At 43.1% G+C, this 144,179-nt stretch overlaps 3 protein-coding genes across 7 annotated transcripts in view; 2 read left to right on the top strand and 1 right to left on the bottom strand.

Annotated features, from left to right (window-relative positions):
* LOC120052657 (tyrosine-protein kinase JAK1-like) overlaps window positions 1-62,924 on the bottom strand; it is a 72,891-nt gene extending 9,967 nt beyond the window's left edge. The window contains exons 1-20 of one of the 2 annotated variants that reach the window (XM_038999702.1): window positions 62,710-62,924; window positions 49,707-49,912; window positions 34,719-34,842; window positions 30,401-30,554; window positions 30,059-30,222; window positions 28,642-28,987; window positions 28,255-28,437; window positions 26,538-26,695; window positions 26,220-26,334; window positions 24,888-25,086; window positions 9,400-9,509; window positions 6,485-6,637; window positions 6,163-6,250; window positions 5,313-5,440; window positions 4,685-4,820; window positions 3,117-3,268; window positions 2,555-2,705; window positions 1,686-1,774; window positions 1,349-1,541; window positions 1,103-1,227 (exon numbers count right to left, since the gene is read on the bottom strand). In XM_038999702.1, coding sequence (XP_038855630.1) covers window positions 1,103-1,227; window positions 1,349-1,541; window positions 1,686-1,774; window positions 2,555-2,705; window positions 3,117-3,268; window positions 4,685-4,820; window positions 5,313-5,440; window positions 6,163-6,250; window positions 6,485-6,637; window positions 9,400-9,509; window positions 24,888-25,086; window positions 26,220-26,334; window positions 26,538-26,695; window positions 28,255-28,437; window positions 28,642-28,987; window positions 30,059-30,222; window positions 30,401-30,554; window positions 34,719-34,842; window positions 49,707-49,905 — 2,967 coding nt within the window. In that variant the 5' untranslated portion in view covers window positions 49,906-49,912; window positions 62,710-62,924. Of the gene's footprint in view, window positions 1-1,102; window positions 1,228-1,348; window positions 1,542-1,685; window positions 1,775-2,554; window positions 2,706-3,116; window positions 3,269-4,684; window positions 4,821-5,312; window positions 5,441-6,162; window positions 6,251-6,484; window positions 6,638-9,399; window positions 9,510-24,887; window positions 25,087-26,219; window positions 26,335-26,537; window positions 26,696-28,254; window positions 28,438-28,641; window positions 28,988-30,058; window positions 30,223-30,400; window positions 30,555-34,352; window positions 34,462-34,718; window positions 34,843-49,706; window positions 49,913-62,709 lie in introns of those variants that run through there. The other variant, XM_038999703.1, reaches the window with a different exon arrangement.
* Window positions 62,925-71,737: 8,813 nt separating this feature from the next.
* On the top strand, window positions 71,738-76,575 carry LOC120052656 (adenylate kinase 4, mitochondrial-like). The gene is made up of 6 exons (XM_038999701.1): window positions 71,738-72,036; window positions 72,462-72,643; window positions 73,556-73,675; window positions 74,246-74,418; window positions 74,963-75,081; window positions 75,272-76,575. Exons 2-6 carry the CDS (start codon window positions 72,502-72,504, stop codon window positions 75,399-75,401), a joined length of 684 nt encoding a protein of 227 aa, XP_038855629.1. The 5' UTR covers window positions 71,738-72,036; window positions 72,462-72,501; the 3' UTR covers window positions 75,402-76,575.
* Window positions 76,576-81,347: 4,772 nt separating this feature from the next.
* LOC120052655 (putative tyrosine-protein phosphatase auxilin) lies at window positions 81,348-143,694 on the top strand. 4 transcript variants are annotated; one of them, XM_038999700.1, is made up of 19 exons: window positions 81,348-81,427; window positions 85,163-85,301; window positions 97,729-97,879; window positions 106,539-106,588; window positions 111,493-111,641; window positions 120,590-120,712; window positions 121,908-122,041; window positions 126,141-126,335; window positions 126,551-126,668; window positions 129,555-129,634; window positions 129,809-130,002; window positions 134,199-134,603; window positions 137,293-137,448; window positions 137,846-137,944; window positions 138,190-138,327; window positions 138,483-138,821; window positions 139,050-139,198; window positions 139,561-139,737; window positions 142,462-143,694. In XM_038999700.1, the coding sequence occupies exons 2-19, from the start codon at window positions 85,289-85,291 to the stop codon at window positions 142,561-142,563; spliced, it is 2,772 nt and encodes a 923-aa protein (XP_038855628.1). In that variant the 5' UTR covers window positions 81,348-81,427; window positions 85,163-85,288; the 3' UTR covers window positions 142,564-143,694. The 4 variants fall into 4 exon arrangements, with proteins under 4 accessions (XP_038855628.1, XP_038855625.1, XP_038855624.1 ...); XM_038999697.1 differs by lacking the exon at window positions 81,348-81,427 and having other exon boundaries at window positions 85,009-85,301; window positions 97,744-97,879; XM_038999696.1 differs by lacking the exon at window positions 81,348-81,427 and having other exon boundaries at window positions 85,009-85,301.
* The last annotated feature ends 485 nt before the right edge of the window (window positions 143,695-144,179 follow it).

The raw sequence follows: 144,179 nt of genomic DNA, 5'->3' as shown, positions 1-144,179 counted from the left end.
AACCGGGATGTGGACATGAAGCTAGGGTTAGGGTTGAACATGAAGCTAGGGTTAGGGTTGGACACGAAGCTAGGGTTAGGGTTGGACACGAAGCTAGGGTTAGGGTTGAACCGGGATATGGACACGAAGCTAGGGTTAGGGTTGGACATGAAGCTAGGGTTAGGGTTGGACATGAAGCTATGGTTAGGGTTGAACCGGGATGTGGACATGAAGCTAGGGTTAGGGTTGGACATGAAGCTAGGGTTAGGGGTTGGACACGAAGCTAGGGTTAGGGTTGAACCAGGATGTGGACATGAAGCTAGGGTTAGGGTTGAACCGGGATGTGGACACGGAGTTAGGGTTAGGGTTGAACCGGGATGTGGACACAAAGCTAGGGTTAGCGTTGGACACGAAGCTAGGGTTAGGGTTGAACCGGGATGTGGACACGAAGCTAGGGTTAGGGTTGAACCGGGATGTGGACACAAAGCTAGGGTTAGGGTTGGACACGAAGCTAGGGTTAGGGTTGGACATGAAGCTAGGGTTAGGGTTGGACACGAAGCTAGGGTTAGGGTTGAACCGGGATGTGGACATGAAGCTAGGGTTAGGATTGAACATGAAGCTAGGGTTAGGGTTGGACACGAAGCTAGGGTTAGGGTTGAACCGGGATGTGGACACGAAGCTAGGGTTAGGGTTGAACATGAAGCTAGGGTTAGGGTTGAACCGGGATGTGGACATGAAGCTAGGGTTAGAGTTGAACCGGGATGTGGACACGAAGCTAGGGTTAGGGTTGGACACAAAGCTATGGTTAGGGTTGAACATGAAGCTAGGGTTAGGGTTGAACATGAAGCTAGGGTTAGGGTTGAACCGGGATGTGGACATGAAGCTAGGGTTAGGGTTGGACACGAAGCTAGGGTTAGGGTTGAACCGGGATGTGGACATGAAGCTAGGGTTAGAGTTGAACCGGGATGTGGACACGAAGCTAGGGTTAGGGTTAAACATGAAGCTAGGGTTAGGGTTGAACCGGGATGTGGACATGAAGCTAGGGTTAGAGTTGAACCGGGATGTGGACATGAAGCTAGAGTTAGGGTTGGACACAAAGCTAGGGTTTAGACAGTTGCAGTACCTGACAGATCTGGACAGCGTAGCTAAGCAGGGTCTTCAGGCTAGTCTGTCCTCTGTTACGGGGCAGGTACTCCTTCAGACTGCCAGCAGGCAGGTACTCCATGATCAACTTGATGGCCCTGCCTCCTACACATACACAGATAAAAGAGGTTTAAGTGGACCCAGCACAGGTGATGATTGTGTACGTGCCTGCGTGCGTGTCTACGTCCGTGCGCGTGTGGCAGGGGTACGCGTTCCTCTCGCTCACCCTCCTCCTGGCAGATGCCCTTGTACTTGACGATGTTCTCGTGGTAGAGTTCTTTAAGGATTCCTATCTCACTCCAAAGGTTGCTGCTCTGCTCCTCCCTGTTCTCTGGTTTGAGACTCTTCACTGCTACCAGCTCCCCTGTCCGGTCCCCTCTGGGGTCATACCGACACAGCTCCACCTTTCCAAAGTGACCCTGCGCACGCGGACAGCCAGTTACATACACACGTTACCGTTATACACAATCACGTCAGCCTAAAAAGACTGTGACACACATAGCAGTAACTGCATATACACACTCGTTCTCTGACGCATTAAAAAACACAGAAATGTGCGTTACCTCCCCCAAATCTCGGATCCTCTTGAGGAACCTCTTCTGGAACAGAGTGGGGTCGACCTCCTGAGTGGGCGCCGGCTTGATAGAGGGGTCTGGTGGAGGGACACACACACTGTTACCACTGACAACGTGTACAGTGGGTTTATTCAGCGACGCTACAGCACACCAGTATGATGGATGTGGAACTGCGACATGACTGCAGTACCTCATTCTGGCCACAGTGTGGGAGTATTAAGGGCAATATGCATATCCAAGGGGTCCAGTATAGGGGGAGATGTAGTTTACTGGGTTCACTCACACAACACTCATACACACACACACACTCTTGCAAGCTCTCTCTCTAGCTAGCGCTTGGTAACGGCTGTCCTTACAGGGGGTATTTAGTATTTTATTAGGAGCCGCGTTAGCGGTTGCGAAAGCTGTAGCTAGGGGAATGATGACACATGACTTACTGCACACATTCAAAGAGCCTTCGTACAGATTCGTATGCACACAAACACACACAGCTCCTCCCACGTGTCACACACAGACGTACACACACACACCAGTATCACGATTTCCTTGGCAAAAAAATGAAAGACTAAACTCTATGGTCCTTGATAGACCTACTTTATGTCAGACATTGTGTGCTATAGCTTGCAAAATAAGTAAATGTGACTCTGGATGACAACATAAGGCTGTTTGTTATCAACATTAGGGCTGTTTTCCTCAAGAAATGAAGTCCGCTTCCTGTTTTGTTTCCTCACCTTCCTTACTTCCTAGTATCGCAATACTGGTATCGGGACAACACTAACAAACACACACACACACACACACACACACACACACACACACACACACACACACGCACTCGCACACACAGAAACACGTACTCTGCTCCTCCAGCGTGTCTATGTCTCTGACGATGGCCCTGAAGAAGGGGCGTTTGTGGGGGTCGTAGGTCATGCAGTGAGTCATCAGTTCAGCCAGCTCTTTGCAGTCTGGGGTAGCCAACTGGCACTCCGCTGCATAGAACCTCTCCTTCTACTCACGGGGAGAGAGAGAGAAACCTCATCAGTTATCAAGGCAGAGCAAGCTTGAGGGCATGTATTATCCGTGCTTGACCTGCGCAGGAGCTGAGTACCGACACCTAAAAAAAGGTGCTACTGCTTGAGTTCCTGTTCCTCTTATAGAACATTAGCTCACAAGTATGGTGGAGCTCCTGCACCTCAATATAAACAGTACCGGCACCCAAAATGAGAACCGGCACTTATTTCAGTCCAAGTCAAGCACGGTGTATTACTCTGGGTTGCAATACATTTGTTACAGATGTGTATTGGTAGTATCGTTCAAGAGGATCAAGGTGTGTGTGTGTGTGTGTGTGTGTGTGTGTGTGTGTGTGTGTGTGTGTGTGTGTGTGTGTGTGTGTGTGTGTGTGTGTGCACACGCGTGTACCTCGGTGAGTTTCTTGTCTTTGAGGGGCACTTCTCCGTCATAGCAAATCTCCCAGAGTGTTGTGCCGAAGCCCCACTTATCAGCCGCTACACTCAGGTTGGTAGAGTCCTTCACACACTCTGGAGCGATCCATGGGATCCGGTCCACACACTCTGCAGGGTGGCACAAACACAGCCTTAGGCACACGGTATGTGTTTGTATACACTATACGGGGAGAGGGGAATGCATTCGACTGAAACGTGTCTCCCGCATTTAACCCGGCCCCTCTGAATCAGAGAGGTGAGGGGGGGGCTGCCTTAAAAATTCACATCCACGTCATCAGCGCCCGGGCAGCAGTTGCTGTTTGGGGTTTAACTGCCTTGCTCAAGGGCAGATTTATACCTTGTTGGCTCTGGGATTCGATCCAGCAACCTTTCGGTTACTGGCCCAACGCTCCTACCCGCCGCTCACTGTACAAACACATTCACATTCGGTGTAAAAACCCACTCTATTGTACTGAACACACACAACAAACTGTTGGGGAGGGGGAGAGGTTTTGTCAGGATTAATATGTTTGTCGTCCTATCTTCCCTCTCTGACACATTTACTGTATTACTTTTCCATGATGCACTCTCTGTCTCTCTCTCCCTGTGTAGTGGGAAAGGCTCTGCCTTCCTCGTCATGTGACCTGGGCCACCCAGCCTCTCTCTGGCCTGGAGTCAATTCACTCCCAACTGACAGGAATCCACAGCCCTGCCATGTCAGTAACACAGCACATAAACAGAGAGGGGTGGGGGGGGGGGGGGGGGGGGGCAGGGGTGATGGAGGGAATGGGGGGGAAAGAGTCCAAGAGGAGGAGCAAAAGAGAAGTACAGAGAATAAGGGGAGAGAGCGGGAAAAGGAGAGTGAGTGAGGAGAAGGACAGAAAGAGATGCGGGAGAGGGGAAATAGAGATGGAAAGAAAGCGTGTTCTCATTTGTCAGATTCAAATGTCCCAGTGGACTTTCACACGGAGACATCCAGTCCAGTCATTAACTCCTCTGGTCTGTTAACCGTCTTCACTCAGCCACAGGCACCGTAAATGTTTGCCGAACAGAAGCATGATGCCATCGGAGGGAAATATGGAATGTGAGAAGTGTCCTTGTGCAGTATCCTTCCTGAAAACAACAATTCCCTGACAAAACCTCACTTACTAACACCGGTGGTCCTTTGTAGCTCAGCTGGTCGGGCACGGCGTTTGTTACGCTCAGGGTAGTGGGTTCGATTCCCGTGGACCACCCATACGTAAAATGCATGCACATATGACTGTTAAGTCGCTTTGGATAAAAGCGTGTGCTGAAACGGCACATATTATATGACTGTGAAGACATTCTCCTGGGTCACAAACCCTTCAGAACTCAATATATTGCACAATGGAGGCTTCACACTTATATGATCTCAAACTGGGCCATTGTCCTGTCAGAGCTCAACATGGATCCATACACCTCCGCAAAACAAGATAAGTTGCTCTGGATGACAACAAAAATGGTGGTTGTCTGGCACACATTATGCATAACTTGGCACACAGAAATGATTCAGTGAAGTCTTACCCTCTCTGGTCAACACAGTGATGGGTATGCCGGGGTCGCTGAGCTTGATGAAGGGTCCTCCCTCACTGTCCACTCCGTCTCTGGCCAGCAGGATGTTCTTGGTACACACAAAGCCATGCACCAGCTTCTTATCCTCCTGCATACATACATACATACATACATATATGAGAGAGAGTCACATCAAATCTAATTGTATTTGTCACATGCTCTGAATATAACAGGTGTAGTAGAGTTTACCGTGAAATGCTTACTTATGAGCCTTTGCCAACGATGAAGAGTTTTTTTTTTTTTAAATAACACAAGAGGGATAAAATACACGAGCTATATACAGGGAGTACCAGTACCAGATCAACGTGGAGGAGTACAAGGTATTTGAGGTAGACATGCACATCTAGGTAGGGAGAAAGCGACGAGGATATATAATAATAAGAGTACAATAAAGAACATAGTAGCAGCACCATATGATGAGTGTGTGTGTGTGTGTGTGTGTGTGTGTGTGTGTGTGTGTGTGTGTGTGTGTGTGTGTGTGTGTGTGTGTATAGTCTCGTGAGTGTACATAGAGTCAGTGCAAGATAAGGTCAATGCAGATGGTCCAATCTACGGCTTTGGGTGACTGGAGTCTTCTTACCAGGTAGCTGAGAGCACTGGCCAGCTGTTTGGCCACCTGGAACTTCCATGGTGTACCGAGAGGACTGTGTTGTCTTCGCATGAGCAGATCCAACGGACCGAACTGGACAAACTCCTCCACCATGATATCTGGGGGAGAGAGAGAGGGACAGTCAGTACACCGACACACACACAGACGCACTCGGGGGAATATTCTGCCCGCTGGCCACCACAACAGAAAGACTGGTTTGTCTTGTGTTTTGGGAAACATTACAGTGACACCTATAAGTAACAAAAAAATAAAGGGAACGCTCGAGTAAATGAGGGATACGAAGTACATTGAAAGCAGGTGCTTCCACACAGGTGTAGTTCCTGAGTTAATTGAGCAACTAACATTCCGTCATGCTTAGGGGTCATGTATAAAAATGCCCACTTGCCCATTATTGTGGCTACCATGGCTTACAGCTTACAATTGGCTCATTCATCACCCCTCCTCTCCCCTGTAACTATTCCCCAGGTCATTGCTGTAAATGAGAATGTGTTCTCAGTCAACTTACCTGGTAAAATAACGGTAAAATATATATATATTTTTTTTTAAATTAAAATAAATACCAAACATCTCCCACTAACCCATTTGGACAGGTTTTAGAAAGTACTGTATAGTATGTCAATGTACTATTCAATACTGAGTCAACAGCTCATGGGGTATTCGGTATTTGTAAATAATGGCAAGTCCTATCACATCCACTAACAGTGTAGGTCCTGTATTACCACTTCTTACAGTAACAGAAGGATGGATTAAGAAGTGAGTTTAAGGTTTAGATGTGTCATGTAGGTTACCGTGGCAGCGTAGGGTGTGTGTGTGTACTCACTCTCCAGGTGGCGTACACAGACTCCATAGAGCAGGGCGATGTGCTTGTGGGAGACCTGCCGCATCATACTGGCTGTCTCAAAGAAGGCCTGGGGAGAGAGGGAGAAAAAGGGAGAGCAGGAGAAAAAGAGAGCGGGAGAGATGGAGGTGAGAGAGAGAGAAAAAGAGAGAGCGGGAGAGATGGAGGTGTGAGAGAGGAGAGAGTCAGTCAGCTAATGTGGCAGAATATTGCCACATTACATCCCTCACATACTCTCAGAAGTTACTATTCTTGTGGGAGTTCCTAACGTTATCACAGGATGAAAACAGTGTGTGTGTCTTACCAGAGAGATGTCCCTGTGTCCGGACCCCAGCACCTTCAGCACTACTTTGACGTCCTGAGACGAAGAGTATCCAGCATCCTCATCCTCCGCACTCTTCACCTTCAGTACTCCAGCATAGATGTTCGTCCGGGTACCCAGCCCCAGGTGCTCTCCCTGAGAGGCAGGAGAGAGGGAGAGAGGAGAGCGAGTTAGTCAAGACACACTCACGAGATACACACACCGTAAACACACACTGGTGACCGACAGCAGTAAGAAAACACTGAAGGACTAAAGTGGCTAGAAAAATAAAAGATTGACAAAGTCTCTTTCAGCTGATGGATAGATGTGACTGATAGGGTATGTACCGGATGTGACTGACAGGGTATGTACCAGATGTGACTGATAGGGTATGTACCGGATGTGACTGATAGGGTATGTACCGGATGTGACTGATAGGGTATGTACCGGATGTGACTGATAGGGTATGTACCGGATGTGACTGATAGGGTATGTGACCGATAGGGTATGTACCGGATGTGGCTGATAGGGTATGTGACCGATAGGGTATGTACCGGATGTGACTGATAGGGTATGTGACCGATAGGGTATGTACTGGATGTGACCGATAGGGTATGTACTGGATGTGACCGATAGGGTATGTACTGGATGTGACCGATAGGGTATGTACTGGATGTGACCGATAGGGTATGTGACCGATAGGGTATGTACCGGATGTGGCTGATAGGGTATGTGACCGATAGGGTATGTACCGGATGTGACTGATAGGGTATGTGACCGATAGGGTATGTACTGGATGTGACCGATAGGGTATGTACTGGATGTGACCGATAGGGTATGTACTGGATGTGACCGATAGGGTATGTACTGGATGTGACCGATAGGGTATGTACCGGATGTGACCGATAGGGTATGTACCGGATGTGACCGATAGGGTATGTACCGGATGTGACCGATAGGGTATGTACCGGATGTGACCGATAGGGTATGTACCGGATGTGACCGATAGGGTATGTACCGGATGTGGCCGATAGGGTATGTACCGGATGTGGCCGATAGGGTATGTACCGGATGTGGCCGATAGGGTATGTACCGGATGTGGCCGATAGGGTATGTACCGGATGTGGCCGATAGGGTATGTACCGGATGTGGCCGATAGGGTATGTACCGGATGTGGCCGATAGGGTATGTACCGGATGTGGCCGATAGGGTATGTACTGCATGTGTAGAGCGGGGGTGTCAAACATGCGGCCCGCGGCAGTTGTTTTTTTTCAATATTTTTTTATGTGGCTCTTAATCAACATTGAAATGACTAAAACCAAATGAAAACTGTGTAGAAATGATAGAATTACATTCATAGTATTTTCACTCTGTCCAGCTTTCTAACATCAAACCCGCTTGCTAACTTCAAACCCGAAAGCTAGACAGAAAATTCCAAAAGCGACGGATAGAGGACCATTTTTAGCAAATTTTGACGGCAAGGAAATAAAATGTATTCTAAGTGCAGCCCTCCGTGAAGACCAAATGCTTCACACTCACTCATCACAAATTGGAAGCAAGATGGTTACAGTGCCTCCTAAAGACACGATTGACATCTGGAAAGGGGGTAGGCTATCAGCTGATCATTGATGATTGATGTAAATCTGCTAGTTAGCTCAATATTTTTTTTTACAGTTAGTGATTTATCTTCAACGCCCTTAAATAAAAAACTTCATAGTATAATATTCACAATCTTCTAACTCATGATATATTATGGCTGGCTAGTGGCATGTGGATCTTTGTTGTGTGTGGTAGTTAGTAGAGTCTAGACCAGTGGTCACCAACAGGTCGATCACGGTCGACTGGTCGATATTTAAGGCATTCCTAGTCAATCACCAAACAGTTCTGTAGAAAAGCCAACAGTAAAGGTTTGCCATCTCATTGAATCGTTTTATTTGTCTTGAGCTGGTGGCGGTAGGTGCGCTTGATTCAGAAGCCCCGCACGCCGGGTAGGCCAAGTGTTCCCATTTTGAACCATTTCATTTGTCTGAAGGGACAAACACCGCCTACCAGGAGAACTGTGGCTAAATCGAGTGCGCCTACTGCGCTGGCCAATCGGATAGCTCATATCACCGTGCCGACAGCATTCACGACCCCACAGCAAATGTTTGATACTAGCCTACGTGTGATTTTATAAAACTTTTAAAACTATGACCAGAGAGAAACGTTGAAAGAATACAGCAAAGAGCTGCTGTTTTTATGAGTGAGTTCATGTCTAAGCTTTTATTTCAGCACTTTTACAAAACATAAAACGCGCTCCCTACTTCCACTCGCGCTGCAGCTGCAGTGAATGAGTAGCCAAGTGTATCGATAGGCCTGCGTTTTATTACTAGCATCTCGTCGTGTGGATTTTAATATTAAGGAATATTTAACTTTCTCTCGTCATAGGAACAACATGAACTTGTGCCTGAGGCAGATGCAGTGCGAATTGAGTTTCGCCATCAGGTGGAGGACAATGTCCCCTCTCTGGTCAGTCTCACAGGAGGAAAGGAGAGAGCAGGGACCGTGAGAGCTAGACCCTCTGCTGCTCTCTCCCTCCCTCCGCTCAGACTGACCATCAGATGCAGGTAACATAAGTCCAGTAAAATTATTTAAATTTATGCTCAGCTGTGCCTCGCAAGTGATCTATTTTGTTATCAAAGCTCGAATTCTGAAATGAAATATGGTCTGAGAATAACAATATTGGTAGGCAAGGCATATAGCCAATATGTATTAGGGCTACTGCACAAAAAATTTAAATAATAATATATATATATATATATATATAGGATGGTCTGGTGAAATACCTCACTCATCACCCAAAAGGGCACTTGGCGAGTAGGAGGGTAAACGGGCAGGTGCTTGGGCACACGTGCCTGGTACGGTGTGTGGTACTGTACCTGTAAGATCTCCTCCTTGAGGATCCTGTGGAAGCTGAGTTGGCTCTCCTGCAGGGGTGTCTGGGGGACCATCACTCGTTCCTTAGTTACTACCAGCAGGTTGGACACCTCTGAAACACAAACATACTCCATATTAGCCAGTGCAAAACACACACACACACACACACACACACACACACACACACACACACACACACACACACACACACACACACACACACACACACACACACACACACACACACACTAGCAAGTGCAACACAGAACACACACCAGGGTTGTGTTCACGAGGCCACGCAACAACAAAATATTGCATGGCTGTGTGCTCGATTTTATACAGGTGTGGCTGAAATAGCCGAATCCACTTGATTTTGTATATAGTGTAGTATGATAGTATACTTATGGGATACGCCCCCAGTGTATTCTTGAGAAGCCTTTAATACACTACACCAGCCATGATTGGCTGGACGTCGAGACGTGTGTCGTCGGGGAGGGGCGTCCCTCCTACCTTATAAAAAGGCCCAACGTAAAGTCATTCAAAATAAGCAACATCCCTTCCTCTCTCCTGCAAGGAGGGTGGTCTGGTGAAATACCTCACTCATACTGTCAGAAAACCGGGGTTACGGTCGTAACCTAAAGTTCTCTTTCAAGTATTAATTTCGGTATTTCACTTATGGTATATACGAACTCCCGTATTGCCAGACAAGCTTATCCTGACAACCGACTGCTTTGTGCGACTCATCACACAAATGGGCCCTGCGCCAGTGTTGGTGCAGTGACATCGAGCCTATAAAACTTTGCAAACGTATGAGATGAAGCCCAACTCGCTGCTGAGCAAATATCTTGGATAAATATGCCGTTGAATAAAGCCCAGACCGCAGCCATTTCTCTTGCGGAATGAGCCAGTAGGCCAGCAGGAGACTGAATACTTTTACCAAAGCGATAGCCCCCACTATCTAGTGGGAGAGGCGTTGTTTAGGGAGTGCTTTACCCATGTAAGGTTTCGCGCAGGAAATGAACAACTGATCACAGTTTCTAAACCCCTTAGTCCTGTCCATGAAGATGCACAGAGGGTGAACATATGCAACCATTCGTTCCGGGTGGAGGATAAAAAGCTATCAGCTCAAGGGGAAGACACGTCAAAGATGGGCTAGTAACCTTAGGGATAAAGGCGGGGGTTCGGCCGCAATGACACCCTGTCGTTACCAGGAGCAAACTGTGTACATGACGAGTGCACTGAGAGCGTGTGAATGTCGCTTGCACGCTTGGCAGAGGCCAACGCTAGTAACAGTGCTGCCGTAAATGAAAGTATCTTAACCTCCACTTGATCCAAGGGCTCAAAAGGCTGTTGGCATAGAGCATCCAAAACAACTGATAAGTCCCATGCCAGGGCAAGCTGTTTGGACCCTGGACTCAAACGACGTGCACCGTTCATAAAACGGGCAAAACGGATGTTGCCCTACTGTTGTGCTCCCAAAACCCACATGACAAGCCGAAATAGCTGCCAGACATACCTTAATAGTAGAAAAGGCCTTTCCTTTGTCTAATAATTCCTGTGTAAACGACAGGATTAGCGGGACAGAGCACTGGAACGACACGGTCTGTGAATTGGTGCGCCATTCCTCAAACACATGCCATTTACAAATCATAAAGGGACCAGGTGGATGAGGCTCGAGCACTCAACAGTCTAAATGTGATTTTGGGGAAGCCCGGCAGTGTTCAAAATAAGCCGTTCATGGGCCATGCCCAGAGTGCCAACCGTTCCGGGTGAGGTTGGAAAATCTCCCTGCGCTCCTGGCACAGTAGGTCCCAATGCAGCGGGAGGTGCCACAGCTGACCGCATAGTAGTTGAGTGATCTCCGCTAGCCAGTGTCTTTCTGGCCAATGTGGCACTATTAGTATGAGAAACAGACCCTTCTCCCGCACCCTGGCTAATGGGTGGGGAGAGAGAGCGATCAGGGCCAGTAGGGGGAATGAATACAGGAGGTCACGTGGCCACTCATATGGCCACTAAACTTATACACTCACGTGGCCACTAAACTTATACACACTTGGTATAATACGTGAAAACAAATAAGGCACAACCTTAATGAGCAACATCACACGAATAATCCCGCACAAACCTAGGCAGGCAACAGGGGTAATTATACACACAGAATTTAAAGCAAATTAAACCAGGTGTGAAAGAACCAAAGACAAGGGCCTCCCGGGTGGCGCAGTGGTCTAGGGCAGTGGTCTGGGTGGCGCAGTGGTCTGGGTGGCACAGTGGTCTGGGTGGCGCAGTGGTCTGTGCCACCAGAGACTCTAGGTCCGAGCCCAGGCTCTGTCGCAGCCGGCCGCGACCGGGAGGTCCATGGGGCGACGCACAATTGGCCTAGCGTCGTCCGGGTTAGGGAGGGTTTGGCCGGTAGGGATATCCTTGTCTCATCGCGCACTAGCTACTCCTTTGGCGGGCCGGGCGCAGTGCACGCTAACCAGGTCGCCAGGAGGAGGCGGGGCGTAGACGGCGGACGTAAAGGTAACGTAAAGGTAATGGCGGACTGAACGAAGTTATGTAGAGCACCTCAAGATAAAACATAATATTCTAAATATCTGCTAAATTAGACTAAAATATTAGCACTAAATAATCTGGTGGGTGATAACCTTCAATCTGGATAATAACACAAAACAAATCCTAAGACTAGAGACATTTATCGACAAATATTACGAAAACAAGCAACACCCAAACATGACGGAGAGTAAGACAGGGGAACCGATTCAAAAACGAAAACGTGACTCTTCAACAGACACTGATGATTTAATATTCTCACCACCGGCAATGGTAAAGGTCGAAACCGATCTGTTAAAATCAATAAATGACAAACTGGGTATACTTGAATTAGTTAGTAAGGATATAAAAGAGTTGAAGGCAAGCCTCGAGATGAGTGATGAAAAAGCTGCGGCATTGGAGAAGGAAACACGCGCTAAAAGGGACAGTCAATAAGATTGAAACCGAAATGAATGAAATTAAAAAGGAGAACACCGTTCTGAAGGAATCCTTACTGGACATACAAACTAGATCCATGAGAGAGAATTTGGTACTTACAAATATCCAAGAGAAAGAAGGAGAAGTTCCTGAATCTGTAGTTAGAGAGTTCCTTCTTGCAGCGCTTCAGATTCCACGCGAAGTTATCGACAAGATCCAACTTGAACGTGTACACCGCCTCGGACAGAGAGGGCAGAGGTACGAACGCCCAATCGTTGCCAAATTTGCTTCATTTAAAGATAAAATAATGGTTAAAAGCCTGGGTAAAAGACTTGCTGGAACCAAAATTGGCATGAATGATCAGTTTCCGAAGGAAATTGCAGAACGGCGCAAAGTTCTGTATCCAATTTTCAAAGAAAATAGATTAAAAGCGAAACGAGTAGCTCTCGTCGTTGATAAACTATATATTGATAACCAGTTGTTCAGAGACACAAAGACTACTCCATGGTTATTTTAAAAATTACAAAGTTCTCATAGATGAGGAAAATAAACACAATTCAAGCCCGGTTATTGATTGTAACAATACAATACAAAATATAGCTTTTCTATAAATCTTCACATATAACTAATTGAACACAAGCACTATTTCTACATAGTAAAGATAAAAACTAAGTAAACAGAAGGCACAGTATGTGTGGATGGTGTGGTGTGTGTTTATTTTATTTGTTATGTTTGGAAAGTTGAGTGAGTGAGTAATGAAATGGTTGCATATCCCAGAGCCAATGTATTGCTGTGAGCCGGGTATGAGAGGGCTTTCAATGTTGTTCAGATGATGGATATACTTTTATAATGAATTATACGTCTTATTTATTTATTGTCCTATCATGGGGAACTACATTTTTAAAATAAATTATATCTAATTATTTATTATCCTATTTTAATGGTACGGTCCATGGCCCTATACCCTAGACACCCACATGAAAGGCCCAGATACTAAGGAGAAGTCCCTAACTGTTTTATGTGCATGCTGTAAGCGGTCTGTATGCAGCCAAAATGAGGTCAGAGACCAAGAGCAGCACTGCCCCCTCAAGATTCTGAGCCTGCTTGGCAGGGTTGGTCCTGCAAAGCCAAAGCCCCCTAAAGGGAGAGCATAATAAACAAGGAAATTCTCAAAGCTGCTAATGAGAACCTTGACGACCTTGTACCTAGCCGGTGGGGATTCCGGTGGGGTGCCCCCACCCAGGCAGTGGCAGTGCTGGCAACACTAGCTGCAGTAACCCATGGGGAGGGGGTCACACTCGGACATTCAGAGAGGGGGTATATTATTGTGGCCCTGGTGGCACGAAATCAAAGTCGGACTGCATGGAGATGCTTGGGAACATGGTCAAAACGGATGACCGTATTGTGGGTGTTTCAGGAAGAAGGTGTACATTTGACCTCCATCATCTAGGATGTGACAATGGTAAATAAATCTCTACATTTATGCTCATTTTTTGCGCGGTCTTGCAGGCCTTCTCATGCAGCTGCAACTGCAAGTACATTTGTAAATCATGACCCATCTTGAGTTGGGCTCTGGGATGGTGCAATTGTTGAGAGGGTGAGCTTATGGTTGTGTGGGGGTAAGGGCTGAATGTGTGTGGGTGTATGTGTGTATCCCACAACTGTTGCGAAGGAAGAAGTAAAAGATGTTAGGGACTATAGAGGATGGTCCACAGCAATATGTAATAAAAATCGAGGTGAGGGCGATGGAAATGCATTTGGCAATGGATCTGCTTCGGTTCGGTGGATGGCGCTGTGTGTACTTTTCGAAGGATGGATCCCAGTCGGTCCGGGGCTGTGGGATGCGGGGGGTCGGGGGTGGTCTGCCGGGCATTGGGATGACAACCCAACTCGAGATGGGGGCTTTTGGCGGGTGGAATAGTGGGGACCAATTGGAGGTTTGCTTAGTGGAGATGCAAATGTCATGGTACAACTATATAGACACTCAATCATTATGTTACTTTTTAATAGGACGTTTACAAACATATATTTTGATAAAAATAATTGAAAGGTGTGTCTCATTATGGTAAGTGGTGAAATAAGTATAGCCAGTTACAATTGTAATGGCTTAGCAGATAATAAGAAAAGACGATCAGTATTTACCTGGCTAAAAGAGAAGGATTATAATATCTATTGTTTACAGGAAACCCATTCGACAGTTTTAGATGAAGTTTTGTGGAAAAAGAACTGGGGGGGCGAAATATATTTCTCCCATGGGCAAAGAAATTCAAAAGGGGTGATGGTTTTAATTAATAATAACTTTGATCCAAATGTGCAACTTGTCCAAACAGATCCTCAAGGTAGATGGATTATTTTAAATATGTTATTGGACAATAAACATATATGGCTTATTAACCTATACGGTCCGAATAATGATGATCCAAGCTTCTTTGACAATATATATAAGAATGTATCAACTCTACAAGCAACACTAGACTCTATTATTATAGTGGGAGATTTTAATACGGTCTTAAATACCTCTATGGACCGGAAAGGAAATCACACTACAAACTATCACCCTCAGGCACTTAAGGAAATCAGGAATGTCATGGATATATTGGAATTAGTGGATATATGGAGACTTAAATACCCTGACCTAGTGAGATATACATGGCGGAGGCTTAATCAAGCTAGTCGCCTTGACTACTTTCTTATATCATTCTCTCTGGCACCAAAAGTTAAAAAGTGTTTGATAGGGGACAGAATGCGGTCGGACCATCACATAATTGGCATATATATTACTCTTACAGAATTTCCACGTGGGCGAGGATATTGGAAATTTAATCAAAGCCTACTAGATGATAAATTGTTTAGAACTAGGACAGAAGAATTTATAACTGACTTTTTTAGACATAACATAGGTACAGCAGATCCCCATATTGTATGGGACACTTTTAAGTGTGCCTTTAGAGGCCATGCAATTCAGTACTCATCTATAAAACAAAAGCAATTTAGATCAAAAGAGTCCATATTAACAAAGGAAATTGAAGGACTAACAGTACAGTTAGATAACAATAAAAACGGTACCATAGAGGCACAGAATAAGTTAGAGGAAAAACAAATAGAAATGGAGGAACTTATTCAAGAAAGATCCAGTGTAATATATTATAAAAATAAAGCGAACTGGATGGAATATGGGGAAAAATGCACCAAATTCTTTTTCAATCTTCAATATAGAAATGCTACCAAAAAAAACGTATTAAAACTTGTTACAAATGATGGAGTCACGCATGATTCACCAAATGATATTTTGAAAGAGGAAGTAAAGTACTTTAAGAATATGTTTTCGTTTCAGGCTCCTCCATCTCCACTAACTGAAACTAATTGTATGGATTTTTTCCCTAATAATAATGTAAAATTAACATCTGTACAGAAAGACTCATGTAAAGGCCTAATTACAGAGGAGGAACTACTTGAGGCAATTGGGGCCTTTAAGGATGGGAAAACTCCAGGACTGGATGGCATACCAGTGGAAGTATACAATTTTTTTTTTTATATACTCAAAGGACCATTATTAGCTTGTTTTAACCACTCCTATATAAATGATAGATTATCAGACACGCAACAAGAAGGTGTGATATCATTATTACTGAAACAGGACCCAAGTGGTATATATAAAGATCCAGTCCATTTAAAAAATTGGAGACCTCTTACACTTCAGTGTTGTGATGCAAAAATCCTAGCAAAATGCTTGGCGCATAGAATAAAAAAAGTTTTGTCAGATATTATTCATCCTAATCAGACAGGTTTTTTACATGGACGATACATTGGAGATAATATAAGGCAAGTACTGGAAACAATAGAACACTATGAAATATCCGGGACACCAGGCCTGGTTTTCATAGCTGATTTTGAAAAGGCTTTTGATAAAGTACGACTGGAGTTTATATATAAATGCCTAGAATATTTCAATTTTGGGGAATCTCTTATAAAATGGGTTAAAATTATGTATAGTAACCCTAGGTGTAAAATAGTAAATAATGGCTACATCTCAGAAAGTTTTAAACTATCTAGAGGAGTAAAACAAGGTTGTCCACTATCGGCATATCTATTTATTATTGCCATCGAAATGTTAGCTGTTAAAATTAGATCAAACATTAATATTAAGGGATTAGAAATCCAGGGCCTAAAAACTAAGGTGTCATTGTACGCTGATGATTCATGTTTTCTTTTAAAACCACAACTAGAGTCTCTCCACGGCCTCTTAGAGGATCTAGATACATTTGCTATCCTCTCTGGATTAAAACCAAATTATGATAAATGTACCATATTACGTATTGGATCACTAAAAAATACACATTTTACATTGCCATGTAGTTTACCAATTAAATGGTCTGACGGAGATGTGGACATACTCGGTATACAAATCCCAAAAGAAAGAAATGATCTCACTCCAATAAATTTTTATAGAAAGTTAGCAAAAATAGATAAGATCTTGCTACCATGGAAAGGAAAATACCTGTCTATTTGTGGGAAAATCACCCTGATTAACTCTTTAATCATATCACAGTTTACCTATTTGCTTATGGTTTTGCCTACACCTAGTGACCTGCTTTTTAAATTATATGAACAAAAAATATTCAATTTTATTTGGAACGGCAAGCCAGATAAAATTAAAAGGGCCTATTTATATAACGAATATGAATTCGGAGGGCAGAAATTATTAAATATTAAAGCATTAGACCTCTCACTAAAGGCATCAGTCATACAAAAGTTATACTTAAATCCAAACTGGTTCTCTAGTAGATTGGTACGAATGTCTCATCCTATGTTCAAGAAGGGCCTTTTTCCCTTTATTCAGATTACACCTGCTCACTTTCGGTTGTTTGAAAAGGAAATAATCTCCAAAATATCTTTATTTTTTAAACAAGCCTTAGAAAGTTGGTTGCAATTTCAGTTTAATCCACCTGAAAGGACGGAACAAATAGTACAACAAATATTGTGGTTAAATTCAAATATAGTAAAAACAAATATAGTAAAAAACTGTATTTATCGAAGAAATGTTTAAAAAAGGTATAATTTTTGTGAATGATATCATAAATAGGACTGGTGGAGTAATGTCACACATGCAGCTAACACAGACATATGGAAATGTCTGCTCTACCCAAAATTACAACCAATTAATTGCAGCATTACCACAAAAATGGAAGAGGCAAGTAGAAGGGGAAAAAAGTAAGGAACTTGTATGTCGGCCCTATATTAAAGAACATAAATGGTTAAAGAAAAGTGTGATAAATAAAAACATATACCAATTTAATTTAAGGACCAAAAAACTGACAGCTGTGCCATATAAATTGCAAAATAGTTGGGAAGAGATTTTCGATGTACCCATTCCATGGCACATGGTTTATGAATTGATACGCAAAACAACGCAAGATTCAATTTTTCAATTTAAATTATTGTACAAAATTCTTGCAACTAATAGAATGTTATATATATGGGGGATACAATCTTCCCAGCTCTGCAGATTCTGCTGTGAGGAGGCAGAGTCATTAGATCATTTATTTTGGTATTGTCCGTATGTAGCTCGTTTTTGGTCACAGGTCCAGGAATGGTTGAAGAATTGCAACATTTGCGTAGAACTAACGCTACAGATAGCAATACTGGGGGATTTGAAAAGCCATAGTCAATCAATCAATAATATAATAATTATTTTAGCAAAAATGTTTATTTTTAATTTACAATCCGTGGAAGCTATGAGAATAGGAAGATTCAAATCTTTTGTGAAGCATCACAGCAGTTGAAAAATATATGGCAAATAAAAATCCGAAATGGATGATGTTGGAAGATAGATGGGAAGGGTTGAGTGGAGCTGAAGGGTGGGACTAATAACAAGATAAACAATGTAGGGCATACGGGATCTGTGAAATGTGTATAGGTGCGGAGCCTTTGTGAAATAGCACAGTTACAAGTGGAAATCAAACTGGATGGACAACAGAAATAGAGGAAGGACTAAGAACAAACAAGAGAGAACTATTATAAAGTAGACTGTGTCTGTAAAATGTGTATAAGATGTATAAATTGAAGGTAAAAACAGAAATGTTTATCAGTTTACTCCAATTGGGGGATCGGTGGTAGGGTTTGCGGGGAATAATAATAAAGGTATACTCTTTAAAAAAGTATGTATGTCTATATAGGTATGTGTATGTATATATGTGTATATGTATGCATACGTGTATGGATATATATATTTACCCAAAAAAATATGGGGGATTGGAAATGATGCAGACAATTACATTGGAAGCAACATTCTTTCCGCAATATTAAGCTGATCCACCCCTTAAAAAAAAAAAAAAAAAAAAAAAACCAGGTCGCCAGGTGCACAGTGTTTCCTCCGACACATTGGTGCGGCTGGCTTCCGGGTTGGATGCGCGCTGTGTTAAGAAGCAGTGCGGCTTGGTTGGGTTGTGTTTCGGAGGACGAATGGCTTTCGACCTTCGTCTCTCCCGAGCCCGTACGGGAGTTGTAGTGATGAGACAAGATAGTAACTACTAACAATTGGATACTATGAAATTGGGGAGAAACGGGGGAAAAAAACACCCAAAAAAACAAAGACAAAACCAAAGACAAAACAAACGGAAAAGGAAAAAAGGATCGGTGATGGCTAGTAGGCTGGCAACGCCGACCGCCGAGCACCGCCCGAACAGGGAGAGGAACCACCTTCGGTGGAAGTCGTGACAGACCCTCCATAAATGGGAGAAACAACTTTACTGCTAGGGACACTGCAAGGAGTTCCAGGCAGTTTATGTGAGTGGAACGGAGATGGGGTCCCCACACCCCGTTCAGCACCTCGTGGGTTGCACCCCAACCCGAGAGAGATGTGTCTGTCAGGACTAATGGTTTGGCTAAAACAGTGTCCATCTGGACACCCTGTGACAGAAATGTCGGGTCTCTCCAGGAGTGCAGTGCTACCGTGCAATCTATGGAGATCTGTACATGATGATGTTCGTGATGTATTGGGACCTAAAGAAGAGACCCAGCGTTGAAACCCTCTCATATTCAAGCGTCCTAATGGGATGACCACTAAAGCCGATTCCAGCCTTAGGCATGTTTTGAAAGAGACCAGGTTCCCTCTGCGAAAAAGTGCTAGGCAATTCTGGAATGTTCTTATACGTTTCCTTGAGGCAAGCTTGAATGATACCGAATCTAGGGTTAGACCTAGGAAAGAGATTGTCTGCATGGGAATCAGAATGCTCTTTACTGTGTTTATTCTGAAACCTAGAAATATCAGGCCTTCCAAGAGCAGACTAAGAATTGTCGTCTCGATTGAGCGCACAGCAGCTAATCGTCTATGTACGTCATCAGCCGAATGCCCCTCCCTCTTAGAGGTGACAGTGAGAGTCCAAAAGGGAGGACCAGAAATTCATAGATTACGCCCTGGAAAAGAAAATCTGAGAAATGTCCTGTGAGGAGAGTATATTCAGATGTGAAAGTAAGCGTCCTTCAGGTCGACGGATACGAACCAATCGCCTGGGCGCAAATAATGTAGCAGAGCAGTGTGTGTCAACATTCTGAACGCGTACTTTCAAAGCCTGTAGATCTATGATCGGGTGTATAACTTGAGTAAGAACCGCAGTGGCTTTGCTTGGGAGGAACACTTATTATTGCCATTATACCTATTAGTGAAGTGATTTCCCAGAGGACAGGCTCTGATTCCCCCTGAGCCTGAGCGCCGATTCCTTTGAACCGAGACGGGTGACAGGGAATTGTAGTCTATCGTGCCCTGTACCCAGTTTGACACTGCGCATGCCCGCCAGATCTCTCTCTTCTCCGAGAGAGAGCAGCACCCTTTGTCGGGGGGAGAGTGTATGAGTCCGCGAAGCGCTGCACATGCACGGCTGGCCCGCACTGGGAGAGTGCTTTTGTGGTCTATCACCACAGAAGGAGCGGTTATAGGGAGGCACAATGTTTGTTTTGATTTCGTGAGAAACAACATGTCTGACTGCACCCTTGGCCTATAGCCTGGTTGTGCTAGTGGGGGAAAAAAAAAAGTGAACTGACATTGAGAGTTTGTGAGACGAGAGGGGGGTTGTAGAAGCATCCACCTGGACATTGTATTTTCTCTTTGGGCTGTACTCTGTGACCACCGACTTGGGCCCGGTATGCAGGCGCCTGGGAACTTGCACCCTGGAACAGGCTCAGGACTGGTGGTGGAGATAGAATTGCGCTTGGGGGAGGCCGTTCTCGCCTCTCTGGCAATGGGGACACCACTAGGCCGTCCGCATCTTCCTCCTTACCCCCTGGGTGGGGTTAGGGGCCGGTTGGCTCCTTGGGGCCATGGGTGGGAAGGGAGGCTTCTTAGACCAGGGGCCTTTAGGGTCCGAGGTTCTCTGCTGCCTTGGGCTCGCAGCCTAGGGGGCTGGGGATCTTAAAGGGGTTTTGACCTGCTGCAGCCTGGGCGAAGGTGGAGCCAGGCACAGGGGAGGCACTGGGCTGTATCTTACTGGGCAGACAGAGCTGGAGGGCTCCCTCTTCTTCTCCTCGCACCGTTTCTTAATGGTGGGACCGAAAAGGCCAACGAGAGCATCCAGAATCTTCAGATTCTCACTGTCAGATACCGTTGATAGATTGAGCCATCGCACCCTCTCCTGGGATATCATGAGCCCCATCACTCTTCCCGGCAGCTTTAAGCTTGAGGTCTGTGGCAATGCAGCTCTCGTCTCACAAACTTGGCTCCGGTGTGACCGTTATCTCTTCCTGTAGCTCAGCTTGGTATGCCGAGGTCATGGAAGCGGTGCTGAACCCCGTCACCGCTGTGGCGACCAACTTGTAGACCTCTGTCACGGAGGACTGAATGCACTCGTACTTGGCTGGTAACTCTGGACTGTGGAGGACTGGAGGACTTCTGGCTGGGGTGTAGATGGGAAGCTACCATTGGGTCGATGGGGGGGGCATGTGGGCAAGCCCAATCCCTTCCATGTCAACACAGTCCAACACGACCCACCTTGGACAGGGTTCTTGGAGGAGAAAGGTCTATTCCAGGTATGGATAAACTCCTCCAGGCATTCTGGGAAAACTGGTATAAATTGCCTGGCTGCCCATTTGGCTTTGGGTAGCTTACCTTCGTAGCGGGACGTGGTGGTCTCTGCTACTGTATTAGGCAAAGGAATCAACAGTTTATCTGAAGTGTGTTTGCACACGTCCTGCAGGTCCACACCGAGAGCCGGTTTCGGATTCCCCGGCAGGAGGCGTGGCGGCCTGAGGGGATGAAGGAGTCATTGCCTCCATCTGATGATTCCAAATGGGTGCTGTCGGGAAAGCCCCATGGAGTCGTTGTCGTCTGATATCAGGAAGCCCGGCAGGGAGGCAGCGAGGTCATTGCTGGAGTCCTCCAACAGTGGGGCAGTGGCTTCAAGCTGGTCGTCCCAGCCAGTGCTAGCTGTCGCTCCGAGATTCCCTGTGGGGATATCCATCGCCTCTAATGAGCCATTGGGGATGTCAGCCCCATGTTAGGATCCTGTTGACTCAGGCTAGCTTGGCGTGCGACGGAGACTCTTCACCATGAAGAGGGCACAGTCTAGTTAGGTAGCTAGCGATTAGTGGTTTATCTCCAATGGTGGCACTTGTGTGATGGCCGGATACCATTTCCAAATAGATAGACAAGATAGCTTGGTAGTAGGTAGTAAAAAAACTTTTCTTGTCCAAGTTAAACCACAAAACTTTGAAGCTAGCTAGCGTGGTGGCTAGCTTGCTTATGAGTAGTCACTGTTTGGATACAGCTAACTTTGTCGGGAAAAGAGTTAGCCGAAGATTCTTCCTCAAAGAATCTTCCTCTAACTATGGTGAAGGAAAAGGAAAATTGTCACTACCGCACAGTCCAGAGAATAGCGCCTGTCGAGCGAGTTGTAAGCTCACGTCTGAAGACAGTTTAGCTACTTCTGGAAAAGGCAGTCGTGTCGAGGTAACGTTTCTGATGAAAAGCGAGAAGAGGTGCTTGAGTGACTCAGAGATGCTGCGTCAGACCTTTTATAGGGTAGGAGGGACACCATTCCCCGACGCGCACATCACGACGTCCAGCCAATCATGGATGGTGTAGTGAAATAAAGTTTTATGACAAATACGCTGGGGGCGTATCCCATAAGTGAAATACCAAAACAAATACTTGAAAGAGAACCAGTATATAATTCAGTATATACAGTCATGGCCAAAAGTTGAGAATGACACAAATATTAATTTCCACAAAGTTTGCTGCTTCAATGTCTTTTTTGTCAGATGTTACTATGGAATAATGAAGTATAATTACAAGCATTTCATAATTGTCAAATGCTTTTATTGACAATTACATGAAGTTGATGCAAAGAGTCAATATTTGCAGTGTTGACCCTTCTTTTTCAAGACCTCTGCAATCTGCCCTGGCATGCTGTCAATTAACTTCTGGGCCACATCCTGACTGATGGCAGCCCATTCTTGCATAATCAATGCTTGGAGTTTGTCAGAATTTGTGGGTTTTTGTTTGTCCACCTGCCTCTTGAGGATTGACCACAAGTTCTCAATGGGATTAAGGTCTGGTGAGTTTCCTGGCCATGGACCCAAAATATCAATGTTTTGTTCCCGAGCCACTTAGTTATCACTTTTGCCTTATGGCAAGGTGCTCCATCATGCTGGAAAAGGCATTGTTTCTTCACCAAACTGTTCCTGGATGGTTGGGAGAAGTTGCTCTCGGAGGATGTGTTGGTACCATTCTTTATTCATGGCTGTGTTCTTAGGCAAAATTGTGAGTGAACCCACTCCCTTGGCTGAGAAGCAACCCCACACATGAATGGTCTCAGGATGCTTTACTGTTTGCATGACACAGGACTGATGGTAGCGCTCACCTGTCTTCCCTCGGACAAGCTTTTTTCCGGATGCCCCAAACAATCGGAAAGGGGATTTATCAGAGAAAATGACCTTACCCCAGCCCACAGGAGTCCAATACCTGTAACTTTTGCAGAATATCAGTCTGTCCCTGATGTTTTTCCTGGAGAGAAGTGGCTTCTTTGCTGCTCTTCTTGACACCAGGCCATCTTCCAAAAGTCTTCACCTCACTGTGCGTGCAGATGCACTCATACCTGCCTGCTGCCAATCCTGAGCAAGCTCTGTACTGGTGGTGCCCCGATCCCGCAGCTGAATTAACTTTAGGAGATGATCCTGGCGCTTGCTGGACTTTCTTGGGCGCCCTGAAGCCTTCTTCATAACAATTGAACCGCTCTCCTTGAAGTTCTTGATCATCCGATAAATGGTTGATTTAGGTGCAATCTTACTGGCAGCAATATCCTTGCCTGTGAAGCCCTTTTTGTGCAAAGCAATGATGACGGCATGTGTTTCCTTGCAGGTAACCATGGTTGACAGTGGAAGAACAATGATTCCAAGCACCACCCTCCTTTTGAAGCTTCCAGTCTGTTATTCGAACTCAATCAGCATGACAGAGTGATCTCCAGCTTTGTCCTCGTCAACACTCACACCTGTGTTAACGAGAGAATCACTGACATGATGTCAGCTGGTCCTTTTGTGGCAGGGCTGAAATGCAGTGGAAATGTATTTTGGGGATTCAGTTCATTTGCATGTCAAAGAGGGACTTTGCAATTAATTGCAATTCATCTGATCACTCTTCATAACATTCTGGTGTATATGCAAATTATATGCAAACTTTTGGCCACGACTGTACATACTTGGTGTGTATAAACAGTCAAACAAAAATGCAATGTAGAGTAGTAGATATATTAGAATCATTATCAGTGTGTGGCTGGGTGGAGAGGAGGAAGTGATGTTGTGACAAAGAGAACTCTGTGGTTTTCAATACACACACAACAAAATCAAAACACAAAAGATGCTCCACCCTTGTGACAGGCCCATCATAACAGGCAAAATATTTCATCATAACAACCCCCCCCCCCCCCCACACACACACACACCTCCACCTCTCACGCCTGTCTGCAGTAAACAGAGGAGGAGATGTGCTCAGGAAACCACAGTACTACTTGGTCTTCCTTTCCTTGCCTCTCACTGACGCACATGCACTCGCGCACACACACACACACACACACACACACACACACACACACACACACACACACACACACACACACACACACACACACACACACACACACACACACACACACACACACACAGACAGACAGAGAGAGAGAGGATGTAAACAAGACAGGGTTCTCACACACACAGACACATACGCTTGCAAAAACACATAGCCACACCTACACACAGATGCACACAGTTACCCCCAGAGGGTTAGGTGAGTGGTAATCATGGTGAGGCAGTGTCGCTAAGTGAAACTAGAGCTCCTGGTGTAAACAGATACTAAAAGGGACATCCTTTCAGCTGACCAGAACCAAGTCACGCAGAGGGCTCAGTTCAATATGCGTGCTTGTGTGTGCAGAACATGTATAGAAAAGCCAACATGACATTCTGAGGGGCTGAAATAAAAGCACTAAAAGTTGAAGTGAAAGTGTGTGTGTGTACTGAATATTTGTGTCTCTCCTCATACCTCTGGGCTGTGGGGGGCAGCAGCGTCTGAGCTGGAAGTGGAGGTTGTCCGTACGGAGGTTCTGTCTAGCCAGGTGGTCTAGCAGCTCTCTGAGAGAAGATCTGTAGGTATCGGTCCCATACAGACGGAATCCCTCAGAACCCACCTCGATCTGGAAGTTCTTATACAGATGCACCTGCCTCGACTCACACAGATCCAACTGGAGAGGGGGGAGGAAGGGGTAGATGAAGGAAAGAGGAAATCAGGGGGGGGAAAGGGGGAGAGAGTTAGGCAGGATAAAACAAACTGTTGTCCACTGCATACTGCATGGAACAAATACCAGTCAGCATGTACAGTAAGGCACATGCTATTGACTGTCACCCAATTAATTGAATTGAGATGCCCCAAACAAGAACACACTCAACCCCCCCCCCCCACACCACACACAAACACACACAGTTTTCACTGATGGGAGTTCAACTTATCTAACCATGGTAATGAAATATACACACCAGACTGCCAGGCTGTTGTTTTGACAGTAACCACACATTGTTTGAAGAGGACATCCTCTCTCTGTGTGTTTGTGTGTGTGTGTGTGTGTGTGTGTGTGTGTGTGTGTGTGTGTGTGTGTGTGTGTGTGTGTGTGTGTGTGTGTGTGTGTGTGTGTGTGTGTGTGTGTGTGTGTGTCAGAGTGTGTCTCATGTTTTGGTATCATCTGTGTTGTAACTGTTTATCAGACAGCTCCTAGTCACTTCCTTGTGTGATTATCTCTGAACTTTGTTGTTTTGGCTTTTTATCAGACTTCTCCATTCGTTCCACCTCAGTTATTAACAACCAACTCTCTCTGCCTGCAAAAAATACTTTGTTCTCAAGAGGGTGTGTGATACATTCGTCCTATTGTACAAACGTGTATTAATACGCATGTGTGAATTGGAAATGTTTTTTTTTTTGCATATCCCAACTCTCCCTGAGACACCCTCGGAGAGTGGGGTCACGGTCAGGGTCTGCCATTTCGACCCTGGCCATACCAATGAAACCTTGGAACAATTAGGGTTAAGTGCCTTGCGCAAGGGCACATTGACAGACTTGTCACCTTGTCAGCTCCGCGATTCCAACTAGCGACCTTTCGATTACTGGCCCAGTGCTCTAACTGCTAGGCTACCTGCCGCCCTAATTTCAGCATCGAGTGTGGACGCAGTTTCCCATTACCGGAAATGATACCGGAAATGATGCAGTGAATTCCCCCAAATACCCACATTTGGGGGAATTCACAGGGGTCAGCATGGCCAGAGTGCAATGGTCTCGCCTCTTTCGTAATCAAGATGTCTCCCATGCCAGGTAAGTACGTGTTACCTCTTTGCAGACCACGGTCATGATGATGTAATGGTAGTCAGTACAGGACCAGCGCAGGACGTAGGTTCCCTCCTCGTTGCCCTCCTGACGAAGCTTCTGGTTGGCATACTCCGTACTGTAGGAGACAACAGTCAAACCCCCGATACTCGGCGGTAGATTAAGACAAATGAAACAGATAGAGAAAGGTAGAAGGACGAGAAGAGAGGTTAGGAGAATAGAGAGATGAGGGGGGGAGATAAAGACGGAAATGGGGAGAGAGAACAAAAGCCAGACAGAGAGAAAAAAAGAGAGAGAGAGTGTGTGTGTGTGATTACTGACCAGATAGGTCCATGACAGCAGTTCTGTAGGTTCTGCACCACAGAAGAAGGAGCCACCTCTGTACACAGGTAGTGATGGGCATCCACCGTCAGACGGAAATACCCGTCCACCAGAGCAGCGAATGCCAGCGCCTCGCCTCTAAACTCCAGCTGCACCTCCTGGAGGACAATAGAGTTAAACAATAGTAACAAATACTTCATAAATCATTACATTCAATACTTGATTCATTCGTCATTATTTGGATCCCCATTAGCAGGTTGACATTTATTGGGATGAATCTTGTCCTGAGGCAGAGCTCAGCGGTTTCCACAGCAAAGTTCAAATTGGCTATATCGTAAAAAATGTATGCTAATAAAAATGAGCTTTTTGGTCTTCATTTAAGGTTGGGCATAAGGTTAGCAGGGTAGTTAAGATTAGCTTTAAAATCAGATTTGATGACTTTGTGGCTAGGCCAGCTAGTGACCACTCTGCAGAGCTGCCTCCGGGACAAGATTCATCCCAATAAATCAAATGGCAAGGCTCTCCAGAGGGTGGTGCGGTCTGCACAATGCATCACCGGGGGCAAACTACCTGCCCTCCAGGAAACCTACACCACCCGATGTCACAGGAAGGCCATAAAGATCATCAAGGACAACAACCACCCGAGCCACTGCCTGTTCACCCCTCTACCATCCAGAAGGCGAGGTCAGTACAGGTGCATCAAAGCTGGGACCGAGAGACTGAAAAACAGCTTCTATCTCAAGGCCATCAGACTGTTAAACAGCCATCACTAACACAGAGAGGCTGCTGCCTACATACAGACCTGACATCATTGGCCACTTTAATAAATGGATCACTAGTCACTTTAATAATGTTTACATATCTTGCATTACACATCTCATATGTATATACTGTATTTTATACCATCTATTGCATCTTGCCTATGCCGCTCCGTCATTGCTCATCCATATATTTATATGTATATGTTCTTATTCGATTCCTTCACTTAGATTTGTGTGTATTAGGTAGTTGTGGAATTGTTAGATTACATGTTAGATATTGCTGCACTGTCGGAACTAGAAGCACAAGCATTTCTTTACACTTGCAATAATCTGCTAACCGTGTGTATGTGACCAATAACATTTCAAGATTCATCCCAATAAATACCAACCTGCTTCCCATTAGCTGACACCTTAGTCTGTGTTCCAAAACACTCCACTATCTTCCTTTCTTGTAGATTCCTTTTCTCATCTCCTTTCCTTAGTGCCCTACACTGCATATCTTCAAGGAGCTTGTTTTTACGAGGTTCAGTTAGCTTGGTCTGATGCAACAGGTAGCACACTTACAAGCCGTGGCATGCAGTCACAGTGATCATTTCAGTCCCACAGAATTAGGGCAACACTGTAAGTACTGTACACACACACTCAGTAACTGTAGTCTTTTCCTGTACATAGCTCTATTCTTAACAGAGGAATGTCTAATGGTAATCTAATCTCATCTAAACACAGACTACTAATCAGATGATTTGTTCCTGGGCTAGGTTGGCTGGCTGTTAGGCCCGGTGACATTTGAACTAGCTGGCTGGAGCGGAGACAGTACAGAAGAGACAACCTGAGACCAATTAATGAATGAATTAATTAATTAATTAAACACTAAATATGCTGCTGTCACTGTTTAATCGGCATAATCTAGCTCAAGCAGTATTGGGAGTGTGTGTGTTTGCATGCGCTTATCTTACCATCTTCTTGTTATCCTGTCTGAAGATGGTGACAGAGGACTCTTTGATAACGATGTGTGTGATCTCGTGAAAGTCACAGAACGTCACCCAGTCGTCGCTGGCGTCGTTCTTCTTGTCCTTCTTCTGTTTGCCCTCAAGCTTGTTCTTCTTGGACTTTGTCTTCTCTTTCAGCATCAGGGTATTCTATTGCCAATAAAAGCAAAAATGCATTGTCATAAGATTTCTCATAGATCAGTTTCAAAATATATTCAGATACTTCATCAATACCTTCCAAAATCACTCCCTATCCAGATATATCTCAACCAAAAGTCTAATGTTAGACATTCTAACATATCTCAACCAGAAATCTCACACCAACTCCTTTAACCTCCCCACCTTCCCACTCACATTAGGGGGCTTCCTCCTGTAGGAGATCCCTGTGGTCCCAGTAACCTGGACCTCTATAGCCAGGGAGGGCTCAGGTCCATGGCTCAGCCCTCCGTTTGTCTCTCCCTCCTGGGTAAGTACCAGGGCCCTGGGCTCCAACACCTCCCTCCCCAGGCCCCGGGTGAGGCCTTCCAGGGTGGACAGGTATTTGATCTTCAGGTCGTACAGCGTGATGTTGCTGTCCTGCATCGTGTGACTGTTGAACTCATTCAGGAAGTTCTTGAAGACGTTGTTGATGCGGAGCCGGGTGAGGATGTTGCGCTGTTTAATGCTCCTGTTCAGGTTCTCCGGGATAAAACGCTTGTAGCTGGAGAGAGCGGGAGGAGAAAGGGATTGGTAAATGGAGGGGGATAGATGCAGTCAGTGGAGGAATTAGGGACATTGTCTTCCCTTTCCATTTGTGAACAGGTACGTGTGTATGTGTGTACAGATTATACAGTATATCTGTGTGCAATGTTCCCTCTAAACTATGCTCGTGCGTGAGCGTGCAGCTCAGGATTCTATTGCATTGACACGCAGGACTCAGCCCGTACGCTACACAGACCGGTGTGCCATAACCAAGCAGAGCTGCAGTAGGCCTATATGCAAATAGAACATTGCCATATATGGATCTGTGCCATTCACTTTGAACTGGACTGTGTTTACAGCATGAGCAGTCGTGAGTAGATGCACTTGTTTTGAGATCAAAGCATGAGCTGCATGTAGCTGCTAGTTAGTGAGTTATTAGCCCATTTATAGATCATTTGTGATCACTACTGTGGGAGTGATTGCTTCCTACAAGAGCACAAAATGTGTACATTTCTAGACATCTTTGAAAAGCCAGTCAGGTAAAGAGCTTTTTTTTGTCTTAAAAGGGGCAGTGTTGTATTTTGAGTAGCCAATAGGCAGAGGATGTCATAATTTGTCTGATTCCTTGTAATAATGGTATGGGAATAATAATGTATTTGATTTATTATTTTTGCATCAAAGACAACATTTTTGTCACCACCTTGTCTGAAGGACAAGTGGTTAAACAGGTTAATGTTAAGCCCTGCATGTTTTTTTCAAAAGACTCATGGAATGTAGGCCTACATTGAACACCACACATTGGCTGCTACTGTAGGCTGAATGATAAAACAGCTATTTCCATGTTAAAATGTTATGGGATCCATTTTTTCCATTGTTTTTGACGGTAGGCCAAATAGCCACAGTAGCCTACTTGACCACTACAACTGTAACTTAAAGCGGGTATGGCCTCCGTGTTCACAGTAAACGCACCCTGGAAGTTGCACAGAATTTAATCAAACGTTCAAGATTGCCCTAGGCAGACCTGAAATTTGCTCAGTTCCTAAAAGAAATTGGAGCGAACATTGTCTGTGTGTGAGTGTGTCATCTATACCTGATGTCATTGGAAGCAGTAGAGAGAGGTATTTCTTTGGTCATAGCGTAGTGAGTGATGGCCAATACAGCCATGCCCAGACACTCATTCTCTATCTCGTGCTGCTCTGCCTCACTCTGCTGGCTACGCACCACAGCCAGACCCTTCTGGAAATCATTCTGGCCCTGGAAACACACACACAATATACTCATACATAACCATACAGGAAGGCACATGTGTACACAAATCGTCACATTCCTGATGTGGTGACCAATGTTCCAATGGAATTAGGAAGAGTAGTGAATCATACATGTACAGTGTGCATACCCTCCCATAGACACACACACATGCACGCACGCGTACCTGGAAGAACAAGTAGTCGAGGGAGGCAGAGTCCAGTAGGGGTGTACCCTCTGGGACCTTCTGTGGGCTGAGTCCTCCTCTCAGTTTACTGATACAATGTCTCCACACTGGAGACTCACTCTCACTGGTCCCATGCCAGTTAGTGAAGTAAAACCTGGTGGGGGGAGAGAGAGAGAGAGAGAGAGAGAGAAATATAGACTGTTAATACCAACACATGGTCGGTAGGTGGGTGAGGTGTATGTGTGTGTCTGAGTGCGTGTGTGTGTGCGCGTGTGCATTCACGTTATGTATGCAGATTTGTTTGTATTTGTGTACAAAGGTTGGCCATAATCTAGGAACGAGCCCCTAAGGTGTGACGCTAATCATCTTAAACCTCTAAAAATGCAATATTCCTAACAAAGGCGAAACTGCAGCAAATCAAATGATTGAGACTAAAGCTAAAATAATGAAAGATAGGTTCCTCGGACACGGCTACAGTGACAGTCTCGTCAACATGTCTCATAAGCGAGCGCGACAGACTGATAGAGCCCCCCCCCCTTTGTTTTTCCACTGAATACAAGGGCAGATAAAAAAACATGATCCTCAAACACTGGCACATTCTCCAGAGTGTCCCCTCTCTCAAAGATTTTGCATCTGAAGCCTCTCCTGAACTGGTTTAGGAGCAGTGTCAGAGCAGAGTGTGAGAGCAGAGTGTGAGAGCAGAGTGTGAGAGCAGAGTGTGAGAGCAGAGTGTGAGAGCAGAGTGTGAGAGCAGAGTGTGAGAGCAGAGTGGAGCTGGAGCGGAGCGAGGAGCTGGAGCGTGACAAATTTGACTGGAGCGTGGAGCGAGATTCCCAAAGGCTGGAGCGTTGGCCTTCTCGCCCGCACCAATTTAGCGTCCAAGCATGCATTTGAAGTCTACTTGTATGCCGCTAATAGCCCCTTCCTTTAGCTACTGTCATGGAGTTGGCTAAATATTTTCATAGAGAAACTGATAAAACACACAGGTGATAAATCAAGGTGGCTTACAAAGATGAGGACCAAGAGCAAGAGAGGGAGTGCGATGATGTAGTGTCCACAACCTGAAGAATCATTGTGGAATCTGAAAAGTCACCAAAAGTGTGATGGTGTACTTACTATGTGCACATGCTAAAAGAAAGGAACGATTTGGGTCGATAACATAGCGTGTCTTTTCCAACCGCTCAACTCCGCTCACATGCTCTGTGGGGTCTTTGGAGGGGTCGCAATATCAGAGACCGCGTCGTGCACAGTGTGCTCCCGAATCCTGCACCCTCTTCCTGGCTCCCGGGTACCCCATATGGTTTCTACCGCTGCAGTCATTGTACTCATTGTTCCAATTCAAGTGATACAAAAGTATTCGATCACTCACGCTCAGGTAAAGAATACAAGTTAAAATACTTAATAAATTGTAAACTCAAAAAAAGTAATTGCTGTGAGATGTTACCCCACTCTTCCACCAAGGCACCTGCAAGTTCCCGGACATATCTGGGGGGAATGGCCCTTGCCCTCACCCTCCGATCCAACAGGTCCCAGATGTGCTCAATGGGATTGAGATCCGGGCTCTTCGCTGGCCATGGCAGAACATTGACATTCCTGTCGTGCAGGAAATCAAGCACAGAACGAGCAGTATGGCTGGTGGCATTGTCATGCTGGAGGGTCATGTCAGGATGAGCCTGCAGGAAGAGTACCACATGAGGAAGGAGGATGTCTTCCCTGTAACACACAGCGTTGAGATTGCCTGCAATGACAACAAGCTCAGTCCGATGATGCTGTGACACACCGCCCCAGACCATGACGGACCCTCCACCTCCAAATCGATCCCGATCCAGAGTACAGGCCTGGGTGTAACGTTCATTCCATCGACGATAAACGCGAATCCGACCATCACCCCTGGTGAGACAAAACCGTGTCTCGTCAGTGAAGAGCACTTTTTGCCAGTCCTGTCTGGTCCAGCGACGGTGGGTTTGTGCGCATAGGCAACGTTGTTGCCAGTGATGTATGGAGAGGACCTGCCTTACAACAGGCCTACAAGCCCTCCGTCCAGCCTCTCTCACCCTATTGCACACAGTCTGAGCACTGATGGAGAGATTGTGCGTTCCTGGTGTAACTCGGGCAGTTGTTGTTGCCATCCGGTACCTGTCCCTCAGGTGTGATGTTCGGATGTACCGATCCTGTGCAGGTGTTGTTACACGTGGTCTTGCCACTGCGAGGACGATCAGCTGTCCGTCCTGTCTCCCTGTAGCGCTGTCTTAGGCGTCTCACAGTACGGACATTGCAATGTATTGCCCTGGCCACATCTGCAGTCCTCTTGCCTCCTTGCAACATGCCTAAGGTTTTCAGAGTCAGTAGAAAGGCCTCTTTAGTGTCCTAAGTTTTCATGACTGTGACCTTAATTGCCTACCTTCTGTAAGCTGTTAGTGTTTAATGACCGTTCCACAAATGCATGTTCATTAATTGTTTGTGGTTCATTGAACAAGCCTTTACAATGAAGATCTGTGAAGTGATTTGGATTTTTACGAATTATCTTTGAAAGACAGGGTCCTGAAAAAGGGCTGATTCTTTTTTTGCTGAGTTTAGTACAGCAAATGTTGTTTAATTCTCAAATGCCCACGTGGGCTTGTTTACGTCGGTCAGACGAAACGGGCGCTCAAATTAAGAATAGCTGAACACAACCAATCATGGCTCAGCCTCAACCTTGACATTCTGGGGAATTGAGAACGTTTCTGTTTCCTCCAGAGGGGGCATTATTATGAGGAAATTGTTACAGAGGCACTTTGCGTCGAGCCAACGGGTCTGAATGAACAGCTCTCGTTCGCACCTTTTTTGAAAATATGTTTTTCTTACTTAATTTCTCTGTCTTTTGTTATTCAAGTGGAATGCATGGGTAGGAATCTTGAATGATGATCATACTGTTTGAATAACCGGTCTAGCTGCTACTGCTATTGACATTATCAACACGTTTGATTAACATGATAAGCGGGACACTCCCCGGCGAGGGTATATGGTGCCTCACACATTTTCCCTACTCAAGGCTCTGATGAAGGAGACTTGTGCCGAAACGTAAGACTATTATTTGTTTGTCCCGTCAATAAATCTATCCGATTTACACAGAAATAGAGTGCTCTTTTTTTCTCCATTCTCCCGGATAGTCACCAGTTGAAGTATCCTGGGATAAGGAATGTTTTTGCTATTTTCCGGTCCCTCAGTCGAGCATCTGATTGTCCCTTTTTCCATTTAAGATGGGCTGAAGCGCGTTTGTGTATGCCTTTTTTTCCCCCCATTGGCCATAAGCTGTTCGTTGACTAAGTGTACCCTGGCTGTATGATGCAAATTCCACTCAGCACTGGGTCAACTTTATTAGGCTCTCACCACATTCACCCTCCTCCTCGCCCTCTATTGCAGGGGTGTCAAACTTACGCCCCGGAGGGTCTTGACTCTCCGGCTGCTCGCTAATAATCACTAGACAGTCAGGTTGCAGCGAACATTTCAAAAACGATGGATGGAGCACTACTTTTAGCAAATTGCGATGGCAAGGAAATATAACCAGTTTTCAGAGCGGCACTCCAGACCTCGGTGAAGACCGAATGCGGCTCCCGGTGCAAAATGTGTTGTCTAGTGAAAGAGAGCAGAAAGAGGAAGTGTGCGTGACACCACATTACCTCTCCTTCCTCTCGGAGTTAAACGTTTATCTTGGATCATATCCAACTGAACTGCCATGACAACTGAATATCTCCTATTACATTATCCTCAAGTGCAGAAAACAAACACACTTACTTGATACTTTAAGTGTTGGATTTTGTCCTGCCTTGTATGAATGTTTCACGTGAATTGTAAAAGAAGTTCACAAGGAAATCCTACTTAATCTAATCTTATCTGATGTGGACTACTTTACCAGCTCAGAAATTGCCGTTCTACTCTGCGCAGCATGGTATCAATGTGCCATGTAACCTACCTGCATGACAACCTTCTTGTTACACTGAATCATGGTCAGTGAATGACGGTTGAATAACAGTCACGTTGACTGGTTTACACTGCCGTCACAGGCGATATAGAGAGCGCAGAGTGGCAACCACAGCAGGTGTTGTTGGTAACAGAGTGGCGGATGAGTAAATGAGTAACTCACACGCAACGGGGAGTGTTATTGATCGTCTGATGAATGACGTCAGTGAGATATTCATGATCCATCACAATGACTATGATAATGTGATAACACACACACGCACACACACACACACACACACACACACGGAAGCAAGCAAACGCACACACTCTCAAAACTCACGCGAACCCACACACTGCAGTAGGCCTGTCTAAGTACCTCATGCGGTAGTGCAGCTTGATGCAGGTCTCGTCCGTGATCTTGAAGAGGTGGTTGGGAGCGTACCACAGAGTCCTGCTCTCATCATACAGACCAAACAGATTATGGCACAGGGGGGAGATATCTGGGAGAGAGAGGAAGGAAGGAAGGAAGAGGGAGAAAAGAAAAAAGGGGGATACATTACAACCTTTTTCATCCATTAATTCCTTTTATAGGTGCTCTTACCCGGAGAGCAACTTACATGTAGGTCAAAGTTTGAACAATCAGGCTAGGAAAGAACAGACACTGCATGATCAGTGGCACAGAGCTCATACATATGTCAGTGTATAACAAAGTACAGAGTACACGTTTCAAGGTCTATTTGCCATGTGCACAGGATACAACAGGTGTAAAGAAGTACAGTGACATTTTTACATTGAGAGCTCTTTCCTAACAACGCAGTGATAGTAGTAATAATAGAAAATGGAATCCTAGCAGAAACTATACCAGGCACACACAAAAAGTATGATATAGGTTGAAGAAACATGAGAATGCGAGTATATACAGGTTATTCAATGTGCAGGGGTTCTGGAGTGGTTGAGGTAGGTTTATACATAAAAACTGACTGATAGGACATACAGTGCCTTCTTGACTTATTACACATCTTGTTGTGTTACAGCCTGAATTCAAAATATATACGATTTTTTTTCCTGACACATCTACCCATAATGACAAAGTGAAAACATGTTTTTAGAAATGCTTGCTAATTTATTGATAATTAAATACAGAAATATCTCATTTACATAAGTATTCACACCCTTGAGTCAATACTTTGGAAGAGCACCTTTTGGGGTCGATTACAGCTTTGACTCATCTTGGGTATGTCTGTATCTATATCAGCTTTGCACATCTGGATTTGTGGACTTTCTCCCATTCTTCCTTGTAGATTTTCTCAAGCTTTGTTAACCTCTAAGAGATAGTGCTTTGCATTTCTCATCAGACCACAGAATCTTTTGTTTTATGCTTACACATGCCTTTTTGCAAACTCCAGGCGTGCTGTCATGTGCCTTTTTGTCAGGATTGGCTTCCTTCTGGCCACTCTCCTAATAAACCCCAGATTGGTGAAGTGCTATGGAGACTGTAGCACTTCTGGCGGGTTTTCCCCATCTCAGCCAAGGAACTCTGTAGTTCTGTCAGTGGTCATTGACCAAGGTCCTTCTTGCCCAGTTGCTCAGTTTGGTCGGATGGCCAGCTCTAAGCAGAGTCTGGGGAGTTCCACAATTTTTCCATTTCCTAATGATGGAGACCACATGTTCTCTTGGAAACTTTCAACATTCTAGAAATTGTTTTATAGCCTCCCCCAGATGTATATCTCGGACAGTTCGTTGGACTTCCTGGTATAGTTTCTGCTCTGACAGACTGTCAACTGCGGGACCTAAAAGTGCTTTCAGAAAATATTCAGACCTCTTGACTTTCACATTTTGTTACGTTACAGCTTTATTCTAAAATGTATTAAATTGTTTTATCCCCCCTCCTCAATCTACACACACAACTCCACAATGACAAAGAAAAAACAGGTTTAGACAGGTTTAGTTTTCTTGGGTAGTCTTCTTGGGTCTGACTCTCGAAACTTGGTATGACTCTCGAAACTTGACACACCTGTATTTGGGGTTTTCATCAAGGATCTCTCTGTACTTTGCTCCGTTCATCTTTCCCTCGATCCTGACTAGTTTCCCAGTCTCTGCCTCTGAAAAACATCCCCACAGCATGAAGCTGCCACCACCATGCTTCACCATAGAGATGGTGCCAGGTTTCTCATGGTCTGAGAGTCTTTAGGTGCCTTTTGAAAAACTACAAATGGTCTGTCATGTGCCTTTTAATGAGTTGCTTCCGTCTGGCCACTCTACCATAAAGGCCTGATTGGTGGAGTGCTGCAGAGATGGTTGTCGTTCTGGAAGGTTCTCCCATCTCCACAGAGGAACTCTGGAGCTCTGTCAGAGTGACCATTGGGTTCTTGGTTACCTCCCTGACCAAGGCCCTTCTCCCCCGATTGCTCAGCTTGGCCGGGCGGACAGCTCTAGGAAGAGTCTTGCTGGATCCAAACTTCTTCCATTTAAGAATGATGGAGGTCACTGTGTTCTTGGGGACCTTCAATGCTGCAGAAATGTTTTATTAGCTTTCTCCAGATCTGTGCCTTGACACAAACCTTTCTCGGAGCTATACAGACAATACCTTCGACCTCATGGCTTGGTTTTTGCTCTGACATGCACTGTCAACTGTGGGACCTTATATAGACAGGTGTGTGCCTTTCCAAATCATGTCCAGTCAATTGAATTTACCACAGGTGGACTTCAATAAAGTTGTAGAAACATCTCAAGGATGATCAATAGAAACAGGATGCACCTGAGCTCAATTTCGAATCTCATAGCAAAAGGTCTGAATACTTATGTAAATAAGGTTTTTCAGTTTTTTTAAATTTTTAATACATTTGCAAACATTTCTAAAAACCTGTTTTCACTTTGTCATTATGGGGTATTGTGTGTAAATTGCTAACGATCTTTATTTATTTAATCCATTTTAAAATAAGGCTGTAAAGTAGCAAAATGTGGGAAAAGTCATGTGGTATGAATACTTTCCGAAGGCACTGTATATAGACAGGTATGTTTTTGTATATCATGTCCAAACAATTGAATTAGCCACAGGTGGACTCCAATCAAGTTGTAGTGACATCTCCAGGATGATCAAAGGATATTGGATGCACCTGAGCTCAATTTGGAGTGTCATAGAAAAGGGGTGAGAATACTTATGGAAATTAGATATTAGTGTATTTCATTTCCAATACATTTCCAAACATGCTTTCACTGTCATTATGGGGTATTGTTGTAGGCTGTAACATAAAATGTGGAATAAGTCAAGGGGTATGAATACTTTCTGAAGGTACTGTACATGTAAACAGGGCCGAAAAGTGACTGATAGCAGGAATATATAAATACTTATGGTAATATACTAATGGTAATATATACATATAAACAGCAGTAATAGTGAGAGAGTGTGAGTGAGGGTGAGGGTGTTTGTGAGTGTGTGTATTATATGTGTGTGCGTGAGTAAGAGTGACAGTGAAGGGGTGTGTGTCAGAGTGGGTAGAGACCTGTGGATGGGCATAGAGTCAGTGTGGATAGTATGTGGGAGAGGGAGAACAGTAATGTTAGTTGTTTGCCATTTAACAGTCTTATGGCCAGGGAATAGAAGCTGTTTAGGGGTTTGTTGGTCTGAGCCTTGATGCACCGTTACCGCCTGCCGGATGGGAGCATGAAGAATAGTCCATGTCTTGGGTGGCTGGAGTCTTTAGCAATTTTTCAGGCCTGGCATGTACGTCCTGGATGGCTGAGATCTCACCCCCAGTGATGCTCTGGGTAGTCCGCACCACCCTCTGTGGGGCCATCCGGTTGAGGGCGGTGCAGTTGCCATATCAGACAGTGATTAAACCAATCAGGATGCTCTCGATGGAGCATCTGTAAAAGTTCCTGAGGATCTGAGGGGCCATACCAAATCGTTTCGGCTTCCTGAGGAAGAAGAGGCGCTGCCGTGCCTTCTTCACGACTGTGCTGGTGTGAGAGGACCATGTTAAGTCCTCAATGATGCGGACACCGAGGAAGCTCTCAACCCTCTCCACTGTTGCCCCGACGATGTGGATGGTGATTAAGATTAAATATTGCACTAAGCACGATTGTCATGAGTCTACTGTGGAGTCTCTAGATCATTGGTTCCAAATCTTTTTTGAACCCTGTCACACCTTGATGGGATATACAATTCTGTGGCACACCTAAAATGTATTGATTTCATTTACAAACCATACATTTTTTGTGACAAAGTTTTTTATAGATTTAAAAGGGTTTATTTGAAATATTTTCATAGTGTTGATAGTTCTTTACTGACAATGGTTAATTTGTGTGTACCCCTTTAAGAGCGTCCGGGCGAATCTGCGCCAGAAAGAAGAAAATGTTTCTCCGGTAAAATAGGTCTTTAGTTTTTAAAAGTTTCGTTTACAGACGACTGGTTTTCTGCATTATAAAAGGTGCAACCTTAGACACAAAGCCATGCTCCGTTTGTTTTTATGGCAGAAGCTGTGGTATAGCTTAGCCCAGAGCCATATATTAATAAATAAATAACTCTGGCTAAGCCTAATCATATTTGCCTGTGCTAATGGTTTTCACAGATAAAATCAAATGATAGAAATGCTCGTGATGGGTGCCCCTCAAATGATAAAACAACAGGCTTAGCTCACTGGACTTGAAACAACGATACAGATGTAGCCATGTGCCATTTAATGTATTGACTGACCGGTACTAGTGCTTCCAAGTCCAAATTCCATGTGCATTCCACATGTCACGCTTCTAAGTGAGTGTACAAGTTTCACAGCACAGCTGAGAGTTCCTCCAGGCACACCGGTTGGGAACCACTACTATATAGACTGTCATTAAATGGAAAGTGTAAACTAGGCTATGTAATAAAGTGATAGTAGTAATATGCCTATAACAATACAGTAGGAACTAATGTACAACCTATAGTAGGGTTTCCCAACTGACGGCCTGTGGCCCACATTTTTTACTAATTGTTATTCATAAAAGACAGTTAAAAACACCAGCAAATCAGCTCGAAGGGATTTTAATTAGGGAAATCTGTTCCAAAGTTTTCCCACGCATAATTAAGTGATAATGCCCGAGAAGGCATTGTTTTGAGGATATATTGGCACGGGTGTTGTTAGGCCCGAGACGAAGTTGAGGGCTGGCAAACAGAGCCAATATATCCTCAACACCGGCTTTGAGGGCATTATCACTTTTATACAACGGGTTACCAACATATTCAAATAATGATATTTTCATTAAAAAAGGTTATTTTGATGAATTTATTCATACTATTTCATAGTAGTCCAGACACAAATCTAGGGTTGCTACCTAAGCCGGCTGGTCGTTCGTTCTATCGGTTCGGTTGCCAGAGGCCCGACACAGTCGTTTAGTCTTTTTGTTCCGTATCTAAGGACGCGACCCAGTCGTTCGTTCTAAATGTTCCATTGCCATAATGGCTAGCAACATTCTTATCCCTTGCTTGATAGCTAGCCAACTACGGCTAACTTACAGTCACGTCAAAACGCCAGAATAACAGCAAAGTAGCTACATTTGTTCAAACTGTTTTCTAGTATCATTTATTTAGACACGTCGATACAAATTTGCTAATGAGGCGCGATTTCACTTGGCATAGAACATGTGCTCACTCATCAGGACACTGTTGTTCAGAGCAGCTAGCCAACAACACAGTTAACACAGTCACTTCAAACTGAAGCTGGAAAGACTGCAAACTAGCTGCACTTCTTTTCGTTTGACCTTTTTTCAATTTACATTTCTTTGCACAGTTGAAGTCGGAAGTTTACATACACTTAGATTGGAGTCATTAAAACTCGTTTTTCAACTACAAATTTCTTGTTAACAAACTATAGTTTTGGCAAGTCGGTTAGGACATCTACTTAGTGCATGACACAAGTAATTATTCCAACAATTGTTTACATAGATTATTTCACTTTTAATTCACTGTATCACAATTCCAGTGGGTCAGAAGTTTACATACACTAAGTTGACTGTACCTTTAAACAGCTTGGAAAATTCCAGAAAATTATGTCATGGCTTCAGATGCTTCTGATAGGCTAATTGACATCATTTGAGTCAATTGGAGGTGTACCTGTGGATGTATTTCAAGACCTACCTTCAAACTCAGTGCTTCTTCGCTTGACATGATGGGAAAATCAAAAGAAATCAGCCAAGACCTCAGAAAGAAATTGAAGACCTCCACAAGTCTGGTTCATCCTTGGGAGCAATTTCCAAACCGATGAAAGTACCACATTCATCTGTACAAACAATAATACGTAAGTATAAACACCATGGGACCAAGCAGCCATCATACTGCTAAGGAAGGAAACGCGTTCTGTCTCCTAGTGATTAACGTACTTTGGTGTGAAAAGTGCAAATCAATCCCAGAACAACAGCAAGGACCTTGTGAAGATGCTGGAGGAAACAGGTACAAATGTATCTATATCCACAGTAAAACGAGTCCTATATTGACATAACCTGAAAGGCCGCTCAGCAAGGAAGAAGCCACTGCTCCAAAACCGCCATAGAAAAACCAGAATACGGTTTGCAACTGCACATGAGGACAAATATTGTACTTTTTGGAAAAATGTCCTCTGGTCTGATGAAACAAAAATAGAACTGTTTGGCCATAATGACCATCGTTATGTTTGGAGGAAAAAGGGGGATGCTTGCAAGCCGAAGAACACTGTCCCAACCGTGAAGCACGGGGTTGGCAGCATCATGTTGTGGGGGTGCCTTGCTGCAGGAGGGACTGGTGCACTTCACAAAATAGATGGTATCATGGGGGAGGAAATGATGTGGATATATTGAAGCAACATCTCAAGACATCAGTCAGGAAGTTAAAGCTTGGTCGCAAATGGGTCTTCCAAATGAACAATGACCCCAAGCATACTTCCAAAGTTGTGGCAAAATGGCTTAAGGACAACAAAGTCAAGGTATTGGAGTGGCCATCACAAAGCCCTGACCTCAATCCCATAGACAATTTGTGGGCAGAACTTAAAAAGTGTGTGCGAGCAAGGAGGCCTACAAACCTGACTCAATTATACCAGCCCTGTCAGGAGGTATGGGCCAAAATTCACCCAACGTATTGTGGGAAGCTTGTGGAAGGCTACCCGAAACGTTTGACCCAAGTTAAACAATTTAAAGGCAATGCTACCAAATTCTAATTGAGTGTATGTAAACTTCTGACCCACTGGGAATGTGATGAACGAAATAAAAGCTGAAATAAATCATTCTCTCTACTATTATTCTGACATTTCACATTCTTAAAATGAAGTGGTGATCCTACCTGACCTAAGACAGTGAATTTTTACTAGGATTAAATGTCAGGAATTGTGAAAAACTGAGTTTAAATGTATTTGGCTAAAGTGTATGTAAACTTCCGACTTCAACTGTATATATCCATAAAATTATGCCAGTTAATTCACGATTTCAACTGGCTGAGAAACGCTGCCTGCCTGTCTGTCTTGTACAGGCACGTTCAATACTACGGGACAACTGAAGATCGAATTTGAATATTGAAACATTGTTGTAAATGTCGGAGAGACAGACAGCAAGGTTTATACAAATCTCTGCTGTTGAAAACGAAATGTTAGTCTAAAAGAAATGTGAGAATGTCTAGATGCTTTTTATAGTGGAGATCAAGTATATAAATTGCTTGGCTGGGCTGATGAAACAGTGGATTGCACAGTCAGATGGAACAGAGTAAATAGGCATTTTAACATCACAGAATTAGCCAGTGGTAACTGGAATGCAGTTTTAACTAATCAGCATTCAGGATTAGACCCACCCGTTGTACAACAGAGAGATAGACATGATCGTATACAAATATAAGCAAGGTTTGAAATTATTATGTTTTAGTCAAATATGATATCTGTTTGGGGTTCTTGCGGTACATTTGCACTCTGAAAATTATTTATTATAATGTTCTGGCCCCCTGACCATCCATTCAAGTAAAATAAATTGGCCCATGGCTAAATCTAGTAGATGATCCCTGACCAATAGGTCACTATTGTAGCCTTTACAGACGAGCCTTTGTTTGTTTTGAACTATAAAAGGAACATCATGAGAGACAGGAAAAGTATGGGGCTATGACACTTCCTCTTTCCTGGGCTCTTTTGTTTTGATGCGAGGGACATAATGTGCGTCAAACTACCTACCACACAAGACAGAAAGGTCTTGCACAGACACAGACTACTTTGGATTGGACTATAAACAGATCATACATTTGTGTTGGCAGCTGCTTTTTTTGTTTAGCCTATAAATGGTGAGTATTTGCATATAAAGACTATGGTAGCTGTGGAGTTGAACTCCTCCTGAGTCTTGTTGTTGTCTGTATGTTGTCTGTGTAGGCTTCCTTTCTCTGCTCGCTCTGCAGTACTGGGAAGAAAAGTGTTGGCTTCACACAAGGACGAAATTCCAGAACTCGTCCCGCCCTGAACCAACCCTAACCAGCCACCATCTTGTATTGGAGTCAGTGTGTGGCTGAAAGGAACAGCCGGGCGGATGAACCCACACTTCTCTTACCCTCTCTTCTACTCTCCCTTTCTATCACCGATCACACTGACAGATGTTGTGGAGTTTTAGAGCCAGTATCAGAACAAAAGGTATAAATACAGGCCTATAATTTGTCTGTCAAAGATGGAGACTACAAACCAGCATTTTTAGAGCTGTAAGAAAACAGGTGCTGGATGTCAGTGTTGTTTCTCATTGTGGGATAGCCGAGTAGCTAGGCTACATCGGGTTTGTCTGTATTGTGTGCCTGCTATCTGGCATGGGAGGAGTATACAGTATTTACTGTAAGTATTATGTCATGTTTGTCATCAAATCAGGTAGCGTACATGTGGAAGTCAGCGGAGAAGCATAAACTCAGTTACTGTAATAGCCTGTTAATATGGTTAAAACAAAGCCACTTGGCATCAGTAGAGGGTCGTTCCACCCACCCCCCCAAAAAAGAGGATTACCACACAAAATCATGAAATCATTTCTGTAATACAAACAAATTAAATAAGCATTCCTGAAACATTATTTTGTTTAAATATAATTTGATCTCTGATAATTTAAGCTAATTGATTGCACCCAAATCGGTCATTGTCATTTATAGGATTCATACAGCCTAATTTTTAATAAATATAGCACTAGGGTGGGCGATATTGCGATAGCATCGTGTATCGACGATGATTGACAGCCATCGTTGATGGTGACAGCATCGTGATGTGACAGATGATGGTTTAGCCTTTTTTTTTACTAGCGCCACGCTGTACAAAAGCAGGGCAGCAGCAGGGTGACAAACAAGTGGCATTCCGAGTTATAGCCTAGTCCTATTTGCTATAGCCAATTTCAATAAATATGTTATATAGCCTACATAAAACAAGAGAGGAATGTAGGCCAGAGAGCGGAGAATTCCACCAAAGCAGTAACTATTTTGTATTTAGCGGTTTAAAAAAACGTAGCCTATATTCCCTTCTTTCTCCATTCGATAGACTATGAAAGCTACGCTTAGCTGTACTTAGCTTCTACCCAGGCCTTCAACAACATTATCTTTCGTCATGATTTGTCCAGTTAAATTAGATTTTGCGCTATAGCCAAACTGCAGTTTTTTTCCAGAGTAAAAAAATATATATATATATTGGCGGAGTGGCCAATAGGGGTGATAGCATCCTATATCACAATCTTTTATGGGTACATAATCACGATAGGACAAGGGTTGACATAGCCCAACCCTATATAGTACCTAACATCCAATTTAGACCATAATTCTAAATGAGTAAGACATGAGGAATTCAATAAAATCAAATTGTCATCCTATGTCATGTATTTTCCCTGTGAATCTTGTGATGATTTTTTCCCCGTTCATAGAAATTAGCCGTTGAAGTCGCTTGCATTAATCTTATCTGTTTCTAACTACAGAAACAATTTCTGAATCATCTGAGACGGTGGGTGTCATGGCTTAGTGAAATGACAAGGAATCCTTTTAGGATTTAGCGTTGATCTTATTTCTACGCAAGTCAGTTAAGAACAAATTCTTATTTACAATGACAGCCTACCCCGGCCAAACCCAGACGACGCTGGGCCAAATTGTGCGCCGCCCTTACAGGACTCCCAATCATGGCCAGATGTGATGCAGCCTGGATTTGAACCAGGGACTGCAGTGACGCCTAATGCGCTGAGATGCACTGCCTTAGATCGCTGCGCCACTAGGAGGGTCCTTATATATACACACAGTACATCTTAAGCATTGAGAGAAAGAACATCCACTGACAAAACACACGTAGGCAATAAAACAAAGCTTCACAAGTAATACATACATCTATGTAACATTTTCAAATGCCATGTTGTATAGGCCAGGCCCTACTGTATGATGTAAATGAGCAGTACACACAATGAAATGAAACATCTATTACAAATCCATTTCTTGCTTAGTTACTTACTATTTCTCCTTCTGGTCTAGCTTAGACTAAACTCATGTGACGGTCTATTACCAGTGGCAACAGTGGACCTCTCGGTTGGCAGACAGGCTCCATCAGGATAGGTCACCACATTTATCCCCGATTAGTTGTAAATGACCATATTTAAGATACATAACTTCTGAATGTTCCTGAAAACTTCCCGCAAATCCAATCGTACAAATACACCCTATTTAATGCCCTGGCATGCAAACACTCACACACGGGTGCCTGCAGGCACACACTATAGAGGTCGAAGTCGGAATGGCCGATTAATTAGGGCCGATTTAAAGTATTCATAACAATCGGAAATCGGTATTTTTGGACACCGATTTGGCAGATTTAAAAAATATATATAATAATATATTTTTTTACACCTTTATTTAACTAGGCAAGTCAGTTAAAACGTATTATGGCTGAGGGCAGTATTGAGTAGCTTGGATGAATAAGGTGCCCAGAGGTGCCCAGAGTAAACTGCCTGTTACTCAGTACCAGTTGCTAATATATGCATATTATTAGTATATTTGGATAGAAAACACTCTGAAGTTTCTAAAACTGTTTGAATGATGTCTGTGAGTGTAACAGAACCCATATGGCAGGCAAAAACCTGAGAAAAAACCCAACCAGGAAGTGGGAAATCTGAGGTTGGTCGTTTTTCAACTCATTCCCTATTGAAGATACAGTGGGATATGGGTCATGTTGCACTTCCTAAGGCTTCAACAGTCTTTAGAACCTTGTCTGATGCTTCTACAGTGAAGGGGGCCGAGTGAGAGGGGATGGAGTAAGGTCTCTCCCAGAGTGCCACGAGCTGACCATGCGCGTTCATGTGAGAGTTAGCTTGAGTTCCATTGCATTTCTGAAGACAAAGGAATTCTCCGGTTGGAACATTATTGAAGATTTATGTTAAAAACATCCAAAAGATTTATTCTATACTTCGTTTGACATGTTTCTACGGACTGTAACGGAACTTTTAGACTTTTCGTCTGCTCCTAGTAAACGCGCTTCGTGAGTTTGGATTTGTTTACCAAACGCGCTAACAAAAGGAGCTATTTGGACATAAATAATGGACATTATCGAACAAAACAAACATTTATTGTGGAACTGGGATTCCTGGGAGTGCATTCTGATGAAGATCAAAAGTAAGTGAATATTTATAATGTTATTTCTGACTTCTGTTGACTGCACAATATGGCGGATATCTTTTTGGCTTGTTTGGGCTCTGAGCGCCGTACTCAGATTATTGCATGGTGTGCTTTTTCCGTAAAGTTTTTTTGAAATCTGACACAGCGGTTGCATTAAGGAGAAGTGGATCTAAAATTCCATGCATAACAGTTGTATCTTTTAGCAATGTTTATTATGAGTATTTCTGTAAATTGATGTGACTCTCTGCAAAATCACCGGATGTTTTGGAACTACTGAAAATAACGCGCCATTGTAAACTGAGATTTTTGGATATAAATATGAACTTTCCCGAACAAAACATACATGTATTGTGTAACACGAAGTCCTATGAGTGTCATCTGATGAAGATTTCCATAGGTTTGTGATTAACCTCTTGGCGCTAGGGGTCAGAATTATATATATTTTTTAAACGTTCCCAAGGTAAACGGACATTTTCTCTGGCCCAGATCGTAGAATATGCATGTTTCCAAAACTGTCAAAATATTGTCTGTGAGTATAACAAAACGTATTCTGCAGACGAAAACATGAGAAAATATAACCCGGAAGTGATATAATTTTTTATTTTTTTTTAAGTGTTTCCTTGACCGTCTTTCTTCCATTTAAAGGGGTATCAACCAGATTCCTTTTCCAATGGCTTCCTCGGGCTGTGACCAGGCTTTAGACATAGTTTCAGGCTTTTATTTTGAAATATGAGCGAGATGTTTCATAAGTAGTCAGGTGTCCTCTGAATGTTTCCTGCGCGCGAGAGAGGGGCTCCCCATTTTCCTTTCGTCTCTGAATGAATAGGTTATGGTCCGATTGTAATATTATCGATTATGTTTGTTAAAAACAACCTGAGGATTGATTATAAAAAACATTTGACATGGTTCTACGACCATTACGGATACTTTTTGGAATTTGTCGAACGGAACACGGCTTTGGTTCTCAACATAATGCGCAACCCAAATGGCGTTTTTTTGTGATAAAAGTAATATTTATCGAACAAAAAGAACATTTGTTGTGTAACTGGGAGTCTCGTGAGTGGAAACATCCGAAGATTATCAAAGGTAAGCGATTCATTTTATTGCTTTTCTGACTTTCGTGACCAAGCTAACCAAGCTAATATAAGGCTAGCTGTTGTAGCATTGAAAGCTACACTCACAAAAGCTTGGATTTCTTTCGCTGTAAAATATATTTTCAAAATCTGACACGATAGGTGGATTAACAACAAGCTAAGCTGTGTTTTGGTATATTTCACTGGTGATTGCATGATTATAAATATTTTTTGTAATATTTTTGCATTTGGCGCCCTGCAATTCTAGCGGTGGTTAAGGAAAGTGATCCCGTAAAAGGGATCCGTAGCGCAGAGAAGTTAATTCTATCTCTATTTCTGATTTTTGTGACTCCTCTCTTTGGCTGGAAAAATGGCTGTGTTTTTCTGTGACTTGGCTCTGACCTAACATAATCGTTTGTGGTGCTTTCGCTGCAAAGCCTATTTGAAATCGGACACTGGGGTGGGATTAACAAGAAGTGTATCTTTAAAATGGTGTGAAATACTTGTATGTTTTAGGAATTTTAATTATGGGATTTCTGTTGTTTTGAATTTGGCGCCCTGCACTTTCACTGGCTGTTGTCATATCCGTAAGAAGTTAAGAACACATTCTTATTTTCAATGACGGCCTAGGAACGGTGGGTTAACTGCCTTGTTCAGGGGCAGAAAGACAGATTTTTACCTTGTCAGCTCGGGGATTCAATCTTGCAACCTTACGGTTAACTAGTCCAACGCTCTACCCACCTGCATTACATTGCACTCCACAAGGAGCCTGCTTGTTACGCGAATGCAGTAAGAAGCCAAGGTAAGTTGCTAGCTAGCATTAAACCTATCTTATGAAAAACAATCAATCAATCAATCAATCATAATCACTAGTTAACTACACATGGTTGATGATATTACTAGTTTATCTAGCGTGTCCTGCGTTGCATATAATCGATGCGGTGCGCATTCGTGAAAAAGGACTGTCGTTGCTCCAATGTGTACCTAACCATAAACATCAATGCTTGTCTTAAAATCAATACACAATATATTTGTGTATATATTTCTAAACCTGCATATTTAGTTAATATTGCCTGCTAACATGAATTTATTTTAACTAGGGAAATTGTGTCACTTCTCTTGCAACAGAGTCAGGGTATATGCATCAGTTTGGGCCGCCTGGCTCGTTGCGAACTGTGTGAACAAAGACAGCCATCTTCGCCAAACGGGGGATGATTTAACAAAAGCGCATTTGCGAAAAAAGCACAATCGTTGCACGACTGTACCTAACCATAAACATCAATACCTTTCTTAAAATCAATACAGAGAAGTATATATTTTTAAACCTGCATATTTAGCTAAAAGAAATCCAGGTTAGCAGGCAATATTAACCAGGTGAAATTGTGTCACTTCTCTTGCGTTCATTGCACGCAGAGTCAGGGTATATGCAACAGTTTGGGCCGCCTGGCTCGTTGCAAACTAATTTGCCAGAATTTTACGTAATTATGACATAACATTGAAGGTTGTGCAATGTATCAGGAATATTTAGACTTATGGATGCCACCCGTTAGATAAAATTCGGAACGGTTCCGTATTTCACTGAAAGAATAAACGTTTTGTTTTCGAAATGATAGTTTCCGGATTCGACCATATTAATGACCAAAGGCTCGTATTTCTGTGTGTTATTATGTTATAATTAAGTCTATGATTTGATATTTGATAGAGCAGTCTGACTGAGCGATGGTAGGCACCAGCAGGCTCGTACGCATTCATTCAGACAGCACTTTCGTGCGTTTTGCTAGCAGCTCTTCGCAATGCTTCAAGCATTGAGCTGTTTATGACGTCAAGCCTATCAACTCCCGAGATTAGGCTGGTGTAACCGATGTGAAATGGCTAGCTAGTTAGCAGGGTGCGCGCTAATAGCGTTTCAATAGGTGACGTCACTCGCTCTGAGACTTGGAGTAGTTGTTCCCCTTGCTCTGCAAGGGCCGCGGCTTTTGTGGAGCAATGGGTAATGATGCTTCGAGGGTGGCTGTTGTCGATGTGTTCCTGGTTCGAGCCCAGGCAGGGGCGAGGAGAGGGACGGAAGCTGTACTGTTACACTGGCAATACTAAAGTGCCTATAAGAACATCCAATAGTCAAAGGTATATGAAATACAAATAGTGTAGAGAGAAATAGTCCTATAATTCCTATAATAACTACAACCTAAAACTTCTTACCTGGGAATATTGAAGACTCATGTTAAAAGGAACCATCAGCTTTCATATGTTCTCATGTTCTGAGCAAGGAACTTAAACGTTAGCTTTTTTACATGGCACATATTGCACTTTTACTTTCTTCTCCAACACTTTGTTTTTGCATTATTTAAACCAAATTGAACATGTTTCATTATTTATTTGAGGCTAAATTGATTTGATTGATGTATTATATTAAGTTAAAATAAAAGTGTTCATTCAGTATTGTTGTAATTGTCATTATTACAAATAAATTAATTAATATATTTTAAAAAACGGCCGATTAATCGGTATCGGCTTTTTTTGGTCCTCCAATAAATCGGTATCGGCATTGAAAAATCATAAATCGGTTGACCTCTAACACACACCTACACATACAGGGATGGACACAGTTAGGCATGCAACACACACTTGCAGTCATGCCATACAATACACACACACACGCTCAAACACACACACACACACACTTGGCAGGAGGTGAGACAGTACTCACAGCATATTTTGGCGGCCTTGACACACATTTCCTCAGCGGTGAAGCTGTCTTTGAGGAATCCCAGCTGCGGAGTATCTGGCAGGTAAAAATGGATTTCCAGACCCCTCATGGGCACAGTGACGGGGCCCTCGGCTCTCCTCGACCTCCTCATCTTCCCACACAGTTGCCTACCCAGCTCCATCACACCCGGACTTGGCATCCAGACTCTGAAGGTAGAGGCAGAGGGATGGAGAGGTCAATACATCAAAGGCAAAACAGAGGGAGTGTGTATGTGTGTCGGTGGTGGGCAATGTATTGATCCAGAGGTGAGCTCACTGTAGCAGTGGTACGGAGTCCAGCATACCCTGATGACTCACGGTCTAACATTGGCTACCCACAACACACACCTACTCAGGCAATGTAATTCACGACACACACACACACACACACACACACACACACACACACACACACACACACACACACACACACACACACACACACACACACACACACACACACACACACACACACACACACACACACACACCTACTGAGATGATCTCACAAAAGCAAACACTACTCTGGAGGGAGGTGAGGCAGTTCTTCCTCTGCATGCAGATCATCCCAGTAGTTCTCCCAGCAGCGTTTCCCCTTCCTCTACAGCGGCGCAGGTGGCATCCCCAGTGGCTAGGACAGTTTGTTTCATAACACCCCTAATCAGCCTATCGCCAATGGCGACAGAGCTCTGATCTACTGACTGCTGCTGGGATCAGCAGGATCACACACACGTAGGCCTACATGAATCACACACGCACACTGTCAGGGCCAAAGTGTCCTCAGGTCCTGCTGAAGTCTTATCAGCCTGTGAGAACCCCGCTCCACACACACAGTGTATTCATTAGTCTACAGTAATGAGAAACGGTTAACAGCGCAGCAGCAGCGGAAAAGATGGATCGCTGTGATGAACCGATGCCTGCAGTTCATCAAGGGTGGCTGAAGACGGCACAATAGTTGCTGGGCAAAGTGGTAACGCCAAATGCTACGTTAGCCAATACACATTCTGTATTTTATAGTCCACATTTTGTACTGTATTTTAAAGGCATGTAGCCTTCAAATGGTTGTCATGAGGTCATCCTTCACATCCAAACAATGTAGACCTAGGCCGACATTCTGCATCAGCTACAACTGAACTAATGTATGTTACACTGGCATAAAAAAGACACCTCAGAGGTAGGCTAGGCTACAATCTATTACTGTACTATCCTTCAACACATGATGACATTTTGGATGAGTCATATGACAGCGTTTTCCCTAGGATTTTTTTCAGCAGCGGTGGCAAATTTAGCAGTCGTGGCCAACGGCGCCAAAGCTTTTAGAGGCCCTCCTCTTTGGCCACGAGACAACAGTTTGCTGTTTTAAAGCTACTTTCCTGCAATTCTGCACATCTTGCCATGAGGCTGAGAGAATATTTGCCATGGCTTATGTCGTGTTCTTATGCTATCTGAGTGACTCAAACATTGTAACACAATCAATAGTGAGCCAACATGTTGTTTTCAGCACTTTTTTCCCTCGTCTCTCTGCAGCAGACATAGTAAGCAATATGTTTGAAAGATCAAATTGCAATATCGAATCGCAATACATATAGAATTGTGAAAATTGCAAAACATATCGTATTGGCACCTAAGTATCGTGATAATATGGTATGATGAGTTCCCTGGCAGATCCCAGCCCTGCTACCTCACTCTCCAACCAAGGTGCATGAATGGAGGAGCAAACTGAAGTGAAGAGGAAATTCAGCAACTCTTGGGAGAGCATCAATAAAGAAGCATTTGATCAACTTCCACTGCCTTCCAAGAGTTGCTGAATTTGCTCTTCACAGGGATCAGTCTGGAGTGGACGTTTTTTCGTGGCCGGTGATTTTAATGCAGGGAAACTGAAATCCGTTTTACTTCATTCTTTACAAGCACGTCATCTGTGCAACTAGAGGCAACAAAATTCTAGATCACTTTACTCCACACATACAAGGCTCACACTCCATTTGGCAAATCTGGCCTTAACTCTATCCTTCTGATTTCTGCTTACAAGCAAAAACAGGATGTACCAGCTCAATACGAAAGCACAGCTAGAACATTGAGACTGATATTTCATATGATGTGATGTGAAGAAACGCCAAATGTGAAGAAACGCCAAGCGGATGCCACTCACTACCCAATATGGTAGTGAGAGGAAGCCCAGTGGCTGTAGGGAAATGGATTTTGTCCGAAACTGCACATTTTCTCATGGATGAAACATTTGATCTCAATACAGTTTTCGGTTCCCCAAACAAGAATCGAACAGAGTGCATTAAGTTTTGTGGACTTTACCCTTTGCCATTGTTTTAAAAATGTAGCTATTACACACTCGCATTTCACAGAGTAGGCGTTCCCTATGGACATATGCAAATGCAGGGTTCGACCGGGCAAATAGGATCTCGCTAGCTCGTGCTGGTCTCTTCCCTCCTCCTTGATTGTTCTGCCCACTATAGCTAATTTGTTCACATTGGAAACGACTGGCTGTGGTCTATCTTGGTTTAGTTATAAAAATCTTTGACGGAAGTGGACAAATGAAGCGGGTGCTAAGCTACCGAACTGTTTCGCTAGCACAGACTGGAATATGTTCCGGGATTCACCCGATAACATTGAGGAGTTTACCACATCAAATAAAAATACGTGTTATGTGCTGAATACAACAGGTGTAGACTTTACTGTGAAATGCTTACTTATGAGCCCTTTCCCAACAATGCAAAGATTTTACAAAAGTAGTAACACCGGCTTCATTAAGTGCATTGACGACGTCGTCCCCACACTGACCATATGTACAGTGTCTTCAGAAAGTATTCATACCCCTAGACTTATTCCACATTTTGTTGTGTTACAGCCTGTATTCAAAATGGATGAAACATTTATTGAAAATTAAATACAGAAATATTTCATTTCCTTAAGAATTCACACCCCTGAGTCAATACATGTTAGAATCACGTTTGGCAGTGATTACAGCTGTGAGTCTTTCTGGTTAGTCTCTTAGAGCTTAGCACAGTTGGATTGTACAATATTTGCACATGATTCTTTTTCAAATTCTTCAAGCTTTGTCAAGTTGGTTGTTGATCATTGCTTGACAGCCATTCTCAAGTCTTGCCATAGATTTTCAAGCCAATTTATGTAAAAACTGTAACATAGTCAGGAAAATTCAATGTCGTCTTGGTAAGCAACTCCAGTGTATATTTGGCCTCGTGTTTCAGATTATTGTACTGCTGAAAGGTGCATTTCTCTCCCGGTGTCTCTTGGAAAGCAGACTGAACCAGGTTTTCCTCTAGGATTTTGCCTGTGCTTAGCTTTATTTAAAAAAATATGGGGGACTCCCTTGATGACAAGCATACCCATAACAGGATGCAGCCCCCTCCATGCTTGAAAATATGAAGAGTGGTACTCAGTGTGTTGTGTTGGATTTGCCCATAACATAATGCTTTGTATTCAGGACATAAAGTTAATTTCTTTGCAGTTTTATTTTAGTACCTTTTTGCAAACAGGATGCATGTTATTGAATATTTTTATTCTGTACAGGCTTACTTTTCACCCTGTTATTTAGGTTAGTATTATGGATTAACTACAAGTTGTTGATCTATCCTCAATTTTCTCCTATCACAGCCATTAAACTCTGTAACTGTTTTAAAGTCACCATTGGCCTCATGTTGAAATCCCTGAGAAGTTTCCTTCTTCTCTGGCAACTAAGTTAGGAAGGACACCTGTATCTTTGTAGTGACTTGGTGGATTGACACACCATCCAAATTGTAATAAATAACTTTGCCATTATCAAAGGGATATTCAATGTGTGCTTGTTTTATTTACTCATCTACCAATAGGTGTCCCTCTTTATTTGAAAAACATTTTTTACCCCTTTTTCTCCCCAATTGGTAGTTACAGTCTTGTCCCATCGCTGCAACTCCCATAAGGACTCGGGAGAGGTGAAAGTCGTGAGCTATGCGTCCTCCAAAACACAACCCTGCCAAGCCGTACTGCTTCTTGACACTGCCCACTTAACCCTGAAGCCAGCCACACCAATGTGTTGGAGGAAACATCGTACAGCTGAAAACCGAAGTCAGCGTCCATGCGCCTGGCCGCCACAAGGAGTTGCTAGAACGCGATGGGACAAGGACATCCCAGCCGGCCAAACCCTCCCCTAATCCGGACTAATTGTGCGCCGCCTCATGTGTCTCCTGGTTGCGGCCGGCTGCGACACAGCCCGGCAGCTAACCCGGATCTGTAGTGACGCCTCTAGCACTGCGATGCAGTGCCTTAGACCGCTGAGCCATTCAGGAGGCCAGGTGTCCTTCTTTGCAAGGCATTGGAAAACCTCCCTGATAGTTGTAGTTGAATCTGTGTTTGAAATTCACTGCTTGACTGTATGTGTATGTAATTGTATGTGTAGGGTACAAAGATGACGTAGTCAATAAAAAATCATGTTAAACACTTATTGTACACAGAGCGAGTCCATGCAATTTATTATGTGACTTGATAAGCAGAGCTTTACTCCTGAACTTATTTAGGCTTGCCATAACTAAGGGGTTGAATACATTTTGAATCAAGACATTTCAGCTTTTAATGTTTAATTATTTTGTAAACATTTCTAAAAACACAATTCCACTTTGACATTATTCGGGTATTGTGCGTTGGCCAGTGACAAAATCTCAGGCTACAACACAACAAAATGTGGAAAAAGTCAAGCGCAACTACGACGTCATCCCCACAGTGACAGTACGTAGTGTCTTCATAAAGTATTCATACCCCTCAACTTATTCCACAATTTGCTGTGTTACAGACTGAAAAAAAAAATCTCCCCCATCTACACACAATACCCCGTAATGACAAAGTGAAAACATGTTCTTAGAAATGTTTGCAAATTTATTGCAGGTAAAATACAGAAATATCTTATTTACATAAGTATTCAAACCCCATTGTTATGACACTCCAGATGGAGCTCAGGTGCATCCACTTTTCTTTGATCATCCTTGATTGGAGTCCACCTGTGGCTAATTAAATTATTTGGACATGATTTAGAAAGAATCTGTGTATATAAGGTCCCACAGTTGACAGTGCATTTCAGAGCAGAAACTATACCATGAAGTCCAAGGAACTGTCCAAAGATCTCCAAGATATAATTGTGATGAGGCATGTACTGTATCTGGGGAAGGGTATAAAACAATTTCTAGAGTGTTGAACGTTTCCAAGAGCTTAGAGCTGGCAGTCCGACCAAATTGAGCAACCGGGCAAGAAGGACCTTGGTCCGAGAGGTGACCAAGAACTCAATGGGGCGGCTGGTAGCCTAGTGATTAGAGCGTTGGGCCAGTAACTGAAAGGTTGCTGGATCGAATCCTCGAGCTGACAAGGTAAAAATCTGTTGTTCTGCCCCTGAGCAAGGCAGTGAACCCACTGCCGAAGACGTGGATGTTCCATTAAGGCAGCCCCACGCACCGCTCTGATTCAGAGGGGTTGGGTTAAATGTGAAAGACACATTTCAGTTGAATCTCCCTTTCCCAATGACCACTCTGACAGAACTATAGAGTTCATTGGCTGAAATGGGAGAACCTACCAGAAGGACAACAGTCTCTACAGCACTTCACCAATCTGGGCTTTATGGGAGAGTGACCAAATGGAAGCCACTCCTGAGAAAAAGGCACATGGCAGCACACCTGAAGTTTGCAAAAAAGGCATGTGAAAGACAGCGCATAAGGCAAAAGATTGTGGTCTGATGACACATAAACTGAACTTTGGCCTGACTGCAAAGTGCTATGTCTGGAGAATGACACGTCATGACCTGTCTAACACCATCCCTACCGTGAAGCATAGTGGTAGCAGCATCATGCTGTGGGGATGCTTTTCAGCAGCAGGGACCAATGAATGGAGGCAAATACAGGCAAATCCTTGATGAGAACCTGCTTCAGAATGCAAATAACCTAAGACTGGGGGCAAAGATTTACGTTCCAACAGGACAATGACCCAAATCATACAGCCAAACCAACGCTGGTATTATTCAGAACAAGAATGTGAAAGTCCTTGAGTGACCCACACTTGAATCCCATTGAAAATCTATGGAAAGACTTGAAGATTGCTGGTCACCGCCGCTCCAACTACCTTAACAGAGCATGAGAAAATCTGCAAGGAAGACTGGGAGAAAATCCCCAGTTCCAGATGTGCAAAGCTTATACAGACATACCCATGATGAGTCAAAGCTGTAATCGACCCCAAAGGTGGTCTTCCAAAGTATTGACTCAGGGGTGTGAATACTTAAGTAAATTAGATATCTTTATTTCAAAGTCAATAAAAATGCAAACATTTCTAAAAACATGTTTTGACTTCGTCATTATCATTTTACATTTTACATTTTAGTCATTTAGCAGACGCTCTTATCCAGAGCGACTTACAGTAGTGTGCATACATTTTACATACTGAGACAAGGATATCCCTACCGGCCAAACCCTCCCTAACCCGGACGACGCTATGCCAATTGTGCGTCGCCCCACGGACCTCCCGGTTGCGGCCGGCTGCGACAGAGCCTGGGCGCGAACCCAGCCCAGCCTGGGCGCGAACCCAGAGACTCTGGTGGCGCAGCTAGCACTGCGATGCAGTGCCCTAGACCACTGCGCCACCCGGGAAATACAAAGTTCTTACTGGATGTGTCAAAGACCACTGTTTCCGACCGGGGTATTATGGGGTATTCTGTGTACATGGGGAAGAAAATGCTGTAAGAATGAATACTTTCTGAAGGCACAGTATATGTACATACAGTTGAAGTCGGAAGTTTACATACATAAATCAGTCAAGACCTAAGCAAAAAAATTGTAGACCTCCACAAGTCTGGTTCATCCTTGGGAACAATTTCTAAACGCCTGAAGGTACCACGTTCATCTGTACAAACAATAGTACGCAAGTATAAACACCATGGGACCACGCAGCCATCATACCTCTCAGGAAGGAGACGCGTTCTGTCTCCTAGAGATGAACGTACTTTGGTGCGAAAAGTGCAAATCAATCCCAGAACAACAGCAAAGGACCTTGTGAAGATGCTGGAGGAAACAGGTACAAAAGTATTTATACCCACAGTAAAACGAGACCTATATCGACATAACCGGAAAGGCCGCTCGGCAAGGAAGAAGCCACTGCTCCAAAACCACCATAAGAAAGCCAGAGTACGGTTTGCAACTGCACATGGGGACAAAGATCGTACTTTTTGGAGAAATGTCCTCTGGTCTGATGAAACAAAAATATAACTGTTTGGCCATAATGACAATCGTTATGTTTGGAGGAAAAAGGGGGAGGCTTGCAAGCTGAAGAACACCATCCCAACAGTGGAGCACGGGGGTGGAAGCATCATGTTGTGGGGGTGCTTTGCTGCAGGAGGGACTGGTGCACTTCACAAAATAGATGGCATCATGAGAAAATGAAGTCGATATATTGAAGCAACATCTTCAGGAAGTTAAAGCTTGGTCGCAAATGGGTTTCCAAATGGACAATAAACCCAAGCATACTTCCAAAGTTTTGGCAAAATGGCTTAATGACAACAAAGGCAAGGTATTGGAGTGGCCATCACAAAGCCCTGACCTCAATCCTATAGAACATTTGTGGGCAGAACTGAAAAAGCGTGTGAGAGCAAGGAGGCCTACAAAACTGACTCAGTTACACCAGCTCGGTCAGGAGGAATGGGCCAAAATTCACCCAACGTATTGTGGGAAGCTTGTGGAAGGCTACCTGAAACGTTTGACCCAAGTTAAACAATTTAAAGGCAATGCTACCAAATACTAATTGAGTGTATGTAAACTTCTGACCCACTGGGAATGTGACGAAATAAATAAAAGCTTAAATAAATCATTCTCTCTACTATTATTCTGACATTTCACATTTTTAAAATAAAGTGGTGATCCTATCTGACCAAAGACGGTATTTTTACTCGGATTAAATGTCAGGAATTGTGAAAAATTGAGTTTAACCTGTTTGGGCTGCAGGGGCAGTATTGAGTAGCCGGATAAAAGGTGCCCATTTCAAACGGCCTCGTACTCAATTCTTGCTCGTACAATATGCATATTATTATTACTATTGGATAGAAAACACTCTCTAGTTTCTAAAACCATTTGAATTATATCTGTGAGTAAAACAGAACTCCTTTTGCAGCAAACTTCCTGACAGGAAGTGGAAAATCTGAAATCGATGCACTCTTCTAGGGGCTGCCTATTAAAGTCCTTGAGATTTATTCGTTTAGATGCACTTCATACGTCTTCCACTAGATGTCGACAAGGAGTGAGAGAAGAAATGAACTGTGTAACTTGATCTGGGCTCGTATAATTGCTCTTTCTATGACGTGTCACCAGTTTCCTGTTTTCTGGAGAGCGCGTCATGGGACCTGGATTTGCCTTCTGATAAGCTGTCGTTACGGACGACTAATATCTCCGGCTTTGATTTTATTTGATACATGTGACCATATCATCGTAAAGTATGTTTTTTCAATATAGTTTAATCAGATTATTGAAATTTTTTCGGGAGTTTTGCCGTGTTCCGTTCTCTTCCGTTTGTTGACATGGAGAGATTCGTGCCACTTGGCTAGTGCGCTTGCTAAATCGAGAGGGAAAGAGGCCGTTCTAAATCCAAACAACGATTGTTCTTGACAAAGGACCCCTTGTCCAACATTCTGATGAAAGATCAGCAAAAGTAGGAAACATTTTATGATGCTATTTCATATATCTGTCGTACATGTGAACTAGTCGTTGGCGCCCAGCTTTTGGGTACTCTCTAGCTATACCGAAGCTGTATGTCGAAATGAAGTTATTTTTAGAATTCTAACACGGCGATTGCATTAAGAACTAGTGGATCTATCATTTCCTATACAACATGTATTTTTTAGTTGTGTTTATGAATAGCTATTTGGTCAGAATATGTGTGTCAGAAAAAGTATCAGAAAAAAATCCGGACGTTGTGGGAAAAAGTAGCTACGTTAGCACAATGTATAACCACTGATTTCAGCTCTAAATATGCACATTTTCGAACAAAACATAAGTGTATGTATAACCTGATGTTATAGGACTGTCATCTGATGAAGAATATCAAGGTTAGTCAAAAATTATATATCTTTTACTGGTTTGTTACGATCGCTAACTTTTACTGCTGGGAAATGGCTTGTGTTTTTGGCTATTGTGGTAAGCTAATATAACGCTATATTGTGTTTTCGCTGTAAAACACTTAATAAATCGGAAATATTGTCTGGAATCACAAGATGCCTGTCTTTCATTTGCTGTACACTATGTATTTTTCAGAAATGTTTTATGATGAGTATTTAGGTATTTGGCGTTGGTGTCTGTAATTATTCTGTCTGCTTTCAGTGCAATTTCTGATTGTAGCTGCAATGTAAACTATGATTTATACCTGAAATATGCACATTTTTCGAACAAAACATAGATTTATTGAATAACATGTTATAAGACTGTCATCTGATGAAGTTGTTTCTTGGTTAGTTTGGTTGGTTCTTGGTTAGTTAGGTTGGCTTTGTGCATGCTACCTGTGCTGTGAAAAATGTCTGTCCTTTTTTGTATTTGGTGGTGAGCTAACATAAATATACGTGCTGTTTTCGCTGTAAAACATTTTTAAAATCGGACATGTTGGCTGGATTCACAAGATGTGTACCTTTCATATGCTGTATTGGACTTGTTAATGTGTGAAAGTTAAATATTTTTAAAAAATATCTTTTGAATTTCGCGCCCTGCACTTGAGCTGGCTGTTGTCATAAGTGTACCGACACCGGGCTGCAGCCATAAGAAGTGAAATGTATTTTGCTACGGTGTATGTAAACTTCCGATTTCAACTGTATCTACCTGAATAACCTTGTACCCCTGCTTACTGACTCAGTACTGGTACCCTGTGTATATAGCCAAGTTATCGTTACTCATTGTGTATTTATACCTCGTGCTATTTTTTTTCAATTATTTTTCTCTCTCCATTGTTGGTAAGGGCCCCTAAGTAAGCATTTCACTATTACTCTACATCTGTTGTTTACGAAGCATGTGACAAACACAATTTTATTTGATTTTAACAGCTGCATAACATTACAATGCCTGGACAGTTAGGCTATGCCCTATAAGCTTGTGTCTTACCCAATGTCCAAAAAGTTAAGCAAATCAATCCACACATCTGCTGTCTAAACGTACACTACCGTTCAAAAGATTGGGGTCACTTAGAAATGTCCTTGATTTTGAAAGAAAAGCTCTTTTTTTGTCCATTAAAATAACATCAAATTGATCAGAAATACAGTGTAGACATCATTAATGTTGTAAATGACTATTGCAGCTGGAAACAGCTGATTTTTAATGGAATATCTACATAGGCGCACAGAGGCCCATTATCTGCAACCATCACTCCTGTGTTCCAATGGCATGTTGTGTTAGCTAATACAAGTTTATCATTTTAAAAAGGCTAATTGATCATTAGAAAAACCTTCTGCAATTATGTTAGCACAGCTGAAAACTGTTGTACTGATTAAAGAAGCAATAAAATTGGCCTTCTTTAGACTAGTTGAGTATCTGGAGCATTAGCATTTGTGGGTTCGATTACAGGCTCAAAATGGCCAGAAACAATGGACTTTCTTCTGAAACTCGTCAGTCTATTCCTGTTCTGAGAATTGAAGGCTATTCCATGCGAGAAATTGCCAAGAAACTGAAGACTCGTACAACGCTGTGTACTACTGTGTACCTTCACAGAACAGCGCAAACTGTCTCTAACCAGAATAGAAGGAGTGGGAGGCCCCGGTGCACAACTGAGAAAGAGGACAAGTACATTAGAGTGTCTAGTTTGAGAAAGACGCCTCACAAGTCCTCAACTGGCAGCTTCATTAAATAGCACCCGCAAAACACCAGTCTCAACGTCAACAGTGAAGAGGCGACTCCGGGATGCTGGCCTTCTAGGCAGAGTTGCAAAGAAAAAGCTATATTTCAGACTGGCCAATAAAGAAAAGATTAAGTTGGGCAAAAGAACATGGACACTGGACAGAGGAACTCTGCCTAGAAGACCAGCATCCCGGAGTCGCCTCTTCACTGTTGACAACTGGTCCGGTCTCAAAAGGCTCTGGTCTCTCTGGTCGTTGTGTGCTTGTAAACAAACACCATGTGACTGGGTACTACCGGTAAGCTTAATAATGAAATCAAGAATGCGATCTTCTTTATCTCCTAACATATTGCACAAGTTGACTGCAGGTATTTACTTAAAAAGTAGCTTCAAATGTATTTTAAAAACTTCAAAAAGAGAGTTTCCTAATTTTACATTTGCCAAATTGCAATTTGTGGGAAAACCCTGTTCTAAAAGAGCCGTTTCATATGACAGATTAACATCTCAATTAGAAGTTTAGAAAGAGGGAAAACGTAGATCTGCAACAACTAGGATGGTTGTTAATATGACTAGGATTGTGCCTTGGGCTTCTGGACAACGAAAGAAAGTTGATATGAAAACCAGTAGAACAGGAGAGAAATGCTGTGAAACCGTTTGTGCTGCTCTTCTCTCTCGCACTGCTCCACACAGACTGTGTCTGAGTTGCATAGCAACGAGTCTCCCCTCTGGCTTGCTCGAGGCTCACTCTGACTAGAGACAGCCATTAGAAAGTAACTCAACTAACTCTATAAACTCACTTCACATTACTATTTTCTGTAAAATAATAATTCCGGTCGACCAAGTACCTGTTTCACGACTGACGAGATTTGTAAAATTCTGACACCAAATTAATTCCACAAATTTATGCAAATTAACCTACAAACTGATAAGCATGACCGGTCAAATTATTATTTTTCCGGTGGCTAACCGACTAACGGTTAACATCCCTAGCCCTAAGTCTTTTATTTTCTTCACTAATCAGAATTTTAAAAGGTTCACTATGCAGAAATAGCTACAAAAATTCTAATAGTTCGCCTAATTTCAGTTTTTGACAAAACAAGAAAGTATAGTGTAGATCAGGGTTTCCAGAACTCTATACTCGGTACCCCAACGGGTGCACATTTTGGTTTTTACCCTAGCACTACACAGCTGATTTAAATAATCAACTAATCATCAAGCTTTGATCATTTGAATCCGCTGTGTGGTGTTAGGGCAAAAAAACTAAATGTGCACTGCTTGGGGTCCCGAGGACTGAGTTTGGGAAACGCTGGTGTAAACAATCATTGTACCATCTAAACCCCTGTGAATATATTTTCCATAACCACAATATTGTATTTTCAGCTGGTGTACAAAACCGAAAGCATAGAAATAGCACACAAAGAACAGATCTACTGCTTCTTAGATTTGCTTTCAAAAATAATGAAAGATCTATAAGTAACATGTATATGTGAATTTGGTCAGGTCAACTAAAAAGTTACATATTGCAGCTTTAAGGAATACTAGTAGTAATAATAGTTATTGCACAAAACAGCACTGGAGTATTCCTACCTTAGTGGACTTTGTATACGTTTGTCCTCAACACTAGTTTTTGAAATATGTATTATTACTTGATTTCAGGTTTTTTTCTATTGAAATGTTTATAAGCTGTTTTAAATATGATTATCATGTTGTTACCATTGGCAGCCATTTTGAATTCTGCTTTCTGGCTAATTTTGAAATGAGCACCCATTCTATGATGTTTTCATATCTTCTGAGGGATGTTTGTACCAAATTTCATGCTTTTACCTGCTGCATAACAGTTTTTATAGTCAAATACCAGCTGTGTTGGCAGCCATTTGGGATTTTCGCGATAACTCGCTTCCTGGTTAAATTTGACATGGGCACCCCATCTAGGATGTTTTCACATCAACTTGTTTGTACCATATTTGATGCTTGTATCCGCTTCGTAACGTTGTTTTTCAGCTAAGACCCCGGAATAATAATGATTCTAGCTAAAGTTAATAGGATATCGGATAGCTAGCCTGGATATGTGGCATTTTACTCAATATCAATAATCACATATTTGATATGTTAACGTTACTCACCTAGCGAGCTTTCCAAGTCTACTTCCCTGTCGTTTTGTTCATAGATCCAGAATAGAATTATCCGTTGTGAAACTATAAAGTCGGACTTAATCTTGACAAAATCCGTAGGTATGTGAATATTCCAAACGAAAAATGTTTTGTCCGATGAGTTTCTTTCCCTTCTAGTCGAGAGCAAATTCATAATCTTTCTAACCCTTCCTGTCAAGTAACGTCCCTCTTCCCGAAAATAAGGCGACTGCAAGCTCAGCTTCACGCATTCTGATTGGTGCACTGCTCCTTCAGTCAAGTGATACTGTGTAGCCCACTGACACTATTTTATGTTGTCAACCCTAGAATGGTGCAGCATTACAATAAACTGAATGGTTTCACATCCATTGTAATGTAGCAGCAGCAGCTGTGTGTGTGTGTGGTCTTGTTATTCTATGCTCATGGGGACCTGAAATCCCTCAAAATCCCCACAAGGATAATAAAACAAAGAAAACTGTCCCTTGTGGGGACATTTCCCACATCCCCACGAGGAAAAAGCTTATTATACATTTAGGGGTTGGTTTAGGGCTTTCTGGTTAGCGTGTCCGCCCTGAAATTGGAAGGTGGTGAGTTTGATCCCTGTCCAAATCATACAAAAGACTGTAAAAATGGGACCTGATGCATCTCTGCTTGGCACTCAGCATTAAGGAGATAGATTGGGGTAAGGCCCTGCGATAGACTAGCGCCCTGTCCAGTGGGTGTACTTGTACATCAAGCTGCCTCACGCTACAGAAACAGGAGATAGTCCCCTGCTCTATGAGCTGTTCCGGCTCGCACAAACCAAGGCTTGTGCAAGACTACTTACTTACTTACTTTTTAGGGTTAGAATTCGTGTTAGGGGTTAAGGTAAAGTTTAGGTTTCAGGGAAAATAGGATTTTGAATGTAAATACATTTGAGGTGTGTGTGTGCGTGTGTGTGTGTGCGTGCGTGCGTGCGTGTGTAAGAGTATTGCCATTGGGGATGGAACCATTCCTTATATTTTATGGGAGGTAATTAGGAAATTATTAAAAACATTCAAAACATTTCACCCATGAGGCCACTTGTGATTTGACTGCAGGAAAGGGCTACAATACACACAAAGGGGTTTGAGAAAATAATGATAAATGTCATAAAAGACTACACAAAATGCATTCGGGCAGGTAGAGTTCTCCTGGCATCCGCCAAACACAGATTCATCTGTCGGACTGCCAGATGGTGAAGCGTGATTCATCACTCCAGAGAATGCGTTTCCACTGCTCCAGAGTCCAACGGTGGCGAGCTTTACACCACTCCAGCCGACGCTTGGCATTGCACATGGTGAGCTTAGCCTTGTGTGCGGCTGCTCTGCCATGGAAACCCATTTCATGAAGCTCCCAACGAAAAATGATTGTGCTGACGTTGCTTCCAGAGGCAGTTTGGAACTCAGTAGTAGTGAGTTATGCAACCGAGGACAGACGCTTCAGCACTCGGCGGTCCCATTCTGTAAGCTTATGTGCCACTTCGCAGCTGAGCCATTGTTGTACCTAGTGGTTTCCACTTCACAATAACAGCACTTACAGTTGACCGGGGCACATCTAGCGGGACAGAAAGTTGACAAACTGCCTTGTTGGAAAGGTGGCATCCTATGATGGTGCCACATTGAAAGTCTCTGAGCTCTTCAGGATGGCTATTCTACTGCCAATGTTTGTCTATGGAGATTGCATGGTGGTGTACTCGATTTTATACACCTGTCAGCAACGGGTGTGACTGAAATAGCCAAATGCACTAATTTGAAGTGGTGTCCACATACTTTTTATATATAGTGTATCTTGCCTCTTTACCAGGCACTCGGTGCCTCAATGCAAACACACTCTGACTCTAAAAGCATTTCCATATTTAATTTACAACACATGGAATGGTTAACAAAATCAATTCCTAACTGTTCCGGTAATATCGTCAAAGTTCCATCCATTGACTGTCCTTGGTAAGGAAAACACAGTCACAATCCTGTTTGTATCTGACCATGTTAATCAATAACCTACATATTTAATTCATGACCCATAGCTTTATCTGTTCAAAAGATGAGAAAAGGCTTTTTCTGTTGAAAATGTAATATGTAAATGGTCATTCTGGGCCTCCATCTCTTTCCCATCTGATCATGTTTCTGATTGTCAATATTTCCACATATGATCAACAACATTTCTTATTTACAGTATCGTCTTGTAGTCCAAAAAGGAGGCTACTGTAAAATTGAAACTGACCATCCTCCTAGTGAGGTGGGAGGAAATAGAGAGCCAGGTCCTTTAAGATGGGACAGGGAGGGGAGGTTCCGTTTGCCAGTAGTGGAGGGACTTCCCGTCTCCCATATCTGATGTGTTACAACTGAGTTAGTTTGCCGGAAATCATAGGCAGATATTTCCCAAGAATGTTGTAGTCACTGACACAATAAAAGGTGCCACATCTATCTATCTGTAATCGGCCTATATGTATTACAAACTTACTAGTTAAAACCTCACTTTTAAAATACTGTATGCCGGTATGTAGGCCACAAAGTATGTGAAAATGTGAGCATCTATTTCGATTATTTTGACAACATATACAGTATGATTGATAGTACAATTCATATGTAACATAGTTACAAAAGTGTCTTTCACTCAAGTGCTTATTAAGAAGGCTACTCATTATGAGACTTTGTAGTGTTGAATAACAATGATTTTATAGCTTCCATGTGGAACATCCAGACTCACAGATATCCTTAGGGTCTCCAGTAAACTGAAAGAAAGGCAAGGGAAGGGAATGGAATGTCCTTACAGTGTAGTAAATTAAAAGCAAAAACCATAGGTCACCATCAACTAACCACTACTTTCTCGGCTATAAGAGAAGAGAAAGCTGATATTTAATACGAGAAGAGAAAGCTGATATTTAGTTTAAAAATAGGGATGTGAAACAGAATTCAATAGCGGGTATAGGAAGTCGACTTTTATTTACAGTTATTTGTTTACATTTATCTGTCAGCGTTTTTTATTAATTACCAGAATTGATGTTCCACTGATTGACATATCTTCCACAGTCAAATTGTGTGATTAGGGTTCAAAAACCTTTCCCACCCTCAAAACCATTTACAACTTCGATCAGTCCAGTTGAACCAAACCGTGAGGGAGGGGACAGAGACATTGAAAAGGAGGGGGGTATAGAGAGGGGGAAATGAGAGAAGGGGAATGTGGGGGCAGAGAGAGGGGGAGAGAAAAAGATGTGGCATGATCTTTGGGTTATCTGTCTGAGGGGATTTCCGCATTGACTTCCTGTATGTCTAACGTTCTAAAGACGTGTCAAACAGGAGTCTTATGTTAATACCTCTACTCTTATGTTATTTCTATTCTTCAATCATACTAAAAATGTATTAATAACTTTTACAATTATGTTTGTATTTATTTGTTATGTAGAAATCAGTGGGGTAAAGTACTTAACAAAATATACTTTAAAGTACTACTTAAGCAGTATTTCTGTGTACTATTTCTATACTTTACTATTTATATGTGACAAATTTGACTTTTAATCCACTACATTCCTAAAGAAAATAATGTACTTTTTACTCCATTTATTTTCCCTGACACCCAAAAGCACCCTTACATGTTGAGTGCTTAGCAGGATAGGAATATGGTCCAATTCAGACACTTATCAAAAGAACATCCCGTGTCATCCCTACAGCCTCTGATCTGACGGACTCACTACACACAAATGCTTAGTTTGTTAATTATGTCTGAGTGCTGGAGTGTGCCCCTGGCTATCGATTTTAAAAAATCGTGCTGTCTGGTTTGCTTAATATAAGGAATTTGAAATGATTTATACTTTTACTTTTGACACTTAAGCATATTTAAAACCAAATACATTTAGACTTTTAGTCAAGCTGTATGTTACTCGGTAACTTTCAGTTTTACTTAAGTCATTTTCTATTAAGGTATATTTACTTTTACCCAAGTATGACAATTTGGTACTTTTCCACCACGGATAGAAATCGAATTTGAGGTGTGTGGTCACACGTCATGACTATTAGAAATAACATGTATACATATCAGTTTCTTTCCGATTTATTTGCATTTTCTTAAAAACATGAATGATTCAAATGCTACAAACATACGTTTGTTCCCCTTCAACTTATTACGTAATACATCATTCTTTCTACATAAAATAACAATTCTATTCAAATAAAATGGGAAAAACACAGGCTACACTCATTGGACAATGTGAATCATTATAAAGTATTACAATTGAAAATCAGACACAACATTGTAATGTGAGACATATGGTTACATATGATCCTAAATATTTTGTTGTGCAACCTTGATTTAAAAAAAAATGTTTGCCTTGTAAAAAATCACCCAGATAATAATTGTTGTTGTAATTATCCTTCGCTGTAATGCTGTTTCGGAGTGGACCAGAGAAAAAGACGAACTTAGATTCGGTAGTGTAATGGTCAGGCGCGTAACTTCCCCGGGGGACAGGTGGGTAAAGAATCCTCATGTTATGATTGGCACACCGCCGCCAACGACTCTTTTGGTTTGTCCCGGGCTTTAGAGGCGGTGGTTTGTGACGGCGGTTTGCGACAAGTTGAGCAAGGCTTGTAGTAGGGAGAACGTGGATACGCACAATATCTCCTCACTCATCTTAATTAACAAACCCTCAAATCTGTGAGCTAACTTGGAACAAATAAAATAGTACATTCAAATATAAGCACGAATAAGAATGATATGGAAAATAATATTTTTTCAAATGGAGAACGTTTATATTATGAACCTTAAATATCTAGTAGTCTAGAGAATTAGAGAAGAGCTGTTTCTATTAAAGGCAGTAGGTTTCAACCAAGCCTCTTTCTCTCTCCAATCAGAATATTCCAGACTCTGGCCAACAGTAGTAATCTATCATTTAGCAGACACTCTTTGCCAAGAGCAACTAGGTTTAAGTGCCTTTTTCAAGGAGACATCTACAGATTTTTCACCTAGTCAGCTCAGGAATTTGAACTAGTGACCTTTCGGTTACTGGCCCAACAGCCTTAACAGATGCGCTACCTGCCGCCCGCTAAGCTATCCTCCTTATTTATGCCAATTTGAAGGCCAGAATTGTGGGGGGAAAGCACTAATCATGTTTATGCATCCTAATAATCACCCTTAGAATACTCCCCGAACCAACTTTATTTTTTATTTCAATTTGAGAATTTACAAAACAAATTGACCCACCCTAGTCTTTATTGGCAGGGGTGCATGTGATATTGCACCGCAGTATGCTGATTTGAAAATAGTGCTTTTACACAATGTAGAAACCTATTATTCTACAAATAACTTTGTAATTTCAATAACAGGTATTTGTATAACCATTTATAGCTTTTTATAATAAACAACTGTCTTTACAGGGTTAAATATTCGTTTCTAGAGCATAGCATGTGCTTCAGTAGCTAGAATTCATGTAGACCCAATATAGGTTATATCTCAATCAAGTTGAAAATTCGTATTTTCTGGTGCTCCTAAATTTGATGTTGTTCTCCTAACTTCTTAAAGTTGGGAGCACCAGTGCTATCAATGACAAACCGCACAGCAGTACCATCTCCCTCCATCCATCATCACAAAGTGGGTCGGGTGTGTCAAGGTGGCAGCCATCCTTCAGTTATCACAGTACTGTACCTTTAAGATGGACAGCATCAGCACAGTGATAACTGAACCAGGGCAGCCTGGATGTCATGTTAAGGAGCCAAGAGACAGCAGGCCCGTCAGTCTGAGTTCCAGCACAGCACAACATCAGCCATGGTGGTCCAAGGGGTCAGATGCCATCCGTCTTCATGATGCCAGGCTCACACATGATACGACGCTCGCACGCGCGCACACACACAGACACAGACACAGACACAGACACACACACACACACACACACACACACACACACACACACACACACACACACACACACACACACACACACACACACACACACACATGACTTGGAGCCCAGAGCAACAATAATATCTTGTCAGTCACACTGTTCTTTTGCAGATGGAATCGTGCCAAAAGAGGGACTTAGAATGACATGACACTGTATAGGGTCAGGAAGGTGGGGGTGCCTTTGGACATTGCAGAAAGTGCATTTACTTCATGCATAGGCAATACGTAAAATCCAAATATCATGTCTGTATTTATGTATTTCATGGTATCACATTACAAGAATGAGAACACAATTGCATGCAGAAGTAAGTAATGTAAATAGGTTTCTCTAATAGGTTACCAAAACCTGCAAAGCTTTGTAATTATTCACAGGATATAATAATGAATTGTGTATGTGCTATGAATTCGACACAGGCATTACAGAATTCTAGAAAGGAATTTGACTACCATTAGTAAGATGTTTCTTTCTCACCTCATATGAATGTAATACCTACCAATACAAGTGTAACTACTGTAGCATATCAGCTTTTTCTAAACCTCTTTGAAAGATCATTTTCTATACAACAGATACATGTAGCCCAAAAGAATAAAACCTTGTTAATTGGTCGAAGTCACCACTGTTTACTTAGTATTGTTTGAACTGCATAATTTATGGACACCAAATAGCTGACGTCGGACTTGTTATGGTTCTTGGGGCTCCGCCCTCAGCGCGCGAAGGCTCTCCAGCAGTCCAGTCGCGTAGCCCGCCGGAGGAGGCTCCTCCCTATCTCCTTCTCCCTCCGTAAACAACTCGATTTGATGGTTCTGTTTTGATATCAAAGAATTGCAGGAGCACTTGCCAACACTTATTTGAAAAATAACCTGCTGCGCAAGGTTGAGACAACAGTTAAATCGAGCAAAACATAACATTGGTTGCGTAATTGTAAAAATGTAAATAGCATATAAAACTCCCAATAGATTACTTAGTATATTATCATAATAGCGTATCGGACCCTTCAATAATCGTGAAGCGCAGACCAGTTAGCCTAAACATCAAGTAAACGTTTAAAACGCTAAAGAAAAATATTTAAAGCAATCATCACATTTCAATTGTTCCAGATATTCAACTCCACGTTGTCGGGAAAGCTTGTTGCTGTTTTCTATAAATACAACAAGAGTGAGGCTTTTTAAAAACCTTTGTAAATTGACCGTCTTATCATTTTAATTTTTTTAACATATATACCTTGCCATAATAACTCTGATTTTCATTAACAAGACCATGTCAAAGAGCAACGCTATTGGTGTTGATTGAGTCTTACTATTGTGCAGGCTAACGCCCAGCCTGCACACACCCCTCTCTGGGTAAAAACAAATACTATGTAGTCCAAGCATCGAAATTAACATGATAAATTCTTATTCATATTTACTTGCAGTTCAATATCTGACGGATATTAGTCTTACTTACTTGCATTTTGCGCGTTTCATTCCCGTGTTTACGTGAATAGTTTTAATGACGCAGCAAGACCCACATCGAACGACGTGATTGTCGCCATTTTTTGTTGTTATTGAAATCTCAGCCATGTGACAAAATAATAAAACAATGTTTCAGGATCTCGCCGCACAACTAGCTGAGTAAATTGATAGTCTTCCAATTTTGTTTTTTTCGTGTGATGGATTAGGCAGGTTCCATTGACTGAAGACACCAAAAGGTTGTGCATGCGCAGCATTTGACAGCTTTTGGACACTGACGCCGCGGTATGGTTCGCAACAAGTAAATTCCTTGATTCCTTGGTCCGCAAATGTTGCGGAATGGCACTGTCTCAATGCGTAATGATAATGATGGGTGATGGCCAATGTTTCAGAGGGAACCCAGAAAATCGGGAATTACCGTTTACGCTCTGCATTGACTGCTGCTGTCAACAAGTGCGTTTATTTTGTAGTTTGCAGTGTTTTGTCAGTAGGTCTCTTACACATGAGTGGGTTCATGAATTCGGATTTATCCTATTACCATTCATTACGTCATTATCAACTTCCTACCCCATCTGGAAACGTGCCAATCAACAGTGGTGTAAAGTACTTAAGTAAAAATACTTTAACCTACTGCTTTAAGTAGTTTTGGGGGGTATTTGTACTTTACTTTGCTATTTATATTTTAGACAACTTTTACTTAACTACATTTCTAAAGAAAATAATGTACTTTTTACTCCATACATTTTCCCTGACACACAAAAGCTCTCCTTACATTTTGAATACTTAGCAGGACAGGAAAATTGGCCAATTCACACACTTATCAAGAGAACATCCCTGGTCATCCCTACTTCCTATTTTCTGGCAGACTCACTAAACACGAATGCTTTCTTTGTAAATTATATCTGAGTGTTGGAGTGTGCCCCTGGCTATCCATAAATAAAAAAAACATGCAAATTGTGCCATCTGGTTTGCTTAATATAAGGAATGTTTACTTTTACTTTTGATACTTAAGAATATTTTAGCAATTACATTTACTTTTGATACTTAAGTATATTTAAAACCAAGTACTTTTAGACTTGTACTCAGTATTTTACTGGGTGACTTTCACTTCTACTTGAGTCATTTTCTATTAAGGTATCTTTACTTTTACTCAAGTATGACAATTTGGTACTTTTTACACCACTGCCAATAAATAGAACCCCCAAATAGATCTGAATAGCTTTAATTACATAGTAATACAAACTCAATCAATGCAGGAAGTTGCAGATTGAGGATAGAAAATGACGATGAGAACTTTCATACTGTGAAGTGAGTCAACTATGGAAATGCAATGAGCCATTACTAGCCTAATAGTGTGGAATTGTGTAGAGGTGGATCATACAAACTATGCATGGTTGATGACCTTCCATTCTAACATTAGATCTATAGACTTGTGATAGCAGTATAAACTGATGCCTATGGGATTCAGCTCTGTGGGCTAAAATTATCTGGAGTCATGCAGACGACCCAGGTTCTATTCTATTCTAGAATAAGTATATTCTAGACTTCAGAGAGGTTGGGTTAAATGTGGAAGACACATTTCGGTTGAATGCATTCAGTTATGCAACTGACTACGTATCTCCTTTACCTTTCATGTTTCAGCCACTTACATATGATATGGTTGCAATTGTAAATGATTCGTCTAACTCACAATAGAAAACTACAGGTACCAGATTCCCAAGTGTTACCCAGTTCCTGCGCACAAGTCATCCGCATTTTTTCTTCTTGACGTGTCGGGGAGGTGCTGAGAAATAGGGCGTTGAGGCAGCTCCTCCATTCATTCGCAGAGAAAAACCCGTTCTTAAAGACGCAGACAAGCTACTGTCCCTTGGGAACAGAAAAAAAAACATTTTCTGACTTGGTTTGAGTGAACTACGTTCTATATTACGCATACGTTTTGCAGGACACGGGCATAAATCGAAGGTGAGGAGTGATTGTGGGCATCGGTGAGGTAGGCCTACATCGCTTGACTGTTGCCCCGTTATGTTAGTTTTTTTCGCCAAAGTTTAAATCCTCCATCTGTACAATCAGACATCTGGAAAGTTCGATTTCTCTAGCTGATTGGATGAATGAGGCTCTTTAACAATTCCGTTTTTCTGTAGCCTTTTTAAGTCGTAACCAATTCGGGAAAATGGGCAAATAAGTTAGATTCAGTGTAATAAACTGTTGATATACTGTCCCTGTTAACTCAAAACGAGCAGAAAGTATCTGTTGACGGACTTTGATAATAAGGTGCACAGTGTACACCATGGGCAACATTGAAAGATGCTTAGGCCTATCAATGTTTCATTGAAGGAAGCAGGTATAGGCTATAGCAACCCTGGACTTATTTATTTTGTCTCCTCCAGACACAGATACAGTCCGTGGTGTTGCAGGCTATAGTGGAGGATGGCCAAACTGTTCCGAGCGGTGATCATGGGTCCACCAGGCTCGGGAAAGGGGACCATATCCGAGAGAATTGCTCAAAGATTTGGCCTGACACGTCTGTCCAGTGGCGACTTTGTTCGGGAGAATATAGCTGCGAATACAGGTAGGCCTATTCTTGATAAATAATTAGACATTTATCTATTTATTGTTAACCATTTATTTATCTGTTTTTTGATTTCATAATTTCATACAATATTATTTGCTATTGTTTTTTTGCCACATATTTGTCATCCTCAGCGGGTTGGTAGAAACGGTCAGATTTTCCGGGATACAGTGTCCTCAACCTATCTTAAAATATTAATGATACTAATTATTATTGTTAGTATTATTTCAACCTAGCTTACTTTTCCCCTGAAAACTGGGATGGGGGACCCGCTCAAGCGTTTATTTTACCTCTGCTATGTTTTAGGTTACATATTTGTTCATGTTAGCCTATCGTAGCCTAACTAGCCTTCACCTCCAGTAGTCTAAACCATAAACTTTGTAAACCCGACTACCTTAGGAAAATCTGAATGGACACAATGAATCTTATGCTGTGGCTTTATGTTTATGTTATTCTAGCCCCTGTAACGACATTGTCATGATCCAGTTTGGTCAGTAGGTCATTCAATGACATTAATCATTTATTGATGATTTTAGTTTAGAGGTGTCTGGAGATCTTTCTGAGATGTGCTACGTGACTCACTGCTGTAAAGAAAGCAATAAAAAAAGGGGGGGGGGGAAGAAAACAGGGTGAATGGGTAATCGTTGAGGTGTTAAAGCTACAGAGGGCATTCCTGTCTGGGTTTGCTCTGCCCCCCTACCTCTAGCCAAAAGTCCACCTCTTTTACTAGACATTCCATGTGTAACTCTGTGTTGTTGTATGTGTCGAATTGCTATGCTTTATCTTGGCCAGGTCGCAGTTGCAAATGAGAACCTGTTCTCAACTAGTCTACCTGGTTAAAAAAAATAATTGGGAATTGATGACTCCTCCTTCTCTTCCTCCTCCTCATTATTTCCCTCCCTCCCTCCACAGACGCTGGTGTTCTGGCTAAGACCTACATAGAGAGGGGTCTGCTGGTGCCGGACCATGTGATGACCCGGCTCCTACTTCCCAGGCTGGAGGAGATGACCCGCCACAGCTGGCTGATGGATGGTAAGACCACACACACACACACACACACACACACACACATACTAACACCTTGAAATGCACATGCACTTTTTTGCAACTGCGTAGAGAAAGCAAGAACATAGAGAGGGCGAATGAATTGGCAAACAACCAAAAACACATGAGCACAGTAAGGTATCATGAAACATTGACTGTACAGGTTTGTGTCTGACCCAGAAACAAGCTGAAACAGGCCAGTCAGGCAGCAGGCCAAGGTTTGTAAACAGTAGTGCAGGTTTACACCCTCTGAAAGCAGCTATTAACTAGTCTCACTGCCAGGCCAGAAGAACCAACAGTAAATACTGTATTTACAGTATGTCTACCAGTCCATATCAGTGTAGGTTAAAGGGAAACAGATATGGATGTTGTGTTTGTATTGTTTACATAACGATATGACCTTCATGATGTCACACAAAATACTGTACATAAATATTTTCCATTAAGTTGTTGTGCAGGAGCAATGTGAGATTCACATGCACGCACGCACACACACACACACACACACACACACACACACCCCTCAGTCTCCGTGCTTCATCTCTCAACTCTCCCCAGGGTTTCCCCATACCCTGGCCCAGGCCAAGGCCCTGAACAGTACCTGTGACTTGGACCTGGTCATCAGCCTCAACATTCCCTATGAGACCCTGAAGGAGAGGCTGAGTGAACGCTGGATCCACCCAGCCAGCGGCAGGGTCTACAACATGGGCTTCAACCCTCCACACGTACAAGTCAGAAAACATTGTTTTTCTCCCTTTTTTGTCACCATTATTATCGCCATTACACATGTTTAGTCTTTCCGGTTAGTCTGTCTGTTCCCACAGAACCAAACATTGAGCCAGAGTTTCCCAAACTCGGTCCTTGGGCTGGCCCCCCTGGTTGGGCGGGCCCCCTGGTTGCACTACACAGCTGAGTAAAATCATAAACTTAGGACTGAGTTTGGGAAAGCCTGCACTAAGCAATGGTTGCTATGAAACCGTTTTGTTGATTTTAGTTAGACCAAATATAACCTTCTCCCTAGTCTATTGAAGTTTATTCCGCAAGACCAAATATAAAATAATTATAATGAATGGGTATTCAGAAGGCTCTGAAAATACGGTAACAGATTATTATATTCCTAACTCTTGTATTTGTGAATTATCAGTTATATCTTGGAATAGTGTGTCGAATGTGTGGGGTTCAAGACAACTCTCTATGAGCTGTGTACAGTTTTCATGGGTTTATGTCATTGATATAATAATAATTCAGTTGTCATGGTTCTGTTGTCCCCCCCAGGGCAGGGATGACATCAGCGGGGAGCCTTTGATCCAGCATGATGATGACAAACCAGAGGCTCTAGTGGCCAGACTGAGACACTACAAGGACGTGGCCAAGCCCATCATAGATCTGTATAAGTACGTCCACACTTCACTTCACATTTTTAAAAGCATTGTGTAAATTGCTTGCCCTGACTATCCTGTATACAGTACTCAGAAATACTGAGTGCCAATGTCGTCACAATATTATTCTAATGTTCTTACAATATAAAGTAATTATGCTACATGGTATTTATGCAACTTTACATGTAAAGTGTGTCCTCCCCAGGTCAAAGGGCATCCTGCACACGTTCTCAGGCACAGAGACAGACCGGATCTGGCCTTACATCAACTCTCTCCTCAGCACCAAGATCCCCGGCACATTACAGGCAGACACACAATGTATCCCAATGCCCTGAGGAGAGCAGAGGGGACGCATCAGACGCAAAGGCCATGCACCAGGGGATACTAATTTTAGATAGTGAAGACGCTGGTTGAGAACATGGCTGCAAGACAAGACTATTGCTAGATGTTAGGAGCCATTAGCTTGGCAGTTATATCAGTCCCAAAACATGTTTGAAAATACAATCTTATGCACTACATGAATCAGTGGTGCATAGCTTCGGTCCTCAAGGGCTGCAGTGTATGAAGGTTTTCGTCCTTACCTTTTAACCAGAGACTGATTTCCATTTCCCAGATAGTAAGTTTAAAGTCCCAGGGATGAAACGGAAATCAGCAGGACTGCAGAACATGAGGGCCTGAGTTGCGCAACTCTAAATATGCCTTCCAAAGACTGTAAAACGAGCTTGATACTCCTATAGCACCTAAGGGTAGAGAACTGTTGATTTCTGTATATCTGATTTATCTTTCATTTCGACTGAAATTACTATTGTGGACATTGTCTTGTAAACAGCACACTCTATATTTTGGCCTAATTTTTAGAGTTCCATCAGATGAAGAGTTTCATCTTTATCAAATGATTTTGGATTACATAAATGTGTTTTTCTTTTGTTTAATTTGAAACCGTTTTGTTGATTTTAGTTAGACCAAATATAACCTTCTCCCTAGTCTATTGAAGTTTAGTCCGCAAGACTAGATCAAATATAAAACAATTATAATGAATGGGTATATAATTTTATTAAAAAGGACCAAAGATTTGAATGTGGCCAAAGATAAATGGTAGAATTATATTCAAAGGAGCCAGAATTATATTCAAAGAGCCAGAGGCCTTAACCTTTCTAATGACTTGTTGAAAAGTTTATGAGTGTTTTAACCAATTGAAAGTGTAATGCATCTGAATTGCTGTATCGGAAAAGGGATGAGTGTGGTTAGTGGTTGGACAGTGTTTGTGGGAGGATGTGTCTTGTGTCTGTCTCCCTTTTAGATTTCAATAACACAATATGCAAATAGTCACTGGTGTAAACTGTAATAGGCCCAGTATAAATATGGCAAGCCCATTGTGGTGAACGAGTGGTTAGGAAAGCTTTTCATACGCTGTGTGTTATGTGCAACACTGAATGTTTTCTGTCCAAAAGTAATTTGGCTGTCCAAAATCTACCATATTCCAAGAAAAATACAATTCTTTTCTCAGAATTTCCTTTCAGTTGTTTTACTCTCAAGGCCAAACAGTAGTTCCAGGCAACATGCCTACTATGAATATAAACTAAATGTTTCCCTTTCAAAGCGAAAGTCCTGTAAGTTTCAGCTGCATTCCCTGAATATTATTTTTGTTCATAACATGTGTTCTTTATAGGAGACTGATAGGTTTCTACTATGAGTATTGTGTGGGAATGCCACTGCAGACATATTTGGTAGGCTATCATAGAAATCTATAGGGTGCATCTGCATCACTGCAGTGATGCAGCATCTGTATCTACAGTGCATTCGGAAAGTATACAGACCCCTTAACTTTTTACACATTTTGTTACATTACAGCCTTATTTTAAAATTGATTAAATTGTTTCCCCCACCTCTCATCAATCTACACACAATACCCGATAATGACAAAGCAAAAACAGGTTTTTATAAATGTTTGCAAATGTATTTTAAGAAAACAACTGAAATATCATATTTACATAAATATTCAGACCCTTTACTCAGTACTTTGTTGAAGCACCTTTAGCAGTGATTACAGCCTCGAGTCTTATTGGGTATGACTCTACAAGCTTGGCACACCTGTATTTGGGGAGTTTCTCACATTCTTCTCTGCAGATCCTCTCAAACTCTGTCAGGTTGGATGGTGAGTGTCGCTGCACAGCTCTTTTCAGGTCTCTCCAGAGATGTTCGGTCGGTTTCAAGTCCGGGCTCTGGCTGGGCCACTCAAGGACATTCAGAGACTTGTACCGAATCCACTCCTGCATTGTCTTGGCTGTGTGCTTATGGTTGTTGTCCTGTTGGAAGGTGAACCTTCGCCCAGTCTGAGGTCCTGAGCGCTCTGGAGCAGATTTTCATCATGGATCTCTCTGCTCCGTTTATCTTTCCCGCGATCCTGACTAATCTACCAGTCCCTGCCACTGAAAACCATCTCCACAGCATGATGCTGCCACAACCATGCTTCACCGTAGTGATGGTGCCAGGTTTCCTCCAGACGTGACACTTGGCATTAGGCCAAAAAGTTCAATCTTGCTTTCATTAAACCAGAGAATTTTGTTTCTCATGGTCTGGGAGTCTTTAGGTGCCTTGGCAAACTCCAAGTGGGCTGTCATGTGCCTTTTACTGAGGAGTGGCTTCTGTCTTGCCACTCTACCATAAAGGTCTGATTGGTGGAGTGCTGCAGAGATGGTTGTCCTTCTGTGGAGAAAGTTCTCCCATCTCCACAGAGGAACTTTGGAACTCTGTCAGAGTGACCATCGGGTTCTTTGTCACCTCCCTGACCAAGGCCCTTCTCCCCCGATTGCTCAGTTTGGCAGGGCGGACAGCTCTAGGAAGAGTCTTGGTGGATCCAAACTTCTTTCATTTAAGAATGATGGAGGCCACTGTGTTCTTGGGGACATTCAATGCTGCAGAATGTTTTTGGTATACCTCCCCAGATCTGTGCCTTGACATAATCCTGTCTCAGAGCTCTACGGACAATTCCATCGACCCCATAGCTTGGTTTTTGCTCTGACACGCACTGTCAGCTGTGGGATGTTATATAGACAGGTGTGTGCTTTTCCAAAGCATGTTGAATCAATTGAATTTACCACAGGTGGACTCCAATCAAGTTGTAGAAACATCTCAAGGATGATCAACGGAAACAGGATGCACCTGAGCTCAATTTTGAGTCTCATAGCAAAGGGTCTGAATAATTATGCAAATAATTTTTTAAAACCTGTTTTCGATTTGTCATTATGGAGTATTGATGCGGAAAAACATGTATTTAATAAATTTTTGAATAAGGCTGTAATGTAACAAAATTTGGAAAAAGTCAAGGGGTCCTTCCCAAGTTCTCTCACGTCACCCCGCTCCTCCGCTCTCTCCACTGGCTTCCAGTTGAAGCTCGCATCCGCTACAAGACCATGGTGCTTGCCTACGGAGCTGTGAGGGGAACGGCACCTCCGTACCTTCAGGCTCTGATCAGGCCCTACACCCAAACAAGGGCACTGCGTTCATCCACCTCTGGCCTGCTCGCCTCCCTACCTCTGAGGAAGTACAGCTCCCGCTCAGCCCAGTCAAAACTGTTCGCTGCTCTGGCACCCCAATGGTGGAACAAACTCCCCCACGACGCCAGGTCAGCGGAGTCAATCACCACCTTCCGGAAACACCTGAAACACCACCTCTTTAAGGAATACCTAGGATAGGATAAAGTAATCCTTCTAACCCCCCCCCTTAAAAGAGTTAGATGCACTATTGTAAAGTGGTTGTTCCACTGGATATCATAAGGTGAATGCACCAACTTGTAAGTCGCTCTGGATAAGAGCGTCTGCTAAATGACTTAAATGTAAATGTAAATGTCTGAATACTTCCCGAATGCACTGGTGTCCACCATGCATGGCAATGCAGTACATTGTGACAGAACTCATAACATTTATAGCACCCTCTCTTCCCCTTTCTGCTCAATACACCCTTTGATCTGACATCAGAGAAGGCAGCAGGGAGAGGTGCTTGTGTCTGCATTTATACACGTGTTTGTGTGTACACATGCACATGTTTGTATGTATGCCTGCGTGTGTGTGTGTGTGTGTGTGTGTGTGTGTGTGTGTGTGTGTGTGTGTGTGTGTGTGTGTGTGTGTTACTGTAGTGAAACCTGAGAAGAACTAAGGGAGGTATTTCTGAAGACTCTTTTTCTATCCCCCACCAGAGTTGGCTCTGTAATGCTGCATTCATAACCAAGTGGGAAGGTGGTAATCACCATACATGTTTTACATTTTAGTCATTTAGCAGACACTCTTATCCAGAGCAACTTAAAGGACCAATTAGGGTTGGTTACTGGCCCAGCGCTCTTTCGGTTACTGGCCCAGTGCTCTTAACTGCTAGGCAAACTGCTTCCCTGGTTGTGAAATCGTAAATACGGCCTCCCGAGTGGCGCAGTGGTCAAAGGCACTGCATCGCAGGGCTAGCTGTGCCACTAGAGATTCTGGGTTCGAGTCCAGACTCTGTTGAAGCTGGCCGCGACCGGGAGACCCATGGAGGAGCGCACAATTGGTCCAGTGTCGTCCTGGTAAGGGGAGGGTTTGGCCGGCAGGGAAGTCCTTGTCTCATCGCGCACTAGCGACTCCTGTGTTGGGCCGGGTGCAGTGCACGCTGACACGGTCGCCAGGTGTACGGTGTTTCCTCTGACACATTGGTGTGGCTGGCTTCCGGGTTAAGTGAGCATTGTGTCAAGAAGCAGTGCGGTTTGGTTGGGTTGTGTTTCAGGGGGATGCACGGCTCTCGACCTTTGCCTCTCCCGAGCTGGTACGGGAGTTGCAGCGATGACACAAGACTGTAACTACCAATTGGATACCACGAAATTGGGGAGAATTTTTTTTGTGAAAAAATAAGAAATCTTAAATACCAGTTGGATGCATTCACATGCTTTGAACTCATTGAGAATTGCTGATTGGTTAATGGCCAACAAGCTGCATCAACCATAAACTAAAAGTGCAGCTATCATGCTTGTAAAATATTTATAGTGTTCAAAACCCATATCAAATCAAATTTTATTTGTCACATACACATGGTTAGCAGATGTTAATGCGAGTGTAGCGAAATGCTTGTGCTTCTAGTTCCGACAATGCAGTAATAACCAACAAGTAATCTAACCTAACAATTCCACAACTACTACCTTATACACACAAGTGTAAAGGGATAAAGAATATGTACATAAAGATATATGAATGAGTGATGGTACAAAACAGCATAGGCAAGATGCAGTAGATGGTATAGAGTACAGTATATACATATGAGATGAGTAATGTAGGGTATGTAAACATAAAGTGGCATAGTTTAAAGTGGCTAGTGATACCTGTATTACATAAAGATGGCGAGATGCATATTAATAGATTGCTTTTTATAAATAATGTTTTGTTGTTGCATTTAACACAGAAAATGCTGTTATCGAGATAATTTCCTTAGTACCTGACATCGGAGATCAGACTGTGGGATAGTTGATAGTTTCACGCAAGTAATTACCAGTTGGAGGGGCGTTCAAGTGGTTTTATCCCAGTCGTAAGGATAAATACCAACTTTCCACTTGGTTATGAATGCAGCATTAATCCCATGTGCATTAAACTGGGGTGGAACACCTGGAGTGGATTTAAACCAGGGATTAATACCGATTTTGGAACCTGATCACCTCTGCTCTGTTTACATATTAGACTCAACCATCAGAGGTTTGTCATTTCCTGTTGTATGGAGGTGGATATAACAGGGATCTCTCTAGATAGGCCTACAGATAGGAAATATGTCTGGTAAAATCTAATATAGGCAATGATAAAAACCCATGTATATTTTCTGGATACTGGGTTATTACATAATTCACACATGTGAGTGAGGAATTTAATTTAATTTATTAATCTATCCAGTCCAGAATTCCTTCCCAGGTTTTGCTTTCATAAACAGCAAGTCGTGATCCACTATGTAGGTATCATTCACAAGCACACAACTATGCAGTTTACAATGTATTGATCTATATGACATCCGGAACACTTGAACGCACATAGATAGGCTACTCCATATTAGTGTGAGATCAGCAAATGGCGGTTGCAGCATTCGTTTCACTGAAGCTCACATGCAATATATAAGGTGATGATATGATGATGTCGTAGTCCTTGTAATTGTAATGTTAGCCAACCCCAGGAGTTTACATTGTACCCGAACACCACTTCGAGGTACAGAAGGACGCATCGGTCGTTTGACCTTTGACAGGTGGCGAATGACAAATCGAAAGTCGGCATTTCTCAGAGCTCAGCTGGGGTTTCCGCGCGCATCTCCAGAGCTGAGGACGCCTGCGTTCCAGAGATAATGACAGCGAGCGCTCTGGAAGGTAGGGAGGCCTATGACAAAAAGGGCTGTTTTTTTTTACATCATTCGTTTGAAACCATATACGTTTTATATCAAATGCCACTGAAATGCTTCCTCTGGAGGAGCATCGTCTTCATGTGTTACTTCCCGATGAGATCTGAATATTAATGATTGATTATCTTCTCTGCCCCAAGAATTCTGTTGGCTAGGTCTGCAGAAAGATTTTCTGAATATCGTGGTTTGGCCAACAGTAGAAATCAATCTGCGTTTTTACCAGAATATTAGAATATGAATATCCCATAGCATCGTTGATGTTTGGTTTTATTTTCAGTGCAGGTGTTTTGTCAGGCCTAGGTTGTCTTTAGGCGAGGAAATGCGTAACGACGGGAAAAAGGCCAGCTGCGCTCAAACCATGTATGACGTTGATTATAACCCGTAGGCTACTGTTGAAGCTTTAAACCTTTCCATACATTTGTTAATTATTATGAAACAAAAAAACGTGCACTGATATGAATAATGAATCCGCCGTAGCCTAACGGTTACAAACGTTCCAAGTGCACTGAATGACAAATATGACCAAGGGGATTTTTAGACATGATCTGAGATTATTCATAATTTAACTATTTGGGAAAACTCTCGAACATAATTCTCAAAGTTTCTATTCTGTGAGACATCAAAATGGAAAATGACATGCTTAGTTAAAAAAAGAAAAGAAAAAAGAAGCTTGGCTATGACGGGGGGGATTCATGTTGCTGAATGCGCGTTTATTGGAGGCGGACACATTGCAATGGAGGGGCAGGTTGTACAAGACGACAATCCTTGAAAGATTAGCCTATTTGCTATCATTATCAAATTAATTATTAAGCTCAGTTTTAAAGGGAAATGGGTTTTGCTGAGGAAGAATATTAGGGAAATCCCTTGTATGGTCCAGTCGCTTATGCGATTGCCAGTTCTGGTTTTTCACACGACGGCAGTTGGTGCTTTCAAGACAACTGGACAAACGAGGTCAAATAATGACGTCAGTGATTTTCTGTTGGGAAAGTCGGAGCTCTAGAAAGATGTCCGAATTTCTAACTTGGAATTCCGAGTTGGATGACCGTTCAAAACTATTTTTCCCAGTCGGGGTCCGTTTTTTTTCGGAATTCCCCCTTGTCTTGAACGCACTGATTACATTATATTATCGATGCTAGATAAATTCAGGACTAGATTTTTCAGTGTAGGTGTAGCTTATTAATATGAGTTATAGACATTAGTAGCCTTAATTATGAGCAACTGACCAGATTAAGTCTAAACTTGATTTAGCTATATGGCATATTTCTCTTATGCATGCCTTATGAATACACTAAAAATCTTAATAGATTGAATAATGATATATAGCATAGGCCTACATAGAAATACTATGCGATACTATGGGAGAATCTCAATTGCATACTCCTGAAAACCCATTGGTGGAGAAGGTCAGAGGGTCTGGCCCTCTGGCTTCCTCATCCAATGGGTTTTGAGAAGGAAGCGAGGAGAGGACTCTGAGTATGCAGTTGAAAATCTCCCTATGTCTGCCAGTGGACCCTAACCCTACCCAGCAGATTCCAGTGGTCATTCCATTTTAACCAGTATAGGGATAATCATTAATCCACTATCCACCCTTAAAGATGATGGCAAATCCAATGAATCTAGTAGAATAGCTTATTTTTGGTCAGTATATGCCTATTGAAGAGAACGATTGTATGTTTGGACAGTTGACTCATTCATACTTTTATAGGAGGGGTTTAACCACTTGGATATGTCTTCCATACTATTGTTGTCTTCAATATGATATGGACATGCCTTAAAAATCATATAGTAAAGGCACCCAACATGGATGCCACAGAGCAATGTTTGAGGTGGTGTACAGCTGAAGAGCTGAAATAAACATCAGTTTATGAGGAAAAGGTCTTGTAAAATATCCCAAGGTCTTTGTTAAACTTGAACTTCTCTTTAACCCACAGTGTCTTATTAACATCCAAGACATATCCAAGTGGTTAAACGCCTCCTATAAAAGTATGAATGAGTTCAATGTGGAATTTAAAGCTTTAGGAAGTTAATAAAGGGAGTAGTAGGCTGGGTTATGTAGTTATTTATTTAAAAATAAATTGCTGTCCTTGTTTTTAGCAGGTTTATGATTGTCTCTCCCTGTTTGCTGTTCATATTCACTTATCTGTCCATTGTGATGAATTATTTGGAAGGGTAGTTGTCAGTACAGTGTGATCTGCTTTTAAAACTGGATCCCAAATTCAAAACGGGTTAGTTAGTTATGAGTACAGTGGGCACTGTCATTATCAAAGTGATCGCTTCTTGTATCACACAGTTGTGTGACCATAACCATAAAATACCATGTCACCAGTGGTAAAAAAAAAACCCAGCTACAATGTCAGGACATTACATTGCTTTTTTGATGTCCTGGTCCAGTTTTCTACGTGAAGGTTGTAACCATTTGTATTGGAGACTGAAAGCAGGAGTTGACATCCTGAAGCAATGCATCAGGGAGAAATGTCTGATGTTGGGAGGCTGGCTTTCAGAGGAAACTACATCATTCAATGGAGCGGCACTTTGTGTCCGGTTACGTGGGGAATCATATATCTTTTTGGAAATTCCCTTCCCTACTGTGCTTTCAGTCCAGGGCTCCTGTTATAAAGGGTTTCCCAGGCCCGGGTCCTGCTTTGAGCAACCATGCAGCCCCTCAGTTGCCAGGGGACTGGGCCAAGGAAGGAAGCATGTTCCAGAACTCCAAGTAGCTGACGTGGGTTGCGTCCCAAATGGCACCCTATTCCCTATATAGTGCACTACTTTTGATCACTGCCCATTTTGGCCAGAGGCCTATGGCCCTTGTCAAAAGCAGTGCACTATATAGGGAATAGGGTGTCTAGATCTTTAATGATCAACAGACTGAAGTGCTCCCCCACTCCCCTGACAAAGCACAATGCTGTCCTACAGTGCTGACTAAAAGACTTCAGCACTTGAATTCCTTTATAATATGTCTGTGGAGCGATACTGTATAGCCTACAACTGGCCCATAACCAGCTTAAACTATAGCCCCTTAGCAATGGAGACTGTTGCCTACATAGCTTATAAGAGCCTGAAAAGTTTTCTGTAATAATATTGTTAATTTAAGCCTTAATTATTATTATGAGCATATGAGGATATTGTGTTAACTATAGGCTGTTAAAATATCTTATTAGAAATCGATTTGGGAATATTTTCGTATAGAATAGAATCAATCCTATGTAGGCTATCCTGTAGGCTAAATCACATCTACAGCCTATCCAACATTTATATTTTCTGACAAATATTAGCCTACTGCTTTGTAAAGAAATAACAATGAAACAGGCGATCGTTTAGTCACCTACTGCCGACATGGTGTTGTCAGGATTGGCCTGGAGCAGAAAGCCTGAAAGGACCCATTAATTCAACGGGGACTGGCAGGCATAGCGGTGGATGTGCGGCGTAGTAAATGCGATCCTGACGACAACGTCCTGCTTATGATATCGCGGAGAAAAGAAAACAGGGAGAGGCGGTGCTGGAACTGCTAGCGCATATCTGGTGGATTATTTCTAAACAGATATCTGAGATTTTGTCATCGGGAATATGTGCATGCAGTAGCTTTTTTTTGCTAGTATTTATATGTAATTCTCAAATCCACGGCGCAGAGCTGAATGAGATGAGCCTACTGGGTGGCTATAAGAAAAAGACCTGCAGTTACGATGGCTATGAATCTTTACAGTTGGTCGATAGCAGCGGTAACTTCAATAACGGGGGAGGGAGAGGCAGCGGAATCGGCGGCGGCTCGGTAGCAGCAACCCTAGGAGGACCGAAGGCAGGCCCACTGCGCGAGGACGACTGCAGCACCATGGACAGCTCAGGTAAGCAGCTCTCTCGCCATGGGAGGCGGTGTGGCTCACGCGCAGCCAGCAAGAACAAGCTGCGGATAACGCTGCTCTGTTGCATGCGAGGCAGAGCACGCCTGTCGCTGTGTGATACTCCCTGAAATATATTTAATTGAATACGATTAGTGTAAATAGGTCCAAATAGATTATCCATCTAGCCCATGTTGTCTGATGTTTGTATGTCTTGTTGTTTCCGTGCATTACATCATGTAATCGTGGTTGTCTCATTATGTAGGACTATATCGTTCTGCTTTTATTTTGTGTGAGTCGAGCTGATCTCATCATAGTATATTTCATGTTGAAACAACATATGTATGTCTGTTTTAGCGTTCACTACTATTCTAACAAAAATGCTTAATGTTGCAGTCTTTTATTAGGCTACATATATTGTAATAAAACTGCAACTATTGTAATTCAACATGCACGCATTAGACCATAAACATAGTCCCTATCAGTCACCCTGCTAAGGTGTAGTCCTAAGTGATTACCAGTGATACTAATAGACAGATTGACAATAGCTTACATGGCAAGAAACCCCCCACTAACCCAATAATATAATCAAATTGTCTTTGTTCCTTTTTTAATAATTTTATGTTGTGAATTTCCTGCATATACAATTGCCTATGTCAGGGATTTTCAAACGTTTCTTGCCCAGGGACCCCTGCCCAGGAAAACCGGTTACCCAGACCGGACCCCCATCATATGTTAATAACAAAAATATTGTCTTATCATCAGGTGAATGATAATGGCAAGTAGAAGTAATCAACATTTTAAAATGAATAGATTTGGTAGACAGTGTCATTACTTTGACCTCCCCACAGTTCATTGGAAGTGTGAACTAACATAGTCTATTAGCTAGAAAGGTATCTTGGCAGCGAAGAGTACATTTTGCTATTGTAAAGCTAGTTTTCTGCAATTCTACACATTTTTTCATTGAGCTGAGAGAAAATGTTGCAGTTTAGAAGCTAATTTCCAGCAATTCTACACAGTTTGTCATGAGCTGAGAGCAAATGTTAAAGTTTTAATGCTAATGCTGTGTTCCTCTCCTCAAACAAAATCAATGCCCTGAATGCCCAGTTTTTTTAATTTTCGATTCTCCCTGACTGTCTAGCTTTTATTTGATTGTTAGTTTTTCAAAGATGGTATTATAAAAACATATATAGTTCAATATCTTTTTTGCATGCTTTCTATCTGGTTTTGGTCGTTTAAGTTGACACTGAAACAGTTTTTCTATCCAAAAATATCTTGTTTTGGTCATTTAAGTTGACAGTGAAACTGTTTTTCCATCCCGCATATTATCACTTAGACGGCCTGCCTAAGAATTTTCTATACAGAAAAAACACTGTAATTAGCTCCAGTGACTGTAATTTCCTCCAGATTAAAAGGATCGTTTGAGATTTTGGCAAAGAAGCCATTTACCTACTTCCCCAGAGTCAGATGAACAGGAACAGCTAGCATGCTAACTGCTACTCTAGACTTCCAGTCATTGCGCTAACGCTAGTTAGCATTGGCTCGGGAAACTAACTCTCACTTCCTTCATACTGGACACAGAGACATAAAAAGGGTATCCATAACGTTATTCTGTTGCAGCTCGCGATATTCATCAAATAATTAATTTTCACACAAAAAAATATTCTTGTGGACCCGCTGCAGTACGTCGGGCCGTGGACCCCAGTTTGAAAACCCCTGGCCTATATCATGTGGAGAGTTAAATAGCCACAGTTCATTGTCAGTGAGTGAGTGGTAATGTTGTGAACAGGGCTATCCCCACAGCTCACTGCTCACTGCAGTGCAATGAAAAAACCTAACCTTAGGGACTGGGTCTATCTGAGCTGAGTGTCAGGTGAGTCTGTCCGGGCTAGACGGCTAGCTGGCTGGCCTCTGCAGTATGGCTGATGCCGCTTCTGCTGTATGGGGTGGCTGAGTCTGTATCTCCAGCTTTCTCTGTTTCTATGTGTAGCTCAGTAAACATCAGAGCTCTGCAGACTCCCACGTCCATCTGGCCAGCCTTGTTACATTGGCAGGCAAGCCAGCACGCAGGCATACTGAATGACTGACTGACTAACAGACACAGAGGCAGACACAATGACAGACACAGAGACAGACCCAGAGACAGGTGGATTGACAGGTTGCAGCTAGACAGGAGGTGTCTGGTTAGTAGTTAGGGTCTGAGACTGCATTGGAGGTCTTCCCATGTAGAAAAGATCTATATAAATCACCAATGTGTTTGATAGGGAATGACAAGACCACCGGGCACCATCCGTTCGGCATCAGAAAGTGTCTATTATGTGACAAATTTCATATCAGAAATGCAAACTTTCCCATCTCCCCAAATCCAGGGCAGCTCTCTTACAGTAGATCTGTTTTATTGACATTAAGTGAATAATAGATGGCTGGATGGCGTCACTGCAGTCTGCTGTGAATATTCAATTGTTAAATGAAGGGGAACATTGTGAAATGTGGGCGTGATATGGTAGCTTTCACTCGTTCTACTGACGGAATACTTAGGACCCTTTCTAGAGGAAGAAATGCATAATGGTATGGTGCATATCTGCCGAGTCAATCATGCTTTGTGGGTGTGTATCTCCCACATAGGTCAGTATTTAGGCCAAGCTGCATGTCCCTTCCAGACAGATGAATCATACACTCTTTGTCTTATCAGTAGCATCTATAATTGAGAAGCTTGTTGGGACAGTTCCTGTTTGGCCCACAATAGAGGCACACATGTCACTACTGCAGTAGTCTGTCTGTCTGTCTGTCTGTCTGTCTGTCTGTTTCACCCTGCACCAGGTGGAGGGTATAAATGAGAAAGGTTAGGTCTATTGAAGGAGAGAGGCACATGGAGACTCTGTCTGTATTGATCTCTCTGACCGACCGGGCCAAGTCTCTATCTGTGCCAGCGCCTCTGTGACTGGGCCTCTCTCTCTCACACATCAGAGGTGTCTGACTGGAGCAGGGTGGATGGAGGGATGGAAGGGAGCAGAGGAGGTGGGTGAGAGGGGGCGTTTTGGTCAGAGTTCAGAGAGCAGTAGCTAACTAAGGGACAGCTGTGGAGGAGGCTCCCTTACTTCAAAAGAGGGACACAATGACTTGTCACATAGTCTGAAGGAGGGTGGTAAATAATGTCTGATTTACACAATGACTCTTTAGATTTAGTTTCAGAAATTCTTGTTTTAACCGAATAAGATCTGTAAAGTTCCACTCGTGTGTATTAGTCAAGATGTCTGCAGAATCTCTGTGTTGTTGTCTACATACAGCTGTGGAGGAGGAGGTTCTGATGCTATGTGTTTGTGTCAGTGGCGAACCGTGGCTATTGAACCTAGGCCTTTGTACCAAATTCAGAAATCGCGAAAAATAACAGAAATATAGCATCACTTAATGCGCTCCTCGGGCTGCCACCGGACTTCGGGCTGCCACTCACACAGAAACAGCACCTGCAAAAATAATGCTACCTGCAACATCAACCATACTGCTTACACAACCTATGGTAGCCTAACGCCATCACTATCACACTGTCACCAAACGCGACACACAGTGACATATCAAAGGATGCGAGTGGGATAGGCTCGTGATGTTGAAAGTACAGCGAACATAGTACCAGCACACTCCATGTAGGAGTGCACTTTCTGTAAAATACATAGGACCGATAGAAAGACAGCAGTCACACACAGCATGATGTTAAAAGATAAGCAGCCTGTTCCCAATCATAAGAATACGACAACACAACCATTTGCCAATAGAAATGTACAACTATTACTTCCCATTGCAAACATATTTGTCACGTTCAGCACACAAAGTAGCGGGTGATCTGGAATAAATGGAATAATGTTTTACACACACAAGTTATTTTCAAAGTGATAACAACAGCAAGCGAGCTGCAATAAATAAAAAACATTCCACTCAGCAGATGATGATAATTTGAAACGTAAGCTATTGTTGAAAGTTAATCTTGAAAGGGCGAAGCTAACAAATTAGCAACAACATCCTCATCGATAACACCTGCTGGCTGCAGCCGCTGCACACACACTACTAAAACAAAAGCTAGCTAACTAGACTGGGATTTCAAAATTCTAATTTATTAACAACAAATATAACACAATGTACAAACATATCTTACAAAACAGCACACCAAATAACACAGACAAACTTTATACACAGGGTTTTACACATTTCAGCAAGAACATTTAAGGCTTCACAGGGTTTACTATTCGATTTGCTTTAGGGTATAACATGGCTATATACAGGAAGTACCAGTGCCGCGTCCATGTGCAGAGGTGCGAGGTAATTGAGGTACCTATGTACTGTACATATAGGTAGTTAGTTTCAACTCCCTCCAAAGATTTTCTATGGGGTTGAGATTTGGAGACTGGCTAGGCCACTCCAGGACCATGAAATGCTTCTTACGAAGCCACTCCTTCGTTGCCCGGGCGGTGTGTTTGGGATCATCGTCATGCTGAAAGACCCAGCCACGTTTCATCTTCAATGCCCTTGCTGATGGAAGGAGGTTTTCACTCAAAATCTCACGATACATGGCCCCATTCATTCTTTCCTTTACACGGATCAGTCGTCCTGGTCCCTTAGCAGAAAAACAGCCACAAAGCATGATGTTTCCACCCCCATGCTTCACAGTAGGTATGGTGTTCTTTGGATGCAACTCAGCATTCTTTGTCCTCCAAACACGACGAGTTGAGTTTTTACCAAAAAGTTATATTTTGGTTTCATCTGACCATATGACATTCTCCCAATCTTCTTCTGGATCATCCAAATGCTCTCTAGCAAACTTCAGACGGGCCTGGACATGTACTGGCTTAAGCAGGGGGACACGTCTGGCACTGCAGGATTTGAGTCCCTGGCGGCGTAGTGTGTTACTGATGGTAGGCTTTGTTACTTTGGTCCCAGCTCTCTGCAGGTCATTCACTAGGTCCCCCCGTGTGGTTCTGGGATTTTTGCTCACCGTTCTTGTGATCATTTTGACCCCACGGGGTGAGATCTTGCGTGGAGCTCCAGATCGAGGGAGATTATCAGTGGTCTTGTATGTCTTCCATGTCCTAATAATTGCTCCCACAGTTGATTTCTTCAAACTAAGCTGCTTACCTATTGCAGATTCAGTCTTCCCAGCCTGGTGCAGGTCTACAATTTTGTTTCTGGTGTCCTTTGACAGCTCTTTGGTCTTGGCCATAGTGGAGTTTGGAGTGTGACTGTTTGAGGTTGTGGACAGGTGTCTTTTATACTGATAACAAGTTCAAACAGGTGCCATTAATATAGGTAACGAGTGGAGGACAGAGGAGCCTCTTAAAGAAGAAGTTACAGGTCTGTGAGAGCCAGAAATCTTGCTTGTTTGTAGGTGACCAAATACTTATTTTCCACCATAATTTGCAAATAAATTCATTAAAAATCCAACAATGTGATTTTCTGGATTTTTTTTTCTCATTTTGTCTGTCATAGTTGAAGTGTACCTATGATGAACATTACAGGCCTCTCTCATCTTTTTAAGTGGGAGAACTTGCACAATTGGTGGCTGACTAAATACTTTTTTGCCCCACTGTAGATCCTCTATGAGGCTGTGGAGGGATTCTAATTGTGGATTTAAAAGAAACCATGAATCATCAGTGTACAATGACACCTTTCTTTTTAAGCCCTGGATTTCTAATCCCTTAATATTATTGTTGGATCTAATTTTAACAGCTAACATTTCGATGGCAATAATAAATAGATATGCCGATAGTGGACAACCTTGTTTTACTCATCTTGACAGTTTAAAACTGAGAAGTAGCCGTTATTGACTATTTTACACCTAGGATTACTATACATAACTTTAACCCATTTTTTAAGAGATTCACCAAAATGTAAATATTCCAGGCATTTATATATAAACTCCAGTCGTACTTTATCAGAAGCCTTTTCAAAGTCAGCTTTGAAAACCAGGCCTGGTTTCTCAGATATTTCATAGTGTTCTATTGTTTCCAGTGCTTGTCTTATATTAGCTCCAATGTAAAAAACCTGTCTGATTACGATGAATAATATCTGACAAAACCTTTTAATTCTATGCGCTAAGCATTTAGCTAGATTTTTTTGCATCATAACACTGAAGTGTAAGAGGCCACTGAACTTTTAAATGGACTGGATCTTTATATTTACCACCTGTTTCAGTAATAATGAATTCAGACCTTCTTGCGTTTCCGATAATCTACCATGTATATAGGAGTGGTTAAAACATGCTAATAATGGTCCTCTGAGTATATCATGCCTCCGCTGGTATGCCATCCAGCCCTGGAGTTTTCTCTGACTTAAAGGCTTTAATTGCATCAAGAAGTTCCTCTGTAATTTGGCCTTCACATAAGTCTTTCTGTACAAATGTTAATTGTACATTGTTAATAGGAAAAAATCCATACAATTAGCTTTGGTTAGTGGAGGTGGAGGAGACTGATACAAAAACATATGCTTAAAGTACTTTACTTCCTCTTTTAAAATATAATTTGGTGAATCATGAGTGACTCCATCATTTGTAAGAAGTTTCAGTAAATTCTTTCTGGTAGCATTTCTATGTTGAAGATTTAAAAATAATTCTCCCCATATTCCATTCGGTTCACTTTATTTTTATAATATATTACACTGGATCTTTCTTAAATAAGTTCCTCCATTTATTTTTGTTTTTCCTCTAACTTATTCTGAGCCTCTATGCTACAGTTTTTATTGCTGTTTGTACTGTTAGTCCTTAAATTTCTTTTTTAATATGGACTCCTTTGACCGACAGTTGAAATCGGAAGTTTACACTTTAAACTTGTTTTTCAACCACTCCACAAATTTCTTGTTAACAAACTATAGTTTTGGCAAGTCGGTTAGGACATCTACTTTGTGCATGACACAAGTAATTTTACAAACAATTGTTTACAGACATATTATTTCACTTATAATTGACTTATAATTGATTAGCCTATCACAGTTCCAGTGGGTCAGAAGTTTACATACACTAAGTTGACTGTGTCTTTAAACAGCTTGGAAAATTCCAGAAAATGATGTCATGGCTTTAGAACTTCTGATAGGCTAATTGACATCATTTGAGTCAATTGTAGGTGTACCTGTGGATGTATTTCAAGGCCTACCTTCAAACTTAGTGGCTCTTTGCTTGACATCATGGGAAAATCAATAGAAATCAGCCAAGACCTCAGAAAAAAATTGTAGACCTCCACAAGTCTGGTTCATACTTGGGAGCAGTTTCCAAACGCCTGAAGGTACCACGTTCATCTGTACAAACAGTGGTACGCAAGTATAAACACCATGGGACCACGCAGCCGTCATTCCGCTCAGGAAGGAGAAGCAGTCTCTCTCCTAGAGATTAACGTACTTTGGTGCGAAAAGTGCAAATCAATCCCAGAACAACAGCAAAGGACCTTGTTAAGATGCTGGAGGAAACAGGTACAAATGTATCTATATCCACTGTAAAACGAGTCCTATATCGACATAACCTGAAAGGCCGCTCAGCAAGGAAGAAGCCACTGCTCCAAAACCGCCATAGAAAAGCCAGAGTACGGTTTGCAACTGCACATGGGGACAAAGATCGTACTTTTTGGAGAAATGTCCTCTGGTCTGATGAAACAAAAATATAACTGTTTGGCCATAATGACCATCGTTATGTTTGGAGGAAAAAGGGGGAGGCTTGCAAGCCGAAGAACACCATCCCAACCGTGAAGCACGGGGGTGGCATCATCGTGTTGTGGGGGTGCTTTGCTGCAGGAGGGACTGGTGCACTTCACAAAATAGATGGCATCAAGAGAAAGGAAAATGATGTGGATATATTGAAGCAACATCTCAAGACATCAGTCAGGAAGTTAAAGCTTGGTCGCAAATGGGTCTTCCAAATGGACAATGACCCCAAGCATACTTCCAAAGTTGTGGCAAAATGGCTTAAGGACAACAAAGTCAAGGTATTGGAGTGGGCATCACAAAGCCCTGACCTCAGTCCTATAGAACATTTGTGGGCAGAACTGAAAAAGTGTGTGTGAGCAAGGAAGCCTACAAACCTGACTCCGTTACACCAGCTCTGTCAGGAGGAATGGGCCAAAATTCACCCAACTTATTGTGGGAAGCTTGTGGAAGGCTACCCTAATTGCTTGACCCAAGTTAAACAATTTAAAGGCAATGCTACCAAATACTAATTGAGTGTATGTAAACTTTTGACCCACTGGGAATGTGATGAAATAAATAAAAGCTGAAATAAATCATTATCTCTGCTATTATTCTGACATTTCACATTCTTAAAATAAAGTGGTGATCCTAACTGACCTAAGACAGGGAATTTTTACTCGGATTAAATGTCAGAAATTGTGAAAAACTGAGTTTAAATGTATTTGGCTAAGGTGTATGTAAACTTCCGACTTCAACTGTAAATTGCTTTTGTTTTGTAGATGAGTACTGAATTGCATGGCCTCTAAAAGGCACATTTAAAAATGTCCCCTACAGTAAGGGGATCTGCTGTACCTATGTTATGTCAGAAAAAGTCAGTTATGAATTCTTCTGTCCTAGTTAAAAACAAGTTATCATCCAGTAGGCTTTGAATAAATTTCCAATATCCTCACCCACATGGAAATTCTGTAAGAGTAATATATATATGCCAATTATGTGATGGTCCGACTGCATTCTGTCCCCTATCAACACTTTTTAAACTTTTTGTGCAAGAGAGAATGACATAAGAAAGTAATCAAGACGATTATCCCTACGGTGAAGCATGATGGTGGCAACATCATGCTGTTGGGATATTTTTCAGCGGCAGGGACTGGGAGACTAGTCAGGATCGAGGGAAAGATGAACGGAGCAAAGTACAGAGAGACCCTTGATGAAAACCTGCTCCAGAGCGCTCAGGACCTCAGACTGGGGCGGAGGTTCACCTTCCAACAGGAGAACGACCCTAAGCACACAGCAAAGACAATGCAGGAGTGGCTTCGGGACAAGTCTCTAAATGTCCTTGAGTGGCCCAGCTAGAGCCTGGACTTGAACCCAATCGAACATCTATGGAGAGACCTGAAAAGAGCTGTGCATCGACGCTCCCTGTACAACCTGACAGAGCTTGAGAGGATCTGGAGAGAAGAATGGGAGAAACTTCCCAAATACACGTATGCCAAGCTTGTAGCGTCATATGCAAGAAGACTCGAGGCTGTAAACACTACCAAAGGTGCTTCAACAAAGTACTGAGTAAAGGGTCTGAATACTTTTGTAAATGTGACATTTCCAGGAAAAAAAGATATATATCTAAAAACCTGTTTTGGCGTTTTGTGTAGATTGATGAGGGGGAAAAAACTATTTATTATATTTTAGAATAATGCTGTAAAGTAACAAAATGTGGAAAAAGTCAAGTGGTCTGAATACCTAATGCGCTGTATGCCTTAATTTCTCAAAAATATAGACTCTTAGCTTTCCTTTGACACCCAATTCTATAAACTTCACATGGTGCTCATTTATTTTATTTTATTCTAGATCCATCCAAAAGATCTTTGTGCAAATACTTTCAAAGAATCAATGACTTATAATTACATTTTCAATTTGACAAGTCACACTTTTCACTGATATCAATTTTAAATCTTGACATTAAGTAAAAAGGCTGAACCGTTTTCCCATTTGCATCTCCATCCCAAATCTCCCCATTGCCCCCCAGCAAATTAGTCTACATTTACACTATTGTTTATGTGTATTTCACACTATGTTGAGTTAGAAATTGGAACTATAACGCTTGTATGGATGTCAACCCCATTATATTTTCATGTCATCGGCATCAATCAATACAGTAAAAAAACGCCTTTGTCTACCGCAACCGATTTCTGTATGCTAGCTATGCTACCAGCTTATACAAACAGGAGTTAGCATTTAGCAGTCCCGTTTTCTAAACCTGAAAAGGGACTTCAAAACCCAAAAACAGACAAATATATCAAAATCGGATTTTAGGTACAACATTGTGTGCCTGTTGCAATACATCAATCATGACAGATTTGACAAATATCCACTTTGTTAGATCAGATTTGTTGAATGTGCGCCAATTCAGCACCATGCTATCCCCCACAGTCTGCATTCCATTGACCTCTTTACTGGCATCTATCCCCATTACCTCCCCGATATTTTTCCAGGAGATCAAACTCATTTTTGTGTCTTTTGAAATCCCTACACGAAGTATCATAAAGATGTATTTTATTTGTGAACCTGTTTTGATAGTCAAAGTTGTCAAGGAAGTGAGTTTCTGTTTATACAGGATGTACCCCCACAACCAATCATGTCAATGCGGAGCAATTTTTACATTTTATTTTACCTTTATTTAACTAGGCAGGCCAGTTAAGAACAAATTGTTATTCACAATGACGGCCTACCAAAAGGCAAAGGCCTCCTGCAGGAACGGGGGATTACAAACAAAATAAAAATATAGGACTAAACACACACACGCCAAGAGAGACCTACGACACTATACGACACTATGTGGAGCCTTCTGTATTGTTAAAACATTTGGGAGGCGCACGGGAACGCCGTACATAGCTCGATTTGACCTCCATTAGCTTCCAGAGCTCCTCCTCCCCCAATACACACACACACACACACACACACACACACACACACACACACACACACACACACACACACACACACACACACACACACACACACACACTAGTAGCAGGACATAAAGGCAGCCCTCCATTTCAGTAGGAATTCTCACAAAATGTCCTTTATACCTTCATGATGGATTTCCTGTCTTCTGAGACTCCATAAAATGTGATGCAATCAACTCAAATAAATGCAGTCAGTGCACACACACAGGTCCTTCCTAGATGCCAGACTCGAGCCCCTTTTGAGGCTTAATCGCCCACTTTGCCTGATTGATAAACTCGTAGATTTAGTGATGTAGATTTAGTTATGTAGATTTCTCTGTAAAGAGCCATAGACCTACAGCCCTTGATCACTACTCTCCAATAACTCCTATTGGTGTGATCTGAGTGATTCAGAGTTTTGTGTTAGTGGTGGTGGTGGTAGTGGTATTTATTTGTATTTTTTATTAAATAACGTTTCTTTATCCAAGAAATCTTGTTGAGATCAGGAGACCTCCCAGCAAACCAAAATTGGTTCTGTGAAAGTTTTCTGAACATTCGTTAGGGCGCTGCAAATATTCTCATAACACAGAAACTGTCCAGTCGTGCCGATGATTATAGAATGTTTGTGTAAAACATTCACCTGATGTTGCAAGAATGTTCCTAGAACACATTTAGTCGGATCTTTTAAAGGTTCCCAGAATGTTTCATGAGGTTGTGGGAAGAGTCTGGTGGGAACATTGTTGGGACATTCCCAAAACACAAAAACGATCCACTTGCGCAAGAAATATTTTCCTGATGTTACAAGAATGTTCAGAGAACACATTTAGGAGTAGTGGTTGCGGAAGTGGAAGTGGCAGTGGTAGTGGTACTGGCAGTGGTAGTGTTAGCTCAGTGCCATGTGCTGTGTACAGATGGATGGGGTGGGGAAGGGAGGAGTGTGTTTAGACCAGGCTGCTGAATCAGATAGAGGACTTGGGTAAAGTCCAAGAGGAGGGCTTTCTCTTGAACTAGCACAGTACCAGAGTTGACTCCATCTCCCCCTCTCTCTTTCTCTCTCTCTCTCGAACAGTTTATCGGTCCAATTAGTGTGCTTGTTATATTAGGGCTGACCCCATCTTGTCGACTTCTTTAGCCTTATTCTAAAATAAGTGCATGCGATGCATATATGTGTCACGTGAAGAGAGCAAGGGTTAAGGGAATAGGGAATATTTTTCTTAAACAAATGAGGGACTTCGGTAACGCAACGTTTCAGTCAGAAATGGCTGTAATTACGTTGCAGCTTCATCGACACGGACAGCGCGATAAACACTGTTGAGGTTCTGTGGTGGTCGCTGCAGCAGGGAGGAGAGAGACAACGGGTGCTAGTCACTCAGTCACTCGCTGTCACAGCGTAGCAAGTCTGATCCCGGCCTGGCACAATCAAATACATTGTGGTCGGACTCCCTCTAGTCATTTGTGTGTCTTAGTTATTTCATCAAACAGTGCGCTTAAAGCATCAGACAAGCGCAGTGCATCTAGTTGATTTGATTAACACATATAGTAGGATGTGTTTGTGTATATATATGGAAAAATACACGTTTTAAAATATCAACCAATCGATTGGTCGAAAGAACAGATGACTCCTGGTCGACCAAGATTTTCTTTTGTCGGGGACAGCCCTATATTATATGTTGTTTCTGTTTGTCGGCCATTGGGGATGAAAGACACACATGTTGTTAGGTATATTTGTTTGTCTGTGCTGTGCTCCATATACTGTGTCTCTACATGCGTCTACATGTCTGTCTGTCTTTGTCTGCATCCTCAGTGTGTGTTTCTCGTCATTCTTAATTGTAAAGGTCCTCCATCTCCAGATATGGATGCCAACTATGGCGGAGGGCTGCTGGATATGGTGAAAGGCGGAGCCGGCAAGTTCTTCAGCAACTTCAAGGACAACCTGAAGGACACACTCAAAGACACCTCCACTAAAGTCATGCACCAGGTGGCCACGTAAGTCCCGACAATCACCCCCCATCCCTTTACCCCTGACTCATTTGAATTTTAATTCTCTTTTAATTCAAACTTTTTCTGTTAAGTGTGTTGAGACCTAGTGGAATACACTTTAAATAAACTGTGATTTGATTTCCTGAGCCCTAACTTCCTTAACCTGTTACACCACCCATCTCTGCCCTTACAAAAACTGCAGTAAAAGGGCAGTAACTGTAGTATTTTGGACGCAGTATTTGCAGCATACCGCAGTTATACTGCACTCCGACTGCAATCTTTTTTTTTGTAAGGGTGGGTCTGGCATGGGAGATATGATGTGTCTGTGCCCCATGTTGAAGCTCCCTGGCTGGGGTGCGGTGACATGTGGCTAGCCTCCATGCCATGATGTCTAGTTGTTTTGGGCTAGAAATTTCACAGGCTTTTCCTCCCACCAAACTCTGACCCAGTTCTGTTTCCCACGCTAGCCTAGAGGTGAACGACTCTATGCCTTCCCCGATAAGGAGCGCTCAGGCTGGGCCTAGCAGAGATCTCAGGCCTTTGCTCTCTCCTCAAGTGGTCGAGTGGTCGAGGAGATGTCAAGTCATTAGTAGACGAACGGAAGAGTGTCCTCCCCTCCTCGATAGCCACCTTTCATCGAGGATAGTCACGTGTATCCTATCTGAGTCCTCCGCGGAAGCATATTGAAATCTGCCACACCCACTTTGAGTCGGCTTTTGTTTTGTCGGAGGAGAGAAGCATGCACACGTTTAAAAACAATATGCTACTTATCGTTTTATCTGTAAAATGTCTAACATAGGTAACTTAATTTGTTTTTAACACTTTACATATGTATTTTGCGATCCACCCCTGTAAGTGGAATTTGCCTGATGACGCGTGAGTGGAGAAGGAGAGTCTCATTTCATACAAGCACATTTTCATCCGCGTTCCCTCACCTCGCCGCCTCTCCTCGATTACCTTTGTCCTTTTTCAAAAGGAGGTGAGAGAGGACGGAGAGAGGACACAGGAGTTAAGCAAATCGAATTGAGAAAAGGCCTCTACGTGCCTGCTGGGCGCTAACATGGTAGTGTGAAGGGAGGAGCGTCAGTTGTCATCCAGCTGAGATGTTTACCTGGTCCTCTGTGGTTGCCGTGGTTTCCTGACCTGTGAAATATGGAATGGGGTAGTTATGACTGGGCTGATTACACATGGTTTTAGACCAAGCCTCTCCCACCCGGTTCCTGGAGAGCTAACCTCCTGTAGGTTTTCGCTCCAACCCCAGTTGTAACTAACCTGATTCAGTTTTTCAATCAGCTAATCAGCTATTAGAATCAGGTGGGCTAAATTAGGGTAGGAGCGAAAACCGACAAGACGCTAGCTCTCCAGGAACAGGGTTGGAGAGCCCTGTTTTAGACACTTAGATAAATCTCTATGGCTGGACACTGCAGCACATTGGGAAAACACTTAATACAATTGGTGAGAGACAGAGTTATTCTTTGAATTGTATTTGTATATGGAGATAAAATATGAGTAAAATAGATAGCTAATAAAAAAGGCTGAATACATTTTTCCTAAAGGGGGTGTGAGGGAAGGAAAGCAGATGAATGGATGGAGAGGTGGAGGAACAGTGGGAAGGGTGTGGAGGGATGACGGGTAATAGGGGGAGAGGAAGGAGGGAGAGAGGCTACCGAGTCTGGCACCGCTGGGTCCTGAGAGAGATGACATTCTTTCTGCGCAAGCGTCTGCACTGGCCACACAAAGGAGCCTCTGTACTGTCAGACAGTGAGCAGGCCTCTCGAGACTCATGCCTCCTTGTCCACACACTCTGCCTTTAACCCTGCCACACACGCACACACACACACAGAACCTCTGCCGTCTCTCTGGACCACATTGAAAAGGTGTCAGTTACAGAGCAGGGACAGGGCAGAGCTGGGGTATATTGATTGAGCGGGTCGATCACAATTTGCTGCTAATACGGTTATCTTGTGCCTAGTCTCGTCTCGTCCCTTCTCCTTTCCTTTCCCTTCCTGTTATTTCCCCTCTTCTCCGATGATCTCAACTTCACCCCTCTCAGCTTGTTTATTCTCTCCCCTATTTGTCTTTGCTATCCTTTCCTCCTCTCCTCCCTTTTCTGTTCATCGCTCCCCTCCTTTTCTCTCTTCTCCTCTCCTCTCCTCTTCTCTCCTCTCCTGTGTGAATAATTGATAGCGGTTTATTGTGCAAGATACCGAGAGCAATGCTGATACACAGGGATTCATTTCACCCAGACAAAAAACAGGCCATGTGTACACTCCTGTCAGTTTGGTACTGTGTATTACAGCTAGTTACTGTTGACCTGCCATTTGTATAGTAGAGTAGGCGTGGCCTGTGTGTACTACAGTTAGTCCCTATCTTTAGCTTACACTACAGCTAGCTATTTCAAAGCCATGGAAGCTACCGTGATTAGAATGTGCCTCTGGTGTACATCTGATATATTCCAAGATTCAGTGGAATTTGTTGAAACAAAGTCAGTTACTTGATTCATGGTCAAATGAGATACCGTTCAATCAGCTGTGTGCAAGCTGTCTTCCTTAGAACACATGCAGTTGTGACAGACAGACTCTGCAGTGCTGTGTTCCGTTCTGCTTTCACTGAGTGTTGTATTGGTCTGAAAGGCAGTGTGTCCTTGGCCTGCTCCACCATCCCATTCATCTCTCTCTCTTTCTCTCTCATCCCCCCCTCTCCCCTCTCTATATTCATTCTCTCTCTCTCTCTCTCTCTCTCTCTCTCTCTCTCTCTCTCTCTCTCTCTCTCTCTCTCTCTCTCAATTAAATTTCAATTTAAGAGGCTTTATTGGCATGGGAAACATATGTTTACATTGCCAAATCAAGTGAAATAGATAATAAACAGTACTGAAATAAACAATAAACATTACACTCACAAAAATTCCAAAATAATAAAGACATTTCAAATGTCATATGTCTATATACAGTGTTGTAATGATGTGCAATTAAAGTACAAAAGGAAAAAATAAATAAACATAAATAGTTGTATTTATAATGGTGTTTGTTCTCTCTCTCTCTCTCTCTTTCCCTCCCCTCTATATTCTCCCTCTCTTCTCTCTCCCCTCTATATTCTCCCTCTCTTCTCTCTCCCCTCTAAATTCTCCCTCTCTTCTCTCTCCCCTCTATATTATCTCTCTCTCCTCTATATTCTCCCTATTTTCTCTCTCCCATTCTCTCTCCCTCTCTTTCTCTGTCTCTCTGTCTCTCTCTCTGTCTCTCTCCCTCTGTCTCTGTCTCTCTCTCTCTCTCTCTCTCTCTCTCTCTCTCTCTCTCTCTCTCTCTCCCTCTGTCTCTCTCTCTGTCTCTAAAAACACATGACTCATAAGTTATGATGACCTATTCCTCTCTAACAGAAACCTTCTATTTACAGACAACCCCTATCTGTGGTTACTGCAACGTGTCACAGTAACCACAGGAAATGGCGGGAAACGCCACAGCTATGCTGTCGCCACACTGCTGAGTGTGTGAGGTATAGCCACAGGAGACTCTTTAACTGTTAGAGCATGGCTCCAATGTCTCTAATGTAATACAGCCAAGGGTAGCTGTAGCTTGCCTGGCCTAATTAATGTTTGGTGTTTTTGTGTATATATAGCAGGGTATAGAATATAGGCCCACAGTAGCCTATACACCTGTTTGTGTGTGTGTGTGGGGATGTGTGTGTATACCACCCCTCTCCCACCCTCTAGTCGACAACATTTATTTATTTTAAATAGCACTTTTCATTACAATTAGAATCTCAAAGTCGCTTTAAAAACAAAATAAAACATAAACAATTTAACAAAACAAATATAGGGATCTGGCAATATTTGGGCGATGGTCTTCCACATCGTTAGATGACAGGCAGTTCAGTAAAGTAGTATCATGAAGAGGGAGAGTGGTTGGTACAGCCAGGCAGGGAGCTAGAGACATCTGACAGACAGACCACAGAGCTCCTCAACGGGCACCTTGTCGTCTTCGATAGTCACAGCTCCTCCTTCATAGGTAGGCTGGATCGTCCACTACTGAAATGTAGTACCCACCTGGGTGATGCTTCAGTGACTAAAAGCCCCAGTAAGACCACCACACCTCAACAATGGTCCAATGAGCCTCAGCATCCCCTCGCACCGCTGTCCATCTAGGAACTGGGGCAGGGTGCTAAAAAGCCAACGCTGTTGATCTGGTGTTGCTGCATCATTTAAATCATGTTAGCAAGCTAGCCAGCTAGCCAAGCCAAATATAAACGGACTTGCCACAATCAGTCCTGCAATTCTGTGGAAATAAGTTAATTCAAAAAATTCTATACAAAAACACTTAAAAACAATAAAATATGTAAAATAGCCTAGCCTACCTCTCCACCACCAACAAGATACTAGCAAGCCTACTGTAGTGATTCTTATCGGCATCTCAAGGGGAGGCAGGCTGTACACGCTCCAGCATGTAGACAGAATAGGTCAGAGGCTTCTAATCTGCATGCTACAACACTGCTGGCCTCACGCAATGCAAAATGACACCTGCTTATCCTGCTCAAAATAGCCTGGGCTGGCTCTGCAGTCTTGCAGCCATAGTTAGCAGAGCTAACGCTATGACCAGATCAGCAGCAGCCACAGTTAACATTTAGTACAGCTAACACTATAACCAGACTTGTAGCAGCCAGAGTTAACAGTTAGCAGAGCTAGCGCTAGCCAGAAAGGCCTGTGCAGCAGCCTCAGTTAGCAGAGCTAGCGCTAGCCAGAAAGGCCTACGTAGCAGCCACAGTGCCAAATCCAGTTCTGCAGGCCTGCCACAGTTAGTAGAGCGAGCACTAGCCAGATTAGCCAGATAGTCTTAACACTGTTCATGCTGCAGGAGAGCACAACACAACACTGTATCAAAATAGAACGCTGCTGCTGGTCCAATTTCCTCATTATGAGTATTTCCCACTTGATGCTTCCTCCTGTCCCCGCCTCCCCTCCTCCCAGCCTCTCTCCCCCTCTTCCCTCCTCTCCTCCTCTCATCCCTCCCTCGGTTTACCCAGGTGGCTGGGCTGTTGCATAACCATGCAGGGCCAGGATGGGAAGCCCTCAGGGCCATATGGCTCTCATCCACCTCAGCACTTCACTAACAGACCATTGGCCTAGAATAGTGGATATACGTTTACAAATCAAATCAAATCAAATTGTATTTGTCACATGCGCCGAATACAACAGGTGTAGACCTTACAGTGAAATGCTTACTTACAACCCCTTAACCAACAATACAGTTTTAAGAAAATACCTAAAAAAGTAAGAGATAAGAATAACAAATAGTTAAAGAGCAGAAGTAAATAAAAATAGCAGGGCTATATACAGGGGGTACCGGTACAGAGTCAATGTGCGGGGGCACCGGTGTCGAGGTAATATGTACATGTAGGTTATTAAAGTGACTATGCATAGATAATAACAGAGAGTAGTAACAGCGTAGAAGAGGGAGGGGAGGACAATGCAAATAGTCTGGGTAGCCATTTGATTAGATGTTCAGGAGTCTTATGGCTTGGGGGTAGAAGCTGTTTAGAAGCCTCATGGACCTTGACTTGGCGCTCCGGTTCCGCTTGCCGTGCGGTAGCAGAGAGAACAGTCTATGACTAGGGTGGCTGGAGTCTTTGACAATTTTTAGGGCCTTCCTCTGACACCACCTGGTATAGAGGTCCTAGATGGTAGGAAACTTGGCCCTAGTGATGTACTGGGCCGTACGCACTACCCACTGTAGTGCCTTGCAGTCGGAGGTCGAGCTGTTGCCATACCAGGCAGTGATGCAACCTGTCAGAATGCTCTCGAAGGTGCAGCTGCAAAACCTTTTGATGATCTGAAGACCCATGCCAAATCTTTTCAGTCTCCTGAGGGGGAATAGGTTTTGTCGTGCTCTCTTCATGACTGTCTTGGTGTGCTTGGACCATGTTAGTTCGTTGGTGATGTAGACGCCAAGGAACTTGAAGCTCTCAACCTGCTCCACCATGGTCCTGTCAATGAGAATGGGGCGTGCTCGGTCCTCCTTTTCCTGTAGTCCACAATCATCTCCTTTGTCTTGATCACATTGTGGGAGAGGTTGCTGTTCTTGCACCACACGGTCAGGTCTCTGACCTCCTCCCTATAGGTTGTCAGTGATCAGGCCTATCACTGTTGTGTCATCGGCAAACTTAATGATGGTGTTGGAGTCATGCCTGGCCGTGCAGTCATGAGTGAACAGGGAGTACAGGAGAGGACTGAGCACGCACCCCTGAGGGGCCCCCGTGTTGAGGATCAGTGTGGCGGATGTGTTGTTACCTACCCTTACCACCTGGGGGCGGCCCGTCAAGATGTCCAGGATCCAGTTGCAGAGGGAGGTGTTTAGTCCCAGGGTCCTTAGCTTAGTGATGAGCTTTGAGGGCACTATGGTGCTAAACGCTGAGCTGTAGTCAATGAATAGCATTCTCACATAAGTGTTCCTTTTGTCCAGGTTAGAAAGGGCAGTGTGGAGTGCAATAGAGATTGTATCATCTGTGGATCTGTTGGGGCGGTATGCAAATTGGAGTGGGTCTAGGGTTTCTGGGATAATTGTGTTGATGTGAGCCATGACCAGCCTTTCAAAGCATTTCATGGCTACAGGTGTTAGTGCTTTGGGTCGGTAGACATTTAGGCAGGTTACCTTAGTGTTTAGGGGCACAGGGACTATGGTGGTCTGCTTGAAACATGTTGGTATTACAGACTCAGACAGGAAGAGGTTGAAAATGTCAGTGAAGACACTTGCCAGTTGGCCAGCGCATGCTCGGAGTACACATCCTGGTAATCTGTCTGACCCTGTGGCCTTGTGAATGTTGACCTGTCTAAAGGTCTTACTCACATCGGCTGCGGAGAGCGTGATCACACAGTCATCCGGAACAGCTGATGCTCTCATGCATGTTTCAGTGTTACTTGCCTCGAAGTGAGCAAAGAAGTTATTCAGCTTGTCTGGTAGGCCCGTGTCACTAGGCAGCTCTTGGCTGTGCTTCCCTTTGTAGTCTGTAATAATTTGAAAGCCTTGCCACATCCAACGAGCATTGGAGCCAGTGTAGTACGATTCGATCTTAGTCCTGTATTACCGCTTTGCCTGTTTGATGGTTCGTCGGAGGGCATAGCGGAATTTCTTATAAGCTTCCGGGTTAGAGTCCTGTCCCTTGAAAGCAGCAGCTCTACCCTTTAGCTCAGTGCGAATGTTGCCTGTAATCCATGGCTTCTGGTTGGGGTATGTACGTACAGTCACTGTGGGGACGACGTCATCGATGCACTTATTGATGAAGCCAGTGACTGATGTGGTGTACTCCTCAATGCCATCGAAAAAATCCCAGAAAATATTCCAGCCTGTGCTAACAAAACAGTTCTGTAGTTTAGCATCTGCTACATCTGATCAATTCTTTATAGACCGAGTCACTGTTGCTTCCTGCTTACATTTGTGCTTGTAAGCAGGAATCAGGAGGATATAATTATGGTCAGATTAGCCAAATGCAGCATCGGTCTGTGGTGGTATGCAGACAGCTATGAAAAATACAGATGAAAGCTCTAGGTAGATAGTGTGGTCTACAGCTTATCATGAGATACTCTACCTCAGGCGAGAAAAATCTAGAGACTTCCTTAGATATTGTGCACCAACTGTTGTTTACAAATATGCATTGGCCCCCGCCTCGTGTCTTACCAGAGGATGCTGTTCTATCCTGCCGATACAGTGTATAACCCGCCAGCTGTATGTTATTAATGTTGTCGTTCTGCCACGACTCGGTGAAACATAAGATATTACAGATATTACAGTATTACAGTAGGATATACGTGCTTTCACTTCGTCCCATTTATTTTCCAGCGATTGAACGTTAGCTAGCAGTACGGATGGCAAAGGCAGATTAGCCACTCGTCGCCCGATCCTCACAAGGCACCCCAATCTCTTTCCGCGAATTCTCTGTTTCATTCTGCAGCGAATGATGGGGATGAGAGCCTGCTTGGTGTTTGGACCATATCCTTCCCGTCCGACTCATTAAAGAAAAATGATTTGTCCAATTTGAGGTTGGTAATCGCTGTTCTGATGTGCAGAAGCTCTTTTCAGTCATAAGAGACAGTTGCAGCAACATTATGTTCAAAATAAGTTACTAACAATGCGAAAAAACAAACAAAATAGCACGGTTGGCCTTGGTTTACCAGTGTCCTGTCGTTTATTGTTCCCATGTCCGTTGGTCGTGTGAGTACCTATGCGTTGGTGTAGCTGTTATGCTGCGTGTTTTATATATTGTGTATTACGGGTAATATCCCATGTCGTTCAACGAGGTTAACCCTCGCTCTTTTGTTTGGGTACAGCCCAGTGTTTTTGTATGTTTGTTTTGGGCGTATTAAAAATCCCTTTTGTGTATTCCTGCGCCTGTCTCCAAATCCTTTATACCAGCGAGACTACTAGGCTACAAGCCCAAAGGACCCCTGGACCCCCCCCCCACCCCCCCAGATCACTGTCTGTGTATGTTCACTTCAGCAGCTTGCTACAATGTGTGTGGATCATTCAAATACAAATTAGACAAAAACAATCACGTCTTCAAAAAACTGTAGACAAATAACGGTGATCTAGACAATGCCATTACTTTGAAGCGTCATATACATTTAAGAATCTGAATTATTCGTATTCTATGAGTTGAGAAAATATTATTTCTGTTGCAGGTACACAAAGGGAGAGCTGGACATTGCCTACATCACATCACGAATCATAGGTGAGTACACATTATTGTCAAATCATACTGTACGTTCTAGATCAACTGTATGAAATGGAATGAAAGGAAAGGGAGTGTGCCTGTGTATGAATTCCATCAGCTGTGTTAATTTACTGCATGGGTGCCTGTGTATGAATTCCATCAACTGTGTTAATTTACTGCATGGGTGCCTGTGTATGAATTCCATCAACTGTGTTAATTTACTGCATGGGTGCCTGTGTATGAATTCCATCAACTGTGTTAATTTACTGCATGAGTGCCTGTGTATGAATTCCATCAACTGTGTTAATTTACTGCATGGGTCCCTGTGTATGAATTCCATCAACTGTGTTAATTTACTACATGGGTCCCTGTGTATGAATTCCATCAACTGTGTTAATTTACTACATGGGTCCCTGTGTATGAATTCCATCAACTGTGTTAATTTACTACATGGGTGCCTGTGTATGAATTCCATCAACTGTGTTAATTTACTACATGGGTGCCTGTGTATGAATTCCATCAACTGTGTTAATTTACTGCATGGGTGCCTGTGTATGAATTCCATAAACTGTGTTAATTTACTGCATGGGTGCCTGCGGTGTTGGGCTGTTCTAGCTTTAGCACCACTCCGTTCATGAAGCGTACCAGAGTCTAGTCTTCTTCTAACTGGGAATGGCTTTTCTCTCCATCCATCGTTCTCAAACGGTAGCTTTATTTGATCATGATGGGGGTAGTAAGCCTGTATTTGGGCTTCACACGTTTCTTCTCCACCCAATATTTAGACTTCTGGATCTCTCGGTCTCTAGCCTCCTGTAAACTCTGCCTCACTCCCTCCCTACACAACATCTACTGTAAATCTATAGGTGACAGAGGGTGGGATTTCAACAAGAGAGGGTTTGCTCTTGGTTTTTCGGGCCAAGGAGAGCTTTTAGGGTTGGTTGGGATGGGGGTAGGGTGATATTATGATACACAAAAGTATGTGGACACCTGCTCGTCGAACATTTCATTCCAAAACCATGGGCATGAATATGGAGTTGGTCCCTCCTTTGCTGCAATAACAGCCTACACCAGGGGTGTCAAACTCATTCCACGGAGGGCCGAGTGTCTGCAGGTTTTTGGTTTTTCCTTTCAATAAAGCCCTAGACAACCAGGTGTGGGGAGTTCCTAACTAATTAGTGATGTTAATTCATCAATCAAGTACAAGGGAGGAGCGAAAACCCGCAGACACTCGGCCCTCCGTGGAATGAGTTTGACACCTGTGGCCTACACTCTTCTGGGAAGGCTTTCCACTAGATGTTGGAACATTGCTGCGGGGACTTGCATCCATTCAGCCACAAGGGTATTAGTGAGGTTGGGCATTGATGTTGGGCGATTAGACCTGGCTCGCAGTCGGCGTTCCAATTTATCCGTAAGGTGTTCGATGGGGTTGAGGTCAGGGCTCTGTGCAGGCCAGTCAAGTTCTTCCACACCGATCTCGACAAACCATTTTTGTATGGATATCGCTTTGTGCACGGTGGCATTGTCATGCTGAAACAGGAAAGGGCCTTACCCAAACTGTTGCCTCGAAGATGGAAGCACAGAATCGTCTAGAATGTCATTGTATGCTGTAGCGTTAAGATTTCCCTTCAACAGCCCCAGACCATTGTTCCTCCTCCACCAAACTTTACAGTTGGCACTATGCATTCGGGCAGGTAGCGTGCTCCTGGCATCCGTTGGACTGCCAGATGGTGAAGTGTGATTCATCACTCTAGAAAACGCGTTTCCACGCTCAAGAGTCCAATGGCGGCTAGCTTTACACCACTTCAGCCGACGCTTGGCATTGCGCATGGTGATCTTAGATTTGTGTGTGGCTACTCGGCCATGGAAGCCCATTTCATGAAGCTCCCGACGAACAGATCTTGTGCTGACGTTGCTTCCAGAGGCAGATTGGAACTCGGTAGTGAGTGTTGCAACCGAGGACAGACGATTAGCGCTTCAGCACTCGGTGGTGCTGTTCTATGAGCTTGTATGGCCTACCACTTCACGGCTGAGCCGTTGTTGCGCTTCGGCATTTCCAATTCACAATAACAGCACTTACAGTTGACCGGGGCAGCTCTAGCAGGGCAGAAATTTTACGAACTGACTTGTTGGAAAGGTGCAAATGTTTGTCTATGGAGATTGCATGGCGTTGTGCTCGATTTTATACACCTGTCAGCAAAGGGTATGGCTGAAATAGCCAAATCCACTAATTTGAAGGGGTGTCCACATACTTTTGGCCATGTAGTGTATATGCTAACACATACAAGCGCACACACATTCACACACACATACACGCACGCTGCATGTAACAGCAGTCTGTCCTCCAGATGATCAAATTAAATGAAATAAAATGTTATTCGTCACATGCTTTGTAAACAACAGGTGTAGACTAACAGTGAAATGCTTACTTATGGACCTTTCCCAACAATGCAGAGAGAAAACAATATAAATAATAGAAAAATAATAACACAAAGAATAAATAACGGATAACTTGGCTATATACACGGGGTACCAGTATCGAGTCCTTGTGCAGGGGTACGAGGTAATTGAGGTAGTAGATATGTACATATACGTAAGTAGGGATAAAGTGACAAGGCAACAGGATAGATGATTAACAGTAGTAGCTGTGTATGTGATGTGCAATAAGGGTCAAAGCAGATAGTCCGGGTAGCCATTTGATGAACTATTTAACTAACTATTTAACAGTCTTATGGCTTGGGGGTAGAAGCTGTTCAGGGTCCTGTTGGTTCCAGATTTGCTGCATCGATACCGCTTGCCGTGCGGTAGCAGAGAGAACAGTCTATGACTTGGGTGGCTGGAGGCTTTGACAATTTTAAGGGCCTTCCTCTGACACCTGAGGGCCCCTATCTCATAATGCATAGTGTGTCACCTTAGATCCCTCCTCTTACTGAACACTCATTATGGGTGCGTTCGTAAATTCAACTCGAGTGTCAGAATGCGCTCTGGCCCTTTCGTGAACTCAGAGCTCTATTTTTTATGGGCCTAATAAAAATAAATTACCATTTAATGTGGCATGAACAGTCCATGATGCTTTCATCTGATTGCCTAACAAATCACTTCAAAAAGTAGGCTACCTGTGCACGTTTGTCCACTCCAAATAATCCACTGCAAGTACACTCGTCTATTTCGACTCATCAAATGACACATCTATTTACAAAACACCAAAAAGTGTGGCTAATGACATTCGGCGATTGCCATTGATAAGGCCTACATTAATTGATGAATCTTGCTGACAAATGTACCTTTTTTTGTAACCTGAAAAGTCGAGACACCTGAAATGGGGCTGAAACGGTCCCGAGTAAAACGGGATGGTCACCCTAACACACACGGTCAATTTACTAGTCTAGGCTACAATGTGTAGGCCTATTACCATGAACTTCAAATTGGCCTACCGGCAGCCAGTGATGTAGTGGTAAAAAAATTGGAGGGTTACCTCTGATAAGTAAAACGTTTTGAAAAAGGGGGGTAAACTGCATTTAGTTGCGCTTACCGTCCACTAGGCCTACACCACTGCCGGTATCCTCTCAGCCGAGGCAATTTTACACACATGAACACACGCAGAACAGGCGGCCTACATTCAATATAATACATGGGTTGAATCCTAACATGTTTACACCCTAGTTCATGAGTTGTCCATAATTCCTGAGTTAATGCTTGGAGTCTTCTCAGATGGTGTGACATAAAACACTACCTGTCTTTCCTTACATGAATGACATTTATGACAGCGTTGTTTGTAATTATTAAGCTTTTAACAATTGAATTAGAACTTAAACCCTGTAAGATTCCTGGATCTTGGAGATCTCTGAAAATGCACTGGAAGTGTAACTATGCTTTCGTAACATTTCATTGTGTTTCACCGTGAAAACAGTTCTCATGGGCACACAAATCCCAAATAATTTAGGCTTATGCCATTGGTGTCTAGTGATATCGGCGACCATCATCCGCTGATCCAGGAAAGAAAACCAACTATTGATAGAAAATAATGAAGCTAAATAAATGGTCTACTTCGTCTGGCCACGGACGACCCGGAGAACACCAATACCCACATGCACGTGAACAACAAAGCAATGAGCGCTCTAAACAGCTGACTGACAAAAGCAAACAATGATAAATCAACTGGTAAATCAAATGCATTGGAAGAAAGGCTTTTAAAAAAATTTTTTTATCAAGGACATATGGCAAAATTGTGAAAATTTACGAAGGAAAATACAAAGGAAAATCTATGGGTTTATAGGAGCTCAGCTGAGGCCAAACTCACTGAGTGGACCGTGCTGTAGACAGGGAGAGGGTTTGTGCAGCCACGTAGAAATAAATGGTTTAAACCATGACAGAGAGATGGGGGTGTTTGTTTCATTTGGAAGCTTTTATTTTCATATTTACCACTGTAAAACATATTTACCACTGTAAAACATATTTACCACCGCATTTTAAACAAATAGGAAAATGGTTAAATTAGCCTTATTTAGAGACCCCACCAAAGTTTGACTTTGTTGCATTTAGGGGAGCTAACATCTCACTCAGCTGACCCCCCCCCCCCCCCCCCCCCCCCGCTGCTCTGTAATTCACACCCTGCCTATGGTTAACATTACTTTCAACCCACTTTTAACCAGATTAATGTAACTTTAACTACATAAACCACATACAGTACAAGACTCATCTTTTAAATTATTAGTATGATTCCCTACCTGGTTTGTGTTTGTAAACCCCTATGGCCACAGGTCCATAACCCTGAAGGGGTTTCCAAACTGCACAATGCAGATGGAATGAAAGTGGAACCCCATGACAGTGTGTAATAATAGTACTGGACTGTATATCCTGGCATGCCTCATCACCTCTATGGTCATTGGGATTGAACATATGTCTCCCTCTCTGTCCCCTGCCAGTGATGTCATATCCTGCGGAGGCGTTGCAGATCGGCAACCAGAACCATGTGGAGGACATCCGCTCTTTCCTGGACTCACGGCACGCAGACCACTACACCGTCTTCAACCTGTCACAGCGCAACTATCGAGGCGCCAAGTTCTCCAACCGGGTGAGACAGATATACACTGAGTTTACCAAACATTAGAACACTTTCCTAATACCTTCCTAACACCTCCCCCCTTTTGCCCTCAGAACAGCCTCAATTTGTCAGTGTCGAAGCGTTCCACAGGGATGCTGGCCCATGTTGACTCCAATGCTTCCCACAGTTGTGTCAAGTTGTCTGGATGTCCTTTGGATGGTGGACCGTTCTTGATTCACACAAGAAACTGTTGAGCGTGAAAAACCCAGCAGTGTTGCAGTTCTTGACACAAACTGGTGCGCCAGCCACCTACTACCCCGTTCAAAGGCACTTAAATGTTTTGTCTTGCCCATTCACTCTCTGAATGGCACACATACACAATCCATGTCTCAATTGTCTCAAGGCTTAGAAATCTTTCTTTAACCTGTCTCCTCCCCTTCATCTACACTGATTGAAGTGGTTTTAACAAGTGACATCAATAAGGGATCATAGCTTTAACCTGGATTCACCTGGTCGATCGATGTCATGGAAAGAGCAGGTGTTCTTAATGTTTTCTATACTCAGTATATATATATACACTGCTCAAAAAAATAAAGGGAACACTAAAATAACACATCGTAGATCTGAATGAATGAAATATTCTTATTAAATACTTTTTTCTTTACATAGTTGAATGTGCTGACAACAAAATCACACAAAAATTATCAATGGAAATCAAATTTATCAACCCATGGAGGTCTGGATTTGGAGTCACACTCAAAATTAAAGTGGAAAACCACACTACAGGCTGATCCAACTTTGATGTAATGTCCTTAAAACAAGTCAAAATGAGGCTCAGTAGTGTGTGTGGCCTCCACGTGCCTGTATGACCTCCCTACAACGCCTGGGCATGCTCCTGATGAGGTGGCGGATGGTCTCCTGAGGGATCTCCTCCCAGACCTGGACTAAAGCATCCGCCAACTCCTGGACAGTCTGTGGTGCAACGTGGCGTTGGTGGATGGAGCGAGACATGATGTCCCAGATGTGCTCAATTGGATTCAGGTCTGGGGAACGGGCGGGCCAGTCCATAGCATCAATGCCTTCCTCTTGCAGGAACTGCTGACACACTCCAGCCACATGAGGTCTAGCATTGTCTTGCATTAGGAGGAACCCAGGGCCAACCGCACCAGCATATGGTCTCACAAGGGGTCTGAGGATCTCATCTCGGTACCTAATGGCAGTCAGGCTACCTCTGGCGAGCACATGGAGGGCTGTGCGGCCCCCCAAAGAAATGCCACCCCACACCATGACTGACCCACCGCCAAACCGGTCATGCTGGAGGATGTTGCAGGCAGCAGAATGTTCTCCACGGCGTCTCCAGACTCTGTCACGTCTGTCACGTGCTCAGTGTGAACCTGCTTTCATCTGTGAAGAGCACAGGGCGCCAGTGGCGAATTTGCCAATCTTGGTGTTCTCTGGCAAATGCCAAACGTCCTGCACGGTGTTGGGCTGTAAGCACAACCCCCACCTGTGGACGTCGGGCCCTCATACCACCCTCATGGAGTCTGTTTCTGACCATTTGAGCAGACACATGCACATTTGTGGCCTGCTGGAGGTCATTTTGCAGGGCTCTGGCAGTGCTCCTCCTGCTCCTCCTTGCACAAAGGCGGAGGTAGCGGTCCTGCTGCTGGGTTGCTGCCCTCCTACGGCCTCCTCCACGTCTCCTGATGTACTGGCCTGTCTCCTGGTAGCGCCTCCATGCTCTGGACACTACGCTGACAGACACAGCAAACCTTCTTGCCACAGCTCGCATTGATGTGCCATCCTGGATGAGCTGCACTACCTGAGCCACTTGTGTGGGTTGTAGACTCCGTCTCATGCTACCACTAGAGTGAAAGCACCGCCAGCATTCAAAAGTGACCAAAACATCAGCCAGGAAGCATAGGAACTGAGATGGGGTCTGTGGTCACCACCTGCAGAACCACTCCTTTATTGGGGGATGTCTTGCTAATTGCCTATAATTTCCACCTGTTGTCTATTCCATTTGCACAACAGCATGTGAAATTTATTGTCAATCAGTGTTGCTTCCTAAGTGGACAGTTTGATTTCACAGAAGTGTGATTGACTTGGAGTTACATTGTGTTGTTTAAGTGTTCCCTTTATTTTTTTGAGCAGTGTATATACGTATACTATGTGTGTATACAGTATCAGTCAAATGTTTGGACACACCTACTCATTCAAGGGTTTTTCTTTATTTTCCTATTTTCTACATTGTAGAATAATAGTGAAGATGTCAACTATGAAATAACACATATGGAATGATGTAGTAACAACCAAAAAATGTTTACCAAATCTAAATATATTTTAGATTCTTCAAAGTAGCCACCCCTTTGCCTTGATGACAGCTTTACATACTCTTCATATTCTCTCAACCAGCTTCACCTGGAATGCTTTTCCAACAGTCTTGAAGGAGTTCCCACATATGCTGATCACTTGTTGGCTGCTTTTCCTTCACTCTGCTCATCCCAAACCATCTCAATTGGGTTGAGGTCTGGTGATTGTGGAGGCCAGGTCACCTGATGCAGCACTCCATCACTCTCCTTGGTCAAATAGCTCTTACACAGCCTGGAGGTGTGTTGGGTCATTGTCCTGTTGAAAAACAAATGATAGTTCCACTAAGCGCAAACCAGATGGGATGGTGTATCGCTGCAGAATGCTGTGGTAGCCATGCTCGTTAAGTGTGCCTTAAATTCTAAATAAATCACAGACAGTGTCACCAGCAAAGCACCATCACACCTCCTCCTCCATGCTACACGGTGGGAACAAACATGCAGAGATAATCCGTTCACCTACTCTGCGTCTCACAAATTCACAGCGGTTGGAACCAAAAATCTCAAATTTGGACTCATCAGACCAAAGGACAGATTTTCACCGGTCTAATGTCCATTGCTCGTGTTTCTTGGCTCAAGCAAGTCTCTTCTTCTTATTGGTGTCCTTTAGTAGTGGTTTCTTTGCAGCAATTCGACCACGAAGGCCTGATTCACGCAGTCTCCTCTGAACAGTTGATGTTGAGATGTGTCTGTTACTTGAACTCTTTGAAGCATGTATTTGGGATGCAAATAACTCTAATGAACTTATCCTCTGGGTTTCTTTTCCTGTGGTGGTCAACTATATATATAGTTGAATTCGGAAGTTTTCATACACTTAGGTTGGAGTCATTAAAACTCGTTTTTCAACCACTCCACAAATTTCATGTTAACAAACTATAGTTTTGGCAAGTCGGTTAGGGCATCTACTTCGTGCATGACACAAGTAATTTTTCCAACAACTGTTTACAGACAGATTAATTCACTTATAATTCACTGTATCACAATTCCAATGGGTCAGAAGTTTACATACACTAAGTTGACTGTGCCTTTAAAAAGCTTGGAAAATTCCAGAAAATGATGTAGAAACTTTAGAAACTTCTGATAGGCTAATTTAATAAATTTGAGTCAATTGGAGGTGTACCTGTGGATGTATTTCAAGGCCTACCTTCAAACTCAGTGCCTCTTTGCTTGACATGATGGGAAAATCAAAAGAAATCAGCCAAGACCTCAGAAAAAATTGTAGACCTCCACAAGTCTGGTTCATCCTTGGGAGCAATTTCCAAACGCCTGAAGGTACCACGTTCATCTGTACAAACAATAGTACGCAAGTATAAACACCATGTGACCACGCAGCCGTCATACCACTTAGGAAGAAGACGCGTTCTGTCTCCTAGAGATGAACGTACTTTTGGTGCGAAAAGTGCAAATCAATCCCAGAACAACAGCAAAGGACCTTGTGAAGATGCTGGAGGAAACAGGTACAAAAGTATCAATGTCCACAGTAAAACGAGTACTATATCGACATAACCTGAAAGGCTGCTCAGCAAGAAAGAAGCCACTGCTCCAAAACTGCCATAAAACACCAGACTACGGTTTGCAACTGCACATGGGGACAAAGATCGTACTTTTTGGAGAAATGTCCTCTGGTCTGATGAAACAAAAATAGAACTATTTGGCCATAATGACCATCATTATGTTTGGAGGAAAAAGGGGGAGGCTTGCAAGCTGAAGAACACCATCCCAACCGTGAAGCACGGGGGTGGCAGCATCATGTTGTGGGGGTGCTTTGCTGCAGGAGAAGGGACTGGTGCACTTCACAAAATAGATTGCATAATTAGGAAGGAAAATGATGTGGATATATTGAAGCAACATCTCAAGACATCAGTCAGGAAGTTAAAGCTTGGTCGCAAATGGGTCTTCCAAATGGACAATGACCCCAAGCATACTTCCAAAGCTGTGGCAAAATGGCTTAAGGACAACAAAGGCAAGGTATTGGTGTGGCCGGCACAAAGCCCTGACCTAGATCCTATAGACAATTTGTGGGCAGAACTGAAAAAGAGTGTGCGAGCAAGGAGGCCTACAAACCTGACTCAGTTACACCAGCTCTGTCAGGAGGAATGGGCCAAAATTCACCCAACTTATTGTGGGAATCTTGTGGAAGGCTACCCGAATGCTACCAAATACTAATTGAGTATATGTAAGCTTCTGACCCACTGGGAATGTGATGAAAGAAATAAAAGCTGAAATAAATAGCTCTCTCTACTATTATTCTGACATTTCACATTCTTAAAGTAAATTGGTGATCCTAACTGACCTAAGACAGGGAATGTTTACTAGGATTAAATGTCATTGTTTACTAGGATTAAATGAAAACTGAGTTTAAATGTATTTGGCTAAGGTGTATGTAAACTTCCGACTTCAACTGTATGTGTATATATATATATATATAGTCCTATCCACTTTCACAGTTTCCTATGCTATGTCAATAATATTATGTAACATGTTTGAGAGAGAGAGAGAGAAAAGTCTACCCAGGCCTACCAAGATCCACACAGAGATACACATGGGAAGCTGCCTCAGTTCACACATACATTTATTACTATCTGGTGCACTGTAATGCGAAAACACACAATACCAACATGTATGCAATGTTGTATAATACATTACCCATAGGTACTCAGCATTGTTTCATGTCAAACATGTGACATAATATTATTGACATAGAATACCCACTGGAAACTGTGAAAGTGGATAGGACAATGCATAGAACTAGATCAGGATGAAAGACTGAACTTGGAAAGTTTGTCTCACAGTGAGGCAGAAGTGAAGTAGTCTAAATAGGACTCCAATGACTCCTCGATCAGGAGCCGTGTCCACAAAGCGTCTCAGAGTAGAGAATAGTGCTGAGAATTGGGGGCGGCAGGTAGCCAAGTGGTTAGAGTGTTGGACTAGTAACTGAAAGGTTGCAAGATCAAATCCCCAAGCTGACAAGGTAAACATCTGTTGTTCTGCCCCTGAGCAAGGCAGTTAACCCACTGTTCCTAGGCTGTGATTGAAAATAAAAATGTGTTAACCGACTTGCCTAGTTACATTTAAAAAGAATAGAGATATTTCACTCCTACTCTTATGGGTGAAAATAAAAGCTCTGCATGAAGCCTCTTTAGTCATAAGAGTCCTACCTAGTCTACATATATTTAGGAGACTCCATGAGCTGTCCAAACTAGTTAAGAGTTACCAGCAGATGTCTTGACAATCGAAAAAGGTAGCAGGTCAGTGATTCATGCAGCATAGACAAACAATTGCTTTGGAGTTGTTTACATTTTTGTTGTTGATATTTCTATATAATCAACCCGTAAGTAATCTCGACCTACATGCCACAGTAGCTCTTGCGCTCTTGACAATGATTTCACTAGGCCTAATTCACATTACATGCCTAAATACTAACCACTACGCTAACAAATAATCACAAATTTTTCTTTCGATTATTTCATTATCATATTCTTTCAAGTTATTCCTTTGGAGCGCAATATCACGTTGTCAATATATGTTCACGTTGATTGTGTTCGGTGAAAATGATAGACTTTAAAAAAAAGTTATGCAACATTATCGGCAAGCGACTTGCCTACTGTGCCAAAGCGATTGAATTGTTGAGCGGGAGGGATGAGTGTGTTGATATAACAATAATATCATCAAAATTCAATGATTTCAAACGTTTTCTCATTACAACAGTTTATGTTGTCTGGCGATGCGTCATAGCGATGGGTTATTCCCCATAATTTGCAACAATGTCAATGAGCGTTTTTTACTATCTTTGTGTTGCCTCAAACTGTTGTGATTTCCAGCTGAGATAAACTTTTATGAGTTGATTTTACTTCTGGCTCAGAGTTTGTCTAGATTCCCAACACCTTTTCTGAGACGCTTTGTGGATATGGGCCCTGGTCCCCACTCGAGCTTCTTTACTTTTCAGTGACTAGATGTTATGCTTGGATTCTATCTGGCTAGAACGTTCCATCCAGTTAATGGGTCAACGAGGCACCAGCCTTCAACCATCATCACCCCTCTCTCATTATGCAGGCACGCACACACACACACACACACACACACACACACAAGACAAAATAAAACTCCTAGCTCAAAGTAGGTTTTAGGATGATGTTAAAGGTCAAATACAGCTGTTTTTATCTCAATATCAATTAATCTCTGGCTAACAATTAAGTGCCTTACTGTGATTGCTTTCAATTAAAATGGTCAAAAAGAAACAAAAATAGCTTCTTAGCAAAGGGCAATTTCTCAAACAATAATTGAGCTTTTACTGTCTGGGAGTGGTCTGAGTGGGGAGGGGAAAACTGAAAATTAGCTGTTTATTGGCAGAGAGGTTTGGAACTCTTTCTTATTGGTCTATTAACTAATTTATCGCATGATATCACCATGAAAGGCCAAAACTCTATCCCAACAAAGGATGATATTTCAGGTGGTCTTTACAAACAACTCTTACACTAAAAGTGTAACGACTCTCGTCGTTGGTTGAAGGAGAGGAGGACCAAAACGCAGCGTGGTATGTATCCATATTTATTAGAATACTTTTCTAGACGAACAAAACAATAAACCAAACGAAACCAACGACGCTACAGTCCTGAACAAGAGAACAATGAAAAAACAATGAACGCACGAACAGGAACAATCACCCACAAACAAACAGTGAGAACAGCCTACCTAAATATGGTTCCCAATCAGAGACAACGTAAAACACCTGCCTCTGATTGAGAACCATATCAGGCTAGTTAGACAACCCTAAACCAAACATAGAAACACATAACATAGAATGCCCACCCAGCTCACGTCCTGACCAACTAAACAAGACTGAACAAAGGAAATAAGGTCAGGAACGTGACAAAAAGAGCGTTATCAGCATTTTCACCGTATTATTCTGACCCCATAGTGTGGAAATATAGATAAAACATAGGAAAATCAAGTTTTTGACATCAGGGGGCCTTTAAAACACTTCCCAGACAAACTCTTGAGTTTTTCTAAGATGGTAATCTTGACAGTTTGAGGTTTTGCAAAGGAATGATTGTGATGACACTCATTGACATTGTTGCAAATGATGGGGAATAACCAATCGCAATGAGGCATCGCCAGCTGTGAACTCTATAGCACGCTTCAGACAACCACGGTGAATGTGACTGTACATCAAATGTTGCAATGGTAAAACGTTTGATATAATTTCCACCTGACACGATCACTTTGTCTACTCTTAATTATTGCCTAACATGTTGGCATGCATAACCTTTTTGTTAACCAATTCTGATGGTTGTCAAATGTTTGACAACTGAATTTTGACAATATTACCATTATTGAGACACTCGTCACTCCTGTTTGACAACTCAAAATTGCTTTGGCACAGTACATCAAGTCACTTGCTGATAATGTTGCATACAACGTTGCGTACAACAAACATTTGAAAGGTCTATCATTTTCATCGAACCCAATCAAAGTTAACATAAGCCCTAGATGCCTTCAGTTGCCCATCTAATCTTTTTTTAACAATGTGATGTTGCACTCCAAAAGGATAACTTGAAATAACATGCTTTAGGTAATTAAATAATCGAAAGAAAAACTTGTTTATTTATTAGCGTAGTGGTTATTATTTAGGCATATCATGTGAAATCATTGAAATAGGCCTCGTGAAATCATTGAAATAGGCCTCATGTGAAATCATGTGAAATAGGCCTCGTGAAATCATTGAAATAGGCCTCATGTGAAATCATGTGAAATAGGCCTCGTGAAATCATTGAAATAGGCCTCATGTGAAATCATGTGAAATAGGCCTCGTAAAATTGTGTGAAATAGGCCTCATGTGAAATCCTGTGAAATAGGCCTCGTGAAATCATGTGAAATCCTTAGCTGCTACATCCATTTTTTTTTAACATAAATTAATGATAGATACCCATTGATTCTTGAAGAGTATAATTTATAAAATGCCTAATGGGCTTAGTTCAACTGTCGTAGCCCATCAGAACCCATAGCATTAGCTTGTTTGACTCCAATGTTTGTAAACCATGCAAATGGAAACAAACATTGTATAGCCTCAAAACATAGTTTAATTCTATACCATTGATACTGTATCGTTGATTGATATTCCTTGCATCCATACCTCTGTCGATAAATTCAAGCGTGATTACATTTCTCCAGGCCCATCTCTCCGTTTTTTTTTGACCAAAACAGGCGGGGAGTGTTTGTTGTTGTTTCAATGAAGGATTCTAACTTTCAAGTCTAAAGTCACGACTATCCTCCTGAGCTCAGACTCTGCTCATTCACTGGTACAATGCAGCTGAAATGGCTGTGCAGTCTGCGGTTTCCTCTGCTCATGCAGATATTAGTGTATTGGGGGAAACTGTGACTTCAAAATGGCTCTCTTTCTCTCTCTCTGGTAATGTCATTGTAATTACGTGACTCATCATGGTACCTCGTGATTTGTGCACATGTTGCTGCCACCGCAAGGGTGTCACAAATAATCTCTATTTCTCTCTCTCTCTCTCTTCACCCCCTTCTCTCCCCACTCTTTCTCTACAACCCCTTCTCTCCTCCCTCTCTCTCTCCCCCTTCTCTCTGTCTCCCCCCTCCCTCCAGGTCTCGGAGTGTAACTGGCCGTCCCGCCAGGCTCCAAGCCTGCACAATCTGTTTGCGGTGTGTAAGAACATGCACAACTGGCTCAAACAGAACCCCAAGAATGTGTGTGTCATCACCTGCTCGGTAAGACCAGACCCAAAGTTCTTATTCAGATTCACTTTCATTTTCTTCATGCTGTCCTTTTTCCTCTGTTCCTCTTCACTTGTTTGCACGCCATTTCTTTCGCTCCACCTCCCTACCTCCATCTCCTACACCCTTCTCCTTCCCTTCTTATTGTTGCCTCTGTCCTGAGAACCATCATTCAATTCAATACAATTCAAGGTGCTTTATTGGCGTGGGAAACATATGTTAACATTGCCAAAGCAAGTGAAGTAGATAATATACAAAAGTGAATCTCATTCACACGCATCCTCACTTCTTTCTTGTTTACACACCATTCCTCTCTCTCCCCATCTCTTCCTTCCATCTCCTCACCCTCCTCCTTCTATTGTTTCCTCCCTCCCGTCCTGGGTTTGTTTTGGGTTTGTCCTGGGTTTGTCCTGGGTTTGCGGGACTGCCTGACGTCCAAGGGAAACACAGCTTGGAGTACTTAGGCTGCTGTTTCAGCTTCAGTTTCCACTGAGCTATTTCACTGGCATTGCAGACCTTTAGCAAAGACAGATGGTCTCTGTGTTCAAGAGACAAGAGAACAATTGTGGACTACAGTAGAATATAACGACAAAAACCTGATTGTCCGTTTGCTGTAGCAAAATAATTATGGGTAGAGAAAGTATACATATTTAGAGGTGTGCTGTACATATGACTTAAGTACTACAGTACACTATGACTATGGAATGGAATGCTTTCCATCTTGCCGTGTGTGATTTTATTGTGCTTGGCAGTTTTATCAGCGTTGAGCAGTCACTTTGAGTATTTATGAGAGTTCTTCAAAATCTTTTCCAAAAACTTGAATGTTGCGTTGAAGCAAGAATGTATTTATAACTCTGGATATGTTTATTAAACAAAAAGAGACAGGAAATCTATTTATATACCGTCTGTTTACTAACACTCACAGTGGCAGCAGATACGTGATAAACTCTGCGTGTGGAGTCCCTGTTTAGTGCTTGTGGAGGAATAAGTAGATGTGGGGCTGAAAACACAACTCCTTGTCCCAGCAAAAACAGATCAGGGACCAGTCTACAGATATTGGCCATGCACAGGAAACATGGAATGGCTCTCCTAGTTTTTAGGAATCATGCATTGAGTTGTGTGAAGTGATGCACTGTAAAGCTTGCTGCAACTCTTTTTCATCTATTGCTCTCTCATTCACCCTCTTAAGGATGGGCGTGCTCCCTCGGGTGTGCTGGTCTGTGCCATGTTCTGCTTTTGCCACCTCTTCAGCAACCCAGTGCCCGCCATGCAGCTACTCAGCGCCAAGAGACCCGGCTCAGGCCTCTGGCCCTCACACCGGAGGTGCGTGTGTGTGTGTGTGTGTGTGCCTGTGTTTATACTGATTGATTGCCGTTAATTTCAATGGAAAACACAAGATTAGCAAAGTAAAATAAAATGATCTTCAGAAGGTATTCATACCCCTTGTCTTATTCCACATTTTGTTGTGTTACAGCCTGAATTCAAAATGTATGAAAAAAAATTTCTCACCCATCTACACACAATAGCCCATAATGATTAAGTGAAAACATGTTTTTAGAAATGTTTGAAAATGTCATAATTGATAATGAAATACAGAAATATCTTGTTTACATAAGTATTTACACCCCTGAGTCAATACTTTGTAGAACCCCGTTTGGCAGTGATTACAGCTGTGAGTCTCTAAGAGCGTTCCACACTTAGATTGTGCAACATTTGCCCATTATTCTTTTCAAAATTCTTCAAGATCTGTCAAATTGGTTGTTGATCCTGGCTAGAAAAGCATTTTCAGGTCTTGCCATAGATTTTCAAGTAGAAACTGTAACTTGTCCACTCAGGAACATTCACTGTCTTCTTGGTAAGCAACTCCAGTGTAGATTTGGCCTTGTGTTTTAGGTTATTGCCTCGCTGAAAGGTGAATTAATCTCCCAGTGTCTGGTAGAAAGCAGAATGAAGCAGGTTTTCATCTAGGATTTTGTATGTGCTTAGTGCCATTCCGTTTCTTATCCTGAAAAACTCCCCATTTCTTAAAGGTTACAAGCATACCCATAACATAATGCAACCACCACTATGCTTGAAAATATGGAGAGTGGTACTCAGTAATGTGTTGTATTGGATTTGCCCCAAACATAACACTTTGTACTCAAGTTAATTGCTTTGCCCCCAAAAAATTGGTATTACTATAGTGCCTTGTTGCAAACAAGATGCATGTTTTAGCATATTTTTATTCTGTACAGGCTTCCTTTTCACTCTATCAATTAGGTTAGTATTGTGGAGCAACTACAATGTAGGTTGATCCATCCACAGTTTTCTCCTATCACAGCCATTAAACATGGTGAAATCCCTGAGCAGTTTTCTTCCTCTCCGGCAACTGAGTCAGGAAGGACGCCTGTATCTCTGTAGTGGCTGGGTGTATTGATACTGTCACTCCCTGACCATAGAGAGCCCTTCGTTCTCTATGGTTTATTAGGTCAGGGCGTGACTAGGGGGTGTTCTAGTTCAATATTTCTATGTTGGTGTTTTGTATGGTTCCCAATTAGAGGCAGCTGGTAATCGTTGCCTCTAATTGGGGATCATATTTAGGTAGCCATTTTTCCCACCTGTGTTTGTGGGATATTGTTTGTGTTGGGGCTTGTTGCACCATGTAGTCACGGTGTGTTGCTTGTTTATTGTTTTGGTTTAAGAAGTTTCACTTTAAATAAATATGTGGAACTCAGGAAACGCTGCGCCTTGGTCCGTCGCTTATCAGCACCGTGACAGATACACCATCAAGAGTGTAATTAATAACTTCACCATAATCAAAGGGAAATTCAATGTCTGCTTTTTTTTACCCATCTGCTATACCAAAAGGTGCCTTTCTTTGTAAGGCATTGGAAAACCTCCCTGGTCTTTGTGGTTGAATTTGTGTTTGGAATTTGTGTTTGAAATTTCCTGCTCGGCTGAGGGACCTTACAGATAATTGTATGTGTGGGGTACAGAGATGAGGTAGCCATTCAAAAATCATGTTAAACACTATTATTGCACACAGTGTGTGTCCCTGCAACTTATGTGACTTGTTAAGCACAATTTTACTCCTGAATTTAACAGTTGAAGTCAGAAGTTTACATACACTTAGGTTGGAGTCATTAAAACTCGTTTTTCAACCTTCAACCACTTAACAAATTTCTTGTTAACAAACTATAGTTTTTGCAAGTCAGTTAGGACATCTACTTTGTGCACGACACCAGTAATGTTTCCAACAATTGTTTACAGACAAATTATTTCACTTATAATTCACTGTATCACAATTCCTGTGGGTCAGAAGTTTACATACACGAACTTGACTGTGCCTTTAAACAGCTTGGAAAATTCTGGAAAATTCTCATGGCTTCAGAAGCTTCTGATAGGCTAATTTACATAACTTGAGTCAATTTGAGGTGTACCTGTGGATGTATTTCAAGGCCTACCTTCGAACTCAGTGCATTTGCTTGACATCATGGGAAAATCAAAAGAAATCAGCCAAGACCTCCGAAAAATAATTGTAGACCTCCACAAGTCTGGTTCATCCTTGGGAGCAATTTCCAAACGCCTGAAGGTACAACGTTCATCTGTACAAACAATAGTACGCAAGTATAAACACCATGAGACCACGCAGCCGTCATCCCGCTCAGGAAGGAGACGCGCTCTGTCTCCTAGAGATGAATGTACGTTGGTGCGAAAAGTGCAAATCAGTCCCAGAACAAAAGCAAAGGAACTTGTGAAGATGCTGGAGGAAACAGGTACAAAAGTATCTATATCCACAATAAAACGAGTCCTATATCGACATAACCTGAAAGGCTGCTCAGCAAGAAAGAAGCCACTGCTCCAAAACCGCCATTAAAAAGCCAGACTACGGTTTGCAACTGCACATGGGGACAAAGATTGTATTTTTTTGAGAAATGTTTGGCCATAATGACCATTGTTTTGTTTGGAGGAAAAATGTGGATGCTTGCAAGCCGAAGAACACCATCCCAACCGTGAAGAACGGGGATGGCAGCATCATGTTGTGGGGGTGCTTTGCTGCAGGAGGGACTGGTGCACTTCACAAAATAGAAGGCATCATGAGGGAGGAAAATAATGTGGATATATTGAAGCAACATCTCAAGACATCAGTCAGGAAGTTAAAGCTTGGTCGCAAATGGGTCTTCCAAATGGACAATGACCCCAAGCATACTTCCAAAGTTGTGGCAAAATGGCGTAAGGACAACAAAGTCAAGGTATTGGAGTGGCCATCACAAAGCCCTGACCTCAGTGCTATAGAACATTTGTGGGCAGAACTGAAAAAGTGTGTACGAGGAAGGAGGCCTACAAACCTGACTCAGTTACACCAGCTCTGTTAGGAGGTATGGGCCAAAATTCACCCAACTTATTGTGGGAAGCTTGTGGAAGGCTACCTGAAACGTTTGACCCAAGTTAAACAATTTGAAGGCAATGCTACCGAATACTAATTGAGTGTATGTAAACTTCTGACCCACTGGGAATGTGATGAAAGAAATAAAAGCTGAAATAAATCATTCTCTCTACTATTATTCTGACATTTCACATTCTTAAAATGAAGTGGTGACTGACCCAACTGACCTAAGACAGGGAATTTCTACTAGGATTAAATTTCAGTAATTGTGAAAAACTGAGTTTAAATGTATTTGGCTAAGGTGTATGTAAACCTCCGACATCAACTGTATTTAGGCTTGCCAAAAAGGGGTTGAATACTTATTGACTCAAGACATTTCAGTTTTCATTCTAAATTAATTTGTAATTATTTTTGAAAAACATAATTCCACTTTGACATTAATGAGTATTTTGAATTCAGACTGTAACACAACAAAATGTGGAAAAAGTCAAGGGGTGTAAATACTTCCTGAAGGCACTGTAAACAGTCTTCTCCTCCCCGACTTTGGGTTTGGTCATGTTTAGATGGATGAACATAAAAACCTCCCTCCTCCTTTCTCCTCCCCCCTCCATTGCTCTCCTAAATCCTTTACGAGCCTATTTATTTTCCGATTGGCTGAGTCGCCGCAACACACACACCCCTCCTTGGTGACCTAACACCCACACAGCCAGCCGCTTGACCACAAAGCTGCCTCTCTATAACAAAGACTCCTTCATTCTTCAGTGCAAAAAGAGAGAGACTGGTGTATAAGGACAGTGGAAACCAAGCATCATCTTTGTTGGTGATTTGACGTTGTGTTTTTGAAGATGGGAATGCTTTTTATGCAAGAACATCCACACATAGCAGCGATTTCAAGTATATAACATTAAGAGGGATAGCTTTGTGATTTTCGAGCACAAAAATATCTTATCCCCTGTATTAATGTACATAGACAATGTTTGTTTTTAGGCAGTACTCAGCGCTTAGGGGAGTTTCATGTGTGTAACGTGACATACTCTTTCTCTCTCACGTCTCCAGGTACATAGGCTATGTGTGCAGTATGGTATCAGAGAAGCCCTCCCTGCCACACTCAAAGCCCCTGGTGGTCAAGGCGGTCACCATGAGTCCAGTACCCTGCTTCAACAAACAACGCATCGGCTGCAGACCTTTCTGTGAGGTCCTCATAGGGGAGACTAAGATCTTTTCTACAGCACAGGACTATGAGAGGATGCGGTAGGCACAGATGCAGACACAGATAAAGACAGACGGACACACAAAGACCTGGATTGTCACCTGATTTTGTTAATCCTGGATCCTCATGACTGGATTATCTAGTGCACTGAGTCAGAGACACATACACACACACCATCTCTGACTACCTCTCTCTTTTTCTCTTTCTCCTTCTTTCTGTCTGTCTCTCTCTCACCCCCCCCCCCCCCCTTTCTCAGAGAGCACAGGGTCCAGGATGGGAAGGTGGTCTTCCCTCTAGGTGTCAATGTCCAGGGTGATGTGGTCATCTCTGTCTATCATATGAGGAACACCATAGGAGGACGACTGCAGGCCAAGGTACAGTGTAAGGCCTAGCATGCTAACACAACACTGACGCACTGTTTGCCTGAGGCTGATGCCACACAAGCGCTTGTACGCGCGTACACCTGCATACACACACACACACTCGCATTTAAACGCACAGATGTGCATACACAAGGACACACACACACATACGCACATGTAAATAGTGCCACATATACACACAAATGCATACAGTTGGCCTTACTGTTTTGATTTTTGTTATCCTTGATGGCTTTTGTTTTTGCTTAGTTGTTTTCCTTCATTTTTCTCTATTTTTTTGTTGGTTATTACCAACATTGGGTGGGTGGTGGTTTTGGTTGGGTTGAAAGGGGATGGTGGCTTGGGGGGAGGGTGGGGGGTTGGGGGGTGGAGGGGAGGTTTTTCGGGGGGGGGGGGGGGGGGTCGCTCTGGTTGCTCCTGTGGGTCGCTCTGGATGGGAGTGTCTGCTGGATGACTGAATGTAATGTAATGTTGAGCGGCTTCAATGCAGGTAGATTGTATGTTTTAAAAATATATACAGTTGAAGTCGGAAGTTTACATACACTTAGGTCAGAGTCATTAAAACTTGTTTTTCAACCTATCCACACATTTCTTGTTAACAAACTGTAGTTTTGGCAAGTCGGTTAGGGCATGTACTTAGTGCATGACACAAGTCATTTTTCCAACAATTGTTTACAGATTTTTTCACTTATAATTCACTGTATCACAATTCCTGTGGGTCAGAAGTTTACATACACTAAGTTGACTGTGCCTTTAAACAGCTTGGAAAATTCCAGAAAATGATATCATGGCTTTAGAAACTTCTGATATGCTAATTGACATCATTTGAGTCAATTGGAGGTGTACCTGTGGATGTATTTCAAGGCATACCTTCGAACTCAGTGCCTCTTTGCTTGACATCATGGAAAAATCCAAAGAAATCAGCCAAGACCTCAGAAAAAGAATTGTAGACCTCCATAAGTCTGGCTCATCCTTGGGAGCAATTTCCAAACGCCTGAAGGTACCACGTTCATCTGTACAAACAATAGTACGCAAGTATAAACACCATGAGACCACGCAGCCGTCATACCGCTCAGGAAGGAGACGCATTCTGTTTCCTAGAGATGAACATACTTTGGTGCGAAAAGTGCAAATCAGTCCCAGAACAACAGCAAAGGACCTTGTGAAGATGCTGGAGGAAACAGGTACAAAAATATCTATATCCACAATAAAACGAGTCCTATATCGACATAACCTGAAAGGCCGTTCAGCAAGGAAGAAGCCACTGCTCCAAAACCGCCATTAAAAAGCCAGACTACGGTTTGCAACTGCACATGGGGACAAAGATTGTACTTTTTGGAGAAATGTCCTCTGGTCTGATGAAACAAAAATAGAACTGTTTGGCCGTAACGACCATCGTTATGTTTGGAGGAAAAAGGGGGAGGCTTTTGACTGTCTGTAAACAATTGTTGGAAAAATTACTTGTGTCATGCACAAAGTAGATGTCCTAACCGACTTGCCAAAACTATAGTTTGTTAACAAGAAATTTGTGGAGTGGTTGAAAAACTAGTTTTAACTCTAAGTGTATGTAAACTTCCTATTTCAACTGTATATACATATACACTGCCTTCGGAAAGTATTCAGACCCCTTGACCTTTTCCACATTTTGTTACGTTACAGCCTTATTCTAAAATGGATGAAATAAATAAAAATCCTCTCTACACACAATACCAAATTATGACAAATTATGACAAAATGAAAAACATAAATACCTCATTTACATAAGTATTCAGACCATTTGCTATGAGACTGAAATTGAGCTCAGATGCATCCTGTTTCCTTTGATCATCCTTGAGATGTTTCTACAACTTGATTGGAGTTCATCTCCGGTAAATTAAATTGATTGGACATAATTTGAAAAGGCACACACTTGCCTATATAAGGTCCCACAGTTGACAGTGCATGTCAGAGCCATGAGGTCGAAGGAATTGTCCATAGAGCTCTGAGACAGGACTGTGTCAAGGCACAGATCTGGGAAGGGTAACAATACATTTCTAAGCACACGGCCAAGACAATGCAGGAGTGGCTTCGGGTCAAGTCTCTGAATGTCCTTGAGTGGCCCAGCCAGAGCCTGGACTTGAACCCGATCTAACCTCTCTGGAGAGACATGAAACTAGCCGTGCAGCGACGCTCCCCATCCAACCTGACAGAGCTTGAGAGGATCTGCTGAGAAGAATGGGAGAAACTCCCCAAATACAGGTGTGCCAAGCTTGTAGTGTCATACCTATGAAGACTTGAGGCTGTAATCGCCGCCAAAGGGGCTTAAACAAAGTACAGGGTCTGAATATTAATGTAAATGTGATATTTCAGGTTTTTAATTGTAATAAATTTGCGAACATTTCTAAAAATGTGTTTTTGTCATTATTGGGTATTGTGTATAGATTAATGGGGGGGGAAACAATTTACTCAATTTCAGAATAAGGCTGTAATGTAACAAAATGTGGAAAAAGTCAAGGGGTTTGAATACTTTCCAAAGGCACTGTATATATATATATAGATATATAGATATATATATATATATATATATATGAAAAGACTGACCCTCACAGATGATGATATGCTATACTATGGGAGTTCCTGTGAGCTCTGATTTTATGAGACCGTATCCTGATACATTTGCATTTACAGACCGAGATTACGCTCCGGAAGATACTGTCACACTCTGACACGTTGACACACAAGGACGGATTACCACCTAATCGGACGGATTGTGTGAACCTGAAGGAACATAAACAAAGCACTAATGCATTCAGACTAAATTAGAAGTCTCCACAGTGTCATTGTTTGAGAAGACTTCCACTTCCTGAATCTAACTATGTGATTGCTGGTTGGTATTTGCAGGTGTCCAACACTCAGATACTCCAGATCCAGTTCCACACAGGCTTCATCGCTCCAGGGACAACCGTGTTAAAGTTTACAAAGTGAGCGACTCTCTCCTATGTCATCTGTACCTGTGAAGCATTAATATGTGAAATACTTGATATTGTTTTTTATGTCAGCGTATGTCATGATATGGACGTGGCTCTTGAAATAGTGAATGAAGAACTAACTAACTCTCTATCTGACACACACCACACACACACACACCTGTCTAGGCCGGAGCTGGATGCGTGTGACTCTCCAGAGAAGTACCCCCAACTGTTCCATGTGCTGGTGGACATTGAGGTGGAGGGTACAGACAAGCAGAAGGACCTGACCCCTCCCTGGGAACAGTTCCCTAATAAAGACCTGATCCCCAACGTGCTGTTCTCATGTCACCAAGAGCACCAGGACGCCCTCGCCATCGCAGGTAGGGTAGAGGGGTGGACAACACACAGACACACAGGCAGAGGCACGCGGGACAGATGGACACACACATATAGTGACAGTCACAGATACACTGTGTGAGTCCAGATGGAAACATACACACACACACACAGGCAAAGATGTTCACACAGATACACACACCAGGGTTTTCGTTAGCCTGCAATTGCCGGCTTTTGGCCGATCCAAAAAATGAAAATCCTCTCTCCAGAGATGTTCGATCGGGTTCAAGTCCAGGCTCTGGCTAGGCCACTCAAGGACATTCAGAGACTTGTCCCGAAGACACTCCTGCGTTGTCTTGGCTGTGTGCTTAGGGTCGTTGTCCTGTTGGAAGGTGAACCTTTGCCCCAGTCTGAGGTCCTGAGCGCTCTGGAGAAGGTTTTCATCAAGGATCTCTCTGTACTTTGTTCTGTTCATCTTTCCCTCGATCCTGACTAGTCTCCCAGTCCCTGCATTGAAAAACATCCCACAGCATGATGCTGCCACCACCATGCTTCACTGTAGGGATGGTACCAGGTTTCCTCCAAACATGACGCTTGGCATTCAGGCCAAAGACTTCAATCTTGGTTTCATCAAACCAGAGAATCTTGTTTCTCATGGTATGAGAGTCCTTTTGGTGCCTTTTGGCAAACTCCAAGTGGGCTGTCATGAGTCTTTTACTGAGGAGTGGCTTCCGTCTGGCCACTTTACTATAAAGGCCTGATTGGTGGAGTGCTGCAGAGATGGTTGTCCTTCTGGAAGGTTCTCCCATTTCCACAGATGAACTCTGGAACTCTGTCAGAGTGACCATCGGGTTCTTGGTCACCTCCCTGACCAAGGCCCTTCTCCCCTGATTGCTCAATTTGGGCGGGCGTCTAGCTCTAGGAAGAGTCTTGGTGGTTCCAAACTTCCATTTAAGAACGATGGAGGCCACTATGTTTTTGGGGACCCTCAATGCTGCAGAAATGTTTTGGTACCCTTCCCCAGATCTGTGCCTTGACACAATCCTGTCTCGGAGCTCTACCCACAATTCCTTCAACCTCATTGCTTGGTTTTTGCTCTGACATGCACTGTCAACTGTGGGACTTTATATAGACAGGTGTGTGCCTTTCCAAATCATGTCCAACATAGCTCAATTTCGAGTCTCATAGCAAAGGGTCTGAAAACGTATGTAAATAAGGTATTTCTAAAGTTACTTTTTTATAAATGTGCAAAAATGTCTAAAAACCTGTTTTCACACTGTAATTATGGGGTATTGTGTGTAGATTGATGAGGAAAAACTATTTTTGAATACATTTTAGAATAAGGCTGTAACGTAGCAAAATGTGGAAAAAGTCAAGGGGTCTGAATACTTTCTGAATGCACTGTATCTTCTCCACACACCCCTCCCCTTCTTGTTTCAACATTTTAAATTATACTTAAGTCACATTAACTTCACATATTTGAGATGTTTTTCACTGACAGCCGCAACTCAATAATCAGCTAGGCATATTGCCAAGCGCGCTGCCCAAATTACGGGTTTCCCAAATGGGCATAGGCCTATGAGCTTGTGTTTTGAAACAATCCACAGCAATTTTTTTCATAAGTAGCTAATGATCCTCGATTCCTCTGTGGTTAAATCATGCTTTCTGGTGAAGTATTTTATTTCTTTCTGTATAGACAGGAGTAATTATATAATTTTGGAAAATGTATTTCCCTTTACTTCCCTATTGGACCCTCCACTATGCCATTTCTCTCCTGTTGTATTGATTTTCATAATCAACTTTCTTTCGCTGTCCAGAAGCCAGAGGCACAATCCTAGTCATATTAGCAACTAGTTGTTGCATCTTTAGGTTCCCCCTCTTTCTAAGTTTCTAACGTACAGTATGGAACCGCCATAAGGTGCACAGTTTAGAATGGTGTTTTCCCAGGTGCATTGTTTAGAATGGTGTTTTCCCAGGTGCACTGTTTAGAATGGTGTTTTCCCAGGTGCACAGTTTAGAATGGTGTTTTCCCAGGTGCACTGTTTTAGAATGGTGTTTTCCCAGGTGCACTGTTTAGAAGGGTGTTTTCCCAGGTGCACTGTTTAGAATGGTGTTTTCCCAGGTTCACTGTTTTAAAATGGTGTTTTCCCAGGTGCACTGTTTTAGAAGGGTGTTTTCCCAGGTGCACTGTTTAGAAGGGTGTTTTCCCAGGTTCACTGTTTTAGAATGGTGTTTTCCCAGGTGCACTGTTTAGAAGGGTGTTTTCCCAGGTGCACTGTTTTAGAAGGGTGTTTTCCCAGGTTCACTGTTTTAGAAAGGTGTTTTCCCAGGTGCACTGTTTAGAAGGGTGTTTTCCCAGGTTCACTGTTTTAGAAGGGTGTTTTCCCAGGTGCACTGTTTTAGAAGGGTGTTTTCCCAGGTTCACTGTTTTAGAAGGGTGTTTTCCCAGGTGCACTGTTTAGAAGGGTGTTTTCCCAGGTTCACTGTTTTAGAATGGTGTTTTCCCAGGTTCACTGTTTTAGAAGGGTGTTTTCCCAGGTGCACTGTTTAGAAGGGTGTTTTCCCAGGTGCAATGTTTTAGAAGGGTGTTTTCCCAGGTGCACTGTTTAGAAGGGTGTTTTCCCAGGTGCACTGTTTTAGAAGGGTGTTTTCCCAGGTGCACTGTTTAGAAGGGTGTTTTCCCAGGTGCACTGTTTTAGAAGGGTGTTTTCCCAGGTGCACTGTTTAGAATGGGGTTTTCCCAGGTGCACTGTTTTAGAAGGGTGTTTTCCCAGGTTCACTGTTTTAGAATGGTGTTTTCCCAGGTGCACTGTTTTAGAAGGGTGTTTTCCCAGGTGCACTGTTTTAGAAGGGTGTTTTCCCAGGTGCACTGTTTAGAAGGGTGTTTTCCCAGGTTCACTGTTTTAGAAGGGTGTTTTCCCAGGTGCACTGTTTTAGAAGGGTGTTTTCCCAGGTGCACTGTTTAGAAGGGTGTTTTCCCAGGTGCACTGTTTAGAAGGGTGTTTTCCCAGGTGCATTGTTTAGAAGGGTGTTTTCCCAGGTGCACTGTTTTAGAAGGGTGTTTTCCCAGGTGCACTGTTTAGAAGGGTGTTTTCCCAGGTGCACTGTTTAGAATGGTGTTTTCCCAGGTTCACTGTTTTAGAAGGGTGTTTTCCCAGGTGCACTGTTTAGAAGGGTGTTTTCCCAGGTGCACTGTTTTAGAATGGTGTTTTCCCAGGTGCACTGTTTTAGAAGGGTGTTTTCCCAGGTGCACTGTTTAGAATGGTGTTTTCCCGCGAATTATATTTTGGAAAATGTTTTATTGGTTGCTTCATTACAGGAGTTGCATGTTCTGTTAAGATGAATTACCACAATCTAAATGTGATTTCTGTCATTCTGAGCACCGTGGGTGGACGCTCTAATGGGTTATGCACCCAATGCATATGGATCCGGCAAATTTCTCAAATGGGCGGTAAATTTGAATCTTCCCGGTCAAGTTGTCAAAAGGAAACCCTGACACGCACGAATGCAACATAGCGAATACACATACAACAGGACACAGATGAGCACGGCATTGATACAAGCGCTGACACAGAGGTACACACACTGTATGCTCCAAGACACACACATGCCCAGATGCACCGAGGTACACACGCAAATGGAAACTATGCACAATGACACAGATAGCTAAACATAGACAGACACTCATATGGCCACCGCTAACTGAGAGCTGCGGTTGACATTCTGTCTTAACCTAACATTGGTTTCATTCTCTCCTTCCAAGATGAGATGGAGGGACTGGACTTGGAGGGTAAGGTCTGGAGTAGAGGAGACCACAAAACACTCTTATTAAAAAAGGTGTTATCTAGAACCTAAAAGGGTTCTTCAGCTGTCCCCATAGGATAACCCTTTGAAAACCCCTTTTTGGTTCCAGGTATAACCCTTTTGAGTTCAATGTAGAACCCTTTCCAGAGAGGAAAGAGATACTAACTATTGTAGAGATACTAGCTATTGTAGTTAAAGGAAATCAGCTCCTTGTTAGAGGCAATATCCCCTGGGCGATGTTAGATTAGCTTTGTCACTCTGCTGTGGTGGCTAGCAAAATGCATACCTATAGCAAAGTTATATTTCCTGTTCTCCTGTAGAATACTTTGTGGGAAGCAAACCCATGTATTAAAGGAAGACCACGTTTTCCTGATGTGACCTACCTCTTATCTCTCTCCTCTCCCCCTCCCCTCTCTCCGTCCTCTGACCCGTGTAGAGCCGAGCCGGTCCCACAGTGGTTCAGATGGTCGCCCTCACGGGGAGGACAGTGAGCCGTCTGATGATGAAATGCTGTCCCTGTCCAGCCAGCAGAGCAACGTTAGCGGAGAGAGACATGGAGGGGCCCAGGCTGGCCCCAGGGCCCCCAAGAGACCAGAGCAGCCTCAGGCCCACGCCACTGCTCCTCCTCCCCCAGAAGAGATGGACCTCCTGGGCCTGGATGGTGCTGCTGTGAACCCCCCCTGCCCCAAACCCCAGCCCCCCACCACCAACACCACCACGGACCTCCTGGGGGATCTGTTCGGAGCCTCCCCCCAGCCCCCGCCTGGAAGTGGGCCCGCCTCGGCCCAGTCCACCCCCCAGAAAATAGCCCCTCCCTCCACCTCCCCTTGCCCCTCCCCAGGTACGTAGTCAATGGATATTATAACATACAGTTTAAGTCGGAAGTTTACATACACTTAGGTTGGAGTCATTAAAACTCGTTTTTCAACCACTCCACAAATTTCTTGTTAACAAACTATAGTTTTGGCAAGTCGGTTAGGACATCTACTTTGTGCATGACACAAGTTATTTTTCCAACAATTGTTTAATTCACTGTATCACAATTCCTGTTGGTCAGAAGTTTACATACACTAACTTGACTGTGGCTTTAAACAGCTTGGAAAATTCCAGAAAATGATGTCCTGGCTTTAGAAGCTTCTGATAGGCTAATTGACATAATTTGAGTCAATTGGAGGTGTACCTGTGGATGTATTTCAAGGCCTACCTTCAAACTCAATACCTCTTTGCTTGACATCAAGGGGAAATCACACCTCCACAAGTCTGGTTCATCACTGGGAGCAATTTCCAAACGCCTGAAGGTACCACGTTCATTCATCTGTACAAACAATAGCACGCAAGTATCAACACCATGGGACCACGCAGCCGTCATCCCGCTCAGGAAGGAGACGCGTTCTGTCTCCTAGAGATGAACGTACTTTGGTGCGAAAAGTGCAAATCAATCCCAGAATAACATCAAAGGACTTTGTGAAGATGCTGGAGGAAACGGGTACAAAAGTATCTCTCTCCACAGTTAAACAAGTCCTATATCGACATAACCTGAAAGGCCGCTCAGCAAGGAAGAAGCCACTGCTCCAAAACAGCCATAAAAAAGCCAGACTACAGTTTGCAACTGCACATGGGGACAAAGATCGTACTTTTTGGAGAAATGTCATCTGGTCTGACGAAACAAAAATATAACTTCTTGGCCATAATGACCATCATTATGTTTGGAGGAAAAAGGGGGATGCTTGCAAGCCGAAGAACACCATCCCAACCGTGAAGCACGGGGGAGGCAGCATCATGTTGTGGGGGTGCTTTGCTGCAGGATGGACTGGTGCACTTCACAAAATAGATGGCATCATGAGGGAGGAAAATGATGTGGATATATTGAAGCAACTTCTCAAGACATCAGTCAGGAAGTTGAAGCTTGGTCGCAAATGGGTCTTCCAAATGGACAATGACCCCAAGCATACTTCCAAAGTTGTGGCAAAATGGCTTAAGGACAACAAAGTCAAGTTATTGGAGTGGCCATCACAAAGCCCTGACCTCAATCCTACAGAAAATTTGTGGACAGAACTGAAAAGGCGTGTGCGAGCAAAGATGCCTACAAACCTGACTCAGTTACACCAGCTCTGTCAGGAGGAATGGGCCAAAATTCACCCAACTTATTGTGGGAAGGTTGTGGAAGGCTAATAAATCATTCTCTCTACTATTATTCTGACATTTCACATTCTTAAAATAAAGTGGTGATCCTAACTGACCTAAGACAGGGCATTTTTACTAGGAATTCAGCAATTGTGGAACTGAGTTGAAATGTATTTGGCTAAGGTGTATGTAAACTTCCGACTTCAACTGTACATAGTTGCTGATCAACTCAATTAAAATCAAATTGTACTTGTCACCTGCGCCGAATAAAACGGGTGTAGACCTTACCATGAAATGCTTACTTACAGGCCTTTAACCAACAATGCAGAATAAATAAAAAAATGTATTAAGAAAATAATGAATATAAAATAAAGTAAGAAAAAAAGTAACACAACAAAATAATAATAACGAGGCTATATACAGGGGGTACCGGTACAGGTTAGTTGAGGTAATGTGTACATGTACTGTAGTTAGGGGTAAAGTGACTATGCATAGGTAAATAGCAAGTAGCAGCAGTGCAAAAGTCTGTGTAGACATTTGATTAACTGCTTAGCAGTTTTATGGCTTGCGGGTAGATGCTGTTAAGGAGCTTTTTGGACCTAGACTTGGTGCTCCGGTACCACTTGCTGTGTGGTAGCAGAGATAGTCTATGACTAGGGTGGCTGACGTCTTTGACAATTTTTAGGGCCTTCCTCTGACACCGCCTGGTATAGAGGTCCTGGATGGCAGGAAGCTTGGCCGCAGTGATGTACTGGGCCGTACGCACTAACCTCTGTAGCACCTTACGGTCGGATGCCGAGCAGTTGCCATACTAAGTGGTGTTGCAACCAGTCAGGATGCTCTCGATGGTGCAGCTGTAGAACCTTTTGAGGATCTGAGGACCCATGCCAAATCTGTTCAGTCTCCTGAGGGGGAATAGGCGTTGTCGTGCCCTCTTCACGACTGTCTTGTGTTTGGACCATAATAGTTCGTTGGTGATGTGGACACCAAGGAACTTGAAGCTCTCGACCCATTCCACTAAAGCCCTGTCAATGTGAATGGGGTTATGCTCGGCCCTCCTTTTCCTGTGGTCCACACTCAGCTCTTTTGTCTTGCTCACATTGAGGGAGAGGTTGTTGTCTGACCTCCTCCCTATAGGCTGTCTCATCGTTGTCAGTGATCAGGCCTACCACCGCTGTGCCGTCGGCAAACTTAATGATGGTGTTGGAGTCGTGGGTGACCACGCAGTGAATTCAGGTTTATTTGTCTGTTCTTTATTTTATTTTCTTGCAGATGTGTACATAGTATGTGTATCTATCTGTATCCTATGCCTGCCAGAAATAAGTGACTGTCCAAGATAAATAAAATGTATTGAATTGAATTGAATAGTAAAGTAATGGTTTATGCTTTTCTCTCTGCCCACCCAGCGTTCGACCCATTTGGGGCGGGTCCGATGCCCAAGCCCCAGGAGCTGATGGGTTCCTTCCGGGGTCCAGCAGGTAACCTTGGTAACCGGGGGCTGCCTGCCCCCCTCCTGCATGCAGCTCGCTCTCCGTCCCCCACTATGCAGAACACTGGCAAGGGTGATGGCATGACTACACTGCATCTGTAGAGGCACTATCTATCCACTAACGTTTCTCACTATCCACTTCTTTACACTGGTACTCTGTTGCTTTAGCCAAACTTTTGTGTTGGGTTATGTACTGCATATGCATGCACATAATGTGTGATGATCAATGGGAATTTAAGCTGCAGGTTTTGAGGGAGATGTGAATGGAATGGATCTTGTATGGTTACAGTTATTGCTATTGGTATTGGTATGGTTCCACTCTTAGTTGGGTAGCCTAACGGCAATGGTAATAATGTGGTTATGATTTGTGGTATGGTTATATGTCTGTGTGTGATGGTAGCATGACCTCGTCTCCTTCCTCCGATTGTCTGTTAGGCGTGTCTGTCACTGATGTTTCTGTGCTCTGATAGGACGGAGCTCCCCAGTCCCGCCCACCACCCCTGTGGTCACCATTCAGCAGCCTCCCAACGCCATGGGAGGATGGGACTGGAACAAGTCTGCAGCTCCAGGTAAACTCTACTGATGTGCAACATCTGCAGAGGCACTGGTCTGAGAACATAGGAACTACCATCTGCCACGAACAACAGAGAGCTATGGCATGCTATCTATCATCCAGCATATTGTTTCACCATAAGCAAGCAAGCATGTGTTAATAGTGCCCTCTACTGGTGCTCATGAGAATCACATTCATATAACGGCAGTGCCTACTGTACTGTACAGTATTTCAACTGTGTTGTTGTGAATTCTGTGTTAGGAGGGGGGTTCAGTATGGGCAGTAAGTCAGCCAGTACCAGTCCTACCGGGTCAGTCCACAGCACCCCCACACACCAGGCCAAACCCAAGACCCTGGACCCCTTCGCTGATATTGGAAACCTGGGGGGCAGTCTGGGAGGTCAGTGAAGGCTTTCAATACTGTACTAACAGATGCTTTAAAATATGTCATGTCATGTTACGTTATGTTATGCTGGTTGTGTTATGACAGTTATGTTATAGATAGATAACTTCATTCTCTGTGTTGAACTTTCCTCCTTATACCTCGGTTTATAGGAGGCTCTGGCTTCTCCAGTAAGCCTACCACCCCTACAGGCACCACCCCTGCCTTCCCACCCACGGGCTCCCCCTCACGGCCTCCTCCCTCGCCCCAGCACGGTGGGGGCTGGCAGGCTAACACAGGCTTCCCCTCCTGGCAGCCCGGTGGTGGAGGGCAGGCAGGGTGGCAGCCCCAACCCCAGGGTCAGGGTGGCCCGCCCTCCCAGGCCAAACCCAGCCCCAGCCACTCCATGCCGCACACCTCCCCCTCCAACAGACCCAACTACAACATCAGCTTCTCTGCCATGGGAGGAGGGGCTGCTCCCAATGCAGCCGGGAAACCACAGCCCAACATGGGTGAGTCAGTGGGAGACTGGGAGGCTGGTTGTAATCATACTGGGATGGATAGACTGTTGGGTTGTTTTTCCCCCAAAATAACACGTGTTGCTCTTGATTAATGGACAAATGTGCCACCTGAAACGGACCTGTACGCATGTGATTTGTGCTGGTAGTCATTCATCATAAGACTGCACATATACTGTTTTGTCAGCGGGATGAGAGAAGATGTTACGTTCTCCCTCCCAGGTACCAAGCCCAAAGTTGCAACGGCTAACTTCGATGACCTGCTGTCTGGCCAAGGCTTTGCTGGAGCCAAAAAGAAGGAAGGTCCCAGGACAATAGCAGAGATGAGGAAGGAGGAGATGGCTAAAGAGATGGACCCCGAGAAACTCAAGGTAGTCAGTGGCCAATCACTAGCCTTGGACCAAGAGTTGGAGAATTCTGTGAAGATACAGTAGGACTACAGGGGGGAAGGGAGTCAACTGTTGGCCCTCTGTAGCTCAGTTGGTAGAGCATGGCGCTTACAATGCCAGGATAGTGGGTTTGATTCCCAGGACCACCCACATGTAAAATGTATGCACGCATCACTGTAAGCTGATTAACATAAAAATGTCTGCTAAATGGCATATATTATTAGAGCCTCTTTAGACAGCCAGAGAAAAAACAGCTGAAGATTTGGAAGAAGGCTTGTGAGATCTTTGTTGTGTTGGTGGGACTCCTGTTTATCTGACCCTGGCTCTCCCCTCTCTACCCCCAGATTCTGGATTGGATCGAGGGCAAGGAGCGTAACATCCGGGCCTTGCTGTCCACCATGCACACAGTGCTCTGGGAGGGGGAGACCCGCTGGAAGCCTGTAGGCATGGCTGACCTGGTGACCCCAGAGCAGGTCAAGAAGGTTTACCGCAAAGCCGTGCTGGTGGTCCATCCAGACAAGGTGAGATGGAAGGGAGAGGTTTACATTACACACAGTGTAACACATACGTACGCAAGCAAGCACACACGCATGCATTTACAAGTTTCCACTCTCACACCCACACGCACACACATCAGGGTTTCCGTTAGGAAAATGTGGCTCCGGACATTTGACCGGCAACATTTTAATTTACTGGACATTTGAGAAATTGACCAGACCCATATGCATTGGGGCGTCCACCCACAGTGCTCAGAATGATAGAAATCACATTTAGATTATGGTAATTCATCTTAACAGAACATGCAACTTTGGGAGATCTTCTTACCGAATTCCGATACGCACCTTGAAGATGTTAGAATAACTGGCCACATTTACTTTTTTCTCAGCCAACTAGACAAGTAACGAATAGCAAAAACACTAGCCTCTGCTGTTTGGGCTTTCTGCTATTCCCCATAGTAGAAAAGTTGACCTATTCCATTGGTCAACTTGTCGAGAAAGAAATAGCCCATTCCAAACAAACTCTGGGACAGTTGTGGGACTATAGATCATAAAATAAAATAAATGTGTTTAAAGCTATGAGGCTGATGCAACAGATCAGAACCTTTAGCTTAAAATGTTGATAAACTAAACTGAGCAAAAAAAGAAATGTCCTCTCACTGTCAACTGCATTTATTTTCAGCAAATTTAACATGTGTAAAAATTGTATGAACATAACAAGATTCAACAACTGAGACATAAAATGAACAAGTTCCAAAGACATGTGACTAACAGAAATGGAATAATGTGTCCCTGAACAAAGGGGGGGTCAAAAGTAACAGTCAGTATCTGGTGTGGCCACCAGCTGCATTAAGTACTGCAGTGCATCTTCTCCTCATGGACTGCACCAGATTTGCCAGTTCTTGCTGTGAGATGTTACCCCACTTTTCCACCAAGGCACCTGCAAGTTTCCCGGACATTTCTGGGGGGAATGGCCCTAGCCCTCACCCTCCGATCCAACAGGTCCCAGATGTGCTCAATGGGATTGAGACCCGGGCTCTTCGCTGGCCATGGCAGAACCCTGACATTCCTGTCTTGCAGGAAATCACGCACAGAACGAGCAGTATGGCTGGTGGCATTGTCATGCTGGAGGGTCATGTCAGGATGAGTCTGCAGGAAGGGTACCACATGAGGATGTCTTCCCTGTAACGCACAGCGTTGAGATTGCCTGCAATGACAACAAGCTCAGTCCGATGATGCTGTGCGTTACAGGGACCCTCCACCTCGATCCCGCTCCGGAGTACAAGCCTCGGTGTAACGCTCATTCCTTCGATGATAAACGCGAATCCGACCATCACCCCTGGTGAGACAAAACCCCAACTCGTCAGTGAAGAGCACTTTTTGCCTGTCCTGTCTGGTCCAGCGACGGTGGGTTTGTGCCCATAGGCGACGTTGTTGCCGGTGATGTCTGGTGAGGACCTGCCTTACAACAGGTCTACAAGCCCTCTGTCCAGCCTCTCTCAGCCTATTGCGGACAGTCTGAGCACTGATGGAGGGATTGTGCATTCCCTGGTGTAACTCGGGCAGTTGTTGTTGTCATCCTGTACCTGTCCCACAGGTGTGATGTTCAGATGTACCGATCCTGTGCAGGTGTTACACGTGGTCTGCCACTGCGAGGACGGTCAGCTGTCCGTCCTGTCTCCCTGTAGCGCTGTCTTAGGCATCTCACAGTACGGACATTGCAATTTATTGCCCTGGCCACATCTGCAGTCCTCATGCCTCAGGCACATTCACAGGGACCCTGGGCATCTTTCTTTTGGTGTTTTTCAGTCAGTAGAACGGCCTCTTTAGTGTCCTAAGTTTTCATAATTGTGACCTTAATTGCCTAACATCTGTAAGCTGTTAGTGTCTTAACGACCATTCCACAGGTGCATTTTCATTAATTCTTTATGGTTAATTTTATTTAACAAGGAAAGTCAGTTAAGAACAAATTCTTATTTACAATGACGGCCTAGGAACAGTGGGTTAACTGCCTTGTTCAGGGGCAGAACGACAGATTTTTACCTTGTCAGCTCGGGGATTCGATCTAGCAAACTTTTTGTTTACTTGCCCAATGCTCTAACCATTAGGCTACCTGCCGCCACTTGAACAAGCATTGTAAACAGTGTTTAAACCCTTTACATTGAAGATCTGTGATGTTATTTGGATTTTTACGAATTATCTTTGAAAGACAGGGCCCTGAAAAGGGGACGTTTCTTTTTTTGCTGAGTTTATTATTTCTTCACATTATAAGCTCAGCAATGCACACAAGGCGGTAGGCTACGCGCGAATGTTCGTTCCATAATGCAATTAGCGGAAAAACACAGTTGTCAAAAGCGCACCAAAATTATACTTCATTGCATTCTATTTATTGCTTTAGTAAGCAGTAGGCATTTCGAATGAAATGTGGAGTGGAGCTTTATACTATGGTTACGTGATGATATCAGTACCTTCCAAATGATTCGGCAATCATCGTTTATTTGAAAAATATTCAGTCAACATTTCCATCACCATTTGTTGCAACAAAGAAAGGTTGACAAAAGAAATCCACCCCTGTTGAACGGATCCAATTTTTTTTTCAATCTTTAGAACATTTCTTCTATAGCTGCCGTTTTCCATTACACATCGCAATACATTTTTTGGTGACATTGCTTTTGGCGGATAAACCTGGGTCAATAGGAACCTTGCCTACTGATTGATGTTTTTTTCCCCCATCTTCCCCTCTCCCAGGCCACGGGACAGCCCTATGAACAATATGCCAAGATGATTTTCATGGAGCTGAATGACGCCTGGTCAGAATTTGACAGCCAAGGACAAAAAGCACTCTACTGAGCTGATAGAAAACGAGAGAGAGAAAGCGAGACTGAGTTCCTGCCCACCCACCCCTGACCCCTCCGTGAACAGTAATCAAGCTCCCACCAGATGTGTGACTCCCGCCTCCTTCTCTTCTCTTTACTGTCCCGTGGACTCCATAGAGACTTCAGTAGCCAGACTAACAGTGTAATAACCGTGTCAGAAAAAGATCTGCCTACCCACCTATCTTATGTATCTGGTGGCAGCACTGTCCAACAAGAACTGTTCAATGCTGTCCTACGTGTCCTAGTCCTGAACCAAGCAACGCAGAGTCATCCAGCTGTCTATGGAGACACATCACCAAATAGTGATACTGTCCACCTAATACACCGGACACGGGTGATAATGACATACCTGTAGTCACAGTGTGGTTAGTCACAGGTGCTGTGTAACAGCCAGGATATGACTGTATGAACTATAATCGCCAAGGAAGATGTTAACAATGTTTTACTGTCAAATAACAACAAAAGAGACTCGGTGTTTCAAAAAAGCACAACTGGCTGGTTCTTGTGTTTACTTATCCTCCCGTCTTAGAAAGGTGCAGTACGTCTTTAGGTTAGTCTGGTGACTCGTTTGCAGCCTATAGTCACTCGAAAGGTACTCATTCTCATCTCTACAGTCACTGTCCGGTGTCTACAGTCTCGTAGGAACCAGGATGTAAAATATATCATACAATAATTCCATATCACACTACTGTACTTATCTAAGAACCAACCTGCTGCTGCTAGTGTTTTATCAGGCTTATCAACACCATTAGTAGTGTATTTACTTTTAATGATGTTAACTTATTTACTTGTACTATCGGATGTTTGTGTCATACTGTGAGGCTTATTTCTATTTTGATCCCTCGCAAAGAAGAACTGGTGTTTTATTTTGGAGAATGTTTAGTAAAATACAGTAGGGTCCTCTCCTATCCCTCTGCTGTCTCTCTCGGAAGCCTCTGCTATTGAATCACGAGCGATATGACGTTTTAACCGAAGGGCACACGTCGCTGATGCCGTTTTGCAGATGGGTGTCTGAATATGGTATCTGATGTATGACAAATAACCCATTAAGCAATTTTATGTACATGTGCATCTGCTTTAGTAAGAGGTCCCCCCCCCCCCCCCCCCCCCCCCTGTTTGTTTGAAGCATATGTTTTCTGCATGCACTGACTGGGACCACTTATTGAAGGACTTGGACTGTATCTTACTGCATATGGTGGCACATCACTTCATAATACATGCCTTTGATACTGGCGTTTTGTTAGACTACTATCCAGACCCTAACATGGAGCCATCTATCCCTCATCTGTGTATCAGCACTCCGAAAGGATTTCATGAAAACATACAATACCTGACATGTACAGCTACGTCTTAACATACTGAAAACAATGTTTCAGCAAGGCTTGTCCTCTCTGTCTGTGTGGACCATTTTAGCTAAACGAGAACAAGAGAGACACCGCACATCTATTTCATCTGATACAACCACTCACTTGTTTTTTTTTCTCCGCTTGCATACTGACATTGTCAAGTCTACTGGTTTCCATCCTTTGTGAAATGGCACCGCCTGGGTTGTGGACTAGCGTGTGCACTGACTGACCACTGAGCAGTGCA

Source organism: Salvelinus namaycush, chromosome 8 (genome assembly GCF_016432855.1).
Source record: "Salvelinus namaycush isolate Seneca chromosome 8, SaNama_1.0, whole genome shotgun sequence".
Classification (NCBI taxonomy): domain Eukaryota; kingdom Metazoa; phylum Chordata; class Actinopteri; order Salmoniformes; family Salmonidae; genus Salvelinus; species Salvelinus namaycush.
The sequence above is the reverse complement of the archived record's forward strand: the minus strand, read 5'-3'. Positions and strand labels throughout refer to the sequence as shown.

Bases quoted from the DNA above. Each gene is read 5' to 3' on its own strand.
- LOC120052655 (XM_038999696.1), top strand. From the start codon at position 85,100: ATGAGCCTACTGGGTGGCTATAAGAAAAAGACCTGCAGTTACGATGGC. The intron at 85,302-97,728 runs GTAAGCAGCTCT...TTAATTGTAAAG, and splicing joins CAGCACCATGGACAGCTCAG to GTCCTCCATCTCCAGATATG. The intron at 138,822-139,049 runs GTGAGTCAGTGG...TCTCCCTCCCAG, and splicing joins GAAACCACAGCCCAACATGG to GTACCAAGCCCAAAGTTGCA.
- LOC120052656 (XM_038999701.1), top strand. From the start codon at position 72,502: ATGGCCAAACTGTTCCGAGCGGTGATCATGGGTCCACCAGGCTCGGGA. The intron at 72,644-73,555 runs GTAGGCCTATTC...CTCCCTCCACAG, and splicing joins GAATATAGCTGCGAATACAG to ACGCTGGTGTTCTGGCTAAG. The intron at 75,082-75,271 runs GTACGTCCACAC...TGTCCTCCCCAG, and splicing joins CCCATCATAGATCTGTATAA to GTCAAAGGGCATCCTGCACA.